A 144,179-nucleotide genomic window follows, 5' to 3' on the forward strand; every position below is an offset into this window, starting at 1 on the left:
AATTTCTTGCTCTCGTTTTAGTTTTTGTTCTTTTAATTTGCTGTACATTTATTAAACTCTTATGTGATTGACTGGTACTTGACTATAAAATTTTACTGGATGCAGAATTTAATATAAAACAATATAATAAATATTTTATAATACAGTTATGATGGGGTTATGTTCTGATCTGAAAGTATCAAAAGGTGAAATTGCATTGTAATAGAGTACACTTAACCTAACAAGCATCACAGCCTAGCCTAGCCTACCCTAAACATGCTTAGGACACTTACATTAGCCTGTAGTTGGGCAAAATCATCAACAGAAAGCCTATTTTATAATAAAGTGTTACTTAATGTAAAATTTATTTAAATGTAATTTATTTAGTAATGTGCTGAAAGCGAAAAACATTTACCCATCGTGAAGTCGAAATATCATAACATGGACACATCGTAACCTGGGAGTATGTGTATTATAATATAATATTAATTAATAAAATTAAATATTCTGTGTGTGTGTGTGTGCGAGCGGGTTTACCTATCCATAATGTCCCCATAACGTGATAAATATCTGTTTTTTTCCCCTTATGGAGACCGGTTTCCTGGTCCCCATAAGGGAAAACTCTATTTTATAAAAATCGGTGACTGCTATGAAAAAACTAAAAATGCAAAAACTCTTGTATCTTATTAGGTTACTTATGGTTATGGTTAGGGCAGGGTAGGGGTTAAGGTTGTCATAGTTAGCGCTAGCATTTTTCCCATTGAAATGAATGAGCGGTCCCCATAACGATATGTTTACCCTACATGTGCGTGTGCGTGTGTGTGTGTGTGTGTGTGTGAAACAAGAAGGTCCTCCAGTGAGTTTGATTAAAAAATGAATGAGCGACAGGGTAGGAATGTGTTAGGCATGGAGCTAGGGTGCAAAATATGCAGAGTTAGAAAGGGGGGATTGTGTGAGTGTGTGTGTGGGGAGGTCTGACAGAACGTGGGGGTGCTAGGGGCTGAGAGACAGCTCTGAATGATGGACAAGGGTAGAAGGGTGAGGTGTTAGATGGCTGAGACAGCCACGGTAGCCCTGACTGCACACTGACAAGGCGGCCCAAACCTCCTGTTTACCTCCAGTCTGTTGGGCTCCTGATTGAGACTCAGTCACTCCCAGTGGAAAGTCAAAGCCATAAATATTGTTTCCTTTTTCCTCAGTAGCACAGAATGTGTGATTCTCTCTCATTGTCATACTCAAAAGTTTTTATGTCTCTCCTTCTTCTGTACTGTAAACCTACCCTCACTGCCCTCTGAAGAAGCTTACCTTTCTCCTCTGTTTTTCTCAGTTGTCCCTCTACCTTCTGGTACTTTTGTTCTGAACCCACTGTTAAAATGTGTCCTTTTCAAGACTCTGTCCTTTCTAAAACTCCTCTTGGTCCTGAACGGTAGTATTGAAAGAATCAATGATACCATACATCTTGATGTTCAGTCATCTATCCTTATAATTTTGTACACCTGCAATGGTTAAATTTTATCTTAATTCTGAAAATTAAAATGTAGATTTATGGGTACTGTATGGCCAATAAAAATATATAGGAAAATGGTTCATTTGATCAGCTCACATTGATTGTGTCCAGATCTTTAAATCACCTTGACTAAGAGTGAGGAAACAATGTGATACCTATGCAAAAAGTACATGTAATTTATATGTAATTTAATAACTAAAGAATATACATCAAATATAGATGAAAGGCCTTCCAGTAGTTATATCTTCAGGAAGTGCTGTTAAAGCCACTGTCCTCAATTAAGTGGAATAAGAGCCAATGTAATTATCTGAATTGAACTGTGGGATTTATACCCTTAAACGTGTATTTCCTTACAGTCACGCCGAGTATCTTGTTATGAAAAACAAATGTGGCTCTGCAAACTAGAGGCCCACTAAGATGAAGATTTGGTCAAGTCTGCATGGGGGAGGTATGGTGACATTACTGATGTGGAAATGCTAGGCAAAAATACCTCTTTGAAATTCTAAAGTTTGATTATCTCCAGCTTGGGGATATGAACAAAAATATAAGAAGAAAACCAGGGACATTCTTATAGTTCTGTTGCCCCTTTCTTGGGTTCCTAGTCCTAAGCATATGGGAAAACCCCACTAATCAGTGCCTAATGTGGAAGGTAGGTCTCACTAATCAGTGCCTAATGTGGAAGGTAGGTCTATCTTGCATGTGGACATGAGTTACATTGGGTGGTGTGCTTCAAGGGGGAGTATGGGTCTTCTCACAAACTCATAGGGTTACAGAGGAGGACTTCAGTCAATTCCTGGAAGCAAAAGGTACAGGGAAGAGACACCCTGGAATCTATGCCAGTCCGTCACAGGGTACACATACACACACAAACACAATTTGTCACATGTATTTTGGACTGGAGAGACTGCAGACTCAAGGACATGATTCAAACTGCTGCTTAGAAGCATAATTCCGAAGTGCTTCCCACTGAGCCACAGGTACATATACTTATTAATCTATCTATATTATTAGCGGCATGCTGCAGAACTTCACCTTGACTAATATTTTGGAGTTTTCAGGATGAACATTACGTTGACATCTCACCATATCCCTATACACAATGCTCGACAGGTACATTGACGTATAAAGTCTGATGCTCTAATCTAAATTGTGGCCCTTGTTCCCCATCTGGTTCCTTCCTATTTTTTGGAGCACCTGTGAAATCAGGTTCCATCTGTTTCTCTTAAAAAAGCCCCCCAGTGGTGGTGGGGAGCAGGGGGTGGCACTATTGCAGCAAAACAATAGAATCACTTTCTACCTCAGCCACCTTCTCTACCTACATATTGAACTAATTACAATATTGGTAGCTGGGGCATTCAAACACCTTTGAACATGGCTAATCGTCTCAACAGAGCAAATAAGCCAATTATCTGTTCGATATTTTCCCAGCACTGGTCAGTAATTTAGCAGCAATTGACCCCCCCAGCTTCTTGACAAATGAAAACAGGTTGGCCAACTTGCTAATGACCATAACTACCCTGACTCAGGGACGATGTTTGGTCTCCAGAGGATGCTGAGTTCCTCCTTCAGGTTCCATTTACCACAAACTAGTTCAATACCACCTGACATTTTTATTTTGTTTAGGAATCTACATTAAATTACAGGCTGTGCTGGTGAATATACAGGGTTTCTGAGGGTCATTAAAAAGCATTAAATCAATTTAGCAAAAATTAAGGCTTACATAGCATTAAAAAGTCTTAAAAGCAATTCCTGTGGGTATTAATTTTATTCTTTTAATTTTACTATTCAATCAAAGTTCTCAGTTATATTCAGAAACAAAATTGCCTATATTGATTCATTTTGTTCATTTTGGTTTCTTCCGTTTGTGTGTATTCACATGTCATTCAACAATGACTAGACTAAGGAACATTGTATGATGGAGCATTTAAATACAGAGGCAACAGGAGGTAAAGAGGAAAGAGCTCTGGGTAATTAACAGAGCGGCAGGAATGAGAAGTAGGGCTAACAAGAGTCAGGTATGGCTGGTTAAGCTACCCCCAGAAGACGGGAGGATCAGGTTGACAGGATGGGAAGGATGCGACAGTTTTATATTTGAAACTGGCTGTAAAATCTTTCAGCAAATGCAAGCCAGGTGGTTTGTAATCACATTTTGTATTTCAAGCCCTTTCGTTATGTGAGCTAAATCTTGTTAATATCTATGAAAAGAGGTGATCTTCCTGTCATGAGATATTGGTTCAGCATTTTTAGTTGATAACAACTTTTATTAAATGTTTAAATGTGCACTTTTCAGCTGCTGTCACTAACAGTCACTTGTGGTAAATGGACAGCGGAATTTCTAAAGAAATATGCATAAAATACATAATCTGAAAAACAAGTAGCATGCCTTGTCTTTCATACTCCATTACTTAAAGCACTCTTTCCTGGACATGTTTGTCTCATTTTAATGTTTAGTTATTGGCCCATTTATTTCATTGCAATATCGATATATAGGTTATGTATGTCTAACTTGTGATTAAAACACATCTGGCTTGCTCTTGTTGAAAGATAATAGAATTGTGACTATAAAGCTAACTTCATCATAGTATTTAGCTTTGTACAGCGCTCACTGTAGGCTACAGTGAATGAGACATGTGGAAATGTGGGATTTGTTGAAAATGGTTCGAAAACCAATGTTTCCAAACATGGTTGTAACCAGTAACTGTAAATGACCTAGAAGCCTATTGTGCTGTCTGCAAGAAGTCATTCAAGCTAGGCACCATGGGTGTTAAGGTTATATGTAGCCCAGCCCGTAAATGAACTTTTTTCCGTACTGTCCTGCAACTCTCCCAAAGTGCTATTTCAGTTGTCCAGAAGTGAGTATGCATTGCCCTGGGTACCTGAGCTGCTGTTTTATCCATTATGTACACAGTTATATTTATAAATTGGTATGATTGTAGATATTCTAAGAAAAAAATCATCATGAGTTGGACAAGTATGACAATAGTAAGGGTATGGCTTCAGGTCATCTCTGGTAGTGATTCAGGGGACCTTGATGGCACAGCGCTATGTCAGTGACATCCTGCGTCCGCATATCTTACCCCTCCTGAGACAGCACCCTGATATAGTGACTCAACAAGCCAACGCCCGTCCACACACAAGCACATGTGTCTATGGACTGCCTGCGTTATGTTGAGGTGCTCCGGGTCCCAGTCAAGCATGCGTGGGATCAGCTCAGACATCAGCTCAGACCCAGTGCCAGGATCTCGAGGGCCAGTTACAACAGCTGTGGGCCGACTTGCTGCAGGAGAGGATACAACAGCTGTACAACTCCCTTCCACACTATATTGCCGCATGTACGGGTATCCAGGCCCGGGGGGGTGCCACATCCTACTGACATGGGACCGGCAGTGTACCTATACAGCCAACTCTGTTGTCCGTTTGTTCGGATATTATAATCATTGCAATACAGTCACATGACCTTTTACTATGTGTAGATTTATTTCATTTCCACCACTCCATCTGGGTGCTTAACGTTTTTTGTCAGTGAGTGTATATCAGATGGTTTCTTGTATCCCTACAAAGTGCCGTATTGGTGAAACAAAACTATTCCTATTCCACATTGTTGGACAACTGTTCCACAGCTTGCAGGTCACAAAAAAAAATCTCCAAACTTTATTTGGCCTGTCTACAGCACACTGACATGGTTTTTATCATGCTGTCTCTGAAAATGCACCGTGTCCTGAAAATAAATATCCTGCAAGCCAAAAGTGTGACTTGAACATTATCTGAGGATGCAGGAGAATGTCGACCGTCACTCAGTCAGGCACGACATAACCACAGGCTTGAAGCACACCACCGACGATTTTCAATCCGGATGATTTACTTGACCGTTCTGTGGTTTCTGAAAATGCAGGATTTTATCGCAGAGACATGGGGGGAATTTCTCTGAGCGGACAGACGAGAATCATGGTGTCCTGTGGCCTCGTGATTTTTACGAGATGATTTTCGAGAATATGGAGGTGCCGCTTGCTGTCACAATGATAGTGATCTGTACACAGTGGTCAGTAACTGCCATACGTGAATGTACAGGAGGGATAAGTAAACAGCCTGGTATTGTGGTAGGGGCAGGGGGGGTTCGGCGTGAGTAACAGGGCAATCGAAATTTCGTTAGAGCCCGACTGCTTCAAGCCATTGCACTGTACTAGGCCACATGTCAGACAATATGTCCAGCATCACAGCCAGGTTCATGTTGGTTTTCCTCAAAAGCGCACAATGGGATAGTGAGCAATAAAAAGCCCCTGGGCTCCCCTCACACCCATTCCCGTTCTCCTGCTGTGCCAAAAAGGCTTTACTCTGCCCTGGGTAGGACTCTCCCAAGTACCTTCTGAGCTAATTGCACATTGAAATGGAGATGACACAAGCCCAAACACAGCAGTGATGCTTTTTCCATTGCTGGTGCCAGAATAGGCAGACATTACACTTGGTAGCAATTGAGATTCTCTTGCCTGGAGTTGATACCAAAGGTTTTAGTGAACACAACACAATGAACAAAGGCTGTCTTTTCAAACTCTCAATAAGAGAGGTGCCTTCTCTGTGGGCACAGGCTGCCTCTGACCAACTTCCTTTCCATGCAGCAGTCCTGATGTCAGAGTTCTGAAATAAAGTGAAAATGATTTATTATTTTGTTTCATGGAGGGTCATAGGAGAACACCATGCTGGGCTCCAGGCTCCTGTTTTTCTGTGTCTTCTGCTTTTCCCAGCACTTCCTCCCTGGCCTGCCCATCTCTTTCTCGGTTAATTGGGAGATCCGAGAGACAGATGCACAGGGTCACATGTTGTGGGGTGGGGGCACAGCGCTAGCGAGGCATGTTCATCATTAATGGCTCAGATTGGAGGGGCTGGGCCTTTATTGTTGGCCATCAATAGAACCATGTGGGCCCCTAGATCACGGTGCCTCCCATGTGTGAAATCACAGGCCCTGGGCTTCAGACACACGAGGGGCTTTGCAGTGCGCTTGGGTGGTAAATTAATGAAATGACTACTCTGGGGAGCCAAAGCTGTCTCTGCAGCTGACGTGCCAAGACAGCCAATCAGATCAGTTATGTGTCCATTGTCTGCGACAGACTAAACTTTGCTGGCAGAAAATCACGTGACAAACTTGTCTCTCAAATCATTTGTATGTGGTGTCCTTTATGTAAATTCCTCAAATGCAGTTTGTAAACATTAAACGAGCCATGAAAACATCCTAATTATTGTGTTAATTAAAACCACAGATAGGGGGATGGGTGGCGGGATTGGACAATAAACACATAAAATTTCAAGGCACGCATACTTATGCAGAGGTTCCACTTTTGGATGGAGCTCGGTTTTTTGTTTGTTTTTTTTTTTTTAATTAAGAGCAGCAGTAATCATTGGCCTAATAGTACACCTTTCTCTCAGTTGATTAAATGTATATTCTAAAACATCGTATGGTCTGGCCTTACTCATGCGGCCATACGCCAAGCTGTCAGCATAGATGCCCAGTGCTTTCAGGTGCTGAGGTTCTGCACTAACTGACTCTGGAACCTCAAGCCTGGGGTATTTTCCCGGACAGGAGAGGAGGGACGAGGGAAAAATCTAAGCAGCGGCTGAAGTCCACTGTTCGGCTGGGTGGCATGGCAGGGGCATCTGTTATGCCGCAGGCCTCAGAGACAGGCTACGGATCGTCTCCTTTTCCTGCATCTGTTCTGGAGACTGGGGAGAAAAAGAGTCATGCAACCCCATTAGCCTAGAGGGTTTTAAACCACTCTGAATGGTAAATGACCATTATTTAGTGCGTATTGCCCCAAAGCAATTAATCTCACAGTGTTGCCCTCAGTGAGAAAGCTGAATTAGTTACCTAATGCTTTTTAGGTTAGAATCTTGCTCAAGGGTACAACAGCAAAGCCCCTGGTGGGATCTGAAAGTGGAGATGCTCAATTTCAACCTTATTTCCTTGACTGCTTGTTCTGCCTGCTGGTTGTGTGTCAAATAGTTGGGTTTTGACACTTTAGCTCTGCTTTGTAAGGTGAGGATCTTTTGGGTTTTACAGAAGTTTTTAATGACCTGTGGGTAGCGGTGGTTTCTGGGGTCATGGTGTCACCTCCCCCAGCATGCCACCATCTCCTGGGGTGTGCATTATGTAAGACAGAAAAATAGAGTAGTGTTTCAGTACCAGTGTCACACCCTTGCTTCAAAGACTCACTGCGCCACAGTCCTACTTCTCAGATCCAGAGCTGGACCCGCTTCTGTCCCGAACCGAAATCAATCCAAGATGCGGGATCTTGCACATTCAACCTGCAGTTGAAGATTCTAAATATTCAATCTTCTTAAATTTTAAATCTTGACTCCTGCTTTTACAGAATTTCTTGTGAGCAAAAATGACATAAAGCAAAACTTGAGCTGAATTATAACTGCTTACTACATGCTTTTGTCCTATGTCCCACTAGAATTGGGTTTATTATGACTATTCCGTGCTGTCCAGTCCCTCTGGCTTCCACTTTAATTAGACTTAGTCCTGCGGCATAGAGTAACTGCCCTAAATTATAATTAGGATACGCTCTGCTTATTTTTATTTATTGTTTGTGTGGACTTTCTTTAGCATAAATGATCATATATAAACCCTGTCATTTTAATAATTAGCTGTTGTAGCCTCCTGCAGTGCACCCATTCACAGTTCTCCATTGTCGTTGCCTTGATGTACAGGCGTGTGCACTTCATCATTTGTTAACAAAAAAAAAATCTGCCTGAATTATATGCTTGATTTACACCAAAGTGCTGAGAAATATTGGAAATCTTTCACGTTAGAGTGAGTGAAGTATAAATAAGAATGGCTATTGCTGATTGGCTTGACATGGCTTGTCTGGTATTCGGAAACATGCTTTTTTTATGCTGTCTTGTTTTCCTTCAGCTGAGACCACAGCTCTCAAAGGATCATGACAAAACTCAAGGTGAAGCCTTGCTCTAGAACTTCAATTTCCTTTTCTGTATTTCATTTCCAGGCTATCTAGGCTTTTAGCAATTACTGCAGCCTCCCCTGGGTTCTGATGAAAGGGCCAGTGAGCTAATATGGTAATGAAGATAAATACTGGTAATCTCCTCCCTGTCGAAACGCAACGTTATTGAGTGGACGGTGGGGCAGTTCTAATATTTGCGCAACAGCAGTGCTGGCTTCAGCAGGGAGTTAGATTCACGGAGCTCCGAGACCTGTTTCAGACACATAAACACTCATAAACAAACATGGTCCTCTAACTGTTACTAGACAAAACTCCTGCCTGTGCTGCTGACTTTCAGATGTAAGAAACTGTCATAACACTAAGAATTTAAAGTGGATACTTGTAAAAGGGTTCACCACTCTAAAACTGTATGTTTTCTGTATTTGTACGCATTGTAAATAAACATCTCCTTTCAACATTTCTACCTTGTGTGAGAAATTGTGGCTCTACAAACACATATGTTTCATTTAATTCAGAGAGGTAAACTTTTGCAGTTCTTTCTATTATTATTTTGACTTTCCATTATTAATTTCCCACAAATAAAACAGATGGGTTTTTGGGAAACTGTAACACCTCTTATTCATTACACATTCCAGCCTCTGAGAGACACAGCAGAAGATGACAGCACTCCATCATTTCTCTGGGGTTTCATGGGAAATGTGAACTTGAATGTGCTAAAAGCTAAAGCGATTAGAAAACCTGGGGGGAGTCCTTATTTCTGGTGTACTCTGACTTATTAAAGTATCCTGTCATTGGAGCGGGTTCGAGGAGAAAAAAGCTGTCACAGCCTGACACTCTCTGCACCGTCAGCCTAACCCAAGGAACAGAGGAAGACAGCTGTAATTATAGTGCCTGGAGTTAATTACCCCCACCCCCATCCCTAAAACCCACATCTTTAGCAAAGGTCTCCTTGAATATGCAGATGGTCCTCTGTTGTAATTAACTCTCCTGTATAGGTTTTCAAGTGCTCCTCTTCTCTGATGTCGAAAAGGAGAGACAATGTCCAAGACAAATACAAACATGGAGAGAGATGTAGAAAGAGAGACACAAAGAGACAAAGGAACTTTTTTTTCCACATGAAGGAAGAAAGAAATGTTTGGTGCTCTGTTGACTTTCACAAAAGAAGTTTTATGAAGCAGGCTGGTCCTATGCAAACCCATGCTGCCATTCCAGAACCTATATGTCATCAAGCGAACATCCTGTAATTAAACTGCTGACAGCCGCTCATTATTTGCCGATAAGATTAGTTTCCAGTGAATTCAGATTGTTCCCTTGCCAACACATATCAAATTGCTTGTGAGGCTAACTTTTAATTCATATGTCCAAAGTCTCCATATCTTCTCTATATCAGCTGTTAAAACATAAGTTTGTTGAGCATTTAAAATGTAAAGTATTTAGCTGCGTTGAATAATACATGCAAATTTATTTTTTTTAATTTCCACAGCCTTAATTATGTTGTTATTGCGCTGATATGAAAATTTTATTAGATTTTTTTCTGTTTCCATCAAAACTGAATAATTTAAAAGCTTAGAATATTACAATGTTAGTATTTTACGATATCTATCTTAATTTTTAATTTAATTGTAATGAATTTATTCTGAGTAATAAATTTTGGTTGCATGATGGTGAATTAAATATTGTTTTAAATTTTGCATAAACAAGTATCTTAAATTCATTATTTTCCTGTATTTGTTAAGGTTGAAATTGCAGGAAAAAAAATAAAGTATGCATGGTAAGTCAGGATAACCAGGGTTATCATTGGAAACTATAGCTAAAATATATGTTTTGCTGAATATGCATGAAGCCTTTTCTTTATGAAAGTCTTAGGAATTCAAAGTGGTTCTTTTCCAGCCAGTTGTACCCTATATTCCTTTAACAAACATGCACTGTGGCAGGTTACCATGTCTAATTAAGGGAGCAATTACACTCAGCTTTTAATGAGAAGTGGAAGCAGTTAATTGTTTCCGAAAGGTCTCTGTGTTTGTTATAAGTGGCTTCCTCTATGGTTCCGCATTAACCTTTTTAATTTCACATAAAAATACAGTTTAAATGAATCCTGGTTTATTGCCTCACGTTGATTCCAGTATGTCATTGTTACCAGGCACTTTGCTGCAATGAAATGTTAACATAGACACAAATTACATAGAAATGTCCCCAAAATGCTACTGTGGAGTGAGACCTGATCCAGTGTCAGCCAAAGACAAAGCAAAGCCCAAGCAATACAACAAAGAGTCATTCGGTAAAGGGGCATCGCTGGTCACCTGCATTAATAAGAAAATTTCTATTTGTGAGATATTTTACACATTTTTTGCATATTGATACTTTGTTTACATAAATTTTTTTGTCATAAATAGTCTGTACATATCAAGTTTTTCATCTGAAGAATTTTAGGGATTTGTACAGATGAAGTCTGTCTGTGCATTAATTAATTGCATTAACCCTATCAGTTCAGTGGAAAATGATTGTGGGAAAAAAAATCATGAATCCAATTGCTGCCCAACATAGGAGATGAACACTGTGGGTGTGGCCTGGTGAAACTGTTCCAGAAAAGTAACAGGTTTCTCATCAACTGAAGCACTGCCACTGAGCTACTTTGGCATATGGATTGGAGCTGCCATTGTCACTATCTCTGGCATATTCTGAGAGCAGATGGAGAAGCGATGGTGTTCAAGACAAGGTTGGTACACCCAGAGAGGGCAGCACTTCCGCACACACACAGAAGTCAACGTACGCTCAAGCTAATGTAGAAGGCCTAAGTAGGAAACTAAGACACTCTTTTAGGAATGTATGAAAAACTAGAAATCCACCATTAGACTTGCCACTGCTTCAATTAAAATGTCATTTCTGGACATTGATTGATGACTATAATTTCATTATAAGTAAAAGTGGTTTAAAAGGTGGTCAACTACCACGAAATTTGAAAGAATATATAAGAAGATATCCCTTGTTTATATATAATACAAATATTGAGAAATACATACACATACATTTTTTTCCTCTGACCTTTTCACTGTATTTCACTATATATATATATATATATATATATATATATATATATATATATATACATACATATATATATATATATATATATATATATATATATATATATATGGAAAATGGGCGACTTGTTCATTTGATTCATTTTATTTTATGTGCATGGAATCATCTGAAATGGTATTTTCAGATTACCCATGGACCGCTACATTTTTAAGATGTGGTGCCAGTTTTATTTCCAGAAAACAATAGACCAAGCCCCAAATCTTCTAGATCATCCCTCACATATACGTCATCTCAACCAACTAAGCCAGTCACCAGTAAATTGTCTTCTGAAAGCAAAGCATTATATTTGTTCATTTTAAAGAACAATGAAATCAGCATGTTGTAATACAGAAGCTCAATAACAGACACTGTGCTCTTCTTTCAGATGTTCACTACAGAATGATCTTGGGTGACTTTCACACACTACAAAAAGTACCACACGTGGCCCATTGGGGAACGTATGCCTCGAGAAGAAACCTCAGTGCCGTCACGAGAACCAAACGTCGCTTTCCTCCCTCTCTCTGTGATTCGAGTTGGTTTGCCTCCCCCCTTTCCCGCACATCCAATAAATCACGCCTCAGACGTGTTTACTTCCTTGACAGATTGCTGAATCCGGCAAGCAAGCTTCCCTTAGACATGGGGTCTGACGTGCGGCTGTGAAGTCTGCTGCCAGGCTTGTGCGGGGCTTCTGCGAGGCCTGCCACCGTCCCCAAGGGCTGTCTGGGCCCCAGCCTCAGCCGCTTTCTCAAAGCCTCCCTCCAGGTCTCTGTAGGGAAACAGCTCTGGCTCTGCACTTTGAGCAGCATTCTGCATGTACTTACATTACCATTCTAGGTGTATTTATATTACCATTCTGAATCATTCAGTCTGTTTTCTGCACAGCGTCTAGTGGTTGGCACAATAGCACTACAGAGGATGTAAATGTTGAAAAAAATTATTCCATAGATTAATAACCCTGATAAAATGTAGACATGGTATGGTGTATGCAGAGGTCAGTGGAGAAAACTGATTCAGATACTTTTACATATCTGATATTTGTATAGCATAGTATAGGGTATTGTTTTGGGAGAAAACCTTGTTGAATGGTAATCGATAATATTTATTTCAATAGATATTAATAGCATCATCTGTTACTTTTTTCCAGTTTCCAGTTTTTTCCAGTTGTCAGAAATTATTCCACATGTAATGTTTTAACAGTTGGCACATATTTATGTTGAAAGAATTTTTAGGGACAATTCCAAAAGATTTCAAGGAAATTGTGCAACATACTATATCCAACTGACTAATAAAAATACACACATATTTTTAAAAGCCCTTGAGTTTACAGAGTAACTTGTTTTACTTATTCCATTATCGTAAATCATAGATTTACATAGAATAGATTAGTATATTTTTGCTTTTTTATTATATTCATGCATATCAGTTAACTTTGTGAATCTGAAATAATGATGGAGTAAACTTTGCCAACCACAAAATGTGCAGGTAAAGTGATTAATTTTTCAAGTCCATTGTTTTTAGTCAATAGAAATAATGCACAATACTTGACATGCAGTTATTGCCAAAAATTTCAGATATATTAAAATATATAATTACTCTGTATAATTATTTTGAAAAATTATGACGATGCATTGCCACTGTCTGGATGTCACATGACACTTTGTCTACATTTATTTAATATAGATCTGGATTCTGGATATTTTTTACTTTATGTGTAATATTAAAGTCAAACGGTGTACATTAAGTATGTGGGGAGAAAGATTGGAATGAAGTCATAGAAAAATAATTAAATAAACAATAAAAATAATTTAAAAATCAAAATTCACCCACACTGGTAAATGTTAGCATACATACCACAATTTAGCATGAAATAATTATTTTGTTTTCTTGCTTGATTTTATCTATTTTATCTGTATCTTTTTCTGTTTATTAATAAAGATTGTATGAAATAACAATTTCCTTAAATTGTGTGTAGTACCATGAGAATTATGAAGTTTTTGGCTTTGTACATATGTGCATTTTATTTATTCACAGGCCATTTGGTGCAGTCTCATACTTTTTCAATAGTAGATCAACACGCCTAACTCAAACTACAGTGTTCATTGTAATTACCAGCAATTCCCTTTAACCACAAAAAGGCACCTCATTATGCCATCTTTATGTTACTCAATAGGCTACTTTAAGAACATAGCAACCAAAGTAGGAAGAGTTGTTTACTATAAGCAAGTTGCCGTTAAATTGCCCTGGTTATAGCTGTTAAAGTGGATTTGTGTGGTGGTCCACTGCCAGGCTCAATCCAACATCGGCTGCTCCACCCAGCAGCTGGCTAGAATTGTTTTCTGAGGATACAGTATATGACATCATTGCCATCCTGTCACTGTGGATCTGGCTGTTTATTGGATCTATGCCGTGACATTTGACGGTGGTGCTGCTGCTGGTTGCTTTCATTACCAAATGCTAATTATTTGCAAAAGTCTAGCTGCAAGCAACTGACATCTGCACACACAACAAAGATCTTCGTATATCTTAAAGACTTCTGGGTACAAATTATTTAAAATGATAAAAAATATCTTTCTAATATAAATGATACAATACAGCAAAAAAATCTCAATAACATGCAATGTGACACAAACAACAACCAATTTCAAATGTAAGCAGTAGGTCAGAATAACACAAAGTAGCTACTCATTAAAAAAACAAAACAAAAAGAAACTGTAGAGAATGTCATTTTCGTCTCAGCTGTTTATAAATTAAAATATAGACATTAACAGGGTTTTTACAAGGCATATATATTATATAACAATGTTTAGTTTTATAATGTAATATGATTAAATGTATTAGTACATTTGCATTACGACTTTTGTCCATTTACGGAACTGAGCTTAATTTTCTTATAGTAAGATCAAGGACAACAAATATCTTTTTTTTTTTTTTTTAATGTAGCTTTTAAAGTATTATTTTATCAGCGCATCTTTTTTTTTTAGCAAACAGTCCACCTTTTCACAAAAGTTTTATGTCCTGTTAAGGTGTGAGTTTGTCCCTTTTTGAACTTGGAAGGAACGTGCTGAGAAAAAGGGGAACAGCCTGACAAACCAAGCTAGAATCCCATCGTTCTTGTAAGTAGGACCCAGCGGAAAAGGGAAGCCGTCTTTCAGATCCATTCTCGCTGGAGGAGCTAGAGAGAGCGCGCAGACTCCTCCTCATCTCCGGTGTCAAACTTGACATCAGCCCCTGAGCCGAGAATGGTAACTTGTGTCGGAATCGGAGCCCTCACATCAGTGGCATGCTTCGTGGAGTTATGTACCTCTTGTTGCCCTCTGAACTGCCGTCATGGATTGCAGCCCCCCTGTACTTTTTCTCGTCTTCTTCTCGTTTCTTTGCAAAGGACAACTGACTGGCAATGCCTCCAATGAAGGTAAGGTAACGTTTGGGATGAAAAGAAAGGCAGAGGCAGTCTTGCGCTACTTTTCGGGATGTCGGTGCTTCGGAGTCTGTTACGGCTGAAGTTTAAGTGATGCTCTGAATCTTACAAACGTGACAATAACATTTTCTCAAAATTTAAATTCAGGTCCGCCTTGCTTTGAATTGCGTTTTTGACAGTCCTTTTCTACATGGCGATATACTAAATAAAACGACACGGTCTATAGATTAGGTAAAAGTAAATGCAGCCTATTTACTGTATTATCATGCTTATTCTATCAAAATTGAAGATAACGTGTCAGAAAAGGAAGAGACGGTCTTGTGATAGCGACCTGTTTTGGTCTCCTGTAACAATATTGCGATGTTTCGGTATTAGACAATGCAACGTCCATAGCGCCCGAATATACGTATTACTGACTTAAAATCGCTAACATTTGAGTTTTATTACTTTAATTTCGGACACAGCTTTCTACACAGCTTTATTCACACCCGTATCAGTGTTGATGTTTTGGAGAGTGTACTGTTCTCACCAAAGGTGATCACAAGATCGGTGATCAGAATCTATCATTGCACCTCACACCGCATGTAAAATCATTCTTCTATTGTGTCTGGTGAGAAAGAGTCGATGCTCAACAAATAATTAAAACAACTGTCATGGATGTCTTCCGCTTGATTTAGTAGGCCTACATTATTCTTTCATTTCTATGACAAAATCGTGCAAAGATCGATGTAGAAACAGTACCACCACCAATGAACAACACCTTTAAGTATATTAAGTATGCTAACAAAAGTTTTCCATTTTAATGCATGTATCTCTTGTGTAAACATGATCGATTGGTGAAAATGAATGAAAATTCACACAGAGGAATGAAAATATCAAAGTCATGTCTCATCTAAGGTGAATGAACAAAAAGACTTTTGTCAGTGATGTCATATACCAATTCTGTCAAAATGCAATAACATGATTTAACACACATCGACTTATGTACAGCGAAGATATCCATACAAATACAATTGTGAGCCAAAATATTACAGAAATATTTTTTAATCAGCACGTTTTATGGACAATATAATTGTTGGTGTACTACGACTAATAAATTATTCAAATGTAAAGAAACCAAATGTTTGAGATCTATTTTTATAGTCCTATTTTTTTGACTGAGACTAACGGAGTACGGGCGTATTTCGTACAGGCCCTTTTAGTCGTTGGCAGCATATTTTACACACATCTAGTAAAGCTCGAAGGAAGTTTGAACTTCTCTGATTACTTATAGAAAATAGTCGAAGAGTAGAAATAAGAAAAATACAATTCAGCATATGATATAAATCTCTGTATACAATCTCATGCAAAAGAAGTAATCCCTGGTTCACCACCGTTGCATATGAACTATTAGCCTATTGGAGAGTGCAGGTGCTGCAAAATTAGTGTACAGGGTAAAGAGTGAACAAATAAATATACCAGGATATAAAAAATAATTCATTCAGTTCTGGGAGTACAGCCTACAATATGCTGTTTGTTACAAATGGTAATGTCATTTAGGCCTATTTCAACATAAATGGAAATGTCATGTATTGCAAGTTATACACCGAACTCGTGCCTAAAATATTATGACCACGATTTCCATAGTTCCATATTTAATTTTTCGATTTTACGGAAGTGACAGCCTTTATAATTAATTGCTGGTTACAGTGATTTATATGAAAAACGCTCAGCCGGAGTTAACTATTTTGCATTCTAAAGTGTCTTAATATAAAACAAATGTGAGAAAAATGAAGAAAATATGTAAAGGAGCTACAAACCGAATCTACAAGAAATATTAGAAGCCGATATATGACGTTATCTAGTCATTTATCATACTAAAACTGAGCTGCAAATTAACTGTGACCCACGTGTTCCAAAATTGTGACTGAGGCTAAATATCGATTCAAATGACGAAACAAAGTTTATCCTACCAGCCAAACAATGATCTGAAATAATTTTTCATTTTATTTTTTGCTAAATATGGCATTTTAACATGTAATTATTCTTCCATAATGTGTAAGACATATATAATAATATATCAAACTAAACGCAAGGTCACTATTGTATTACCGCATTTACTAAGTGTATTATTCTTAAAATGCTCAAGTGGCACCTAGACCTGACAGATTTTTTTTTGCTTTTACTTCATTTGTTTGTTTATGCATCTAAGCTTTTATTTAACTTGAATAAGAATCGCCCTTGATCCTTTTGATTCCCCCCCGATTTTATTCTTACTAAATCTTGAAGGAATAGGGCCTACCACCAGTAAGCGTCAGTATCGAGCTGCTACAGTTGAAGTGAAGACAGGGTATATGAACGGGTTGCCTGTTTTAACAACTCAAACTAACGTATACAGTATGACGAAGTATAACAAAACTGTTTAAAACATATGCTATTAATACAATATTTCTTTAACAAAGCATTAAAATACCATTTCGAAACGACAGTGTATAGGTCTACTTTGTTTATATGTAATTACCAAATATTAAAAGTGTACATATTAGTTATATACTGCTACAAGTTTCCATGTTTCACACATGCAGTTAACAGGTTTGTTTTGCCCTAGCAGACCTGATTTAACCAACTTTTTCTCTGCCACCTCCATAATTAAGCCGGCTAATTTAGTTATGTTGTTTTGCCTCTATGGCATCGCAGCAATCATACAGCAGTGACCGTTTTCGCTGCGCAAAAGATAGTTAACTTGAACGTTGTTGTTGTTGTTATAGTTGAGCATTATTTTAAAATGATGAACATTTGGGGGCATTTAAAATATGTCTAGTTTACGTTCCTCCTTTTTACATTTTACCTTCACCTTCTAATTATTTTCTGTAACTGTAATCATAACTTATATCCATTTATAGCAATAAGATAATAACAGATACGCTATTTACTAAAGTATAATATGTATTATTATTATTGTTACTACTACTACTACTACTACTGCTGCCGTTGTTGCACTTATAAATCCATAGATCACCTGGTCTGGAATTTTCTTTGCCTGGAGTTGTGTAATATGTTCTACCGAATTTAGCGTGTTGTTATTTTTTTAAAGATTAAAATATTTAATATGATAAAGTAATATTATAAATTTCCTACCTTTCACTATCATTTACTTGTAATTAAATCAATATAATACCTAACGGATCTGTACCCGTTATGTACAAGTGTAGATTGCTATCGTTTCCTTTAATAGCAGTTTATTTAGTATTTCATTTGGAAGTGTGACTGCATTAGTCCAGGTTTGCATCTTTATTTTGCAAATTATTTGAACCTTCTATCGTGAAGGGCATGGGTAAGAACAACTAAGCGCAGTTTAACTTGTTTGTAAAATATAAGTATTTGAAATATTCATACAGACAAAGCATCAGTGTTCCACGTGCAAATTCTCGATTTGTGGTTTGATTAACACGCACAGGTTAATCCTGAGAAGGTAACAGACTTCGCCTATAGGTCAAATTGACGTGCAGCGGCCGTTCGGAGTTCAGTCCGCTGAAACCCGCGGTGAGTGATGTTGTTGGAGTGCCACGTCCTACAGCAATCCGTTTAGGTATTATTCACCACGGTCCCTTTATTTTTTATTATAGCGGATGTAAATGAAATAAAGGCGCACGTCCGAGGCTGATTAATTTGCAAGGAAAATTAGATAACTTTCCACGTATGTACCTGTATTTAGGAGATAGATGAAATAAAACAGTTATTTGTCTAGGAATTTAAATGCAGCAGTAGGCCTATAATTCGTGAATAGGCTATCTCGGGAAAGCTCATATTATTTTCCTATAAAGTGAATTAATGTTCCGTGAATCTGAAGTCCTCATCCCCTTCTAACCTGCCAGCAATATATTATTTCAGCCTTTAGCTATTACTGTATTGAATCTGCAATTAGTTATCATTAGACCATTTTTCCGTGCCATTCCAAAAACCCGAATCCATATGTCTGAAAGGAAAGTGTTGAATTTTAGCATTAAAAAATTCCTGAAAGAGCGTCCGGAAAACATTTGACTGGGCTGAGGTTGGAGTAACTTTCAGGTGCTGAAAACTGCTAGGCATGCAAGTGACTTAAATGTAAGTACGTGCATATGTATTCTTGACTTTATAGCGTCCTGTTTGATTTTCTGTTAAATATCGTCACACTTCCGCTAGTGAACTCATTTATACCCTCTATAAACTACAGCATTCGGAAAGTTCTGGAGGAACGATTTCTTGGAACGATTTTTAAAATCTGGAATTCAGTTGAAAGTTAAAACGCTTCTGCTGGCTCTAACCAATACATGATACAAAGGAGTGATAATAATTTCTTCAATACGTATAAATGCAAATTGTTGATTAAAATTAAAACAACACATACACAACTCAGGAGCTTTGCTCTTGTTGAAAGTCCTACTGTATCTTGTTTTTCAAATGGGCAGATTGCCTAGTGAAACAGGCTTCTGTTTAAAGAAGCAAATGAATTTCTCTGCCATTTAACAGTGTTTATATAAGTAGAGTTAGTCCTGAGCGAACATGGTGTGCAAAGAGATTGACCCATCCTCAGCATGATGTAGAGTTTTATATAGACACTGGGCTAGGCCTATATCCTTTTTTTCCATTTGGTGTGATATTTATGCTTTAATCGGTTTTAAAATCAGTGAGGAACAAAGCTTGCCTAGTCGCACTCAAAATGTTCAGCAAATGGTAAAAACCCTGGGTGCATATCTCTTTAGAAAATGTTATGGTAATATAACACTGAAGGCCATTTTCATGTAATGACTAGAAAGTTAGTCCCCTACTTTCTGAATAGCACTCAGACCATAAGAGAAGCTGTGATATTTTACATGCTGAACATGTAAATGTGCATTTTTCGGTCCTGGAACATGGCATGCTTTCCAGTTCCTGCCCTGGAAATGGTGCTAGCTTGTATTTTTAGAGAGACGGACCCCAGAGCCATGGGCTCCCACTGGGACAGGGCTGGGCTTTTGTGAGCGATGGTGCCTTTCGGGAGGCCGGAGAACGTGCCTATTCACATCTCCTTGGAAAAAGTAGGCCCCCATAGACCTCCGGCTTGCCTGGTGTCGACCCACCGGGCTGGGCTGTTTGCCGGTGGAAGTGGTGACTGAGGAACGTGTCCTGAAGGTCCGGAAGACCTTGGGAACTGGGGTGCCTGGACATAGGCACACTGCACACATTTTTAAGGTGCTTCTCTGTCGATATTAAGGGAGCTTAGGGATATGATTATTTATTTATGCATTTTTTTTAAAAAGCCGCAAAATTAGATTTTTTTTTTTTAAAGAATTCCATATTGATAGACAGTAAATTACCACATTTTTCAAAACAAGTTTTCAAACTCTTAAAAACAAAAAAAATAATTGTCCAGAAATACAACAAACATTACAAAGAAGCTTTTAAATAAGTAGTATATGTGTTTGATTCAATATAAAAAATATAATACATTTACTGTTTTGTGTTTTTATATTTTATTCTAAATTTAATTAGAAAATTGCATACTAAATATGCTTCTTTGAATTTGAAATTATCAAAATTAATTTACAGCAAAGTGCCGTAAAAGCTTAAAGGCGTTTTGAAAGTTTTTATTTTATCCAAACATATAAAAACTGATTGAAAAATGCTATTTTTTTTCTTAAAGACTCTTAATGTAAGAGTGAAAACTATGCCTTGTGACCCCGGATCACAAGGTATCTAGAAAACCAATAGCTTAACCAAGATAAAAACAGTTTAAAACAAGAAAACTTCCTCAAAATCATTAAAAAATAAAAATTCTCAAGAAAAAATCTATTTTTTTTAATGTTCTTGATAATTACTTATTTTTAAAAAAGCTAGGAGATCACTCCAAAATAGCACTTATAAATAATTTATTAATATGTTATTGGGATTTAATTATCTAAATATTAAAAGATAGTCTTCGCATGCAGGACTGGCTGTCACCTCCACAGCAGATCAGATTGTTTTGTGTTTCTTTCGGAAAGAAGGCTTGGTGTAATGTGTGCTGGTCAAGATGGACGTTGGAGGTCTCCCAGCAGGCTTTGCGTACCAGATTTAACAGCGCCAGCTGCAGGAGAGGGTCCGTCATGGGGGCCGTGGGAGTGAAGGGACCGGATCCATGCTCTGAGTTCAGCTGGGTTTGATGGAGACTCGGCTTGGACGGCTGCCTTCGAAGGCTGGCCCCATAGGGTCTCAGGGATGCCAGCACCCTGGCGCATCAGCTCTCATATCTGCAGGTCTCATGGTGCCGCTGGTGAGTCGCCTCGTCCTCCTCTTGGCTGGGCTGCGTTAATGTTTCTGGCCAGATCCCCGAATGTTACTTTAAAGCCCCTTAATCTGCTGTTTCTGGCAGGGATGGGTGCCAGAGTCTCGATCTCTGCCATGCACGAGAAACCACATGTTTATGCTTTTCTGCATCATAAATATTGCAGAACAACTTTCTGGGTTAATACAATGAAAACTAAATTTGATTATCGAAGGTATTCCCTTTTCTGGCTTCAGTGCTGATGTCGGTAATCACTGAAGTTCTGTACATATTTGTGAAGAGCTGGATCTCCACTGTTCCTTTTCCTCTGCGGGGATGAGGTACACCATGACGAAAGGTAGAACAGTAACCACGGTGCAGCAATCTGCAAGATCTCTGTCTGAGGGCCAGCTTGGGTCCTTGCCTATTGTCTTCTTCCCATATAGATCCACCTACTTCTATCATTGTGCTTTCTCGATCCCAGAGATAAGCACTCATATCTCTATCAGTGATATTAGCTCTATCCCCTCTTTCCGGTACTGAGTGCCGGTCGTAGTGGGATGCAGATGCCAGATTACAACTGCTGGTCTTCTGCAGCTGGAGGGTTCACCCGCCAGTACAGTTGCCTCATTTATGCTCCCTAATTCCCTCGACCCGCCCAATTCAAGATTTGGTTCGGCTCATTGAGAAGTTTAAATTGGATCCAAACCCTGGTTTTTATCTGACGTTAGCTTCATTGCAGCTAGTGGAAGCTTTAGGCTACATGCGAGCTGCCTATCAGCTGTTTCACCAGCTCTCAGGTGAGACTCGCTTCAGGGTTTTCCAAACTATAATTGCGTAGGTGTCCTCCTGGCCCAACCCCTCGAGACACCCTCCTCTGAGGCACCCTCCTCTGAGGCACCCTCCTCTGAAGCACCCCCTCGAGACACCCTCCTCTGAGGCACCTGTTTTTGTGTGTCTGTTTGTCTGTTTTCACTTTCAGTCTAGTTTGATTTAAAGTAGGCCACGATACTTCTGAAATGCTCTGTAATATTATTAAAAGGGACACTTTTTGAAGAAATACATATTGCAAAGTTCTGTGTCGAGAATGATTAGTAAGCCTTCAATAAAGGATTGTTATGGCTTTAGCTTTAAGAAAACGTAAAGTAGAGCGGCCCTTTAATACATACTTGTAAAAAATTTTTAAAAAGGCAGAAAAAGAAATGAAGTGTTATATTGACAAAGATCAGAGTCATATATAGGCATGAAGAGTATGTGTAAAGCGTGCAGAGGCAGAATGCAGGCTGGGCTGCTGGGGGTGTGATCTGACATGCTGCAGACTCATTCTTCCCATGGCGCCCTGCTTGCTAACGTCACTCGCATGTCCCAGGGACCCGGTGTATGATGCTGTGTGTCAGAAGAGGCCCTTCCTCAGGCCTCAGAAGCCCGTTAGCGGGAGGGGACGTCGCTAGTTGTGGTGCGGGGCACAGTTAATGTGGCCCTTCAGAGAGATTAATTCACTGACGAATAGATTTGCTAAACTGCTTACCTATTTATGTATATTATATTTTTATAAGGCCTGTGGAAGCTTGCAATTGACTGTAAACTCTTTAGGAAACTCTTCATCATAATAGAAAATGTATGTAAAATGTAAAATGTAACTATATATCTTTTCCAGTAGGTCTATGGCTTTACCAACTACACTGTCCAATTTTTTTTACATCAGATGTTTTTACGGTTTTACTATTCCTATTTACTATTTTATTTATTTATCTCTTTAATATTTTATTGTCACTTACTATAGGGAGCCTCTCTGGGAAACATTTAATTGCCTGCATCTACTGCTGTTTGCTGTACTGTTGTGCTTTTCATAAATAAACTTTGAGTTGATTTTATTTGATTTGGAAGGAATTATTTAGGTTAATTTGATGGAAAATAGAAACAAAGCGGCTGTAAAATAAATTACAAGCACGCGTCTGTCTCACTTTGTTTCTCAATAGCAACAGACAGGAGTTGAAAAGTGTGACAAACCCCAAAGCATCATGGGAATCTTGGACGTACCTGGTCACCCTGAACACTGCCTCTGGATTACATCCTGTTGTTTATCTCATATTTCATGCAGATTTGCAGTGACTCAAAATCTTGATATTTGGGTGTTTGCAACATTTTAAGTAGCAAACAAGTAAGCACTAAGCAATCGTCACTGATGCGTATGGCCGCTTCTTTATCTTTCTTATGCTTTCAACTTTTAGCTTCCATGAGTTAAAAACAGCAAAAAATTTACAACTCTACAACCCCTATTTATCATCAAAGTGAAGAGTGCAAAATAGTGAATGATTCTAAAAATGTGGCACATGACCCTTGAAGATTATCGCTTTTGCATACAATCAGAGCTTAGATCTCTGTGAAGCTAATGACCTCACTACATACACGTATTGGATTTTGCTCCGAAGATATTAGGAGTAATATGCAGTTTTCTTGCCGCGCTATAGATGTTATCAGTAGAACAGCACTCAGAGGGCGATGGCCTGGCCGATTTGGATACCTGACAAAGGACCCCCTTAGCTTGACTGGGGGAGTTGTCTCTGAATCTTTGTTTTTGTCTTTACACGCAGTGAACATACTGGATTCTAAAGCAGGCCAAGGAGAACTAGGCTGGATTTCCTACCCGTCACATGGGGTAAGTGTGCCTGGGGGGTCCTGGGGAAAAGGGATCTGGGAGGATCAAGCTCGACTGACGGCATTGTTCTTGGGGACTTTGGTTTTATTCTTCCTCTGAGAAGCAGTAATGCTGCGGTTGCTCAGGGTTTAAGAACTCACTTGGATGGTCAGAGCATATGATAGAGTGTAATGATACCCAGACCATTTTTTAAGTTATCAGCACATATTAGAGTTTATGTTTTGTAAGAGACTCAACCAAGGAGAGATAAATGGGATTTAAAAAAACTGTATTTTATTTACCATCAGCTACGGTGACAAAAGTCACATGTTCTCACTTGCAGGTAATGGCATTGTTTGTTTATCCCACTTGGGGGCACTTGGCTATACGGGCTATTCTAACAAGGCCACTTTAAAAACTTTATTAAGTGTTTGAATTACCTGTTGGCACTTGTTAAAGCTAATTCAATCATTTGCTCCATATAGCTGCCAAAGCTGGTTTCCCAGTGCTGTGCATTTCCGAACCCATAAAAATTGGGCTATTTAAAGGGCCAGCGTTTGAAAAGTGAGAGCATAACAAAAGTCTCTTTGGGGGGAAAAAAACAAGAACCTTACTTGATTTTTTCATACTGTGGTATATGGGATGAATATAAGAATTAGGATCCATATCAAAGGCAGGGGAACGTCTTTTTCAAATTAATTTCAAATTGCAGTGATTCCCTATGTGAGATACATGGCACAAGGGGGCAAGTCCTCAAGGTGAATTATGTGTAATTACTCACAGCTCCCCCTGCTTTAGGCTTCTTAGCACTTCGCCCCAAAAGCTGTGCCCTCAGAAATTATTTTGTATAATATGCCAGCATGGTGTTGACACTGACGGATGGCCCTCCCACCTCCCGCCTGTGTGAGCACAAATAGCACAGGTTTAAACAAATCAAGAGCAAAGCCCATTGGATGGCGTGTCTGTGGAGCGTGCTCTGACATCCATCCCAGATATAAATATTCCTGTTAAGGGGTTGCTGGCTATGGCTGACTTTATTCTGGGTCTTTTGATTTGCTTGCCTCTTGACCTGAAATTTATCACAATCCTACTGGTCACTGTGATGAATGCTGTCATGAATACTCATGATGAGCTCCTTAAAATGAGCTCAGAGCATCCACAACATTCATTCAGTTTAATGTGATTGTTGCAAAATCTGTCTCCATAAGGAAAAATACTCTTGCTCAGCACGCATGCCAGTTTAAAAAGGATAAACCTTAAGTATAAAGGTATCGGCGCATACTTTTTATAGATAATTGTGGAGGAACGATGTACCAAACCTTCTGGTTGCAGAGATGCAGTCACCGCAAAATCAGGCTGGAATTTGGTCTGAAAGCAGGCTGAGGGGTCCCCAGCTGTACAAAGAAAAATGAAAACCTCTCTATAAAATGGGGATTAGCACTCCTCAGGGCCTGAGTGGGCTAAATGGGAAGAGAGCAGTGTGTTATGCTTTTCTCCCTCCATGAGAAGCTGCTGACTGATAGAGCCCACTTGTCTACGGCGGCCCGCTGCTGGAAATGTAAGCTCAGTTGACGCTAGGTGTCGGATCTTGGGTTTCTGGCAGAGGTGTGGGAAAGCCAGGTGGAGGCGCGCCATTTGTCTATGGGGTAAATCACCTTTCTGTCTGACTCGGGGCCCTGAAAAGGCTGCACATATTAATGAGCATCTTCTAAAGGCACATCATAGATTATGTTTTCTCTTGACCATAGATAATTAATTTTACATCACATTGCTGAATTTCTTATGCAGAAAACAGCACTGCAAAAGCCTTAGGCAGTCAAAGGAAATGATGTTTAAATGATCTTCATGTTGATGTCAAACTATGATATTATGTCTGTCAGCTTAGCCATTTGAACATGCCCAGTATTTGCACTTGCTGTAAAAACCACCAATGTATTTCTTTAACTCGACCCATGTCACCTCCTATTTGACTATTCAATAGCTCACTGGGTTTTTCAACTAATTTAATTAGGTAATTAATGGAGGAGGTGGTGAAATTATTGTGCATGTTTTAATGTAAAATTATATTTTTCTCTGAGCAAATATACACTCACCACCCAGATAAATAGTTTTAAACATTTTCTTTGACTGCCTAATACCAATGCACAGCACTGTATATAATTAATTTCTAGAAATAATGCTTCGGAAAATATATTAAAATAGATGGTAAAATAAGCCTGTTATATAAAAGTAATATATGTGTAAGCATTTTCAAATTGGGGACAAACATAACAGTTCGAATGAATGGCCCAGTGTGAAGTGTCACCTTACAGTACATCATGACCCCCCTTTGATCTCTGCCTTCAAGTGACGTGCTCACAGCTGTGACCTTCGGCCAAGCTAACTTTGGTGTGGGACAGGCTGGCTGTCGCCTTGCACAAGCACGGCCTTAATCACGTTCCTGGGTTTGCACTATCACTGTGTTCCGCTGATTCCTCTGGGCGGCCTTGGCAGGACTCTACACGATGCAACAATTCGCTAAAAATTGGATTGAAGAAGCCTCTGGTCTGCTTTTGGAGAATAATGGTGGAAATAAAGTAAACTATGTATTTATGTGAGTCATGCACACGATTCCGCCATGTGGCTGAGGTCTAAGTCTGACTTTTCTAGCACTAATGTAATTCTGCTGTAATATGAGTAAGTAGAGGATTATAATTTCATTACATATCTTTCTGAAACACAAGCACTTCTTATGATAGTTGCCTTGTGCCAGCAACTCTATTAGTTGAAAGTATTTACCAGTTGGCCCGTCTTCAGGGTGCGCGCACAGGCCGGGCTTCTGCCAGATGCACCAAGGGCCCGTTTTCCCATTTCCATATATGCAGCTTTTCCCCGCTCGAGGGGATTACCGTGGTAAAGTGATATTTTGAAAAATGACAGTCGTCCTCAGCCCGTGGTTGTATTCGGTTGCAAGATTCGAAGGTGCCGTTTCCTGAAGCCGGTCTGGGAGATGTGGCCTGGGTGGCCTTGGCATGAGAAGCTCTGTCTCCCTCAACTCTCGTCACCGAGAGGCGACCTTTCCACTCCGTCAGCCCTTCAGTAAATGGGGCAACTGCTTTCCCCTTTATGAGTGCCGCGGAAGTTGTCCGGAGACACCAGATAGCGTGTTGAACGCGGTCTTTCATGAGGAGGTGCCTGGCTTTCTTAGCAGGCGGGGGAATGCCCAGGGTGGGGGGGGGGGGGGCTCGCCACAGTGATGTCATGCATGACAGTGGACGGCTATCATGATGCTCTGTGCCGTGCTGCGCGCACCTCATCTGCCGCATCGCATCGACGCCGCCTGCAATCTGAGCATGTGCTACGGCGCCAGCACCTGGCTTTCATTCCCGGAGAACCAGCTTGGGAGGGGGGGGGGGATCCGGGAATGGGCCAGGAAAGGCTCTGTGCTGTAGGTCGAGGAGGGGGGGGGGGCGGTAGCAGTTCTGCTTTAGACATAGGTGCCTCCTCATCAGACCTTTAGCTGTAGCCAAAAGGTCTCATTGCTCAGAAAGCTGGGAGCCAGGAGAAAATGCAGCCAGGCTCCCAGTGCTGTGCTAAGCTTTGGGAGGGATGTGCAGGGCATTGCAGTGACGATGCTCTGATGTGTGCTGCGCTAGGCTTTTGGAGGGATGTGCAGGGCATTGCAGTGACGATGCTCTGATGTGTGCTGTGCTAAGCTTTGGGAGGGATGTGCAGGGCATTGCAGTGACGATACTCTGATGTGTGCTGTGCTAAGCTTTGGGAGGGATGTGCAGGGCATTGCAGTAACAATGCTCTGATACGTGTGTGAGTCAAGTCAAGGCTGGAGGGCAGAGTCAGCAGTAGCCAGGAAAAACAACATTCAGATCTGTTGTCAAAAGCTAATAAACTAATAAATGTTAGTGTAGCATGTACTCAAAATTAAGATAATAATACTCCAAATAAAAAGTTCTGTCTGACCATTTGAAAAAAAAAAAAACTATTTTAAATAATTTCTAAATAATCCTATTACTGTCCTGTTCTTAAAGAAGCACTATCATTTCAACATCTAAACAAGAAGAAAGATGTTTAATTAAATAAATTAAAAAATGAAGCCTGTGTAGTTAACTGTAGTGTCTGGGACACACTTGCTCACCCTGGTTTAAAGCAGAGTAGTTCGTTTGATGATTGCTGTAGTAAGGCTTTTATCTTAAGCTAAATCGGGAGTGATTTACGTGTGCAAGATTTTAAGGTCACATATTGTTCATAATGGAAGAGCGTTCCAATATGTCTGCAGTTTAAATTACTGAAAATAATAGACAAACACAGGTTGGATTAATTTTAATTTTTTTCCAGTGGGAAGAGATCAGTGGTGTGGATGAACACTACACGCCCATCCGGACCTTCCAGGTGTGCAACGTCATGGAGTACAACCAGAACAACTGGTTGAGGACCAACTGGATCCCTCGCAACTCCGCACAGAAGATTTATGTAGAACTCAAGTTTACTCTGAGAGATTGCAACAGTATCCCCCTGGTCCTGGGCACCTGCAAAGAGACCTTCAACCTTTACTACCTAGAGACAGATGAGGACCAGGGTGTCAAGTTCAGGGAGCACCAGTACGTCAAGATCGACACCATTGCAGCTGATGAGAGTTTTACACAAACGGACCTGGGTGACCGGATCCTCAAGCTTAACACGGAGGTGCGGGAGGTGGGACCCATCACCAGGAAGGGCTTCTACCTGGCCTTCCAGGACGTGGGGGCCTGTGTGGCCCTGGTGTCGGTGCGAGTCTACTATAAGAAGTGCCCCTCTATAGTGCGCAACCTGGCCATGTTCCCTGACACAGTGCATATGGAGTTCCAGTCTCTGGTGGAAGTTCTGGGCTCCTGTGTCAACAACTCCAAGCAGGAGGATCCCCCAAAGATGTACTGTAGCCCTGAGGGGGAATGGCTGGTGCCCATTGGGAAGTGTCTGTGTAACATTGGCTACGAGGAACGAGGGCTTTCCTGCCAAGGTAGGCTCTCGACATTCATGCTCTCTTTCCTAGGAAAGTAACTTAGGCCACACAATTGCAGCAGGCTAGCAGATGATTAAAAACATGAAAAACATGGATGAAATCCCTAAAAAATAAAGAAAATGGTACACTGCGCTATATAAACAATCTGTGGTTTTATCGTCAGTGAAATTCTTGGCAGATAAGCTGATGGCAATTAAACTTTCAAAGGTATAATTGCATAGAAGAAGAAAAAATAAAAACAGCAATTTGTAAGCAGAGAAATGACTAACAATGTAGTGACAGGATAGTGTTGAGACAATCATACCTTCCAGTACATTATAAGCAATGCTGGAGGGCAAGGAGAGAGCAGTGCAATTACATATGGAGTGACGATTATCATTAGTGACAAGTGAAACCTGGAGCATCTTTTAAAATCCTCACCATCTCATTTAGCAAATATTGGAAGAACCAGGAACCCAGGTGGCTTTATGGTTAATGTTTTGTTAATCGGGAGCTGTTCTGAGATGAGGTCACAGGTTTCAACTGAGGCTAAACATCACAGAATAAGCATTTTAGCAATAAGTAATAGTAACAGGATTGGCAATGTTAAATGTAGTTGCTCCTCATGTCTGCCGAGGGGGGTGGTGGGGGGTGGGATAAGCTCCATCCAGCAGATTGCTGGGCTTGACCCCAGGAAGGGTCTGATGAAGTTCCTCAGCAGAAAACAGCTTGAAATGGTTTGGGCCCATGGAAACACTCTCTCGCAGCACCTCATCAGGACACTGTGTAAAGGGGGCCAGGCAGGGCATTGCAGGGAATCGGGGAGGGACGACCAGTGGAGTCTGGGGTAATGAAGTGACTTAGGGGACCAGCTTTGGAGGGAACTCCAAGGGCTTTTCGGCTACTAGCCTTGCATGACCCTGGATGCCGGAGAGCTGGGCACTGTGTCCATTGTGATGCTCAGTCGCTGATTTCTGGCTGTATATGCTGGGTTAACTTCACCAAAGCAGAACAGAGTTACTGTAGCACAGAAGTATTACCATGTGCCATTACTAATTGATATACTGTAAGAAGGAAGGTCACAGAAATATTAGTTTTAGCATTAGTTCCTTCTGTATGTTCCTCTTATTTATTTGCTAATTATATTAACTGTCCATGTGAGGGACTGGCATCTTTTCGCTCTGTGCTTCAGGCTGACCACATTTTTGAAGATGGATGGATAATTACGTTAACAGTACAAACATTCTTTTTTAGTTTATTCTGTTTCCTTTACTGTTAGTGATTTTGTATGCTATTCCTCCACTACAGCATTTACATGCATTTGACGGCACCATGATTTGGAAATTGTGCTGCGTGCATCTCTTGCCAGTAAAAAGTTTTGCATTGAATGACATGGATACTGTACAGAGACACTCTGTAAAAGTACAAGTCCTGGATACCCGGAGCTGTATTAATAAAGGTCCTGGCAGCTGGCTACCACAGAAACACTGGCCAGTCTCTGTGATGATTTGACTTTTGTCCAAGCCCAGGCGGGACCTGCAGCGTTCATAGTGTATACTGGTTCATCCCATCCTCTCTTCACCGCTGATGACGGCCTGTCACTGAGCAGAAGGATGATGCTGGAACAGTCCAGAAATGGCCTGAGTGGAACTGGATGAGCCTGCGCTGAAATCCCAGCTGTGTCCTTGGGAGTCAGCTGCTCTTCAGAGCGAGGGAGTTTGGTTTTGTAACCATGCATCACTGATGTGGTGTTAAACTGAGCACTTGGTTATGTTGAATCTGTAAGACAGGGTATCGTTGCACAGTTCTGATTTACTTATGCAGGACTAATAGAGTTCAGAGAGGCAGTGCCAGTTGGAGTGAGGCTGAGAGATTGCTGGCCATGCTCTCATTTTTATATGATTGAATTGTAATCAGGGGTTGGCTTTGGTATGACCTTGCATATGATCTTCGGCTTCAGCAGTCTGTCCTTTTCATTAAGAGAACAATGGACATCTACGTGCATTCTTTGTTTGACAATTCATACACAATGATAGATGTAAGACAGTAAAGATAATTGCTAATAATAAGTACACTGTTGAAAATAAAGATACTGTACATGGTGAAGCTTCACCTGTGCAGCAGGAGGATCTGCCTCATCTGTTACAGCTGGACATGAATCAAGTTAGTAACTAAGAAGATGTTTTAAACAAATGCAGATTTGGATGACAAGAAGAAGCTAGGAAACTGTACAAAATGAAGGCTCTTATTTTATATTGTCCATTTTCTATAACTGGTAGAGGGTCATGGTTTTAGTATTGACTAGGCAAAGACGTACTGCATAGACATTCCATTGTTCTTTTTCAAAAGTATAAAACATGTGGCTGGCAAATTCAGTTCATTAAGAACTTTGTCAGCGATACAATCCCCCCACGGTGATACAGTACAGATAAGCCTGGTGACTCCTGAGTATGGGAAACAAGGAAGAAGAACAGAGGCGACAGCTGATGGTTCCACATCAAGTTGGCCACTCTCCGCGCTGGTGTCCTTTGGAGCAGTCGTGTGAATGTTTGGATGTATTTGACAATCTCTTATTAGTTTCAGAGAGGTCTAATGGAGCCTAATAAGGTCTTATGTTACACCCAGAACAGGACAGCTGCACCTCAGCACGGAAAGCCAGCAGGAAAACGGGCTCTCTGCAGGCCCCAAGTGCTAACGGATAGATTACGCCGGGAAGGAGCACTGTACTCATAAAGCAGATTATTTCAAGGAGGATGGACCTGCTTTTCATCGCCGAGAGTCTGGATGGGAGTCATCTGGTTGGCTGTGATGTCTCTGTGCTCAGAGCGCCTTTGTTAAATATTTCATGTGGCGCTGTGTTCAACGGGGCGTCTGGCCTGTTCCTTTTCGTCTTACCCTGTGTCTGGTCTCTCCGCCGAGGCTTTGCAGTGCTTCCTTTGTGCCTGACATGTTTACCCTCTGCTGAACTGCATCTCTGTTCGTCTAGGATAACTGGCATGATTTGCTGAATCCTCATGTTGCAGGTTTTAAGGAGATGTAAGAGTGCTACATTACTCCTTTCACGTAAAGATGAAGAGAATTTGGCAATTTTGTACATGCATGCACAAATCAGATTACTGATAGATCTAAGACGCAGGGAACCACCCTCATGTTATTATTGTAAATGTTTATTTACTCCTTCTTTTCCTTATATGCCGTCAATGTAGAGTCAGTTATGAATCAGAGTAAATTAGAGAAGGTAAAGAGCAGGCATCTGAATATTGGAATTTAATTAGTCATCTTTGCTGATTTTCAGACCAGAATCATTTCTGATTCCAGCAATTTTGTATGCGCTTTAGAGGTGCATGATTTTAACAAACCAAATGAAAGCTTTATATTGTGAATGTGACTGTGAGAAGTGGCAGGTGAACCGCCCGGCCATCAGCCATGCATTCGACAAGCTATCATCTGATCTAAAAACAACAAAAACAGAGTGCGAGTGCCAGCCGGGGCCTGGCAGGGCGTCCCGCGCTTGCAGCTGCCTCCCAGCGGCTCGCGACGCTATGCATTCCTGCAGGATTTGCCCAGACATCTGATTCCGGCACAAACCCTCCCTGATTACTTATCAGACCTGATTAAATCCGTCGAGAAAAGTGTGATGGGGGGGTTCAGAAGCCACCAAGGGCTTCCAAGATTTAAAAAAACACGGCCCCAGTAATCTGGACCACACTGTGGGTCGCTATTATTATCTCCAAGGCACTGATGTGCTCCTGAAACACTCACTGTCGGACTGGCTGCCCTGAATCCTGCAAGCAGTAATTCAGATTTATGGTGAAAGAGATGGGATTAGCCTTGTATACAATGAGAGGTCTGATCATAAGTTTTACAGAAGCTTTTAAAAATTTAGACATGAATTGTCATCCATCCATCATCCATAAGCTGCTTGTCCAGCACAGAATTTTAGTAAGTAGGTCAGCTCTGGGCACGAGGCAGGGGACGCCCTGGATGGGATACCAGTCCATCGGAGGACACAGGGCAGGGGACGCCCTGGATGGGATGCCAATCCAGCTCCAGACACAGACACACTATGGGCAAAACAGACTCACCAGTTCACCTAAGTCCAAGTTTTTTGCTTGTGGGGGCAAGCCAAAGTTCCCAAAATAAACAAACAGAGGGAGAACATGTAAACCAAACAGAGGAGGAGGAATCGACCCCAGAGCCACCATGCTGCCCCCATGAATTTCTAACTTATAAAAATTTATATTTCTTCATACTCTGAACATCTAGTATTAATTAATGTGTACATGATAATGCTGGTTATAATTGGAGGTAATTTTCTCTCTCTATTCCTAAACGTGTTTTTAGATAGTTTGGGGCGTGATGGTGGTGATTATGATCATTAAAATTAGTATGATGATAATCAGGCATACTCAGGAGGACTTAAGGTGCTGTTTCCTTAGTTTGTTGCTGATGGTCGTTAATTTCCCCAGTCACTGATTACTAAGGCAGTTTCTTCCTGTAGGAGATGAGCCAGTCGGGCCAGTGTTTAACACCACTAACACAATCAGAACTCTACGAAATACATGGCTACCATGCAAAGGTGTTATGTGTCATTCGAGGTTTTGGACATTATATATGACGATGTGTTTTAAATGCACGTTTCTCTGCAACATTCTTATCATAAACTCTTACTGACTGTTACTTTGTGAAAACAGGCAGTTGAAATACTTTCGACTTTTATTAGAACTGAATGTGACTATCATATATTTCCATGGCTGTGTCCCTACTGAGGCTACGTAATACAATTGGAGGAGAAGCACTCCCTGCCAGGACCTGATGGGTTTTGGCAGCATCGCATCCCTGCATGCATGCTCCTGTGCCGGTTGCATGCCGTGTGTTTTATATCATTCCCCACCAGCCTTAAATGCCTTACCCTCTGTTCTCTGTTAGGAACCCAGTCAGCACTTAGATGCTTCGCTGGGAGCCAGGTACCACATGCCATCCCACGGCTGGGTGTCTCCACAAGTGCTAGTCTGATGGCACTAAGACCGTATGAACTGCCTCTATGAGGAACGGTCCACATTTGCTATGTTAGGGTTTGGTCAAAGAACTTAGAGCATCATCTTCCCAGCTGGGTACCATTTGAGAACAGATTTTAAAAAAAATTATGAGCTTCATCAGGGCTGAGATCCCTTTTAGTTGTGTGTAGATGGGGAGATAAAACAATGCATGACTACTCCGATGACAAAGAAAAATTGCTGTTTTAATAGGAAAGAGACATGTGACCCTCATGTGCCTGATCTACAGCACAGGGTTATCTACGATTTTTAGTACGAGCAGTACTGGGTCCTAGGAACAAACAAAATACTGACTGAGTTCATCAAGACAAACTGTGACCACTAACCCCCTTCAAACAGTGGTGCAAAGGTCTAAAGTAGGAGGGTAAAGCAGTTTGTATAATTCTGAGGCACAGTAGACCACAATGCCTGTAAACTGTTGGGTTAACGCAACAAGGACAAGGATAAGTGACAATAGCTTAAGGCTGTGGGTGCGTCCTCTAGATCCTAGGCAGGCTGATTCACTGATACATATGAGCCTACAATTGGCTATTGTTCTTGGGATCTGAGACAGTTGTCACTTCAGATAATAAGTCTGGGGGTCATTGTGGCTGAATCATTATTTTGTTCCCAAAGCCACCGTAATGCCCAGGTTTGCCAAGTGCCTAATCGAGCAATTATCCCACATAAACTGAGGTCCCATCCCAGATGGAGCCCATTAGACTAGCATTTGGTTTTCCTATCAGTTTTAGCAGAGGGGTGCTCATTGCTTGAGTATGACCCCAAAACTTTTTTTTTCTCTCTAAAATACCAGTCTTGACATTTTCTGCAGCTAGATTATGGGATGAGATTATTTCAGCATGATCTTACAAAGTGTCAGTAGTGCTTTCAGATGTCAGTGCCGTGAATGATTGCGACAACCAGGCATTGGCTAGGATGCATGCTTGGAAAAGCAGGGCAGAGTGGTAGAGATGGATTTCAGATGGATTGGTGGCACTTTTCTGGCCAGCGTGGTGGTAAATTGCAAAAAAACATTTTATGGTATAGCTCATACTGCATTGATTTTTCTAAAAATTATGCTTTTGGCAGCTGTAGAGTCTAAATCTATTCAACTTATAGTTACCTTTTACCTCAGCAGGCCTACAGTTGATTACATTTTCCTTGCACCACCAAATACACCTCAGGAATTTGTTTTTGTTCAAAAATCTCAATGACTTCTTATACGATAAATTTAAATAGATTATTTAGAAAAATCTAAATCAGTAACAGTATCACTACAATATGTCAACTGTGAAGACTTGTGGGAAGGAGTTATTTTAACAGCCTGTCCTACCCAAGAAATCAATTACTATAATGAAAATAATCAAAACAAACCAGAGACAGAACAAGTGTCGGAGCATCTGGCCCTGTCCCATGGCTTGCTGTATGAAGCATCTATTCATGGCATCAAAGGCTGTTTGCTTATCCAACTGTTCCTTTATGGTCTCACCTTCTAGAGCAAGGCGGGCGGAGACATACGAAGGGGCAGCAGTCCTTAAAAATCCCCCTCAAGACTGGGGCACCGGCGCTTTTCACTTCAAAGACAGCGACCATGAGCTGAGGAATGTGCCCCCCCCCCCCGCCCTTTTTCCAGATGCAGGTGCCGGTTATTTGGGATGGACCCCCGGTGGTTGCTGGGGGTGCAGGGCTGAGGGGGGCTGACGGTGATCGATGGCCGTGGTGCAGGCCTGACAGCGGGACAAGGCTCCACTGACAGCGACTTCTCTGCTGATGGCTGGGCCCCCTCTTCCTCAGGCTGGGGGTAGTCCATTCACCAGGCTGAAAGCAACAGAGGCCTATTCTGGCATAGCAACCAGAAAGCAAAAGTGCCTATTTTGGTAAATGCTTAAAATCAAATTTTGAGCGATGCTTGCTGATGAAGACGGAAAGCAGATGGCCATTACTCAACCTCTCACGCTCCTGCATGGTTAGGGTTACCACCCAGAGACATAGACCGATCTTTTGCAGCAAAATGATGCCAGGCTGGAATTTGTGTTGAAGCTCAACCTCAAGGCCCCTCTGTTACATCCTTGGCCCCTGGAGAGAACACATAGAGCCAGTCTTGGTGACCTTGACCTTTTGCTTTTGGAAGCTATGCTGGGTTCTTGTGTTGCTCCTCCATCTTAATCAGTGTAGCAGGTAGCAAGCCCCAAATCATCTCAGTGGGGATTTGTTCGAGTGCCTTGCCGGACAGCTCTGTCGATGCAGACAGATTGTTACTGTAAAGCAGGGTGGGGGCAAGATTTAGTGCCTGGCACTGCGAAACCCTGTCGCTGCTTTCAGTGAAGTTCTCATGCTTGCAGTGAACATTGTTTCGGCGCACTGAATCTTGTCTCTGAAAAATCTTCATAATCTGTCCTTGAAAATGGGACATGGCACTTTATTATATGCTTGGTTATTGGTGAGTTGCCCATTCTTAGGAAAAGCAGCCCAAATTAGGGTCAGATACAGCTATAGATCATCCTGCCCGGGTTTGTTTATCTCAGTGGAAATGAATTCAGACCTTGTGTGATGTGTTCCTGGAGGCCAGCCTGTTTTTCCTGCTCAGTCTCCTGGGCTGTTTGTGCGAAGCCCTTTGGGATCGCGGTGCGACCCTACTGTAGGTGGGGGAGTAGACACTCTGCACTCCACCTACCTGCCAGGAAGGGAAACACAGCAAAAGAAAGCTTGGACTAATATTTTTTATGGTGAAGTCCCGCTGATGTTAGTATTGCTTTTGTTATTATTACATTGGTATGGTTCTCATTCAAAGTCAGTATTTTACCCTTTTATATAGCTGGATATGATTTACTGTGAAATCCAGGTTAAGGGAAAGGGGAAAAGGTTATGGGGAATTAGCATAGCGTTCCCTAACAACCTAACAACCTTAAGGTCCAAATCCAAAATGCAAATCCTCCATCTTCTGTCCCTTAGGATGATATGTTTCATAGTGACAACACCATGATGATTTTAACAGGAATCGGAACTGACCTGGTTTAGTTTATCATCCTCACAATTGTCTTGTCTTTTAATTATTTTTAGTGGGCAATTAATTTTTAAGTTGATCTACAGTATACCGTATCATATGTGCCCTTTGTAAGAGAAATAAGGGGAAAACTGGAATAAGTGATATACTTGTTAGTTTACAGTAGAGCAGTGCAAATAAGACCCTTAAATATTTAGCTTCATCTTTCATCTTTTATTGATCTTTGAATTTAAGGGTTTGGTGTTTTGGAGACAGAATTTGTTTCAGTACCTTTGAATGTAGGTTTCATTCTGTCAAACGGCTGTCACAGGCCACATGCTTTTTAATAGACAAGAATGTCCTCAAAACCACAAGTATGAAAACAACAAGGCTTGATGTGGCATCGGTCCAGGCTTAGTGGAGCATGATTGACGATGTTGTTATAGCTGAGAGAATATACCAATGTCTTCATGTTCCAACTTCCTAAACATTCTCTCTTGTCTTTGGAAACGTAAAAAAGGGAGTCACTGGCTCCCCAGAGTGGGTCGAGGAGACCGCCCAAGAATGAGAAGAGGGTAACAACTCCAGACAACAATACTATGTTTCACGGACAGATGCTTGTGCTTGTCCGACTCCATGGCTCTGTCAAGCAAGCTGACTGGCGAGAGACAGAGGAACTCAGTAGTGAAAAGTGTAACTGGCAGGTGGAATTGGAGCGGACAGGGCTGCTGGAGAGACTCTCCACTGAACTCCACAGACAAGCTTGGGGCTGGTAACATTTCAAGGAAGGTTGATCTCTTATGTGAATCTACTGTCCAGACAGACACAACAAAATGAATTCTTATGTGCTTGGGAAACTGTTGCAATAGTGAGGAAATGGAAGAGTAGAACCAGGGCCTAGTATGGGAAGGCAAAACAGCATACATTGGTGTTGGAATAAGCGTAACATCTACCCCTTTATCCATCCATCCGTTCATTTTTTGTCAGTAACTACTTATCCAGTGAGGGTAACGGTGGTAGCTACTGGTGCAGCGTAAAGGCTGATTTAAACTTCTGCATCAAATTGACACCATAGATTCAGCATACAGTAGCTGCATACGCTGTTGCCTGACGTGCAACTCCCCAGAAATGTAACTATACTTTGCGTGGATGCAGACCACAAGAACTTTTATTGGTTGGCTTGGTAGCATCGCACTTCCTCCTACACAAATGTTTTGTTGTTGTCAGTTTCCAGCTGGGGGTATTTTAGTGTAGGACAAGTTGTGTTTAGCTCGTTGCGAACCTGCTGTTTTTTGCTGTGTTTGCAGCCGTTCACACTTAAAAAACATGGTTGCAGCCTTGCAGACTAGGGATGCACAATATTGGAAAAAGTCAGATATCGCAATGTGATTTTCTTGCGATATATATTGCGATATTTATGAACCAAAAGCAGAGTTCAAAATAAAATTTCTCACAAAGCCATCTATGAGTGATTTAAACAGCGAGGATGAAAATGATTATGATTAACATGCAGAGCTCACGCAAAAGCAGTGGCAGTAAAGTTTAAACTGATTTTTAAATATCATTAAAATTGCAAAGCTTGATAAGTCTTGTTTCCTATAACAGAGTAAAAATGTTTTAGCAAAACACTGCCATCAGTCAAGGAGCATTTTGGTAGCGTAATTGCGGAGCGACACAGGCACACGAGCGCACAAGTAGGAATGCTCTCAACAGTGTGGGCTACGGTGCAAGCTCTGCGTAGGCTCAGCACAGAAATGTAAATCGGTCTTAAAGAAAGGTGAACACTGCATGGCATGACAGTCCTACAGAGAAACCACTTCTATTCACTCATATTCACTTAGGGCAGTTTAACACCACTGAAACAGATTCCTACTATCTGTAGGAAAAGTGTCAGATGGTAACCTACACAAGCATTCGGGGTGGATTAATGTATTTGAGGACCCTAGGCTATTATCAGCATGAACAGGTAAATTAGGTGTTGCTGATTTGACCAACTGTTCCATTTTCCTGAGGCGGAGCTCTAGGTTAGATGGTTGAAGTGTTTACCGGAGATTGGAACTTGCATTCTCTACACTTGAAGCCACTGAATGTGTTTGGATTTATGGACCATTGAATGGTTCAGCAAAAAAAGAAGGGGTAAAAGGGGCAGCCTTTAAAGGTCTGGAGATAATAATAATAATGACACTTGATTGATCCCTGTGGGGAAGTTCTCATTTTGCCCACCCCTTCTTGCTCTCCTCGACACACAGACACATATGTAAGTGAGAGCAAGCTTGGCCACCTGCAGTGGCATCCATGAAGCTGGGGGTGAAGGCCATGGCTCAAGGGCCTATAGACATGACAATTCTGCTGGGGCTAAAAGCTCAAACCAGCAAAATCCTGGTCACAGGCACAGAGGCTTAGCCACTGAGCCACATGCAGTCCCCGACAGTGCTAAGCAGTGACCTTTATGAAAGTCACTCTCTGGTAGATGGGTCTGATGTGGGTGTGTCGGCATGCTAAGAGAGCCCAGTTGGCACAAGATGCCACGTGGAGAATGTCTCTGTATTAGAGCGCTGCGATTGGCTGCATTCTGACCTCTTCTTCAGATGTTGAAATTCAGCTGGTACAGCATCCAAGGTGTGGATGGGGATATGATTTACAGAGGTTTTGAATCAGAAGACCCTGTATTGAGCTGAAAGGCAGAGCTACGGCTGTATGCTTAATAGAAGAGGTTCATATGCCGGTCACATCTCCAGGCATGTAGTGTTTTATTTAGTTTCACGCGGGGTGCCGGTGCAAGGCCAGTTTCGATCACGTGGATGGAGAGGCTTGAACTTGGTAAAGCACAGTGAGCTCCTACTGCAGACTGTGTGCACCTGTCCACCGTGAACCAGGCATGAAAGGACCACTGGCAGTGCCCGCTGCTGCATCTCCAGATTTCACCACATGCAATTAACATTTGAATCCATGTGTGGCTATTTTTAGCACTCGGCATGACATTGTCAAACAAATGCCTGTAGTACCAGAAAATTGCAGGGGAACCACAATGACAGACGTGCTTTTGTTCTCCAGTGAAAAGATTCCATTCTCTTGCTGTAAATGGCTGATAGTGCTGTGCTAAGCAGATAGCCAAGATTACTTCAATCTCCCAGTATGAAAGCATGAAAACTCACTATATTTGTTATTAGACTGTCACTACTTTATCCTGGTTGTTCTTGACACCATTTGCTGCAGTAAAGATGAACATAGTGATACAACTATTGTATAATTATGTTAATATATAAATTCATTGAGGTAATTAATATAATAGGTTGCTATTTCATGTCTGCTTTTGGCTTTGGAGTTGTGTTATGCGCATGAAATAGCACCATGCCTGTCTGTGAACATGGGCATGTTGATAATCATATTTTTTGATGTGGGATTTGAAAATGATTGTCCCTGATATGCCCTGGATAGCTTGATCACATGATGTGATTATTGTGTTGTTTAAAACACCGAGGAAGCATCTCACAGCAAGGGGTGGGGGAGGAGGTGGATGGATGCTGGGTAAAATTTGCTGAACTGGGGTGGGAATCGGTAAATTATTGCGAATTTTTTGCCTGATTGGCTGTTATCGGAAGGCGCACTTGGTAAAATGTGCTGACGGGGGGGTGGGGGGGGGGGTTGTAGTCTCCCTTGGTAAATTTTGTAGTGGACCCCCTGCCATGATGCCCCTCTGCCTCCTCCACTACAGCATTAAAAGGTGCTTTTTTCATCTGAATATAACATTAGTTTAGTGACATGTGGATTACAGTGATTTGTATTTACTGTTGCTGCGGTTAATAAAGGAGCAGCAGTTGAAACATTGATTTACATTCCAATGCACAGCAAAAGGTTACTGCATGCAAAGTGCCATTTGCATGTAGTTATAGTGCAAGTAGCTGTAACACACTGAGGAATTTGATAGCTCTGCATATTATTACTGCCAAATAAGATAGTTCTGCATATAATTAATTCCATTGTGGAATGATGATTTCATACATTAAACATGGTTTAGTTTGATTGCTTTTTTCTGTCCAAAGGATTTGTTTGAATATAGATTAAATCGCAGGACTGTCAGTCAAATTATTTGCTGAATTAAAAATGATATTTCAGTGACACTGAAGTCCCTAAGCGGTGATTTGATGGTATCTGTAAAATTGTGTACGTTTAAATAATCACAGTGGAGTTTGTTTTGCACTGCCTCTCATCTGTGCCTTTGTGAGAGTAGAGGAGGAGCAGATTTACCTCCGAAGCCTTTGCATTCCTTCTGAGTTGTTGCTCCAGGCTTTAAGTACAACACGCAAATACAAATTATTTGTCAAAGCTCTTGACAGATCAGTCGTAATTGCTGAAACACAGTGTGCTCCATTGCATGAAATTGTCTCCAGGTGCGAAGAAGAATTGCCACCCCTCATTACCAATCATTTTCATTGAGGCAATTATGGAATGTTAGAGCCGGACTATATTTAGAATGGATCAGTTACGCAGGGGTCATGTTTAAAAAACCCGTGTGTGAACACAGAGGACCAAAGATGATGCTATGCGGATCCTGTTTTCAGGGGTGTTGGAGGGTCATGGATACCCTGGCAGATTCAGGGACCGTGCCGTGGGGTGCATGCTCTTCAGGTGTAGTGCCTGGCCAATCCCCCAGCTTCAGCCTTGTCCCGTGGTGTCCGGCTCAAGGGGAGCGGCTGTGTGCTTATGGCTCCGGAGGGGAGGCATGCAGATTTCCCCCACATCGGAGCAACCAACGCGCAGCTGAGTGTGAGGATATTACTCTATAGAGGAGCAGCTCGTGCTGATTTGAGTGGTGATGCTTGTTCAATCCGGGAAGATTTACAGCTTTCAGTTTTTCAACTGCTGCAAAACTCAAAAGCACTCCCAATTTTCCACTTTCTTATCCCTTATCCAGATCTACTATAAACTACTGCAGCTTGACATAGTACAGTATCTTATATTTTCATTTTCTCCCTGAGTGACACTGATCCGGTGACATGTAAATGCTGTGACCACAGTCCCACGTCCCCTGCCTGCTACCCCGCCGGGGCACCCTTAAACTGCATCAGCCCTGTGTTATTCTCCAGTGCACTGGTGAGGTACCCTCCCACCTACTCTGCCGCCCCCATCTGAAGTGCTGTTGTTTTGGCGTTCACTCCTTAATTATGTTATCGCAGGTGAACGTGTGAACTCTGCAGGGTCTGGCTTGGCTTAAGCCTTTGCAGCGAAGGGGAACGGCAGCGTATTGGTGAGCCTGAAGGCCAGATGCTCTAATGCTCTGCGTCTGTTTTATGCCGAGCAGAACGCACCAGGCATCTGGATGATACTCAGCAGACGGGACACAGAAGCATCAATAAGGCTTTAAGAATTTAGATATTGAACAGTTTTTTTGGTCATCTGCGTGAATAATAGAGTTAAGCTGCTGTGGCTCTTATATTAGATCATGCAATTATCCTCATTTCACTCTGTCAGATCTCTTTTTTAGTCCTTGTGGTTTTGGTTGCTGAAGTACGGGAACTCTTGCACAAACAGTAGTGCATTATCTTTGGCTCAGAGTTTGCCGGAGGGAATCAAATCTAACCGCCTGGGTGAGGTTGCTGATCCCGTAGTAGGAAATCTGGGAAATGGAGACGGAGATTGGGTAGAGGTGGATCCCGTAAGCACCTGATTCCTGGCCGGACTTGCCTATTGGGCTTTTGATGCTGTCTCTCTGGGTTTGGTTAGAAGATGAGGTCTTAAAAGCTTCCTTGTGAGACATGGCCGGCGCACGCGGTAATTAGATACGCCTGTGTGGGGAGCTACCTGTGCAGAATGGCACCGTGCTGGAGCCGCTCGCTGCCGTGGGGAAGTACGGTCGGCTCGTCTGTCCCGCTCCCTCACTCCACACACATTCCCACAAGCCGTGGGCTCTGAGGGGGGATGAAATTGGGCTCGGGAGACCCTCAGACGGCGGCTCTGTTTGAGTGCAAACAGGCTCGGCTGCAGAGGGGCTCGGGTGGGGGGTCCTGATTAATGGCGCAGTGGGGGCTCCGGAACATACTGTATGAACAGAAGTCGCACTGAATAGCTCCGCTGCACATCGAGTGAATGTCCCTTCATTTTGTCCAGATGCCGGCTTTTAACCAACAAATAGAGCCCTCCCAATGGTGACGGCTTTTAGGGGCGTTTCCGTGTGACTGTCCGTGTGTGAATCTCAGCACATGTGTTTTGTGTAGTGATGTCATGTGCCGCCGTGTGACTCCATATAACTGTGTGTGTGTGCTCTGTAAGAACCACTGTGTGAATGTCTGTCTGCATGGAAACAGACACGTCTGCACAGGTTTGCTGTGGATGGGCGCCCGCGTGTGTGTGTGTGTGTGTGTGTGTGTGTGTGTATGTGTCACTGTGTGTGACACTATGGTAACATGCTGCCGACAGTGAGTCAGGTCTGGCCTTGGGGACCTCGAGGGGCTTGGTGCTCTGTCAGCTTGTCCGCGATCCCTTGCAGAGTACAAGCCAGTTGTGGCGCCCCCTGATTCCTGACAAGCCCTGGTTCTCAGTCCATTGATCATGCTTGGGCTTCTAAGAGGGGATTGTTTTTCACTCTAAAGTGTGCTGCAGTCTCTGCTTAGATGTATTAACAGATATCTCTGTATGACGGACAATGGGCCTCAGCGAGCGGGAGATACAGGGGGTGGAAGGTAAGCAGCCACCTCGCAATATACCACCATACATTCTCTGAAATGAGGAAGCCTTTTATTGCAGCATCCTTTTTTCGCTCTGCTTGGATTCCCCCAGGAGGTGATGCATGCTGCACAGTTAAGCATACTGTCCTATTGATTGGCGTTCTATTGGGTGAAAACCTATACAATGATGTTACCGGCTCCCTGCAGCTGTGCGGGATTACCGAGAACGGTGCGGGAATTTCAGCGATGTCACGGCGTGCCAATGGACACCTCAATGAGTCTCTTTTGTGAACTGGGGTTATGTGATCCCAGGGCCGAGGGTGGCTGTGACCACTAAAATGGGGGGTGTTGTGTGCTTCAGCAGGGTAGGGCTCTGGATCTGTGACCGGAACGTCGCCTGTGCTTAGCAGAATGGCCACATCTCCGTCCTTGAGAATGCCCCCCTCCCCCAAAAGAAAAAAAACGTTCTAGGGGCACTAGATGAATGGCCGTCCCTGAGGTCTATACTGTATGTGTGTGTGTCTTAAGAAAGCAGAGCAGGGGTGTGTAAAAAAGCACATTACAAACATTACACATTAAAACATTACATTAAAAAAGCACATTACAAACATTACACATTAAAACATTACATTAAAAAAGCACATTACAGACACCTGTTCTTGTGCAAATACAGATTTCATATTCGCAATAACTGAAATTGAGGAGATGGTCATCGTTTCCCTCCACGATGGAAATTCATCTTTGAAGAGGTGCTGCAGAGACAGAGATGGTTGTTTTCTGTGAGGGGGTGGGGGGGGGGGGTGTCTGTTTAGAGCATGGTGTGCCGCGGGGGGAACAGGTAGCCACAGATGTGGCCCCTGGAGGTTCACCCAGAACACGCATCATTGCTGAGCTGGGGGTGTCCGGTCTTGGGGTGAAGGGAGGGAGCCAGACACCTGGAAGGGACGCTGCTGAGACGGGGTGACAGATCAATGAGGCCAGAGAGGAATCGGAGGGGGGGCCATCGTCTGACCTTTTCGCGCGAGTGGCTGTCTCACTGGCTGCGTTAACCGCTCTGATAATTGCCCCAGACCACTTCGCTGGAGGGGGGCAGATAGCTTTTGCGTGAAATGTCAGGCTTTAACCTATCAGTGTTCACATTCGCATCCAGGTGTTTGCTGGGCTCATGGATAATCTTAATGAAGCTGGATAAAGGACGTTATGTACAGACAGGCTGGCAATTGAGGGTGGAGGCTAATAGAAGCTGTGTGGGAAGTGCCTGAACACACAGTAGAACATGTACGGTCACACGCCCTCATAGCATGTATTACAGCTTGATGCATGACGGTTGTTTGCTTTTCTTGTAAGAATCCATGCTAAGCATTTAAGGCCTAAATGATCCTCTGTGACTCTGCTTGAGCTGCATAGCATGATGTGCGGAAGCCATGAAGACGTGGATGTGTGTGTCTGTGTGTATGCCTGTGTGCGTGTGCACGCGCGCATGTGTGTATACTGTATGTGTGTGTGTGTAAGTGAGCATATCTGTGTGTGTATGTGTGTGTTTTTTAATTATTACATTGTGGGGACCAGATTTCCCCACTTTTCATCTTGTGAGGATATTTGTCCAGTCCCCACAATGATGACCCCAATTTCATAAAAAATCTGTTACTATAATTAGAAAACTAAGATAGGCAAAAGTTTCATATTTTCTTTAGTTACTCATGGATTAGGTTAGGTCTGAGTAGGGTTAATGTCGTCCTGTTTGGATTAGAGTGTTTCTCATAGAAATCATTGGATGGGGACTACTGAGATATGAATACAAACATATGTTTGCGTGTGTGTGTGTGTGTGTGTGTGTGTGTTTGTGTGTGTGTGTGTGTGTGTGTGTGTGTGCGGGGCTGCGGGCCAGCTGTCTGGGCTGGTGGGGGGTGCTGGGTAAGGAGAGCCCGCTGATGCGCTGAACCTCCTGCCGCCATGTCTGGATCTCACCTGCGGCGCCGCGTCTCCCCCCCTGACAGCCATGTCCGCACACTGGAGTCCACCGTCCTGATTTATGGTCCCCCCTGCTGCCCCCGTCGCCCACATCCACCCTGCTGGGGCTTCCGTCGAGGTGCCCCCGTCTCCCCCTTCCCCCGAAGGGGCCTCCTCTCCTCTCCGTGGGGAGATGAATGGGGGCCGGCTGGCTGCCCAGCCTTCACCAAATGTGTGGACACCCCGCCGGGCGGCGTGTCAATGCAGATTGATTTGCGGGCCCTTCTGCCAGAGCTCTGCCTGGGACACCTGCCATCAAAATCTGAATCGTGCCCCCCGAGTCACCGGTGTCCCCATTCCAGGCCTGGTGCGGCTCCTCTGCGTGCCAAAGACGCGTCCTCAGCAGTTTATTCTGCACCGTGGAGGATGGGACAGCACCGTGACTTTCAGCAAAGATAAATAGTCACACTGGTCATGTGACATGTCAGAATGGTTTCATTTGATTTATTTTAATGGTTTGTTATGCAAATGATCAGAAACCTTGTGAGTAGCGTGCAGAAAATGAACAAAGAAAAATTATGGTGCCAAAAGAGTGATTAATAATCATTACTCATCAAAGACCCCCAATGACAAACCAATGCTCAAAGATGGCAGGTGGTGGGTCTGAGATTCGGGGTGTGGAAGGGAGTCACAGCGCTCTGTTACTGGGGCGGCGTCTCTGACAGGGGAGACAGAGTGTGGATAAGAGTCACAGCACTCTGACGCTGGGGCAGTGTCTCCAATGGGGAAAACAGGGTGTGTATGAGAGTCATGGGGCTCTGATGCTGGGGTTGGCATCTCTTATGAGGGGAGTCACAGCACTCTAATTCTGGGCTTTGCAGAAGGCTGGGAACTCCAGCGACAACTCAAACACTACACCATTTCAGAGCAGCTATGAGAAATGTGGATGAGGCCGTGGTGGGTGTGTCTTGCTCTCCGGTGGCTGTCTGTCACTCACCAGTCCCTGTCTGTCACTCTCTGGTGGCTGTCTGTCACTCTATGGTGGCTGTCTGTCGCTCTCTGGTGGCTGTCTGTCACCATAAGCACGCAAGCATGCTTGGATCCCTCTGTCCACAGAGTTGGATCTGTTCTTTGTTCTTTTTCGCCCACCTCAATATGTATTGTCTTATGGACTCACCTGCAGACTCAGTCTTATTTGGCAGCCTGACGGGACAATTGGGGACAGGCATGCACTCACATGTGGATGAAACACAGGACACATCGGTCGAATGCGATGAGGGGGCAGCCAGGAGCAGGTTGTTTGGATTACAGCGGTTTTAGTGCTGGTGCTCCGGGCAGAAAATAAAGGCGCGTTATCAGTCACTGCCCAAAGCTGGCTTCGCACATTGAAGCGGGCTGCATAATCGGCCAGCCCCTGGCTGACCCTCTGCCCGCTTTGTCCCACCAGAGTGATTTATTCCTGGGCAGCAGACGCTGTGTGGGCCACCAGAGAGGCCGGGGTCGGAGGGATTGAAGGAACGGTAGAGCCTCCTCAGCGGAGGATTAAGCGGATGGCGAGCCGAGTGGGCGGGGGGGGGGAGGTGCGATCGTTGCTCCCCCTGCCACAAGCTCTGAGACTGCCAGGGATGACTAGCAGCGCTGCTTAAAATTTATCCAGGCCCAATTATATCGCAGCTTTACATGACCTTATTAGATCTTATGAGTTAAAAGGGATGGAAAGCTGCACTGTAAGACTAGAAAAAAGAGGGAATCCGTGTGATTTTTTTAGCCGCTCACCTGGGGCCTCTCAGCAAAGGTGCGTGTAGCACCTCTCTCAGGGTAGTGCAGCAGAAGTGGCGGTTCCTAATTAGCCTTTGATGGCTTGATTAATTAATTTTGCTTGTGCCGGTGGGCCCAGGCGCAGTGCGGCGTGGCGCTCGTGGGCGGCCAGTGAGCTGGGAAACAGAGCCCTGTGGCTCATTGAGGCAGGGGGAAGGGGGGGTGTCAGTACAGTTGACCTGAACGCGGTAACACAGTCACTACCCTTAATGGCCGGGGGGGGGGGGGGGGTTATTAAAAAGATAACTTTAACAAGACTGTTAAATAAGAGACTCTCTGAGTGATGATGCATGAGGAATTCTGCATGCAAAGATGCTGTCATCTGGGACCTTTATTCCGAGTTGATCAGTATGCTGGTGGGAGGTAAGACCCACGATAGTTAGAGCTGCTTTAACACTGTCTCATAATGAAATTTTTATAGAATTCATATTTTTGCCTGCTGGAAAATTCATTAGTATGAGACACCAGACATTGAAGTGGGACGCTTCTTCAAGCCATTTATAGTTTGGTTTGAAATTGTATATCGCAGTTATACCTAAAATAAAATCCATGTCTATATATACTGGGTGTTTTGCAGATAGCCTGCGCTTTGCTAAGCCACGTGGAGATGCTATTTTGAATAATGTATCTCTGATCGGCCAAAGCCGTGCTGTTTATTCAGCGAACAGATCCAGCGGCGGAATTGCAGTCTTCCCCAAAACTGCGAGCTAATGGCATTTCGAGTGGCTGCCATTAATCCCAGCAGCCTCCACGGGGCCTTCAAGGTCACGGTGACACAGACGGGAAGGGAGACGTGTGTGGGGATGCTGGGAAGCCTCCCATCGAGCTCATAAGAGACAGTATGATGATGGTGGTGGTGGGTGGGGTGGGGGGCGTTACAGGCACAGCCTGGTAGTGGCCTCCTTATCCTCTGGATGGAGAGCTTCTCTGGAAGGGGAAGAAAACGGTTTGCTTAGTAAACATGCTGTGGTGTTTTGTTTACCACTGGAACTCCCATGCACACTGTTGCCAAACAAAGCAGAGCCCGGACTGCAGCAGTCAGGCCCTGCATGCTCACCCTGGGCCTCTTCCTAGCTTATGCCTAATGGGAGTGCAGCTCTCCTGTATTTAGGGGTAAAGATTTAAGAGTCTTGAGGGAGGATCAGTTTGGAGATCTGCTTTGGGTGTCATTGGTGCTGTGCATATTGATCTGGAATGAGGTAGCCATCTTCACATGGGTGAGCACTGTCAGGCAGCCGTAGTACTCACACAGGCACCAATAAATCACCTTTCATGGTCCTCTGGCTGATGCTTCTGCACACCTAAGTGCTGGTGGTTTGAAATGGGTTAGCAGACATCTCATGATACAAGTTCCTTAAATGCATACACTGCAATTTTAGTTATCCCACTAGTCATACTTGCCAGTTTTAATAGTTTGACTATAACTTACATGACCTGCTTATAAATATAAATGTAATAAACTTTATTAGTTACATCCTCATGGCAGGTATGACCAACATTTTCCTCAGGGGTGGGGAACCTGCTCCATGTAGGGCTAGTGTGGGTGTTTGGGATGGCCTCTCCATCAACCAATAATAAAACAGCGGTTTTCAATCCAAATTTCCATCCCAAAGACCTACATCTATGGAACAGGTTCACCGGACCATGATTTTGTTTCAACCATCCAGTTGAGTATAAATAGTTACAGTCACAGGGTATTCAATTAGTTGGTTGACACAAAATCTTGGTCTGGATTTTGACTTTCTGGACCTGAATTGTCCCCCTCTGACCTTCAATGCTGCTTTCCACAAGGTTTGTGTTCATGGATAGGGTTGCCACTTTCATGCTGAAGAATTAAGGGACACCAACCCCCCCTCCCTTTTTGATCACGCTGTCTCAAAATACAGGACAAATTGAATCCCGTATTGGTTTAAAAAGGGACACAGCTTTTAATTCAGTCTTCCTGTTGCCATTAATGAGTCTGGCTTTTTACCTCTGACATCACACATTAACAAGGCTTTTTTTATCCACAGAACTGCATCTGACTGTATGCCAATTAGTTTATTGCATAATCGTCAGTAAAGTATAGCTGAAAAATTCTGAGATGCTGGAATCACCATGCTTGCTTGCAGCCATCAGATTGTTTAGATCACGTGTGTTAGCTGTTCTAATGCTTAGTGAAACAGTAAGAGGACCTCGTGACCCTGTTTGCACGCTTGTAGCCGCGTGGTGTGCTTGGAGGAGCAGGCGGTTAGACCTCTTGTGTCATTTCATTGGGCGTGCTTGTGTCAGCACCAGGACAGCACATCAGTCCACGGTCACACTCACGGTGTGCTGCAATCCAGATGAAGCGCAGAGCCGGCTCACCGGCCAGCTTGCCGAGACAAACGGTGCCCGCTTTAATTATAGATGAGAGTATTTAGTGACCGTAGCATATTGACTGGGCAAATGAAGGCCCTAATTTCACATCCAGCAGCTAGGAGCCAGCGGAGAGGATCGGTGCACGTGAGATCATGTGTCAGACGCCTCCACTCATATATTGACAGGCGCCTGACCCAGACCTTCTCCTGAGAGTAAACCTCTACATTAGGTCAGGGAGCAGCGGTGAGTATGGCCAGATTCAGTTACGCTTGCGATTAGTCCGAACAGGGCCTGGTGAATTAATGTGTCTGTTCCTCCCCCCCAAGTCAGAGAGCCACAGACATGGAAGTACATTAATCTTGCCACCGTTCACTGGATGTTGTGACTTATTTCCGTATCGATTGCTTGGGGCCTGTAGTGTGACGCTCTTTGAGAAACATTCTCTTTGTCGGTGTGAGACCTGTGCTCACAAGGCCACCATTTGCTGCAATGTTATGGAAATTATGAAATTAACTATCAGCAGATATTGCACTACAGGGGATAACATGTCTTGTGAATGAAATGTTTTTCCAGTTGGGGATAGTAAAGTCAGGCCTACATCTGGTGTGATAATAGTTCACAAGGAAGTCAGAAAAGGCATTTTTCACACATATTTTTCCTGCCCAATGATCCCATAAACGGCACCTCACGCTGCACATGTGCAGTGAATGAGCATGTTCAGGACTGACCCAGAGGGGACCATTTCTTAGCAGCATACTTGTGTATCAGGTTAAACTTTGGGTCAACAGGACAGATTTTGCACACTTTTTAGAGGATATAAAAACAGCCTCTGGTTTTTGTCTTTCTCGGACTATCTGAAAGTTCTTTGCAGAGCAGTTATGTCAGAGTGTGGGGTGGGGTAGGGTAACCCTCGAGTTTTTGGCTTGAAATCTCTGCCACCCCCCCCCCCCCCCATTTCACAATCTAGGGAATTGATGCTGATTTGATAGTTAGAGGTCTGGCCAAGGGTGTCACCCCAGCCTGCACCTTTTGCTCCAATGCACCTCTGTACTTGCTGAATGTGGGTCAATGGATGAAATACATAGTATAGTATAGTATAGTATAGTATAGTATAGTATAAAATTAAAATAAATCTAAAAATGCCTATAACATTGTTATAGGACAGCAGACTGCTTCACATCGTCGGAGAGGGAGGCAGTTTTATAAACTGATAAGCTACATGAACTGATGGACATATGTAAGTTTCCTTGGCACTCATCAGCAAACAGCATATAGTTTGATTGTATCCTGTGGCAGACCAGCTGCATGCATTCACTGAAATGGGGATCAGGAGTGCAGCCTCTGACTGTAAGTCTCCAACAGACTCCACCAAAAGCACTAAATCCAAAATAACCGATAAATGTGCCGTATGTGTAAATATTTAATACACATCAAATTTTCTTGCTTAAAAACATGCAAATACTTCCTGTGATTCTGACATATTGAAATTCCAACTGGGGAATAAATAAACAAAAGTGAAATTTTGTTTACTGTCTTAAATCAAAATGCCTGCTTTCTTGACACCTCTATGGTGCACGGCAGCACATGATTATGTCATCGGGGTCTGCTGCTGGCCCGTTTGCCAGGGAAATGCTGCACCGGATTTGACTTCCTGTTGCACGTGGTAACAGGAACAGCTGCTGCTTGCCAGGCCTTTTTCCCGCCTTTCCTTGGTCGTCTGCCACCAGCCATGGGCCAATATAAACCCGACATGTCACACAGTTGCACGATATTCCCCTGACAGTTCGCGTGCCTAATGTGCCCTTGCCCTGTGCCTGTCTTTGAATCGGTCGGTCTTTGGAGAGTCAGTAAACGTGAAATGTTTTAGATCTCTCACATCCTCAGTGTATCCAGCGATCTGATGGTTGTACATTTGCCCTGATTTTGCAGTTGTTCTCCCCAGGAAACACATACGTAAGGAATTAAACCTTGATGAGGGAATGGATTTCATTAACGAAGGCTATACTACCCGCTTGGCTCCTCAGTCACTGAGCTGACTTAGCTCCTTAAATTCCCTCTGTGCACCAAGTCACTAAATTTGGAAGACAGGAGCAGCCAATCCAGGAGAACGGCGACACCAATCTTCATAAATAGCTTTTTCTCTGTCATTACCAGCCTTCATTCTCTTAAGTAGAAAGGGATGAACTGTTGAGTAGAGTATGAGTGAGACATTTAAACAGCACCTGTCCAGTGGTGCATTTACATAATTCAGGCAACAACTGCTCTCTCTCCCAAAATGACTTGCCGTGGGTGTAGTCAGCCGCATGGCAAAGTAGACCTTTCACAGATGGGCATTATGGTCTCATAGCGGCTTCATAATAGGACCCCAAATGCAGTTAATATGGGTTTCAAAGAGTAGATCTTCTGCAGATTTCAGAGAGTTTCCACTATATCACTCTGATAACATCACCATCACCACAGGGACTTTTTAATAGGCCAATCTTGACTGTGTCAATACAAGCAGTAAAAGACACTCGTGAGTGTGACTCTATTGGCCTACTCTGACTCACAGCCCAGTTTGTCTTTTTTCACAGCCTGTAGGCCCGGTTTCTACAAGTCTTCCACTGGCAGCCCGAGGTGCACCAAATGCCCCCCCCACAGCCATTCCCAGCAGGAGGGAGCTATCCACTGTGACTGTGAAAAGGACTACTTCCGCTCAGAGGGGGACCCGCAGTCCATGGCCTGTACCCGTACGTCCTCAGCTCAACACACAGTACAGTCACGCTTTTGCCCAAAATCCCAGCATGTCTTTCTGGTGGATGCATCAGCGGAAAACCATGAAATCCACATTTCTTATGGTGTACTGATACAAGCTCTTTTGTTTCTTGTGTGTTTATTTAGCATAAAATTGCTGTATTTGGTGATAATCATGAGTGATTTAAAAGGTCTGTAATTCGAGAAGGACAAAGTGGAGTTTCTATTACCAAATCATACATTTATGGTTACATTTATTTATGAAGGCTTCTTATGTAGGCATACTCATGTCTCCAGCGGAAATGCATTGGGAGTATACTCCAGAGGCAGAATTGTATCGGTGGTATAATAGGGAGGCAGAAATGCATCGGCAGTATACTCAGAAGGCGTCATTACAGACATGTTCCTCCAGCGAGAGGCTCGACACTGTTTGCTACAAATCAGTCGACGGTTGTTTTGACGCCGTTCATCCTCAAAAATACTACTTAGATATTTATCGAGACCTAGAAACAAACTTTAGTGTGTAGCTGGCACGCATACAGTCAACAGGGGCCCTGAGCAGGGTCGTGATAGAATATTTACCAGGGTGGATCATGGTCTTTATGCTGAGTTCTCCTTCTGTCCTTCCCATTCTTCCAATTCTTGCCTTCATATTGACACCCACACAGAATGCAGAGCGAATGAGAAACACATTGTTAGGCGTTTCTTCTCCCTCCTTTCCCTGCCAACACGTACACTCACTCCCGCCGGCGAAAGTTCTCTCTCCCTCTCTTTGTCTTCCTATGAATTGAACAGCACTAACTGCTATTCACAGACTCCTGGTAATTTACGCTCTTCTGCTGGGTTGTTCTAGGCCTTAGAGGAGAAGCACCATAAATCAGATTTTAGGAATAACTTTCTTGGCTGTTCCTTTAACTATGTGAGGAAATACCCTTTATGTTTGGTATGTTACAGTAAAAACAAGAGTCATTTTAATAACCCGCATGCTTTACAACGTTACTACAGTCAAAAGAGATTGAAAATATAATCAGCTGGAAAGCGTATAATTTCAAACATTCATTAATGTGGTCAGAAAAATCAAAAGCTTAGGAGTAGAGACACACTTAATGTAAAATCCTGTTTTCCTAGTTCAAAGCTTCTAGAAGCTGTAGAAGTTTTTTTATTGTTTCATAGCCGTCAAACCTTACTCGATCCCGCTCCGTGCCATTTTTAAAATGTATTCATTTATGAAATAAATGAAAACAAGTTAATCATGGAGTCAAAATACTGCATAAGTTGTCTCGACAAGCTGAATCAGCTAAACCAGAGATTATCCACTAGATGTAGCCAGTTCCTGCTGAAGAGTCATTGTTTGGTTTGTCTTTCGGTGAAGAGCAGGATCCACTGATTTAAGTCTGTTTCTGGACAAATGACAGCAAACCTCCCTGGAGTTTGGCACAATGGTCCCCAGTTTGTGCAAATCATTCTCTTAGCATAGAAATGCTAGCTAATTTTTATTTGTTAATGTGGAATCTCAGCTATTTCAGCTGCTTCATCTCAAAAGTAGGGTATGCAATTTTAATGTAGCATCTGAAAAATCATGCCCATTAAACTATGGAAATATATACAGAATAGAATAAACATGTTTAATTTACAACCACCAAACCAAGTGTGAGGTTGATATAAAATTAGTTGCTTAACATTCCCAGTGGCTGTATTGTTTTAATAGGTGTTTGTGATTGTCATTCAAATTCTGTCACTCTGCTTCATGAGTCACTGCAACTGAAGTTTGATGAAATAAAAGGAAGAAACAGCTCCTGCAGGCACCTTGTTTCTGAATGAGAAACCCAGCATGCACTGCTTCTGAAGAAGGAATTTGACAAATGATAAATAAATATTGTCTAAATTCAGAGGCCGCCACCTCCATTTTGCCATCTGAAAAAACTGTTTTCTGCAATAGAAACAAACAGTATTTAAATATTTTCGTGTGTGTGGGATAACGTGTGAAGAACCGGTGTTAAGCGCCTGTCACGCTCTCCGCCGTGCCGAGTGATGCCAAGAAGAAGCAGCACCATAGATGATGAAGATGAAAAATAGATTTTCAGTGATTCCTTTAGCATGCCTGTACCACACAGTGTGCTTAATGTGTGAAAGATGGGGTCCCACATGAGCCACTCACTGTTCCTGCTTATTCTCTGTGCAGTCTCTTCAAAAGGGGCTTGCTGTATCTCAAAGTGCTTCCCTCATACGTCTATGCAACCTGCCTTTTATGGGACTATTATTCATATGCCATTTCCTTCAGTGGCAATATAGAAGCCAAAGGTCTTCACAGGAATGCAGCCAAATCCAGGAGAAAAAGACACAGGGGCATCACCATAATCCTGGGACCTCAGGCAGCAACTTCATTTTTATTTCATTTTAAAGCATGCATACATTCTTACATTCACAACTATTACAGTACAGGACTTGCTTTCAGACATTGTTTTCCTACAGGGACGTAATTTGTCTGCTGTTTGGGATTTGGTTTTGCTAATTATTTGCTTTATGTTTTTCTACTTTGTTAAATAATGCCACTTTGTGGCATAGTGGGTTTCTCCCTGGAATCTGTCCTGTTTACAGAAGCTTGTACTCTTATGTCTTCTGGCGGTCTTTCTTTGCCAATGTAGACCCGTTCTGGGCCCATTCTGCCCTAGCTCTGTTTGGTAGAACATGCGCTCTTTTTGCATGTGTCAACAGGGCCGCCGTCTGCACCCGGGAACGTCATCTCTGTCATTAACGAGACGTCGGTGATCCTGGAATGGAGCTGGCCGGCAGACACAGGTGGCAGGAAGGACGTGACCTTCACTGTGGTGTGCAAGCGCTGTGGGCGGGGCCAGCAGCAGTGTGAGCCCTGTCGGAGTGCGGTCCGCTTTCTGCCCAGCTCGTCTGGGCTGAGGAACACCACCGTGACCGTTACCGACCTGCTGGCGCACACCAACTACACCTTCGAGATCGAAGCCCTCAATGGGGTCTCCGATCTAGCAGCGGGCCAGCGCCAGTTTGCCACTGTAACCATAACAACCAACCAAGCAGGTGAGATGCTTCACATGGTCCCTGTTCCCCTGCATTGCTGACTTCTTATGTGCACTTTAATGCTTTAATCTCTACAGTGAAGTCTGTCACACTACCTGTGATAGAGAGAGCAAATAAATAACAACAAGGTGTACCACAAAATACAGAATTAAAACTTTTATTTGAACATTCATAACTCCATCACAACAATTTTTGATAACCACTTGGCAGGGTTGTGGAGAACCCAGGTATTTATGGCTTTGAAACCATTCAAATTTGAGTACAAATGCACTTTAGGCTGGATGTCCTCCTCCACACAGCGTCCCCTTTTATGAGATTATTTGTCAATGCACATACCTCTTTTTAGATCCCAGAGTGCCTGTCAGAAAGTCATAACTCCAGGTTACTGAAATTGCTGAAACGTCAGACCTCAGACCATCTGCTCCCCGCTAGTGTTGGGTTTCCCCAGCAGCCAACGATGTCTTTCTGCTCTTCCACGGGGTGTACTACCCTGCCAATTCTTCATTGTCTTTTAAGAATAACGGGTGAAGTAGCTGTAGGGTGATTTAGCACACAGATTTCAAAGAGGTCTAAGAGATGCCAGAGTTATATGTCATGAAAAGTAAGTAGAAGAACAGATCACAGGGAAAAGATGAATAGTGGTGTGTCAGGGTGTCCCAAGAACTGGGTTATTTCAGTTTTGACTTTTTCAGTTGACTTGTTCTTTTTTATGACATTATTTTACACTCCATATAAGTAATGGTCTAGCTGAAAGCTAAAGGTCTTCTAGGATAGATAAGCAATAAATGTGATGTCCATAGAGTTTGAGTGTGCATGTGCCCATCAAGGAGATTCTCCACTGTTATCTTCCCTAATTGCTACTTTTGGCCCAGAATGAATGGCGCGCAATCTGCAACTAAGAAAAAATGTCCAGCTCCATCAAATAATAAATCAGTGATGAAAAAGGATGCAAACCGTCTTTGGATCTGATCATTGTTATTTCGATTGTATTGCATTGTAGATAAATTTATGGTATCAATCATCTGAGAAAGTAGAGGGTGGTGTTTAAAGTTTTTTCCTCTACTTCAAAGAGCCACAAGCTAGAGACTCATCCTGAGCTCTGTTAGATAGAGCTCATGCAGACCACTGACATCTGCAGCCACACGCTCAGCTTCACACTTTCCAGCATCACTCTTTTCCTCTTCCTTGACATTTAATATTGAGCTCTGCTACATCAGTTGTATAAATTGCTTTCTCTGATGTGGCCATCCGCTTCCATAAATAAGCACGCAAATGTAAATGGGTGTTTTATTACAGCCGCTGCAGGCCTCTCGATAGCGGCTGAAACACGAGACACGAAACCACCCACTGCCACCCCCCACTTCACTTCAATACTCAATTGGTCTTGGACAAATAATCTGGCCACCTTTATGATGCAATAAAATGCAAATGAGGTGAGGAGATGAATGTGTGAATGTGCGATTTGGCATCCTCCTGCCTACAGGCACACCGTCTTTCGGGCACATTTACGAGAAGCTGGCGGAGATGCCAGCAAGAATCAGGACTCGGGCAAAAACTGCACCTTGCCTGGAATGAAGGGAGGAGGCATCACCCCTGCAGTGCAGCTGCTGTCTCACCTTTCATAGCTGAAAATGTTTCCTTCTTTTATTGGTTTTTATGTTTTTTTAAATTATTTTTTTAAGATAGTGAACTAGCTTTAGATGTAACTAAGACACAGACTGTCAGTTTCTGCATGGTCAGTTATAACATGTCGGCCAACTGAAAATGATCCCTTTTGTAGTGAAGTATATTAAGATGCAAACTTTGTGCATTCAGTTAAAGGGTCCTGCTCTGTGCTTTGAGAAGGACTAAATGAGGCAATCAGGCAGACTCAGAGAAAGTGCTTCATGTAAGGTTTGGTTTCTTCCTTGTAAACAGACATTTTCTTTGCTGTGTGAAGCACCTTGGGTGAGTTGGTGGTGTGCCAATCGTGAGAAAATCTGTCCACGTTTCAGATGAACTTGAGCTTTTGTCTTGGAAAAAAAGAGCTCAATATCTTTAATCTCTGATTGTCCAAATACCTCATGAAGTCAAGGGCTGAGCTAGTGACTCTGTAACTTAGGAGTCTGTTACTGACTTGTAAAAGAGAATTGTGTTTAAAGGAGATACATATTTGCAATTATCAGCGATCTTTCATGTCACATAAAATTTAGTGCAAAGTAAGTTCTAAGTACTGTAGCATGGGAGCCATTAACTTTGGTGAATGTAAAGTAAACGTACACAGAAATATCACACAGGAGGACAGAGTGAAAGCAGATTGTTCATCTGGATTCATTACTTTAAAAGGGGAATTTTAAAACAATATAATCATAATCACGGAAGGCCTGAACATTTCAAAGAGCAACATGTTTTTTCCTGTGGTCTAATAAAATTAAAATGTGGGGCGGCTTGGGGGCCCAGCAGTGCAGCACTGCGCTGCAATTACAGAGCTGTAAAAAGTGAAAGAGAGAAATGAGCAAAGCACAGACGGGGAGCAAGGGCAGCCCCGCCTCCCATTACGAGGCAAGACTGGGACCATGTGGTGAGCTAGTGGTCGGCACCACCATCTGAGCAGCCACCTGACCTATCTCTCCTCGAAGGGTGCAAATGGTCTCTGCTGGCCCAAGCTATGCAGCCAGTGTTGCTCAGCTCCATGCTTACTATAACAGAGGTACGGGAATGTTGGGGAGGTCATCATTTCTTTTAATACCTTCTCTCATTCTGCTTCTTTTATTTCTTGAATGGAATGGTGAAGTTGCTAAACCAGGTCAAGGGTGCATGTTGAAAATGGAAAAAAAAATGAACTTCAGAGGAAGCTCATGAAACCGTCAGGCTCCTGTAGCCACGGCGGACAGCAAACCTCTTTCATCTTTCTGACCATCCTCTTTGGTCTCTCCACAGCACCATCTCCTGTCACGGTCATCAAGAAGGACAGAGCTTCCCGAAATAGCATATCTCTGTCCTGGCTGGAGCCAGAGAGACCCAATGGCATTATTCTGGACTACGAGGTCAAGTACTATGAGAAGGTGGGGAGAGATTTTAACTGGATATCTAGGGACTGTAAAGGTTATGCTGAGGCATTCAGCCATTGTGTTGAATACAGTAACTAATTTCTAGTAATGATTTCCTAGTCTTATTCCCCAAAACCGTATAGTGCTGGATATTTAAAGATATCATAGAGTGCTTAGGGGCATATTTCACATTAATATAACAGTCCCATGTCTGTGACCTTGATTTAAAATAGTATTTAGATCACAGCTATGTTTCCTATCTTAATAAAATAACGCTTCTTTCTTCAGTTGTAGAGGTCAGTTTCAATGTGAACAAATACAAAGGCATTTATCATATGATAAGGGTCTTATTTTAATGCGAAGACACTGGGTTATGAAACACTGGTTAATGAAAGCATTTCTGCGTACTGTGCCTTCAGTGCGCTTGTGAAATTGAAAGTAGTGTAAGATTCACAGTAGATAGTAAATACAAATAATACGCAAATAAATAAGTAAAAAGTGTGATTTTGTAACTCCCCTGCTCATCCCTGTTTGAATCCCAGCTGTGTCTGGTCTCCCTGAAAATACAGTAAAATGCTTAGGTTCCGAAGTGTCTTTGTATCTGAAAGCCTTCATAATGATTCGGCTCTACATTGCCATGTGAAAGCCAGGTGTTGGATGGTTTGAAACATACCCATATTGAAGCCATTTCCTTCAGCATGGGAATCACTTCTCAGCGTTGGGCTGCCTTGCTGTAAGCCTCTCCTGTTGCCCTGCCCTGGATCTGTTTGAACGGCTTCATGATTGATGCTGTGTAGAGGGAGTCAGTAACGATTGACTTGATTTGCTAAAGCCGGGTGAAGCGTGTTTCTGTGCATCGATGTACCCCTGTTCTCCGCCCTGGAGAGCTACCGTGAGCCATTCCTCTCTGTACAGCTGTCATCGTGCAGCTGGTCGCTTGGTTCTTCTGAGGGCCAGCAGGACCTGTGATATGTGGTCCTCCTACACTAAGCGAACGATACCTCTCCTCAGACTAATGAAGGTGGGCGTGCAACATTGGCAGGACCGACAGTGTGGAGCTGGCAGTGAACTTAAGGGTGTGAAGTTCTGTAGACACCTAGAGTTCACCCATAAAAAGAAAATGAACTGTGTGGCTACACAAATGCATATACAATACGACAGTCAAAAAAAATCTTTATTCTTTTAATTTAAGTTTTAAAAATTTAAACTCAGGTAATATTCTTTATTTGAAGAATTATTGTGCTGCATAATGGAATTCCTATGACACTGAAGTTAATAGCCAGTACAGTACATTATCTATTTTATGTATCTTTAATCAGGAAGGTTATTACTTTCATATGATGAATAGTCTGGAAAAAAACTTGTCATTGCATCAGTGTAGAGAGTGAATTACAGGAACCCATTTTTCCTGTAAAATGGTTTAAACAAGGCCGCTAGGATTTAAGAATGTTGGGATTCCGCAATGAATGCTTACATGTCTGTATTGGGACACCTTCCAGAGGCTGAACGGCCCAGTCTAATGGAGTGAAGTTTTATTATTAACTATAAATGTGTCTTCAAGGTTTCAGTGTGAAAATTAGAGCAGGGCAAATTACAGGCCTTCTGTGGCCTACAGGGTGAACTATCAGTGACATTTGATACTGAAATTAACCAGGGAGGCATTTTTAATGAGCTAGAGAGATGGACCTTTCAAAGATCTTCAGGGCTGTTTTTTCTGTCACGTTTTATGGGTGCATTCAGGGAAGATATAAGCACAGCTTTACCCGACTCAACAGCCCAGAGTCTGTAAAAGCAGTGCTCACTCTGCTGTAGAAAATAAGTGTTGGCATGACCTTCTGTATGGCTGTGCTCTGTACAAAGAACCTTTGCTATATCTTTTAAAGCACAACCATTAAAGCCCTAAATCTTATCTCTGTAGTATGCTTCATCATTTCCATAAGCCAGCCACCATTTTCCAGTGAATGATGCTCCATCTATGGCTTTTGGTCTAGATTGAATGGGCTGTAATGGTCTCCCAGTGCCAAGGGGTTGTCCAGTTTACAAAGTGTCACCTCAGACTGCAAAGCCATCATGTTATGGAGTTGGTAATTTTTACACAGATATGCCCTGAAGCAACATGCACGTTTAGGAAAGCAAAATGGCTGAGGTACACGCCTGTCCATTCTGAGGTGCTTCCTGATTGGCCAGGCTTAATTAATGGCAGAAGATGTCCGCTTATTTAGATCTGTTGATCTAAATAAATAAATAAATTCAGATGGATGTCGGCCTACTCTTAAAGCACACATGAGGGGACATACTCTAAGTAAATATAAAAAATGCATTGAAGTTCCTCTGAAACACTGGCCACTTGCAGCTTGTGACTATATTTTCTGGAGACTAAAATTGGAGAAATTACAACAGACGTTCCAGAGGTTCTTTTTCATATGCTTATTAAAGAATACTGATTGTAAGAATAAGCTTCAGCGATTATTTTTCCTGTTATAATCATCTGGGAGAAAACGTAAAAAAGAAAAAGAAGAAACAGGGTAATTGGAAGTGTTTATTTATATTTGAGCTCAAATTAAGGGCACTGTAGCTGAAATGCATCTTGTATTTCCCGTTTCCTCTCCGGCTGAGAATAAAGACATATGTGCAGATTGCAATATTTATATTGTCAAAGCAGAACATGACATGGCATAAACTATATTCTTCCTCTATCACATACTCCAGAAAGTAACAATTGCATGCCTTGTCAAACTCTGGTGCGCAGAGGGGGTAAGGATTCTGATACACATGCTAAGAGAACTTTTCCTAACAAGGACTCGGGCACACCTGTGTATAATTTTCGGGGATCATATGTTGTCGAGTGCAGCGAAAGGTGACAACCTACAAAGAGATTTATAACTTAAATGAAGAAACATACAGCATGATGTTGAGATATAGGTTTCATCTGTCTGCAAATGAAAGTACTTCCTATATTACAAATTCTGAAATGAGTTACTAAATTCATGGCTAAAGCTGCATGTCAAATCTTCCATGGGATATCACAGGACAATATCGACTCATGGTTGTAGAAATAGCTATCACAGTTTTCCCTGTAAGATTATACAGCTTGGCATGCAGTGCAGTACATTCCCCTGCTTTATCCTACGTGTGGCCCGGGGTAGGCCACAGGCTGCCATAACCCTGGCTAGGATAAGTGGTTGGAATGTGGATGGATGGATACATGGATTATTCAGCTTGGATATGACTTGACCAGAGTTAATGTTAGACATGTGTATGTAAAAAGTAAATCTCATCACTGTGCTGAGGGTATTGACATGCTACAGATGTTAAAATGAGCACTCAGCTACAAGCATTATATTATGCAGGTAAATGTATAAAGCAATAAAATAGTATATTATCTGTTTGAATTCCATCCATCTTCCAACTCCTTATTGAGCAGAAGATCATTTTATTAATTATGTCTGATATTTTTCTGTTTCTAACAATTAAACACCAATATTAAATCTCTGTCTTATAAGTAATTTTCATATTTCTGTTTTTTTTTTGCCTTTAGTACAGATTTAGAATGCATTTACATATTTTTAGTCATTGAGGATAGTATGATATTACACTGGTTTTGGTGTTTAGTTCTGATTAAATTTTAAAGAAAAGTAGGTGCAGATTTTCATTTTTCTCCCGTAAATGAGACACCTGCCTTTTTGTTTAAGGTCCTTCATTAATATATATTATGAAATAATTGCTTAATATTTCATTTGTGTTAAACCCCAGTACTTCTCCTTTCATTCTTCCCAGTTCTAGCCACATCTGGAAACAATGGCATGAATGTAAAGACATCCTATAAATCCCTTCGCCGTCAGAGGATCAGTGCAATGCAGAGATCTTTAGAAAAGCCATAAAAAATAAAGGTGGCAATTTATCAAGTGCAGTTGGCACTGTTTGCGGCACTCAGGGGCACCATGATTACAAACCCAGCTTTACGGCTCACGGGACGGTCTTAGGCGTGGTGTCGACACAAGCCATCAGGGGGCAGCGTACTCGGAACCTGATCCTGTTCCTCTCACTGTCCCTCTCTTCGGGCTGGGTTTTAATGGGCCTCTTTTTTCACCCCCTCCCTGCTGCCTCCGTTGTTCCCTGAAGCAGGAGCAGGAGACAAGCTACACCATCCTGAGGTCCAAGGGCACCAACGTGACGCTGAGCAGCCTGAAGCCTGACACCAGCTACCTGGTGCAGATCCGGGCTCGCACGGCCGCTGGTTACGGACTCAGCAGCCGCAACTTCCAGTTTGAGACCAGCCCAGACTGTGAGTTTCGCTTTCTTACCTCGTTCCCCTCCATCCTGAATTCATTGGTGTGAAAGAATCTATAGAATATCCATAGATGCTGATGTTTAAGAAATCGATGTCTCTGCTGGACTGATAACAACCAGTTTAAATGAATACTAAAAATCCATAGCTTACTTATGTGCTGTTCAAGACATTAGATGAGGAGAAAAAGCCACTTGGCCATATGTATTCAACCATATCTGCAAGGAAGCTCCGGTTACTTGCAGCCATGGTTTATTGTTCGGCAAGTAATTTAGTGTCCTGATGCAGCTTCTGGAGAGCCAGAGTGGATATGCCATTAAATGTGGAATGTGTGCTCTAGTACTCATAACTGATGCAGTTCAAATCTGTTGTAAATATATAAGCAAAGTTAATCTCCTTACTCTGAGACTTTGTAATTGTCCCAAAGGGCATAATTTTTCTTGACCGTCAGCCCACATTTATTTCTGTGAAAGCAGTATTTTTTAGTGACACTTTTATTTACATTGCATTTATGTGATGTATTTACTACCGTACCAAGGCAAAACACCGTAACTGCATGTGTTATCAAAATTGAGTTATGACTGATGGTGTGTCTTTTAAGCTCTGTTTCATCTCATGACAAAACATCTTAGTTCAACTATGTTTGGTTTTAAATAAAACACTATCATTTCTGAGGTGGACGTTCCGAAAAAAATGAATCCCGTTTTCTTAGTTTCAGTGTCAGCATAGTTACTGCGTTTTGCCTTTTCTGGGCCGTGTAGTGCTTGCAGCTATTGAAGTCTCCTAGCTCACCTCCATGCCCTTGAGAAACACTGACGCTGCCTTGCTTACCAACATGTCCCTTCAGCTTTCTCCATTTCCGGTGAAAACAGCCAGGTGGTGCTGATCGCCATCTCTTGTGCCGTGGCCATCATTGTCCTGACGGTGGTGGTGTATGTTCTCATCAACAGGTCGGTACCAGCCAGTGCTCATGGGAAAAAGCCGGCTCAAGGCAATCAGTATACTCACTATACATACACACCTGTGATAGTGTTTCTACCCCAAAGGATAGGAAACGCCTTTGGGAGTGGAAGTCAGTTGCTTCCCATATGTAGTCCAACTTGGCTGGCTTGACAGAGGATGTTTTTGTCCCTTTCTTTATAAAACTGTGCACCAGGAGAGATGAGTGCCATGTCATGTGGAAAGCTGATCTTGACGGTCCATTCAGTTCAAAGAGAGTATAAATCAAAGGGCCATAGCAGGGCACACAAACAGCGTTTTATCCTGACTGAGAAGCCGATCTGTGCTCCCAGCTCTTCTCAGTGCTGATCCTTGTAGCTGTGCTGTGTTAAATCCACGGCATCGACACAAACACAGATTAATATTAAAACCTATTTGTCAATGTCATTGCCAGGATTTGTGGTTACAGAAAATCAAAAGATTCAGATGAAAAGAGGTTTCACTGTGGTAACGGCCACTGTAAGTGCTTTATTTTATTTGTTTGTCTTTGTTTTTAGTTAGCCTACTTGAATCAGACCAAGCTTTAATTTAATCTTAAAATATGACATTGTTTTTTTTATCTATGGTATTTTTTCTTATTATTTACAGATTATTATGTACAGTGTTTATATATAGTATTTATGTATGGTATACAGTATTTATAAGAATAATCCTGTTATAGTCGTTTTCCAGGCTACATCGTCATTTATTCACATATGCAAATCATGTGCTTTAATCTGTAAATTATCTGGTAATGGTTAGATTAAATTAGTTTGAGGAATGCTGACCTTCTTTGTCTTTGTAGTTTTGGAAGCGGAAACATATGTTGAACTCTGCATGCATGTAAATATCTTTTTTTTGCCATCTTTCAGTGAGACTTCCTGGTATAAAAACTTATATAGACCCACATACCTATGAGGACCCCAGTCAGGCTGTCCACGAATTTGCCAAAGAGCTCGATGCTTCTGGGATAGCTATCGACAAGGTGGTGGGTGCAGGTAGGAGACAGTGCTACTTATGGTTCTGTTTAACATAAAATCATTATGAAAGGCTAGATAATAAAAATAACAATAATAATAAATTGGAATGTCTCATATTAATAATAGTGTCATGATTTCTGAAAAGTTAATCATTTACATCATCACCATCAGTGGGAAGTAGCTGTGCTCAGTAAAGGTTTTGTTCCTATTGAACTCTCGTGGTGGTGAAAGGTGTGCTCTCACCATCTGTCCTTGCCGCCTCACCAAGCTTAATGGGAGACGCGGTGGGGAAGCAGCGGTATGAGTAACACGGCTTCCGCTGGGATCCTCCCCTCTACCCTTACGGCAGTCCTCAAAAGTGTAAGGCAAGGAGATGAGCCTCCATACATGGGGGACAAAAGGATGAAATGGTCAATTGACAGATCTTATTTGCATACTGTCCCATTTCACTTCTCTACCCAGAGCAAGTGTACACTGTGTGACTTCAGGTGTGTGGTCTGTCCGTTTCAGCTGCCTTGTGTAATGGCTACGCTAGGACAAAGCGAAAACTTATTTTGAGTTTTAGGGTTGGACAAACGGGGCAGAGAAAACAACCACAAAAGCACCATTGTGGCATTAAGAGAAGGGGCCTGCAGATGGGATTACACACTTCAGCTTGTAGTCTGGCCTGAGGAACTATGACACAACTTTTACATTCTTAGCGACTGGCTGCAGGTGAATGAGGGGGATCGTCACCTGACTTGGCTATGTCTCACGAAGAGACCCCACGACCCCCCCAGTCTTACAACACATAAAGTCTTTTTGTACAGCCAAAAAATGGGTTGAAATACTTTGCCTACAAACTTAAAAATATGTAGAAATCTTATCTGTAATTAAGGATTTGCCATTTATGTTACTGTATTGTTTAAACATGAAAAATACCTATTCTGTTCCACAAGAAATAATACTAAATAAAAGTAAGCTATTGCAGTGAGGTACGACGCAACCCTGACCAGGGTTTATATAAAGTCAGATCAGTATTACCTTTCACAAGCCAAGCAGAAGATCCTTGCAATTGGAATGACTCGTAATCACACAAAATTTTTCCAGATATCAGGGCAGTTTCTCAAACCCATCACAGGTAATAATGAGAGATATAAGGATGTTTCATGGCCAGCTGTGTAATAATTCCCTCCCTCTTTGTCCAATTTCCTGTCTCCATTTGTTTTAGTCTGCTGCCAAAGCTTGAAATGGGTTTACCGCTGAACCACAGTTCCAGGAAATGTAGCACATTGACAGGCCAGAATGCAATTCGTCAGAATTTACTGTTCCATAATCAGTGAAGAATTCTAATAACCATAATAACTAAAGTAATTCTCAGATAATTGTTATTCTCTGGTATAAAAGGGGTTATGTTTAGGGTTCAGATATTCTACTACATCCATATATACTCTGGTAAAGTTGTTTATGAATTCTTTTCATTTTATGGAAGAAGAGAATGAGTTGCTCACTGATATGCATGTCATCAAAACTGCAGTTGATTTTACTCTCCACAAAGGCTATACAGAAACCTGAGTGAAAGTAAAGTAGCTTTACCTTCAATGAAGCAATATACAGTATAATTGCATTTAAGAAATATATTATTTTTATGCTACTGTAAATCACTCGTTTTGAAAGGATTGAAGCCACCTGTTGATAACTGTTGCTTATGACAGTTGCTGAGGTTTAGGGCAACCAGTAGGTTAAAGATCAGTTTCAGAAACGTAATTCAGACAGTCACCTTAGGCTGCCAAAGCCCCCAAAGCAGCACTCAGCATGCGGCTCCTGTTTGGATGAATAATGAGGCATCAGTGATACATATTCCATTATTTATAATTTCCTGGTTGACTTTTATTCTTGAACCCGCTGTATCTGATATTCCTATGCAGGTGAGTTCGGTGAGGTGTGCAGTGGACGACTGCGGTTGCCCTCCAAGAAGGAGATCTGCGTGGCAATCAAGACCCTGAAGGCTGGATACACGGAGAAGCAGAGGCGGGACTTCCTGAGTGAAGCCAGCATCATGGGCCAGTTTGACCATCCCAACATAATCAGGCTCGAGGGCGTGGTCACTCGCAGTAAGTGCAAACGCCAACCACAAAATGACACTTCACTTTGTTTCGGTTGATGTTCCCTTGGTCATTTTAGCCCCCAAAAACATGAGCTGAACTGTATAAAAACATTGACTAAATCCCATATATGGCACTGTGCAAAAGTCTGACACAGCCAAATGAAAATGACGTTTAAATGATATTCATGTTGGCGTAAAACTATGATACAGTGGTACCTCAGAACTCGAATTTAATCCGTTCAGAACTCCGGATCGAATCCTAAAAAGTTCGAGCTGTGATCGAATTTTCCCCATAAGAAATAATGGAAAACCAATTAATTGGCTCCCGGCCCCAAAAAATTACACCTAAATATGTTTTTTTTTAGCATTTAAACACAAAATGAACCGGATAAAACAAGAAGAGCATATACTGTACTAAACACATCTAAGCACATTTATCAAAACAGTAATTTGTAAAGTAAGAAAATAAATATATCCAAGCAATGTGTCCTGCCCCAATCGTCTGCTCCTTCCGTGTGCCACGCCCCCTCGTTAACCCCGTGTGGAATCCCCGTGTGATCAGCTGTTTCTGGTTGTTGTCATTAGTCCTCTGTATTTAGTCCGCGTTTCAGTTGTTTCCCCAGTCTGGTCATTGTATTGTCCGTCTGCGTTTTGCCTGCCTTACCTGTAATTAAACCCCGTATTCCCCGATACCCTGACCTCTGCACAACAATATTTTTATAATTAAACATATTAATGGTTTAATATTATTATTAAAATAATGAATAAGAAATCTTTATTTTAAAATGTATTTTATTATATAATAATTACTGTTACTGTCATTGTCTAAATGTATTTTTACTGTCTAAATACAGTATATGTATTCAGTTAGTGTAAACATGCATGATGCTATCACAGCGAATGCGAGGCTGAGACTAAAGTGTTACCCTTTGTTTCCGCTGAGAGACGTGCCACGTGACTCATTTCCCCGTGCGTACAAGCTATCTTAGATCGGCGTTCACAGTTTGACTTCTGAGATTCAGATCGAGATCTAGGTAATTATTTTTCAAACTGGTTGGTTCGACTTTTAAGATATTCGAGTTCTAATGAGTTCGAGAACGGAGGTACCACTGTATTATGACTGTAAAGTATACCAGCTTAGCCATATCAAAACCACTCCTAATGTCACTCCAGTATTTGCAGTGGCCGTTCAATGCCGGCAAGTATTTTTTGACTCAATCGTTAGCACTCCTTGTATGGCTAATTAATTAATTGAGTGAGTTTTTGATTTAATATAATTAATTGTGATGTTCATCTAGCCAGCCCACAAGATACCAGTAACCTTTTAGGAGGAAAGAAGAAATTCCTCTTAGTTTTTATGCGTTACCTGTAATTGGCATACGTTATAATGTTAAATTGTGTTTTTTTTCCTGAGCAAAAATACACTTGCTGACAATTTTTCTTTTACTTTGTGGATTCCCAGTAAGTGGATTAAACTTATCCTGCACTACTTTTCTCTCCTTTTATTTTCAAAGGCACATAACTTTTTACTTCTTCAAGAATCTAATTAATTGTACGTACGTGTTTGAAATATGACTCGCAGATTCTTTCACAAGCACCTGTGATTTAGGAGTGGCTGTTTTTAGTTATGCATGGAGAGACACTGTAAACCTGGCAAATATGAAATAATAAAAGTCACGTTTTTTATCAGCTTTATGCAGTAAACTTTGCTCATGACAATGGGCCAGTGCCCAAGGTGAACACAATCACATAAACCATAAATCTTACAGGATCACTTTTGAACAAAGATTACCCTGCTGTCCCATGTGCCCTGTAGCTGCAGGTGACATTACTCCAGAGGTTAATGAAAAGTAGAATTTTTCACAATTTTTTTAAAGTAATATGTTTGAACTGCACTGTACCATAGACGGCATATAAAGCAGCAGTGTCAGTTCTGCTTCTTCTCCAGTGTAGGAAGAATAAAAGTGTACATGGAGTGTAGCTAAATAAGAATGTATGAAGGCAAAGCAAATAGAGCTTATTTGTATCAAATGCTCCTCTGTGAAATACAGATTTTCTTTGTTGCGTATTTTGCATAGGATAAAGCTTGATTGCTTTTAAGTTTATTGCAAGGTTAGCAAGCTGTTACGCCATTGCTGTGGAAGTCTTTATTTTCCTGCTGTTTTAAATGCCGCACAGGATTAGCTATTTGCAAAACTCCCTCTAAAAGAACTGTTTCAGCACTGCAGGGTCTGTGTTTAGCTCCTGCTTTTTTCTGCTGGTGGCCAGCTTCAAATGCGTTATAAATAGTATCCAGGAAGGAATGCCTTTAATCTGCCTTTAATGTGTATAATTGTTCATAAAAGTGGGATTATGTTTGTCTAATAAATCTTGCGTCACTCTTACAATTAAAGTTTCATCTGTAAATAATGGAGAACATAATTGAAATTGACTGCAGATCCTTTCTGTTTTTTTTGGGATGGGGTGGAGGGTCCAGGTCAGGGCTGGGAGACTGGCCATGTGTATTATAGAAAAGAAGCAGCTCTTACAGGCCTCAGTGTTTGGGGTCTGGGGTCGTTGGGGGGGGGGGGCTGGGGACCAGCCTGCGCCCGTTGACGTCGCCTGATTTATTAACCCGCTGCCCCCCCTCGGTTAATTCCTAATAATCCAAAGACTTTTACACCTCATTTAACCTGCTGCTCTTGGCTGTGCAGTTGGCCAAAGATTTTGGAAGCTACATTTTGCCATTTGCAGAGGACGCAGGGCTACTGATTACAAGCCGACTTTCAGGATCAGAAGCTGCAGGAGAGAAGGCTTAAGAGAGGCTTTAAACTAAAATAAAAATCATGTTCAGCCAGTCAGGGGGTAGATCCATCAAGGCTTTTGAGGGGTAGAAGTGTTTAACTACAGTATATAATAATAATGAACTGATAACCTGCATTTATTTATGCCGTACTGCAGTTCCATGCACTAAAATGAATTGCAATTTTGTTCCGTTGCCTCCATTTTAACATTTCCATTGTAAAACCATACTTTCAAATAAACTGTGTGCTTGTATCTACAGATACGTATTTTCTTCTGTCAAATGTATTTTATGTGTGATGTTGAAACTCTTACAAATGGCACACTTTGTTTTGCAGTCTCAGGATGCAGTTTTTTGTTTCCAAGTTCTGCCGCATCAACAGAAACGTCGCTGAGTAGGAGCAGTCAGGGAAATGAAGCCGTCTGTCAGGCGCCTTTTCCGTGACGGCGCAAACAGCCTCTCACATGCTTGTAATTTAAAGGCAATTTTTCCCCTCTAATTTTTAACAAAACCTATCAACTGCGATTGAATTAAGGCATAGGAGATAAGGCGGATAATTTATGCGCAGCGGTGAGGATGGAATAAAGTCGCCAGGGACGGACTGCTGACCTTGACAATCCTATAAATTCATTGGCACCTCCTTCCCCCCTGCAGAGAGTGAGCCCCGACGACTGTCAGGGGGGGTGCATTCAGTCGTCATTACCATACCCAACCCCCCTTGCCACATGGGGCAGCGAGTTGCCTGCTGGGGACCCCCGGCCCAGTGGGTTGGATGGCCTGGTTTGTGTCCTGGGACGAGCCCAGTGCATTGGGGCGGCCCAGTTTGTGTCACAAAACGATCCCAGTGCGTTGGAGCAGCCCGTTTTGTATCCCGAGATAAGCCCAGTGTGTTGTGGTGGCCCGGTTTGTGTCCAGTGTGTTGGCGCAACACAGTTTGTGCTCCCTGAACACATCCCGCTTGCTATAGGAACCCCGTAAAAACACAGATGTACAGCTGTGGTTCTTTTATAACAGCCGTGAGCATCCGGACTGAACTCTATAAATCCTCCATTCAAGCAGAGCACTGCCATTTTACACAGGGATATTTTTTATACAAAATAGACAGTTAGCATTTTACAACAACATGTTTCTCAGAATTTATCAGTGTCGACATTGCGGATCTGTGCCGCAGAAAGGCATACAGTATTCGGCTTTAAATGTAGCACACCTGCTGAAATGAAATGAACTGAAACAAAATGGTTGTGCAGTGTGTGGATTTTTAGATGTACTTTTACCATATTACTGTAGTAAAGAGCACACTGTTTTCCATTTTTGTGAGCTTTAAGCACTTTGGTTCATTATGCTGTTTATTTGATGCTAAGCCTATGTAGTAAATAACCAGTTATAGAGCCAGAAATATGCATGGGGAAGGTGACTCTGGCCCCTGTGTCTGCTCTGCATGCTGCTTCGCTGTGGATTCTCACACGGATGCCCTCCCTCTGCCTTATCATTCTTACTCCACAGGTAAGCCGGTGATGATCGTGACGGAGTACATGGAGAACGGCTCCCTGGATGGCTTCTTGCGAGTGAGTGCACCCTGGCCAGTAAACGATCGCTGCCTGTGTGAGACGCGTGCAGTGGTGCGGGGGGGGGTCGACCGTGGGCTGCAGCGGGGCCCCAACACCTGTCTCCTCCCGCGAGCCGCCGCCCTCCGTTTAACACCGCCGGAAGAATCGGCTTCCTCTCACCGGGGACTCCAAGGCCGGAGTGGGGGCGCTATGCTGGCAGGCTTTGCACTGCAGGTTTATGATGAGTCGTACTGAAACCGGAAAGAAATAGGAGAAATATTCAGGTTGACCTAAGGGTTACGGTGAGTTTGGTCACTAGTGCAGCTTGTGATTTTACAGCAGTGGTGACATTTACACTAAGCTGGTGAGATGGGTATCATTCATTACATTAGATTAGATTAACTTTATTCATCCCAGAGGGAAAATCTTGCATGTGCAGCAGCAAGCACTGACGAATATACGTTTAGTGCAAAACAGACAAGGTGCAAGGACAGTACACATAGTGCAAACAAGTAAATGGAGTGCAAACAAATTAAAAAGAAGAGAGTAAATAAGTAAAATCATGGAACAGAATATTATGCAATATTACATTTTTTTTGGGAGGGCAGGCAGATTAGATAGATAGATAGATAGATAGATAGATAGATAGATAGATAGATAGATAGATAGATAGATGTTAAAAATGTGCAATTAAAAAACAGACAGCACTAGACTTTTCCAGTTGCGAATATGGATTGCTTCCTGGCGTGTTATGGGGATGGGAAGAGGCACGTATCATTACTCATTTATCATCTATCAAAGTGAATCCAAACCTTACATCATTGAAGTTGGTATCAAATTCTTCTTGCTCACAGTCCTCCTTACTGAATCACATAAGCACCCAGCATCAGCATACTCACATCTTGCCAGTATGAAAAGGAAAAGGAAACCCTTGCCAGGCAGCCCACATAGAGACAGGACTCTCCTGGCATTTTCCATTGCTGAAATAAATTGGGTGCCACAGCCTATGGGATCAGTCCACATGCTTTTGTTTGAATAGCTGTGGATTCACGTACACTAAAAAAAAAAGCAGCAGTGATCACTACACTTAATAAGGGATTCGGCTTTTTGGGAGTTTTGACACGCCTGAAAAGATCCTGACGGACTTGCTCTCAGTTCCATACGCCGCCTCAGTCCACCCTGAGTTTCTGGATTCTTGAAATTAGCCAAAGCATAACATCAAATAATCATGGATTGGCTTGAGTTTGCGATTGCAGGGCCCATAAGAAATCTATTCCATATGCAGTGCTGTCAAGCGAAAGAATGAAATAAGAATGATCCAGAAGGAGTGCAGAGTTTTTCAGCAATTTCCAGAGCATTGCGGAGAAGCCTGTACTAGATGAAGTAGCATCGGAAGCACAATGCTGCCCCTCTCACTGGGATTAGGTGCTCTTTGTACTCTCCCTGGCCGCTTTCTCCTTGACGTGGTCCAGGATTCCTGTGCTTTTCCACCTGTTTTCTCTATTCATGGGTTGCAGAAACAAACATCACTTTGTTTCTATTGTCTTTTTGTCTCTCCAAAAAACAGTATCTATTGTTCATACATCAAATACAGAAATATATTGTAAAATATGTCTGTGTGTATATATACTGTATATAATATATGTAATCTGTATTTTTTAGGGTTCGTTCATTAAAGCCAAGAACTTATTTTATTACAGATCAAATATAATATTTAATTTAAAATAAACTATGTAGCAAAGGGCTTTTATTTTTTGCCAGATGATTTAATTGAAAGATCTAACATGTAGACTAAAAAATTGAAAATATAACTTGTACAAAATACATAAATGATGTAAATCGCATGCTGTAAAAAGGCTACGTGTGGTGTTAGAATGTGCTTAGAGTCTGAAGTATGTGGCAATTGTCCATGAGAAAGGGCCGTAAAATCTTGTGTAGATCATTTATAAGTGGGGTTTCTGTTTGTTGTGATGTCACAGAAGCACGACGCGCAGTTCACGGTGATTCAGCTGGTGGGCATGCTGCGCGGCATCGCCTCGGGCATGAGGTACCTCTCCGACATGGGCTACGTCCACCGGGACCTGGCCGCCCGCAACATCCTGGTCAACAGCAACCTGGTGTGCAAGGTGTCCGACTTCGGGCTGTCGCGGGTGCTGGAGGACGACCCGGAGGCTGCCTACACCACCAGGGTGAGGAATTAACGCGACGTAGTAACTACATGTAATAGTAACTATTACATATTGTTTGACATATCTGAGATAGCTCATTATGATGCACTACACAAGGCAGGAATAAAGAAGAAAGATGTTTAAATATGGAAAATGTGCTGCGACAAAAGGAAAAGTACAGATTATCGCATTACTGGTTTCCTGTCTGACAGACAGGTTGTATGTAAGAATTACTTATTAGGGCTACTGTACAGTGCACCAACTTCATGACATGAAAAAATAGGTTCCCAGGCTTCAAAAAAGTTGTTATGTTTTATGTAACATATACAATAATTTTGTAATTAGAAAATATGAAAAACATTGTGTTTAAGCTTTTAACCTAACCAAATAACTTAAGAATCCAAAATATACAGTCTGTCATACACACTGCTGCCTTATCTTTAATAACACTAAGATTCTTTACGTTTTCTTCTTGTCGGATTGGGTGGTCTTGGTGGTGTTCTGGAATGGGGAGGGGTAATTGAATATGTACCTTTCTCCTTTAAACCCCTCTCATATTTTCACCCAAGACTGCGCATACCACTGCCAGAAACCAGAAGACATTTCAGGCACTCAACAGAAATTTTAGCCTGATTTGTATATGATTATGTAGTTTGTCTTTTATATTTTTTCTTACTGTTCATCAATTACACCGTATGCTGTACTTTCCCATGGCTTAGGGTACACAGCACGCACTAGGTAGGGTGGCACTGCCGGGAGTATAGCCACCTGAAATGTACTTTACTTAATTTCTTATATTTACTTAATATATAAAATCTCACTTGCCATGCAATATTCTTCACATCAATAAGATTTAGAAGGATAATTCCTTTAAGTAAAGTAAATACAGTAGTAGTACTGCTTAAGGACATACTGTAACTAGCAGTTAACCTGAAGATTTCTAGTTGAAGTGTCAAAAGGACATCTAAGCTGAATTTTCCCAGATACATAATGAGCTGTATAAATATCTCACCACATTAAACAAATGTCTTGAGGCTTCCAGAAAAGGATAAGATAACATAAAATAAATTGAACAATTGAAATGTTGTGTACATGCATTCTGGCAGTTCCTGATTTAATAAAAGACCGTTGAAATCTTACATTTCCTTTCCTAATATTTTTAGCAGCAGATTGTTGGAATGTATGATTTTTAGAGCTCAGCAGTAAGGTGTATAGAAATTAATGAAAGCTGTTTATCTATGTACAACCATACACAATATTTATAAGTCATTATTAACATTATTATTTTTAGTGGGGTATCTGCACATAGAGGCAGGAGTCTTTAGGGATTTTCGGTTTCTGGTTGGCAATAGTAGGTCTGAGAAGGTGCTGCATATTTAATGTGTTTTGAAAGATCTGTGTTTATCCACCTTCTTTGGTGTCATGGCCAAAAACACATCAGACGGATTTTCTCCCACTTCTGTCTTTTCGTATTGGTAACCAGAATGGATGGCCGATTCTTCGATTCGATTGCCAGTAACCTATGTAGAACGGAGCTGTTTTTCTGTGTGCAGAAGTGGGTTTATGTTTCAGAAGTCCTGTCTGTGGGGGGGGATGGGGGTGGGTGAGGTCCTGTGTTATTTGGCTGCGCCTGTGGTTAGCTTTGGCTCCCCTCTGTCCTCCCCGTAAACATGACGCCGGGACCCGGGGTAATTCCAGCAGCCGTCAGAGTTGTCCGCAGAGCTGCGTAAACACATCCCTCACTCTCTGGGAGCAGGCCGTGAAGGCGGAGCACGGGAATCCGGCGCTGCGGAGCCGGGTGCCCCAATCGGCACATTTAAATGCTCCGTTTTATGGATTGCCCATGTTTAGGTCCGTCGCGTTCGTTCAGTGCATCCATTAAATTATGCAAAGCACTTGTTCTCCCTCCCAGACTTACTTTAAGTCTGGAGTTTGTTTTATTGCAGATTACTTTCAGACCCTTTTTGTACCCCGGCCTCTGCTGGATAAATTTGGCTTAAGCACTTAGCTGACTACCTTCCAGGGTAACTTTCAAAGGGAGGCCTTTTTTTGGTTCTGTGGAACGTCTTGATAATAAAAGACATCCTTGTCCAGAGCAGTGTCCCCTTTACTTGTCAAATCAGACCTTTTATTATATTATCTCAAGGAACATAAAAAGACATTTAGTAAATGATTTAAACCAAACAGACTCCTCTCAGATCAGGAGATATGGGAGTTTATATACAAAAATGAAATCATTTAAGAGCAACATTTTTAAATGATCACATTCAAGGTTACATTCTGATGTGGCATGCAGTGTAATAACAGCCACTTCAATTTAATACAATGACAGAGATGTGCGTTGTTAAACTGCAAGTAATGACAGAGTAGCACACAGCTCCTTTAAACATTCATTGAAATATTTTGTGAGACTTACTAGTGTAATGATGTGGTAGCGAAAGATCTGAGATTTAAGTAAAGACCCAAAATTTAGATGTGGCAGTTTCCATTCATTTTTTTTTTTTTTTTTTTTTGCTGAATAGTAGTCAAGGGCTGGCCATAAACCATACTACAAGAATCAATTTACATTATATACAACGGCACTGGAAATTGTATCTGTCATAACCTTCAACTGAGAAAATCATTAAATATGTATCCTGTGCATTGTGACGCTATCGATTTCTTAAAAAACAGATCAGGTGAGGCAGTAGAATCCCAACTTGTTCTTTCTGTTGTCATTTGGCAGGGTGGCAAGATTCCAATCAGGTGGACGGCGCCAGAGGCTATCGCCTACCGCAAGTTTACCTCAGCTAGCGACGTGTGGAGCTACGGCATCGTGCTGTGGGAAGTGATGTCCTATGGGGAGAGACCCTACTGGGAGATGTCCAATCAGGACGTGAGTACTGTGCTGTCGGCAAGGAGTTCCGATAAGCTTCCCATGGAGGGAGGAAGTGAAGCGTGGAGGTGCCAGGTGGCAGACAGAATCTGTCACCCAGGGCTGTCTGCCACCTGCAAGCAGACGTCCAGAGCGGCTGCTTTACCGCTCAGGCTCTGTGATCACCTGACTGGCTGGCATTTCCAGACATTGGTTTGATTTCCAGACATTGGTGCACCATTAATAGTGCAGTGTATTAATAAATATTACTTAAAATTGTTGCTTCTATTACAACATTGGTTCTGTTGAGCATGTAAAATCATTTCTTGGATTCCCAACAACATTTGTCATTAGGTTTCTGGGGGAACAGCATATGATTCACAGTGTCAAAAGACATACTTAAAAAATGATTTAAATATATATATTTTTAAATACTGGCAAATGAAGCAACATTTCTTAAAATCAGCAGTATATCATTTATAAAAATACATCTACCCTTCTTTTAACTGTTTATTCTGTAGGGGTGTAATAGGGGGTATAATAAAATTTAAATATCGTATGTCCACATTTTGATGATTGGGACTTTTGACTACTGCTAGTGTTTGGCATCTAATTGACCAATGAAAAGATGTTTTATAATTATAACTGGTATTTATGATTGTACTAGTTAACATTTGTATTAATGATGGTCATTTGTATGGACAATTTTATATTGTTAATTTTAACAATGTTGATAGCTAATTAAGATAGCTAACATCATTGTTAATTGTGAATATAAAGTGAGATTAGTTTGTATCTTGTTGATACTGACACATTTGCCTCACTGACAACATTTCAGTCCATTTAAACATTAAACCTGGTGGCGGTGTAAAGACAGATTTCTATTTGTGGTGCTATGGGTGTCTCATTACATTGTTTTAGATTTATTTTATAAAGTACCTTCTGAGAAAATGCGTTTGTTCACGCTCCTGAAATAATGGATTTTTGGAGATATGTGTTTTTCATTAGACAGCGACAATATGCAGTTAACAACTAAGCCTGGTATGTTGACTTTGACATTTGACTCAGGATTTTGCAAGGCTACTGAGTCTCGCTCTCTGTTCCTGTTTGGGGTGTAGGTGATTAAAGCAGTGGATGATGGCTATCGGCTGCCACCCCCCATGGACTGCCCTGCAGCCCTGTACCAGCTGATGCTGGACTGCTTGCAGAAGGACCGCAACAAGCGGCCCAAGTTTGAGCAGATTGTCAGCATTCTGGACAAACTCATCCGCAACCCCAGCAGCCTGAAGATCATCGCCAACACCGCCTCCAGGTATGCAGCATCGCTGTGCCGAGAAGCGACAGACGCCTCGCTGGAGTCCGCTTCTTTCCCAGCATTTGACGCGTCGCTCATCAGTGGCTAATTTCCTTCTTCCGTGCCAAGAGGAACGTCTTTCCCAAAGTTCATCAGTTAGTCACTCAGCATATTTTAACACTCTACCTCCTGAAATAGTTGGTTTCCTTTTGTTTGGTCACGCTGTACACAGTACATTGTACACAGTGGTTTGTGAAGAAATGCCATATTTACATTCCCCATGTTTTCCGAGACCAAAACCGTTTGTTTCCATGACCGGGTGGCAAGCAGCATTGTCTGTGCTGTAAACAATCACTGACTTCCTGCGTGCCAAACAGTGGTTCCCAGACAAGCGGGATGAATTTGCAGTGTTGCGATGATCCGGTTCGTGGCGGTTCCAGAAAATCCCGCTCTCCTTTATTCCCTTCCCCCAGGCTCTGTATTCCTGTCTGTTGGGAGGGGCCATGAAGCCTCATCTACGGCAAGCCTTGGCACCATGCAGTGTGATGGGAGGGGCTCAGTTATTATGAAGACGTCAAGACGCGCAACAGTGACTAATGATTTCTTAAGAACGGCAGGATTGGTCCCTGGGAATCTGCATGTAATTATCCTGATTGGCTTTTAACAGCAATGGAGATGCAGGCCCGGGTGAGCTACAGTGGTGGCTAAAATACATTGCGGACAGCAGTCAGGACCCACCCCAACAGCAGACCTGTTCTCAGCGGCAGGGGTGACGAGTGCGGGGGAGAAGCACAGGAGACGCCATGCAGAGGCCCTGTGACCCTCCTCACAGCTAGAGACACATTCCTGTCCATGACTAAGTTGCCCAGATGTCTTTCCTGTGACGGTACAGGGCCAGATTCTCCCATTCTCCTCTCCCAGGAGAACTTGAAAAACATGATACTAAGCAGCCGTGGTTATTTAGAGGTCACCTCACGAGCGGGAAAGAAGCGGAAGCTGGGGAACAAAAAACGAGAAGAGCGCAGAGTGTTTACTCTTTCCTGTCTCCTTAGTCTGCTCCTTTCAAAAGAATCAAAAGGTTTCAGCCCAACAGTCTGCAAACTGTGCTGTCGAAACCAAGCCCTGGGATGGCGAGTGAGCTCCCAGCTGGAGGGCCGCCGCCTGCTTCCCTGCAAGCTTTCTCACTCATTGCGGTCTTTATTCCGTCCTCGGCGTCATATGCAGGGGGATCTACATTTAAACACAAAGGCACAAAGAAAACAAGTGAGCAAAAATAACAGAAAAGGTCATCTGGCGTTCACTGCAAAAGTTTGTACGCTAAGAAAGTTGTTGGGATCAATAATCAACCAGCATCTTTCTGGAATTCAGACCTAAGGACCATCTCCATTTCTTGTTGCATACCTTTTTTTTCTTGGTCCAGTTGCAAGCATGTGTACAGGGAACACCCCCCCCCCCCTCCACAACGGTAACCTGGAGGAGTGTCCCAGCTGCATTATTCCTTTTAGAAAGTCTCTTTAAAGTATAACCTTGTTGTAAAAATGTATTTCTGTCAGCACTTGAGAGCATTTGTATCTGCAAAATGATCTCATTGGTTCTCTAGGCTAGAAAACACGCTGGATCTCTATGCCAGGGCTTTTAATGTTTGCAGTCAATAACTAGGCTTCCAGAGTTTTCCGTCTCCAAATCATGGTTCAAGTTCTCCTCGTATTATAGTTTCTTTGTATGCAATTTTAAATAAAAGTCTTTTGCTGAGCTTTATTGTAAGATCAAATGCTCACAGCTCTGCGTATGTGACATGTAGTCCAGGTGCCATCTTTTGCTTTTGGATGCAACTTGTCACATATTCATAGCATTGCGTTGAATAGGCACACATCTGTGTTGGCAGAGGAGAGGAAGTGTTCTCTTGGCCGGAAGGTGCCGAAATAGTTCATGAAATAGTTTTGTATATATAGTATTATCTTACATACAATTACATATTTTTAGAATAATATTTATTCATTTGGATACTTACTACTATTAGACAATACTTACCATAAGAATTGATTTCCCTTAAAATTATAATTAATTTTTAAGGACACAAGCTATCTCACAAAATGAATTACTTCCCAAAACCATAATTACTAATTGCTTTTTGTATCTCTTTAATTGTTCCCTAATATTGTGGGGTGATTTAAATTTATTTTCAATTGTGCAGATTCAATAATCAGAATGTTTTCTGATTTAACATAAAAATGGTTTTAATTTATTTTAGATTATTTTTTTACTTTTAATTATCCAACAACATATATCATAAGAAACATAACAACGTAAGAAATTTACAAACAAGAGGAGGCCATTTAGCCCTTCAAGCTCGTTTGGGGAGAACTCAACTAATAGCTCAGAACTGTTAAATCTTATCTAGCTCTGATTTAAAGGAACACAGGGTTTTAGCTTGCACTAAACTAAAAGGAAGACTATTCCATACTCTAACTACACGCTGTGTAAAGAAGTGCTTTCTCAAATCCATTTAAAAATGTTCTTCCGCTAATTTCCACCTATCGCCATGAGGTCTAGTATTTAAACTAATATTGAAGTAGCCATTTGGCTGAACAGCATCCAGACCCATTAGAATCTTATAGACCTGCATCATGTCCCCCCTTAGTCTCCTTTGCTCGAGACTGAACAGATTCAGCTCAGCTAACCTCTCATCATAAGACATTCCTCTAAGACCAGGAATCATTCTTGTAGCCCTATGTTGAACCCTTTCCAAGGCAGCAAAGGTATGGTGACCAAACCTGCACACAATATTCTAGGTGCGGTCTTACCAAGGAATCCCTTCACTTAATCTCCACACAGCTAGAGATGTAACCCAACATCCTATTGGCCTTCCTAATTGCTTCCCCACATTAATGAGAGTGGGACATGGAAGCATCAACATACACACCAAGGTCTTTCTCATAATCAGCTACCTTTATTTCAGTGGAACCCATAAAATATCTGTACTTTATATTTCTGCTCCCTGCATGGATTACCTTACATTTATCTACATTAAATTTCATCTGCCAGGTATCAGCACAGTCACTAATTAAATCAAGATCCTGATGTAGCTTCTGTGCTGCTAGTTTGGTATCTGCTACACCACCCACCTTGCTGTGTCGTCAGCAAATTAAATCAGTTTACTGAATGTATTGGTGTTGATAACATTAATGTAAATTAGGATCAATAGTGGTCCTAAAATTGAACCCTGTGGTACCCCACTATGAACACAGGCTGTGATATTGTGCCTCTAATAACTACCCACTGCTTCCGGTCCTAAAGGTTTAATCAGGTTTAATTTAGTTCTCTGTAAGCTATGTGTAAGTATTTAATGTACGAAGTACAAATATTCCACTTTGAAAAGACAGTAGCGAGGAGCACTTTGACTGATGGTTGCCGATTGTAGTCATAGACAAACGTTTCCGGGTTGACTTGCTGAGGCAAATGCCCTGCGAGAGGCTGAGGAGAACAGAAGCTGTTTGCTGAGAGTCTCACTTCTTCACAGGTTTCCCCTAATGGCGATACACGGGGTTGTGCTAAGACTGTATCAGAACCTTGTCATGTTTTTTTCTCTGCAGCTTCGGTTTTCAGGAGCATGTCTTCCCTATACTAACATTTTACACTAACATGGACTGGGATACCCACCTCTCTTGGGGCGTCTGTCTGTAGATATATGGCTGAGCCAGAAAATCAGCATATGCAGCCTACATGGTCGTAGTGGCGAATATATCCCCAGAGGAATAGCAGTGGAAAAACGGGCTCTGTGTTGTTCTCTGATCAACACCGAAACGGTCCTGCTGAATCCCCTCGGCTAAAAGCCCACCATCTCCTGTCCGCAGGCCTAGCAACGTATTGCTGGACCGGAACAGCACAGACGTCCCCTCCTTCCACTCCACTGGGGACTGGCTGGACAATGTGCAGACGCTACCTTGCAAAGATGCCTTCAGCGGGCTGGGCTACAGTTCCTGCGACAGCCTGGCCAAGGCCTCTGCTGAGTAAGAGTCCTCCTTCTCCATTAACCCATATCACACCACCTCCCATTGCGTCTTCATAAATAATCTTAATCATTAAACACTGTTTTTTGGTTGCATGAGGTTGGCACAAACTCATCAATTTCTTTGGAAATTTAACTGGAGACCATCTTCATGCCAACTTCAGCAAATTTCAACCAGTCAGCGCCACTGTGACAAACATGGGACAGTGGCGGTGAAGTGACCACTGTTTGCTGCATTGGTATCGCTGGGCTATTTTAAAACCATCCAAGCTATTTACTGTCAACTAATGAAGCACGGAGCGCATAGCCCCTCTCAGTAGGGCATGGACTCAGAGGACAGCCAGTCTCTTATTCCAGGACATGCTCTGGAGACTCGAACCGCTGAAATAAGAGTTCTTGCTTCTCCATGGAATATAAAGATGGAGTACTTCTATCCATCTATATATTACAGTCCATTAAGTGCGTATCTGATTTGAGGAAGTCGCTGTCATCATCTTCACTGTTCTCATCCTCATAATCGTTATTGTCAGTATTTTTGTTATTGTCTTATACTGAATTAGGTACATTTAGAATTAGTAACATTATTTTTTAATGTTGTATTTGTGGCCTTTCTTATAAGATTGATCCCAAAATATGTGTAATCCCAAAACCTAAAAGGCTCACTTTGTGAAACGTAATCTCGCTGGGCTACCTTGCAACAAAGGTTGCTCTGTGTCCCTGGTACACTAATTAGAGGAGATCAGAAAATAAACAAAACAGAAGTTTCCCTGGAATTGTTTAATTCAAGAGCCATCTGTATTTAGTACCACTAGCACTAAACAGAGTTTAGACTGTAGAGGTCTTGGTTATCTGGTAAACGCACCAGCCCCTTTTGATTTTAATTGGTAATGACTTTGCTGTAACCACACTTACTCCTGTGCGTAGTCCAACAGCAGCAGAAAAAAAGGCATCACAAAAATAAAAACGCAACCCTGACAGAATCTGCCGGCTACGAGCAGCACAGTAAATTGAATCTGGCAGTTTCTATACCTAAGCAGCCCAGCTGACTCAGACAAGTTGCTATTAATAAACTGCAGTTCCTCATTCCCTGGTTGCTTTCGGTTAATAGGACATGCTGCATCTCTACATGGCACAAGCTGAAGCTCTCTGCACAGTCCATCTTTTAGTCAATTGACAAGGTATTTGACAATATGAATAATGTGACATTAATAATGAAGGGGATCAAAGACTGCAAGGTGGGTGCATCTGTTAGGGCTCAGTTTTACCATACTGCTTTTTTTATGTATACACATTTGACTTTGATGTGTATATAAACAGCTCAGTGGTAGTAGTGCATAAAATGTTTTGACTCAAACGTAATGCACAGTTAATTGAATAAGACTCTGGCGTGTCCTGAGCTAGTTTGCATTATTTTGCAGGAGGCCACATGCTGGCTGTTCTTGTGAATTAATCAAAATGAGGAATTTTCTTCATTTAAGTAGCAGAAATTAGCCTCAAGCATGATTTTAAAATTTAGAACCTATTTATGCTACACCTGAGATGCAAATTAAGCAGCACTGTTGTAATGCAAAGCAAAAAGAAAATAAATCTATTTCTTTCTTGTTTGCCAGATGCTTAATGTGTTTTCGAGATTTGCAATTTTTGGAACAAAATGCTAGGATTCCATGTGATTTATCAAGGCTGACAGCAGGTCGGTTGTTCTTGTTTTTTTTCTTTCTATTGTGTGGAAAAAGTAGGTTCAGTTTAGATGTCATCAGGACGTGCATTTGTTCATGTCTGAAAGGGTTTCACTTCATAAAATGAATACCTAATTGAAAGCTAGTTACACTCCTTTTTTTGGGTTAAAGTTAAAGTAATTATTAAAATCTATTTCCGATGTTAATTAAGATTTGGACATGTAGATGTTCTTAAAACAAAGAGAGACACACATATATATTAAATTTGTGGTACTCTGTACTTCCAGGATAACCATGGAATGCCTAATGTCCGTTACTGTTCAGTTTGCTTTTTAGTTGTGTTTGATTGTTAGTTTGGCTTTATGGTTTTATTATTTTTATTGATTGTTGTATAACTGTGCCATCCCACTCTCGGGAAGACAGTAGAGTTTTATTGTAAATAGTTTCCTAATGTTGTTGTTGTGTTATTCTTGGGGGTCCACCTAGGGGGCAGAGAGTGACTGTGGGTGAAGGGGGGGACCGTAATTGTGTGAAGCTGGGACTGGGGCTGCCCGGGGGTGGGGTACTTAAGGGGGAGTGCGAGGACCATTATTAGCGCATTACAATTTGGTAGGGCTAATAGGCCTATAGGGAGAGGGTTAAGCTTTGTATTGGGTATTTAAACACATCCTATTAAAGAATCTAGGAGATGATTTAGGATTATGCTTAGGCTTTGTATTGAAACTCTGCTTTATGTCGGTGGTTCCATATTTGATTCTGGTACTGATGCTGTTGATTCCCATTATAGGAATGATATTGCCCATTGGCACTGAGCATGCTCAAACCGTGTGCTGTGAGAGGGGGTGAGAGGGAGCACAAAGAGCGCTGTTAGTCTTGCTGCGGGCTCCCAGCTCTCCACCTTAAATGAATCCTCACTAGATAAAAAGGCAGTGCACGTCATACACCTGTGCACTGTATTGCCTTGCAGTTTGTTCTTTTATTTCGGTCAAGCTGCCGTTTTGCAGGGTGGCTTATAGTAACCTACATTTCTCACATTCACAGATAATTTATCTTCCCTAGAATCCGTGGTTGCGTTTCTCATTATATTTATTTGATTTATATAATCTGCTAATGAAAAGCTGAGTCTATTTTGTCTTTTCATTTATTTTTGCTGAAATTGTATCAGTCATTCTGTAAAACAGATATTCCCATAATATTTTACTACATATCTAACCTCCTGCTTCATAAAATGTTCCTCTGATATCATGCCTCCCTTTACTTAGTATTGTGATTCTAGCTTCTCCTCTATTTAAATGCGCTTACTTTATAACACAGACACAAATACAGTAACATCATACTTCTTCACTTACTCCTTACTCTCATGCTACACACAGTGTCTGGGCAGCAGTGTTTGCATAAACTCTCCTGGTAAAAATGCCAGAAATCTGGCGATTCTGTTTCTGATAACTAATTCGCATAACTTTTTTTTTTATTATTTTAAATGGATTTTAGAATATTTTAGTCTTTAAATGTATCTCAAAAACTGCAAAAGCTATTCTAAACATAGCACAAAACCCAAGAATTAGTCACAAAATGTATACATGTTGGTTAGATTCAGAATGCACTTTAAGCCCTTGGAAATTGGAAGTTGATTTATAAAATTATTGTATTTCAGAAATGCTACTCCTGCACTTATTCATTGTCTTACACATGTGCCATATGGTACAGCAGAATAGCAGATGTTGAAAGGCAGGAAGATGACTTTGAATATGAAGCCTAGTGGTGTAGCTTCAGTGGCAGAATTTTCCCAGCCAGATTACTTTCCCATTGTCATATGGGAATGATCCAGATGAATTATCTAGCAAAATGACTTGGCTTCCAGAAAAGGAGGAAATGACACGTCAATGACATGCATCATGGAAGGCAATGATAGTCACTAAAAATCACCACCATTAAGCTGCTAGACCTCTGCATTTCTGCTTTATTGTAGCTGGGTGCCCTTTGCTTGAGTCTCATGTGTTTATTGCAGTATGACATATCATTGTCACAATCGTAACAATTACAGATCGTGCATCGGCAAGAAAGTTTTATGATACCAAATATCCTTGTTCTCCATCTTAGTCATAGTTTCACATGAGAATTTTTTTTCTTAGATAGACACTGCATTTTGCCTTCCGAATCAAATACTACTGCCCTTTGTCTTTCAAGCCTTTACACGTCAAAAACAGTCCTTGAGTGTGGCTACAGTAAACAGAGAACATGGCTTATAAACAAACACTGTAGGGATTTTGTTTGTTGGCAAATAGCTACTAGCCAAATATGAAAATTTATGCAACTGTCTCTGTTTTCTCTCCACTTGCAAATGAGAGCATTCGTAGTGGCACCGTGTATATAGCCCATGTTCTCAAGCTGTTTTCTGTTGTTGAAAAATATGGCTTGCAGTCCAAAAGCCGTTAAATCCACCCGTCTACCTTCAAACTGTTTATCCAGCACAGGTTCATAGTAGTTCAAATGTAGATTGCCGCTATATATTCAAAGAACAAATATACCAGCACTGTAACAATTGTTATGCTCAATTTTCCATTTATGTAATATAAAACTAAAATACTGCAAAAGTGCTGCTTTGTGATCTTTGGGCTTTAGTATATTGCCTTATTCCTACAAATATCCCATTTTTAAAAAATAAGGGTCATTAAGTGTTTGGTTTAAGTACCTAATGCTGCTATTTTACATACAATACTTTCATAGTGCATTACAGAGGAGGGGTTTGTAGGCCTTGTTACTGCAGTACTGGGGGATTGCATTAGCATTTTATTAGCATATATTTTACTAGCATATGTTTTATTAACATTGTGACAATTCAGCTAAATTTCAGCGTTATCACTGGAAGAAAAATAGAACTGTCTGATGTAATTACGTCTCTGACGTAATTGGCCACAAAATGAGTGCATCATCCGTATTCATCTCATTGGGTCCTTGGGTCCTAATGATGACACCTTACACTACAACTGTAAGGTTGTACAGTTGGAATTACTTACATGTTCATGCTACCAATGCTCCATTTAGAAACGTTAAGAGTGTTAATTGCTAATTAAAGCAGTGCCTGTAAAATATATGTGCACAGTAGGCTGATGGGTTGGGCCCCTGACACTGTCCTTCAAAGATGTACTTTGTCTGTAGAATCTGCCTGAGCGAGATAAGACCAGCAGCCACCTGCCCTGAATGGGATCCTTCCATGGGAATCACAACCCTATAGAGCGCAGAGGCTGGACGGTGGGTTTGACCACTGCTCGCTGCGTGCTGAGTGCCTCGCTGACCCATGCATCTGTGCATCCTCACCAAACGGTGCTTAGACAGGACCTGTACATGAAACAGCTGCCAAAGTAATCAGCTTGTGCTTTTCACTAACCAAGGTTTTGCTTGTACTAATACTCTTTTATATGGTGTCCAAACTAAACAAAGACCAGCCTGAGGTACAGTGGCGTTCACAGAGGTTGTACCTAATCTTACGATATATTGCAGATCCTGTAATCCACTAACCTTTGTTAGCTGTCATATTTTGATTTTCAACTGATGCAGATTCATCCATTCTAACATTTTCTGTGGAGGTGCATGGGATGAATATGTCCTCTTGGTGAGCTAAAAAGAACATTCTGGTCATTAATAATGAATACATCTGTCATTTGTGCATGGAACAAATTTAGTAAATTTCAGGGTTTTTTTCCTTGCTAAGGGGTTTGCAGTGTTTCAGTGCTGTTCCATTTTCGCTATTAGTATCCAAAGAATAGATAAGATAACATATTACACACGCATGTGAAATGTGTTTGAGACAAAATGTAAATGAGACATTATATTCCAATTAAAACATTTTGCTTTCAATTACCATGTTAAAACAAAATGTATTTAAATCAAATATCAGACATTTGATGAGCCAGGCTGATCTGGTTTTTATGACATCTGTACGTATACATATGGTCAGGTATTTAGAATGTTGTCTTTTATTATATTAATATAGGGCAGTCTTTTATTGTTCCAAAAGTATTGAACTTATATACTATATAAGCAATATACCAATAAAGTAAATATGTTGTAGACTTAATGGCTAGTAACATAAAAAAATCATACAGTATTAAAAATTTCTTTATTTCAAATTCGGCATAGATTTATGTTTTAGGTATATGAACCATACGTTTGAACATTAAATGGTCTCCTCTTTTCAAGAAGAAATTTTGCTAGTGGTGAAACTTATAACTGAATCATGAGTGTTTTAATAATGCAAGCAAAATGCAAGCCAAGCCTTCTAAACTGAACTGGGTTCTCCCTGGAACTGTTCAGAGCTATATGTTTAATGTTTGCCATGGATTTCAGCATATTTGATGCACATAAAATTTAAATATTTATTCATATACAAACCAAATGAACCTACAATAATTAAATCAGGTGTAAATTATGAACAAATGTTCAGTAAATTTAAGTAAATTAAATTTCCACTGAGCTTTGTATTATTATAAATTAATCTGATTAGGTTGCAGTTTAATTATTTTATTATACTTTTAATTTACCCCAGACTTTTAGTGATCTGTCTGGAAATTTCATACATCAGGTACTAACTGATACCATAGCACCAAGTCTACAGTAACATGTTCCTTATATTAACATTTGACTAGCATTTTGGTATCAGGATAAATAAATCTCTTTAAAAATGTGTCCTGTTCCTTTGGGTTGCCACATGAGGAAGGGGTGACAGCACTGTTTCGTATGGTTATGTGCCTTTGCCTCCATCACTGAACCTTTCTTTTCTGCCTTTCAGGGACTTCAAAAAGGCTGGCATTGCCATAGTAGGACCTCAGAAGAAGATTGTGAGCAGTATCAAGGCACTTGAAACATACACTAAGAATGGCCCAGTTCCTGTATGAAACCTACCATCCGCTTCACCTTCAACTGATGAATTTAATGAAAACAGGAACTAGAATATAAAATATACCCCTTACAATTTATGTAAAGAATGAGTGATATCCCAACACCTACAGCATGTGCTTTGGGCTATAGAATGACCTTCTGTCGATGATCAGTTGCCTTATTTCTCACATACGTGAAAAGATGGATCCAGGGAATGACTGAAGCTGCATTTGAGGATTGGGCATCCATACTTGATGAATGTGTCCACAAATGCTAGCTAACTGGAAATCAAGGTCCACATAAACGGGTGATGACAACTATGAGAAAATGTGTCTATTTTCATCAGTACCAGCCTGTCCGCTGAAACAGTGGGGCATAAAACACCTTTAACATATCATAGGAAAAAACTGTCTGGATACAACAGTGAGATTCAGAAATCTCAAGGTAGCAAGTCATACTGGTGAAGGACTGGGATCATTCAGGGTGGATCTGTCTGTATGCTTCAGTGCACAGTAAGGTTATTTTAGGATGTGTAGGTCTGGCATAAAGAAAATCAGTGGTCTACAACCTGAAAAGCTTGTCAAAGCTCAATTTAGAGGGAGAGAAAAACTGCGAAAGTGAATATAGGTGAAAAAGCACGGAATGTAGAGAAGGACAAGTGAGTGTCTTTCATACTAATCGGGTGGTGTTTGCAAGAATATGTCATACTGAGCAATAATACCATGCAAGCCCGCAATTATTTTCTGTGAATATAAGTGAGACCTTCTTCTTCAGTTCAAGGACGTAGCTCAGTAGCTGTTGCTATGCCCTTAGGAGTGCTGCATTCTGGAGAAGCATAAACCAGTCTGAGGGCAAAACATCTGCTACAGGAAAAGGCCACACTCGCATGGCTCACTGTTGCAAAAAAAATAAATAAATCTGCAGAAAATTTATCTTAATACATTAATGCATATATCAAGGGAAAATATGTCTACATTATTCACATTTGAACAATCAAGAGCATCTTAATCAGATTTTATGTCATTGTTTTTACATTTTAAACGGTGTTTCTTCGGATAATCACATTGGGGTATTCGCAATCACAAAAGCAACAGGTGTCTGACTGCGATTCTTCTGAAATGTGCAGTTATCTTGCAGTTTTCTTGTACTGTACCTTGAAATTCCTTAGTTATTCCATTGGTTGGTACCCATATATATCCTAATTAAGGACCAAATCTCCTCAAGATTGCTATCAGTTTATTTATTTTTTTTGTTTGTTTTTGGGTGAGTACCTCAAAACCATCCTACATTTTACTACATACCATGAGTTTTTTTGTTGTGTTCATACTTATATAAATCTTAAATTTAATAGGATTTAATAAATTAATAATGTGGAAGATTATAGAAACCTAACAGGTCACCTGGTCCGTTAATCCAAGACCATAAATGAGGATGTCTTTTGTCTCTTACTAGAAAACACAGAATTACAGTATAGGGTTCTTAATTTTGCCCCCCGCAAGAAAAAGAAAAAATCTACACCATGTTGTGAATCTTTTATTTATCCTTTGAAAATGTTCAGGCTCACTGTAAAAAGGTTATATTGATAACTAGATCAATTAAATGTGTATGGTGTATTTTGATCTATTAAAATTGCCATTTTAAAACTCCAGTATTTAACTTTCTCCACTGTGCACTGTATAGGAAGTACTTTAGGCTCAGCAGACTATGAAATGTAAACTATGAGGTTTTTCAAAAATCAGTGTATGATACTGTTTCCACGCATGCGGTCATGAGAAGGAAGAAAAAACAGTTCACCTTCATGTGGTCATTGTAATGATTTTAAGTATTCATACTAATTTGCAGCACATAGTATCACTGGACAGCAACACGACTTAAATAATTTATTTACGTTTTCCTTGTCACCGAAGTTATACTTGTCACGAAAGGAATGATGTCATCTGTGTTCAGGAAGCGTTCACGCTCAGAAAATGACTGCCCTTAACTTGTGCCATTTCAGAATGAACGCCGTCACCCGGTTGCACTCAAACCGCTCGCAAAGAACGCTGCTTTCCGCGCTATTCGCGTGTACGTATGTAAACCTGCCACCGTAATGAAGGCAGCCGTAAGCTAGCGGTACTGTAATAGCCATGGCCATCACTTTGTACAAATGTTTGTATATATATAAAAGAAAAAAATATTTGTGCAACATTAAAAGAAAAAAATACTTTGTATTATATTTTTGTTATTTTGTATTGTATTTGTTTTTACATTTAAAATGCAATGATAATTTACATATTATTTATTTGTTAAAGTTTTGTTTTGTGGTATAGCGTAAGTTATGACATGGTCATGTGATGGTTTTTCAGTGTTTTGTACTTTATAAACAGGAATTTCAAAAGAGCAATATTATCATGGGAACCCTCCCCATCCTCTTTAACTTTTTTTTTTTTTTTTTTTTTTTTTTTTTTAGAATTGTGTGCGCATGGATGTGTGTGTCTGTGTACCTGCGTGCAAACGTAGATGGCCTTCTACTAATGTAAAATGATTTGTAGTGGAAACATTTATATTTTTATAATAAACATAACAAAAATGATTTTTAAAGGATGAGAAACTGCAGAGAAATTGTCTCACTTCCTATTTTGCAATCCAGTTTTCAAAATGAGAGCAAACTCAATTAACATAATTATTAGTACTTCACAGTAGCAGTCGATAAAAGAGTTGCTTTATTTTAAATTGGTTATTTTCCATCTTATGCATATCTATATTTTATATTTTGTATGATTTAGCATTTGATCGACAGACTGGTGTTTCCTGAGATAAGGTAATGTAAGGTATTATGTTCTGTTTTAAATCTTATTTGACACAATATCAGTCAGTAAGAATATTCACTGTTCAATGCATGATGATTTAGGTAGTTTTCAGATACCCTTTAATATGTTTAATGAATACAAATTTAGAAAATGGTGTTTTACACATGCACATGGGGAAAAAGACCTAATATTTAGGTTTTTAAAATGTTGAAATCATTCCAGAATTATACTGCACTTTTTTATTGTTTATGGAATTTTTGCCATGTTTTATTTATACATATATAATGATAAACTCATTTGCTCAGATTTTAATTTTAATGAGAATTAAAATGCATTCATTTAAAATGTATTTTAAATAAAAACTATGTATTACAATTTAAAAGTAAATCACAAATATTAAAGAACAACATTTCATATAACATTTATAATAAAGTGGCAACTGATTTTTTTCATAAATGATAAAGCTTATTGTTGCTTATAGCTAATTAAAAAGATTATTGCCGTGGTTTTTTTTTTATACTTCTGCTATAGATCTCCACCACATTATCACATTTTATCACGTCGGCCTGGCCTGTGTGTTCACTCCTCCTGTAGACTCTCCTCTCCCATTACACACTTCAAAGCAGGAATTCTCCACATCAGCAGCGAAATATGCTGACTTACTAATTCTGTTGTTTTAAGTAATGTTGCTGCTGCACATGTTAACCAAGAGCAGATAAACCAATGATCTCACTCTTGCCGTCTGTATGCCGGATTTTTTTTCTCCCAATATTGCAATCCATAATAAATCTGGACCAAAGATTCAGATATCTTTCAGGTTTTGAGGAGGGGGTGGTGGTTTTACATGTTGACTGTCATTAATTTCTTCTTTGTTTTGTCTTATACATATTTATGAAATTGAGCTTTGCTGCTAATTAATTGCATAAAATCTGAATACTGCTCATATTTAAAAAGCCAGCCTTCTCTGGATTGCATTTATTTTGGTTTGAAATTATGAATTCGTGAACATTGCCAGGCCAGTCTCAAAGATTAAACGACACATAATCCAGTTAGAATAAGTTACATGACTTTTTTAAGCTCATGCTTTTGAATTGCTTTAAAAAGGAATACACTTACAACATCAGCCGACAACACTAGTCACAAGGTGGGATGTCAGTCCATCGAGGGCACATAAACACACAACCGGACACTTTAACTGCGCAGTTTAAAAAGCACCAATCTGCTGCATGTCTTTGGGCTGCTGGAGGAAACTGGAATACCCAGTGGAAGCCCACACGAAATGCAGTGAACGTGCCTCCTTCACACACACACGCACGGGTCTGTAATTAAATCATTGTGGGGACTCTCCATTCATTTCTAAGGGGAAAACTCTAATTGCAACATGATAACCTTAACCCCTGTCCAGCCCTAACCTTAACTATAAGTAACCAAACTAAATATGAGACTTTTGGCATTTTTTAGTTTTTTTGATTGCATTCACAGATCTTTGCCTGATCTTTACCTGAAAAATGGTCCCCACAACGTCAAAATAACAGGTTTTTATTACATTGTGGGAAACATTTGTCCCCACAATGTAATATAAACATAATCCAAACACACACACACACACACACACACACAGGATTCCAACCCCAAACCCTGGAGGTTTGAGGTGACATTGCTGGCCCCAATTACACTTAGACTCTCTAAAATGTACCTCATGTAGACCACCGCTTCGTGTGGCTTCAGGTATGTAGAGGTCCACAAATCCCAGGATAACAACCACTAATGCAGTTTCTATGGCTGAAAACAATATTAAAGGCTTCAGTGTAGTGTTTTTGCAACACATATGGCCACCAGCTTTTCTTGTCTTATAAGCCTGTGTGCTCTATGCACAAAATTTTACTTCTAAAGGAACCATGTTACAGAATCTTTCCAATGAAACATGTCATACCATTCACTCAATCAGATTTATTGTAGCCTTTTAATGCAATTGATCTTTGAGTTCTCCAAGGAAGTCAAACATAGCTGTCCTGGAATGAGGGATTGCCACTGTACCCTGTCCCAAGGACTTGAGACAGACCAGATGAAGTCCTGCAGATGTGTCCTGATCTAGAGAGAAGTGAAAAAGATTAGGATGTCAAGCCTAGAGGAAGGACAATGAAAGAAAGATGGCGGATACTGCTCCAATTTGTTCTGGAATGATCTGCAGTCCATCTGCTGCTGAAATAAATCTTCTGATGAGTTCAGATAAACTACAAACCCATGAGACAGGTAAGGGAGAGGGCACTGCCTGTTTTTAGCAAGCGTTTTGGAATCACACAAAATGCTAATTTAAACATCCAACTGAGTGTTTACTATCTTCATTTGTCACCAACGAGGCAAATTATTATTATTTTTTAAATTTTCATATGCCATGAAATGCTTGAAATTTTTCTCCTGAGAGTTTCATCGTGATGGCAGAACAGCAGCAGGAGATACTTTCCAAAATGGCAGAAATGACAAACTGTCTGTTCTCTGTAAAGTCCGGTGCTCCTCCATTCCCTCACTGTAAGGTGTTTGCCTTCCTATTCTTCACTGAGATATAAAAAAAAACAGCAGTACATTGTTTCACCACATTCAACCAAAATTCTAACTGTCTACTGCGTTAAAAAAAAAAAGAGACAGAGAAAGAGACAACCATTTGAATAAATTCACAGAAGTATAAGAAGGGAGTGACCAATTATTGTATCACCCCTAATGATTAAGTTTTGATAAATAAGAAGAGAATAAAGAAAACAGATGGGCTTTTTTCCAAATGAAGGAAAATCTTCAACTGTTTGACATGATCATAATAGTGTCCCCCAACCCCTCCTCAGTCTCTTAAAAGACATCCAGCTGTTTGCAGCTGCAGTACGAACCGTAACGCCACCTTGCAAATGCATAAGTACCTACCTCTTTGGGAGCCACAGCAGTCTTGTTGCTGTCAACCGTTAAATCAACTTCCTGAATAGGTCAGCTGTCCTCGATAAAGATTGAGGGTCATGACCCAAGGATACTGAGACTGTTATTTCATTCTGTGTCAGGGAAAAACATTTATACTGGGGGACACTGGCAAATTGTGGGTCATTTACATTTGTTTTTTTTTTCATCTGAATGGTAGAAGCTAATAGAAGTTGCCATTCATTTATATCACACAACTAGTATTTAGAAGCTAAATTCTGGACATTTTGCTCCCAGCAATCTTAGAAGTCAGCCTACATGCATCATTGAATGAATTGTCCTTGATTTTTAATTTTTTTTTGCTTTCAGTTAAAAATATTTTTGTCTTCCAAATATATGGCGTAGGGGACCTATTCAGTTCTGTGACAGTGTTCTGTAACAGACAGGCAATGGGCCAAAGGAGGCCTCAGGCCAGATGACACTGAAATCCTCCAGAAAACCCTCAGTCACTCACAAGCCCACTCTCTCTTGTCAGTCTCACCGTAACCTAGAGAGAGCACTCTTTCTGAGTCTTTGGAGCAGACTAATGCTCTTACCTGTTCCTGACTCTGCAAAAGATGAACTGTTGGAATCACACTTGCGGATAGTTTTATATACGGCAATTTATTCCTTGGTGCAAAAACTTAAGATGAATTTCTTGACCATAGTCATGGTGGTATTTAATTAAATGAAAAGATTCCGTTGAAAAGTAAAAAAAAAAAAAAAAAAAAAAAAAGAGATTGAAATTTGTGTTTAGTGGAAGCTATGCATTCACAACTGTATTTTGGTCATTATTTGTTTTTTTACATTAAGCATGATGAGGAATCCACCTCCGGTTACATGGAGGAGGTGCGGCATTCCCCTGCCCTGAGAAGTCTTATTTCAGTCCATTACAGCGCCATTGTTTAGCTTGGTGCATACCAACATGGAGTCATTACCATGAAACCCTAAGCGGAACAACAACGATACATCATGTTGAGGGTACTTAAGAGTGGCAGATATTAAATTAACGTGTAATTGTGTTTGTCTTTTGCAGTTCACTTTAATGGTCACAGTCACTATGTCTAATGAGCAAAGCGGAGAACAGCTGGGGGTGTGATGTCTGATTTGTGTACCCCCCCCCCCCCCCCCCCCCCACCACCCTATTTCATGCTAACAATTGATTTTAGGTAAAAGATGAGTGATTCCAAAGGCCTGCACAACATGTGACGCTCTGCCCCCACTGTGGAATCCTCACTGCCAACTGGCCCGTGTCACAGAGGAGCTTTTCCTTTGCAGCCGGTCACTATTGGTGTATTGAGTATGTTTTTCAAGCGTCTTCCACTTTCGCATATTGAATGTAAATTTACTCACTGTATATTTGTATTGCTGTATTTGCCAATTAGCTATACTCATCATTGTATTAAACATGGTAATATGATGTTTATCCTTTAATTCCTTGTGGGATTTCCCTCCATGACCACCCAATACTCTTCTGAGCATCACTGCCAAAATACACTCAATGATCAGATGTAGTGAAACCCAAAGAGTAGCTGGTAGACCTCTGGTTTGCTTTTACCAAATGCCGAGACCATGGTCTCTGGAAGTAATCACAGAGTTGTAGACTGTTTTCCATAAAGGTCATTCACTATGCAACCAACCATTGAATGCTTTTGGATCTTAGCATAGCGGTGTGCCATAGCCTATCCCAGTAAGTATAGGGTACAAGGATGAGCATACTCTGCACAGGATGCCAGTGCTTTGTATGACATACTGTATACACATATGTCCTCATTCCTTAACACAAACATATACTGTGTACATATTTCTCAGTTTGGATTCCTTGTCATTGGATGCTACCACTTATTCCTCAATTGCATGGACTCATCACAGCTTCACTAATCTCAGGTTCACAGGCAGGAATATGACAGACAAGTGTTTACACAGATCATGTAAAAGTTCAGGCACATTTGTGGCAGTGGCATGAGAAGGACCAGGCCACATCTGGAAGCCAGGGGGATGCTGTGGATCTGGCTCCCTGTTGGCCACACCGGACGGTAGACAAAGACACTACTCAGCTGCCTGGAAGCGACATGCTGGGAAGGGAAACCCACTAGAGCACGGCCATTAAACAGCCATAAAGGATGCCGGGGGAATCTGCCATAACTCACTTATAAAACAACACGGGGCATGAGGAAGCCCCGACCTCAGCACCACAGACAGATATTCATGCATCCCTGTAGGGCACAACGTAGAAGGACGATTGCTTTCATGTTTGGGTTACAAAAATTGTTTCAATGTGTTCCAGATCCATGATATCCAGTAGCACACAGAGATTTCTGTCCCAGTTTAGTCCCTTTTTATAATTAGTCTTCATTCTCTGTCCCATCCCAGTGCGTGTCCATGCTTCACAGACATTACCAAGTCTTTCCTTCTCCTGGCTATGAAATGCAGTCCAACCACAACCACAGTAACTCTTCAAGAATTTTTACAATTGGATGGCTTTCAAATCAATTCCTGGATTTCTGCATCTTGATTTTCCTGCTTGGTTAGCACATGAGTAAGACTGTAAAATGAATAGGGACCACCCTAAAAGACCAAAGCTTTTTAATTTGGTGATATTGTGTTGTTTTCCAGATAAATCATTACTTATCTATACGAGCTTTAACAACCACCATCTAATGGTTAAATAGTTAAAAACTAAATGCCTTTGGGGTTTAGAAAGATATTCTTTTAATCAAGGCCAAGAGACAGCATTGCTGCATTTGGCCTAGATTATAGCACAGAAACCATATAACCATACAACCTAACAATGGGAGCTGAAATTTCATTGTTCTGATGTCAAAATCATTGGCCATTAAATGAAATGCATTCTTAGGATTAAGTCTTGTCATTTGTAAAGCACCATTAGAGGAATCTCTAATACAGCTTGTCTTTGTTAGTATCCTATACCAAGGTGGAGCTATTTATATCCCTGCTAATACCTACTGACATTTACAATTACTAGTCATTTGGATTCTGGGAGGGTTTTCCTTTACAAGTGCTGTTGATTGTCAAACACTGTTAGCCACTGTAAGATCATGGGCTGCTTTGAAGGCATAGTGTATGGATTGGGGTCTTTTTTTTTACAATAGTGTTTTGGTGTTCAGTCAGAATACAGCTTTATCCAAGTGGCAAATGATGAAATTTCTCATTTTTCTGTTAATGACATATCCAGAGAAAATGATAAAAAAAGACCATGCCCCCTAAACCTGGAATCATGACTTTTTTATCTTGTGGTTTCCTGTACCATCTTCAGGACCTAAAAAGGAGCCTAAAAATAGGCAAATTCACGTTTTGGATGCCCATGCATGAATTACTGTAGCAAAGTATATATTTTGCATTAGTTATGAGCCAAATAGTACAATTGACTTTAAAACAGAACAATGGGATTTAAAGTATCGTGGACCCATACTGGCCATTATGAAGTCAGCTATTTCTAGGGCATCAAATTCCATGTTGATGTCTAACACTATCATTTACCTTTGTGGCAGTGGAATGAAACGGTAATTGTGTTAAGGATCCAAAAATATTTTATCTTGATTAAATTATCACATTAAATCTTTATTTTAAAAATGTTATTACATAATTAGTGAACTACTGCAACAAATGGTGTGGCTGAAGTGAAAAATGTACTAAGCCGTGACACAGTACTGCCTGCAGAGAGAAGCCTGATCCCCCAATTCAGGCATCCCGTTTAGCCTCATGAGCTCCACTGTTAATTAAACACACAAGGTGCCCAGTGGAGCTCAAACTGTGTGAAGTACATTTCAGAAATGCTTCTACAGAAGATCTCCTGGTAGAATCTCTGCATACGTTCCCTGAAGGGGGGGATTGAACTAATTCTGACTTGAGTGTGAAAATCATTTTGGAGTGCCTAGTGCATGTTGAAACTGAAGGAAAACCTGAAGCTAGAGCAGAACTACATATATGACACTAACCACAGTGGCTAAAGGCTCTCCTAACACTGTCACTGCAGTAACAAATATACCACTGTATGAATAAAAACAGCATAATAAATGGTTGGTAAAAAAAAAATAAGCAACTGAAAAACATGAAAGAATGACATTATTACAGATCTATAATTAGTGGTGACGACTGAAATTTACTGAAAAATAATTTGGTTTGTTTTACTACTAAGAAATTCACATCTCCATCAAGGTTTTCTATTCGGAGTAATTACACATTCAAAATAATTGTTTGTTATTAATGTATATTAAAGCTGTTAAGGGATGTTAGGATGTTAAGGTGTACTTGCATGCTGCTTACGAATGTTCTATGAATGCATTATGAATGCATTATGAAGGTGAACTGAATGTTCAATGAATGCATTATGAAGGTGCACTTAATGTAAAGCGTTACCGGAAAATGCACCATGCATGTATTCCTTCACATGCAACTTCTGTTTGTAATTAGAGATGCAAATTCTAGGAATGTTCAGAGTGGGAAACTTTCCATGGGAATTTTTGGGACCTATACGGGAATCTTATATTTTTCTGTATATGTACATTTGTCAAACATAATAAACTAAGTATACTAATTTAAAATCTGAACACATACACATTTGCCTACAAACTGGAATGTATGAGGCTTGATGATGATGAGGGCAGAGTCTGTTCAATCCGGAGAATCTGTTCAAAGTCATAATTTTTCAATAAAACAATCAGAATCCACTTCAGCTGAGGTGCTGGATGGCTGGAGGTCAGTCCAAGCCTGGACTAGCCACCTGGCATTTTCCTGGTGGGCCGATGGGTTTATGGGAACCCCCGCCCCACACAAACCTCTCGCTTTGCAGAATTTCTTGTGAAGGACCCCAAAATCCAGGGCTGATTTTAATTCCCGTCTCAGACAGCCTCAGGTTTTCCTGAATTTCCAGCAGTTTCTCCACCTGCACATTTATGAGACTTATTGTGCACTTTGCCAAAGAGAGACCATTTGTGCTCTGAGGCAGCTGATATTGTAAGGATTCGTAAGACTATTGCTACAACCAATAACAGGTCCTTGGATGAGCAAAGACCCTTCCATCAGGTTGATGCTCAAAATAAACTTTAGTAAGATATCAGTGACATCAATTGTCTAACAAAATTGCTAGCTTCCAGGAAAGAGATTTGACATTGCTGCTCGAGTGTCCCATATTGAAAAATAAAATGTGTCCTATTTTTAACCAATTTGTCCCATATTTCTTCAGACTGAAAGTGGAAAACCCTAATTTCTGGTGTTTTGTTACTATAAGCACCTGCATTCTGAATTCTACTTTTACAGAACACAACACCAGTGTTGGATTTTAAACTGCAAAGAGTACTGCCACACCGCAGACATCTTCTTACCTTCTTAATCCACAATATCTCCTTTTAAAAGTTTTACTCTGGCTGCTGAGCTTTCTCTTTCTTTACAGACACTTGAAAGAAAGCCTTTATCTTTTCCATGATATTGGTGAAACAGTAGCATGTGCTGTGTTCCACTAATACAGTCAACCTTGCTGTGCATTTCTTGGGTGTAGGTTGTCTGTTTTTAAAAAGCTACCATATGATTGGTTGGAATTGCATTCACTTCTGTGATGTGTTTAGGTTTTGGGTGCTATCAACCGGATATTGACGGTTTATCAAAGTTTCTCATTTTATTATCATTTAAGATTTACATAACCATAAGTCAATATATTGTTTCTACTGCCCTGCATTATTTTATTTTATTATAGTCTAACTTTACACTTAAAATAATAACAAAAATATGAATTTACTACAGCCTATAGCTTTTCTCCTCATCTTGTCCAGACTCAAACCTGTGCACTGGTAAGTGATCACAAGTAGAAAGTAGCTTCCAATATATATATATATATATACGTATATACTGTATACTGTATATACAGTATACAGTATATACGTATATATATATATTGGAAGCTACTTTCTACTTGTGATCACTTACCAGTGCACAGGTTTGAGTTAATAATCCTTTAGGTGAGTGTATATCATCAGAAATATCAATATTAAATCTTCTTTCAAATTATATCTGTAGATAAAGGTTATGTAATTGCTTCACCTGTTCAAAAACAAGAAACAAATTCACTTATTTAACAAAAAATGAACTACAATGCCAATCCCTACTGAGAAAACGTTAGGGCAACCTATGACCTAATAGCTAGTATTTCCCCTTTGACTGAAATAACCTCAATGATATGTTTCCAAGAACCATCTAAAGATCTCTACCATCAACTGGCAGAAAGTTTTCCCCAGTCTTCAATGCAGAATTCCTTAAGCTGTGTGATGTTTGAAGGGTGTCTTGCAAATCACCCCACAGCATCTCAATAGGATTCAGATCTGGGCTTTGACATTGCCAATCCAGAACTCTCAATTTCTCTCTTCCAAGCCATTCCTTGGTAGATTTCCTGGAATGTTTTGGGTCATTGTAATGTTGCGTGATCCACCCCTGCTTCAGCTTCAACTTCTGGACAGATTCCTCAAGCACCCTATGATACAATGAAGAATTCATAGTAGATTCTATGATGGTGAGCTGGCCAGGTTCTGCTGCAGTAAAGCAGCCCCAAACCAATACATTTCCACCCCCATGCTTCACAGTTGGTATCAGGCTCAAAATCTGTCTTTGGTAACATATCCTGTTACTGTGTGCAAATAATTCAATTTTAGATTCATCTGTTTAAAGCACATTGTTCCAAAAGTCCTGGTCTTTGTCTAGGGGGTCTCTGGCAAACTTCAGTCTTGCCCTGATTTTTTTTTGACAGCAAGGGTTTCCCCCTTGCACACCTCCCATGTAAATCAAACTTGTGCAGTCTCTTTCTGATGGTAGATGCATGTACCTTGACTCCAACTGTGGCAAGAGTTTCCTGTATGTCTCATTTTAGGATTTTTGGAAACTTTGTTCAGCATTGCGGCCTGCTCTTGGGCTGAACTTACTAGAACAGCCTGACCTCGCCATGTTTTAAATGTTCTCCACTTGTAAATTATTTTCTGGACAGTGGAATGGCTGATCCCAAACTCTCTTGAGATCATTTTATATCCCTTCCCAGACTCATATGCATTTGCAATCTTCTTTCTGAAGGCCTCAGAGAGCTCTCTGGATCTCACCATGGTGATACTGTACCACTCACTTCAACAATCAAGAGCAAACCAAACTAAATTTCTGTGATTTAAATAAGACAGACTCCACCAAAAAGTTCTGTAAGGATATTTTAAACATTTTCACCTGATGTGGTGCCACCTGAATCTAATTCAGAATCAGAAATCAGAAATCAGAATAAGCTTTATTGCCAGGTATGTTAACACATACGAGGAATTTGTTATAGTGACAGAACTCTACAGTGCAACATTCTAGGCATTTTAAATAGTAATGAATGTGAGGGTGTCCTGACTTTCTCGTCAGTGAATTTTTTTGTTAAATAAGTGAATTTGTTTCTTGTTTTAATAATAATAATAGACACTTTATTGATCCCCATGGGAAGATACACCTCCACTCTGTAAATGAGAGCAAACAGGCCATGAATAGCAGCCACCAGGGATGGGGGCTAAGAGTCTTGCTCAAGGACCCGCTGATGTAGGAAGGCTGGGCTCAAACCAACGATCTTCAGATCACAGGTACAATGGCTTAGCCTACTGAGCCACAACCTGCCCCCTGTTCTTGCATCGGCAATGCAATTACATCAGATTTAATATTGATATTTCAATATTTCTTAATAAAGAACTAAATATTTAATGGGGTGTCCTATTTTTTCACGACTTTATATTCCCAGGTTAAAATTTCCATGGAAAGTTTCCAAAGATTTACCAGAATTATTTTTACCCCTTTGCAACACTACTAGTAACTTCTATATCTGGGTAAGGATCTTTTCATTTATTTAGCTATGCATTGACATACAGTATAGCTTAATTTGACCTGGTTTGTTTTTGTATGGAATACATTTAAAAGAGTTCTTGCTCAGTAGTTATTATTATTTATAAACTGTCTTTGACAAACAGCGGCACAATAAGAGAGGAGACAATGCAAGTCAAAAGACAATGAAATAGGGGGAGTGAAAGCATAAATGGGTGGTGCATTGGGGAAAGATGTACAAATAGGCACTAAGGTAAACAGTAAAGGATATCTCAAGCCAGAACCCACAAACACTGGCTTAAGAGGCCAAAGCCTTAACCATTAGACCATGGTGGCTACTTTCGGATAGTTACTATAAACATGTCAAAAATTTACATTGCAGACCTTTTTCACTGCTCGTAACAAAAATAAAGTTCATAGATCATGTTCTCTTACATAAAATTGTCCAAACAGTGCCTCTACGACCTGAGGTGGCAGAGTAGTGCAAGACTTCCATCCCCATCCTCACCACATTCTGCAGGGGCACTATAGGGAGTGTTCTGAGCAGCTGCATCACTGTCTGGTTTGGGTATTGCAAGTCCAAGAACACAAGTCCCTGCAGTCGATAGTGCATGGAACAGGAAAAAAGACACTGGGAACTCCCTCCCCTGCATCAAGGACACTTTCCCCAAACACTGCACCCATAAAGCCTCCAGCACAATCTCCCCCACCCCCCACCAACCACACACACCCTTCCCATTGACTTATGGTCTTGCTCCCCTCTGGCAGAAGGTACAGGACCATCCAAACCATTCCTGCCAGATTCAGCAGCAGCTTCTTCCTCAAGGTTGTTGTGACACCAAATACACTGCCGCCCATCTTACCCCCTGCCCATTCCTGCAAATACCCCCCCCCCCCCCCCAACTGGCACTGGTCAATTTATCGGATTATTATTTATTTATTTATCCAGTTCCACTATATTTATTTCGCTCTTTGAATGCTGCTATATTTGTGGTTAGATACAGTACACAATGCACTATGTATATAAACCCTTGTCTTTAACCCCTCTGTTTCACACTGTCCCATGTTTTGTACTTTAAGTCCTGTGAAAATCCGCCGGCACCTATTTGCATGGGTTCAGCAGCTCCCTGATTAAAAAGAAAACAAAAAGAACAGCTCAAAATAAAAAAATAAAATAAAATGAGCATGTATCTTAATTTACAGGCCAATTTTCACACAATTTCACATCCTTTATTAATTTAGATTTCGTTTATTTAATATACATAGCGCCATGCATGTTTTCTGCACATTGTGGGACCGGCGCTTGCCTCTGTAACCCTCTGCTCACATATGCCCATCATGTTCTTGCATCATCTGATTTATAAATGAAACAGTTCTAACAACCAATGTCTCTCTACAGTTAGGGTAGATTGTAATTATTTAATTCCATCACTTAATTTCCAGTTGGTCCATTTTACTTTGGTGAACCAGAGATTATTTCAGGAAGCACAACTTACAGTACAGGTCATAACCTGGATGGGATGCCAGTTCATGGTATATTATTTGTATATTTACTTTAGCATAGGACTGTGAACAAGGACTGAGCCTTGTGGAAATCAGAACCAGCTTTTAATTTAAACAAGTACTTAACATATAAAAAGTGTGTTTAGTGTGCAGATTGGTGATGTGATTTTTTAAGGCACCCACATTTGGTACGTCCATGTTTAGGCTAAAAACTTAATCTGATCTGAAGGAGGTAAAATTACTCAACAAGGTTTTACGTCTTAGACACCATTCCAGCTTTATTGGCTTCTTTGACTTAATTTGGGTAGAAATAAACATGTGAAACACATTGTAGTGCAGGTATGACCTCTGTAATTGGATCCTATGTTTGTCAATTCCAGTGTAACCAATCGTGAAACTGACTGAAAGTACTGCCTGTAGGACAGACGGCTAAATGTTTACGTCTTGATTACAGCGGGTTTGGTTACATTTCATTCATGTCTGGCAGTCTGAAAACTAAAGAAATAAAGTTCCAGTAATAAAGTAATAAACCTCTTGGGAAGCTGGTATTAATCCAAAATACATTTCAGTAATAATTTTATCGTCTATACATTTAAGTAATAATTTTACCTTTTTTTTATTGTCCAGTGAGAGGGTGCTTATGCGCTACTTCTGGAATTAAAATCTCATGTGACACTCTCTAAGTGGCTACTAGCCCCCTCAGACAGCTTAGTGGCAGTGTTGTGTGAGCAAGAGCAATCACTTTTGTAAACATGGATTTGTCATTGGGCACCGTATGCTGCGCCACCAGAGATAAACAGGATGAATTAATTACCGAGCAGAGTCTTGGGAAAAACTGTGCTCTGTGGAAACATCAGGAGTTCTTTAGTCATCCAAAAATGAATGTCCACGCCTCCGCTGGCTGGGCCGCTGGCCTGTGCGGTTCACACTGTCATGGGGCACAGAAGAAACTGAAGGGCATCTGCATGTGCTGACTCACATCGACGAAAGCTGTCACCGTGTGGGTTTGGGGTGGGCAGACCTGTGTTAACAGTGAATTTATGAAGTGAGTCACTGGGCAATTTATTTGTTTGTTTGCTCTCTTGTAACGGCTTAATTGACCTGTCGTAATTTAGCACATTAGTCATCCTTTTCCCCCATCATTAAAAGACTTAAAAAAAAAAAAAAGTTCCCTCTGAGAATCCAGTCGCTTGGACGTACTGTAACATGATGTGCTGTGGCCTGTGGGAGATTAATCACCCGTAGAGGAATGCGGCATTCCATTAATAGTCACACTTGATGGTACCTTTTTTTGTATATTCTTAATGAGAAAGACAACAAAAAAAAAAGTACATGTAAGAATAAGATGTGTGTTTATTAACAAAGCATTCGTTTGTTCGGTAACCGAAGACCACAGGTGTTCTTGATATGCAGAGCTGCTTTCTTTCATTTGGCACAAGAATGTTTCTCTAAACAAATGAGTCGAAGACCAAACAAAGCAAATCAGTTGGACGGAGAGAAGCTGACTTGGCTTGTAGTCCTGGAAACATCTGAAGGGGCTGTTTACATCATATCTCCTGCATTGCTAGTCCACAATCTGTTGTTCATAAGACATATTAAACATCATTTGGTTAATAAAATGAGCAGTTTTAGCTCAGCAGCAATATCGCTGGGCGAAGACATGCAGCCAAACCAGCTAAACAAGAACAAGGTGTCTGTCCGCCTGCCAGCAACTGATCAGAACATTGTTCGAAACTGTTGGCCATAATCTCACTTCCCATATGGACATGGTGTAATAGAAACAGTTTCCATTCCAAAAATAAACAAAGCACATTTTAAAAGCCAAGTGCAATCCCGTGTGATGGATCAGGTAATCAGATAATCAAGCTCCAGTACTGCAGGTATAATGAGAGGATTAAGGGCAGGTAATGGTCATTATTATGGAGCAACAACAGAGCAACTGCTCTTCCACTACTCTCTCACTCGTGACATGACTGAGCTGTACATCAACAATGCAGTGTGCATTTCTCCAATCGCATCCAAGCACCGAAAAGAGCACTTTGCTTAGAATGGCAGTGTGAGTGAAGTGATGTCAGCCTGAACAGCACATGGTTCAGCTGGACATCTTTGAAGTAGAACCAGGGTCATTCCGGCTTCGTTATCACTATTCTTTCATCTTCAGCTTTTATTTACTCTGCAGCCACTGCTTGCCACAGGAAACACAATTCCCTTTCTTTCTTTGCTTCATTCAGTTCAATTTTAGTTGATTTATCAGCATGAAAAAAAAAAACGATTGCTTCGCCAATCAGAATTCAACTAAAAGAAACAATCAAAAGAATTTCAAAGAAGAGAGACCTAATATGTAGGTGATTTAACAACAGCTGTTGATGTTTATAACTCAGAAATACAATATATAAGGAAAGCACAGAAAAACACTAGGTCTCATTTTATAGTGAAACAAACCTTTAACTTCATATAGTCATTATATTCATTTTGTTTCAAAATGTTCAATTTTGGGCTGTTTGCAGTGTTCAAGGCAGAAATGGAAATTTCATAAAAACAAGCAAGTAAATTAATGATCTTAACGGTTTCCAAAGGCTCATGCTAAACTGAGAGTGACCCTCTAAGTCGATCTTTTTAGACAGTGATGAAGATGCACTTTAATATCTCTGTGGGATGCAGAAAAACATGCTGCCAACAGATAACAGCTCCAGGGTTTCAGTTTCCATCAAAGTTATAACGGGATGCTGAACTACACTGAGGAAATGTCCCACAGCTTAAAGAAGATCCTTGGTGGAGGACTGTAGTGTTTGGATGGATATGGAGACGCACATGACAGGGGGCTGACAGCCAAGCCAGAGATAAATTCCTAGTAGAAGTTAATGCTCCCAGAAAAGAGAAACAACAAATGGGGTCTGATAGGATTTTTTTTTTTGCACTTATTTTACAATCTTAATAAATTGTAGAAGTTTATTAAGTATATTAAGGTAGTTTGGGATATCAATGGTAACTAAATAACACGTTTATAAAATTACTAACAAGGCAACAATGCAAACTATAATGTTATTATTTCTAATTAATTTTGATTAAGGTCTAAGGTTTAACAGTAGCATACCTCAGAAGAATGAAGAGTTAGTCTGTAGATGAAACTCAAACAATGAGGGGAAATTAGGGATAAGTTCGTATATTGACTGTCTAAGCTTTGTAGGTATTAGTCCACGTCCATGTTTTTAATTTTCTGACCACTTTCTCAGCAGGAAGCCATTCTGCAGAGCCCCACTGAGGTCTGAAGCTGAACTTTTATTCCAGGTGTTGACAGACCAACCTGGGTCCCTGACATAAATTAATTTAATTGGGTAGAAGTCAAGTGCTTATATCCAGTCAACTCAACACTAATCTCTACTGAGGTCGATATTGTGGGCAAACAGAAGAAATGTCCCAATCCCACACATTCAGGAGGAGGGCCACTTGTGTTCATTCTTTGTTCATAAAGTGCTCAATCTGTTCTGGACATAAGAGAGTCATGGTCTGTTGTAATTCACCCTTTTCCCTGAGTAGACATTTGAGCATGATAAACAGCATGCAATTAGGGTACATGTAAGGAAGGCATGTGAGGCTCAACCATTTGACTAATTAGTTGCATTAGTAGTCATCACACATCCTGCATTCATGTTATTTGTTAAAACCACAACATCTTATGTTTCCTGCATGTAATCATCAATACAGCTCTATATTTAATGCAGTTTCTTATGTTAACTGACTTGCTCATGGGTACAAAATGATTTACCACACAAAGATTCAAATATGTTTATGGATTCATAAAACTGAAATATTTATTTACTCCTTGCACCAGACACAGATTTATTGTATTAAAAGGTGTCTATCAAATCAAAGCATCACCTGAAGTAAAACTCTTGTAAATCTGAGTTGCTCAAAATTTCAACTTTATAAGTAGAATCATTGTGGGAGTAAGGAATTTTTTTTATTAAGCAAAATGAATGAGTGTTTGTTGACTCAACCCTGTCAGTTATGGATTTTGTATGTTTAGGACATGATTGGAATGTTAAATCTCAAGCCAAGATAATAATTTTATTTGGCTATCAAATGAATTTTCTCAAGCTGACGAATCTTTTACTATAATAGTTCAGAAAATGCAAACAAATGAAATTTTGGAACAATCTAAGACCAGCTGTTTTTCTGTGGGATTGTGTAACATGTGGAAACATTGTAAGATAAAACAATGGCAAATGTACATCTGCATATACAGTATTTTGGTTGCTTGAGATGGAATTTTTAATAGCACAAGATTTAGTCTTAAGTAATCAAAGACAACTAGCAAAAACTATGGTACTAGTAGGCTTGTGATTCCTATGGATCTGGAAATGTTATGCTAATTACTAAGAACTGCATAATTTACCTGAATTCCCTTGCATCTGCAGGTATAGTGGGATCCATAAAATGAATACAGCAAAACATGTTTTGCTCTGGTTTCATGCAATTATTTAAAAAACATAGATTCAGGACATGGCTTCAGTAGGTCCTGTCCAATGAGGAACCTGCAGCTGAGGTAGGCAGCTGCATAGGCTTGATGTGAATGAAGGATGATATTCTTCATCTGCTGGACCCCCATGTACCCCAAACAGTAGAACTGTATAGTGCCAGTGGCCATTGGGAGTGCAAAAGGCTGGTATAAACCTTGGTCTGGTTTATAGCCACCTTCCATTTCCCTAAAGTCAAGTCCAAAATGCAGATATACCACGCCTTACCTAATTGTCAATTGTCAGCCCTTGGCAATGGGTAGGTAAGGAACTTAGTGATCACCTGCTTTGGCATACGCTTTCAGGTCTGGCTAAACCTTTTGACTAGGGCATCCATTTAGGAGTGATAGTGGGGAGTGGAGATGTTTCACCTTTAATAGGGTGCTCAGGTCTTTAATTCTGTGGGACATGAATGCTAAGCCCTGATTGGTCAGGATCTCCTTTGGGTTGGCTACTTGGCTATGCAAGGAAGACTAGCTCCCTAGCCACATTCTTGGCTACTGTCTCTGGGTATTGAGTGACACAGACTATGATGTACTCCTGCCCTCAGGCAAACTTGGTGAAGGGCCCAATAACTGTTAGCTCTTTACCTTTGAAGGAATATTGATAATAGGGAGAGGGCCTGATGGAATGGGTAGCAACACATAAGGACTTTTTGTCAGCTGGGGCACAATTTGCAAAAGTTTTTTTTAACTTTGCCAGTCATTACTGGCCAGTGGAATCTGTCCAACAGCTGGGTATCTGTGTTCCTGGCTCCCAAATGCCCCATCATGAAGTGCAGGTGAACTAACTCTAGCAGGGTAGCCACAGGTTGACAGGGTACCACTCTTTCCCCAAGTAATGGTATGGCTCCATAATACGATGCCACATATGGGTTAAATGCAGAGGACACATTTCATTGTTGTGCACTCTGTGCTGTGGTGTGTCAACAATGACCACTGATTCTAATTTAAATTCTAATTCTAATTCTAATAATACTGCTTTCTGGTCATTCCTGGGTAGCATGGCCTGGAAGCTGCAGTGCATAGCAACCATTTTAGCTACGTGCTGGGAAGTGACTTATGACATTGCTACATACTGTTTTCTGCTCAGCCAGATCAGGCTGAATCCACAGTTACTGCCATGGTTTTCTCTGTCTGTTTAATATGTATTGTACCAAGATAAGCTTGGTAATAACCCACAAGTATAAGCACTCTTAGAACACTATAATTATTAACTTTGTTTCCATCTTTTTCCTGTCCAAGTATAGTCCACTTAGGTCTAGGCCTTCCCACAGTCATCCACCGCATGAATTTCCTGTACGAATCTGATATTTCATTTTATCGGAAGAATAACCTTACCATGAATCCAGTGTAAAAGCCTATTCCCAGGCCTACTTGGCTTTGTGGTGGACAGATATGAGAAGAACACTCTCCACAGATATGAGAACCATTTTGTTTGGTCTTTCAAACACTAATTCTAATCTCTGCATAAAGTACAACTGTGTGGTTTAAAGACATATTCACACACAGATCAAAGAGGGGAAACAGAAGATAAAATAACAGGGAAAGAGGCGTGTTAGATTTCAGCCGCCTTGGGAAATGCGTCATTTGTTTTGCAGGGAGAAATGCATGCAAACCTTTTAGAAATGGTAAGCCTTCTATCATGTTACTGAAGTCCAGGCAATGCCCACCGGCAGCTGTAATTGGTTTATACTTCCTGTCATTCCAAGGCCCGCACTGACTTAACAGTCCCATTGGTTTGGGAACCAGAGCCCAGAAAGCAATTATTACCACTCAAAACAATGACCTGAAGTTTGACAGAAGATCCTGTTATTTCCTTTATAGCTTCAAATATCAAGAAACAATCTTATCAAAATCACCTTTGCACTCACATTGAATAAAAACAGATTAAGATGCTTTTCTGTGTAGCATGTAATACAGTTATGTGCATTAACTAATATGCTATATCAAGGCAGATGACCTGAAAAGAATTTCAATTCCAATAACGATTAGCTCCTTCTCTTCAAATTAGACTAAAAAAGCACATATCCTATTACAACTGATTGATTCCTTCCATAAAATGTTGTAAGTGTGGTTTTGCTTAATGGATTGTCTTTGATAAGCAAAAGTTTAGAGCATTGATCAACTGTTTCTTCCATCACTTGGTTTTGTGGTAGATCTCATTCTTCGCAATGGTAAAGGTGTATTAAATGGAGATGAACCTGTCACCTGAACTACTATCGCGTGTAACAATGTTGTATGTACTTGATATGCTTTGGTGTCTTAATGGTATTCTTTTCATCTTCATTCTTTCCTTATAGCCAAACTTCAGCTGCTTATTGTTTTGAAACAATACAATATTTATGTTAATTGCAACAACAGTGACACAGGCTTATTTTTAAAACGTATATCAAGATATACCTGTTATTGACTTGCCTATAATTCTATAGGATACTACGATTGTGTTCTCTGAAACACAATGCATCTCTTTGTTAGTTTACTAATTTTGTATGATAATAATCTGTTATATCATACCAGTTGGTAAAACAGCTGAAACATGGTAAATGAGAAAAAGGCACACATTGATACAGAAATTTATCAGGTTTTTGGTATACATATTGTAATAACCAAGACATTGTAGCGACAGTGGCAAATGACAAGGAGGCTTTTATAAGGGGAGAACAACACCCTTTTATTGCAACCCTTAACAAGAGTAACACAGGCATTCAAACAAGCACCGAACCAACTAGAACAGGGGAAACACGTCGGAGTGTAACACACGCATGGTGGGTAATTTACACAGTGCTAAAGACGTGATGATTGGACACAGTTCACGTAAGACATAGGCAAACAGACATGCCACAGTCGGGAAATACAACTATTATCAACAACAGTTCAATAAGTTGCAATTTACAATTGCCCACAAGCATGCCAGGATATGCTGGCGCTACAATATTAAATTTGCCCGTTAAAGCATTTTCAGTTCTGTGGCTATAGACCTATTCTTGTGGGGCAAAGAATCCCCATAGTCCCATTGTCCTCAAAATTTTCTTCAAAGCTGCAAAGTTCTGTTTTAGCCATCTTCCATTTCATTACAGGTTGGTGTGAAGCTGTGTGAACATATATTCTCACAGAGTAAATTTTCATTCCTCCTCTGGGAAAAGCCAAGCCCCCTTCAGCTTCTTCGGCTATGATCAAGATATGCCCTATAATTGTATTTGTGATTTGTGATTTCTACATTTATAGACACAATTTTCTAGGGCTGTTGACTGAATGACCTTCCATGACATCCGGTCAAGAAATAATTGTCAGCTTTCCCCATATTACCAAAGTGGGTTCTTCTTTTTTCTGAGTTCCTTTAGAAAATCTGCTATAAAGCATTTTATAAACTTGCTTGTAAAATGCAGCATACACATTAATATTTGAATAGTTTTCCCTGAAGATAATTTACTTTGGTACTTGGAATGTATTTCAATGTAGACTATGTTAATATAAAGTCTGTGTCTTTTCAATTGCTACTGGATGAGAACATGATGTGTGATTCTTGCATTTGCTGATATGTTTCTGCCAGTGATGGAGAGGCTGAAAAAATTACATTAGAAGGAAATATTCTCATCCAACATACTGTAGGGTCAATGTGAGCACTGAGCACGGGGCAATAGGCAGGGAGCATCTCAGATGAGATGTCAGATCATCGCATGTCACACAGGTACACACACAATAAGGCACTAACGGCAAAAGAACTTTATGTTTTTTCCAGTGCACACCAGGTTAATTTCCAGTTTAAGTTGCCTAATGTAAGTAATCAATTAACAATCTATTTCCCTTTGGTCTCAGATGATTGAAATTAAATTTCAGAGAACGGCTAAGGTGAAAATGACAAGATATGTACAGTCACAATGAGATGTGTTTTACAGTTTTACCATAAATTGATCTAGAATTAAATAAATGCCCATGAAATGTTTAAAATGTGGTGTCATGAAAGTGAGTCATTAGGCCAACTTTGCTGAGATCAGTTTGAGATTCATAGCACTTAGATAAATATCTCCTTGAGGATTTAACAGAATGTTTTGATAGGAGTCCAGTTGGGTGTGCCTTTCATAAATTACACAAAAGCTTTCCAAAAGGAGTGCTCCCTGGGAGTGTAATTCTATGAGGTTGGGCCGTATCTTGAGTTTGGTCACTGCTTATAGCAGTATATCTGTCAGCTGATGGTTTTCCAAGACACTAATGGAGAGGAGGCTGCTTTTTGGGGTCAAGGGTCTTGCCCCTTTTGGTGTAGCTTTAAGAGACTGTCCCGCACTGGTGTGATGGATAGATGGCTGAGCTGGTGATAGGAGTGAAGGCTTCAGCCACAGCATTCCAGGGGGCTCGTCAAGCACACTACCTCCCCTGCTGGGAACATGGTGTTCTTCTTCTTCTGGAAGTTTGTTGTGTTTCAAGCTATGTGTTTTAAAATCTCAAATGCATATGTTTCAAATTGCACAGGTTTTTCTTTATGCTGAGATCCATCGATTCACTTACATAAAAGCATAGTATTGGACATAGCAGATGGCAAACCCAGGCCAGGGTGCTGGATTTACTGTTAGACTCTGGAGCAAGGTAGGTAATGTGAATTAAGGTAGGTTTTGTTTTTTTTTTTTAAGTTTTTGACGTTTGTTTTATGTGGTGAAGCTCTTTAATCTGCCACAGAACTCAGTCTGCTAATGTATGTTCTCAGGTCAGGACAAGAGTCTGAGTAGTTTTTCTAGCTCGGAAATCAGTTGTACCAGGATGTGCAGATTGTGTTACTGAGAATATATATTTGAGACCAGTTATATTTGTGCTGTTCACTGAAAGGGACTACGTCTTCTGTGATTGACCCAGGCCATTGCTGGGTCAAATGCTGACCATGCCATGTTAGTCATGGCTCCAGTTATTCTTTGGAAAGTGAAAATGTAAATATCTGAGGAGAGTTTGCCTACGGACACATGAGGTGAAATTGCAGCATGGTCCTTTGGGATCTTATAGTCAGCACTGACATTTAACTAGGTGAGGCTTGAATGTGGGGATTATTTTTTGTCCCAGATGCGATCCAGTGACTGAGCCCATCTTGCCAAAAGGCACCCTTGCTGTCCCTATATAGCAAGCATAAAATTCCAGAGCTTTTCCTCAAACCTTCGTCCCTGGAGGGTGGTATAGTTTTTGTTCTTAGTGGGTTATCTGCACATATTTCTCTTTGATACAGAATCACAGTCTCAACCACAGATTTCAAATAAAAAAAACTATTTTCTCATCCCTTTTGTTTGACAATAATTGTCTCTAATGGTCTTTAGTTCTATCTAAATAGTTCTATCTATGGCATTATTTTGCTATGATTTTCCTATATTATAATCCAGCCTATGCTTGAAATTATCCTTTGTATCATTATAGAAAAATATACAACTATTACTATTTGCATACTTTTTCTTATTGCAACTGTAATAATTCACCCCCAAAAAACTTGTCATCTGCAGGACAAAATGCTTGTCTTTAACATCTGCAGTAGTTACCATCTATCCGGATCATAGTTCTCTCTGGTTGTCGTACTTGGCATAGTTACCAAAACTAATAGCGGCGTGTGTGCTTCTGGGACAGCTGAAAATTTTAGTAATGCTATTTCACTCATCAGCACACACTAGAAACATCAAGATTAAAGCAGATGGCAGAGTGTAGCCCGACAAAAAACAGACAGATCACACCGTGGGAAGTCATATAGGTTTTCATAGATCACATGGAGTCTGGCTCTGCAGCTGCTCTTATGTTCTCTCTAACTATTGCAGTGTTTGGGGGAAAGTACAGGTATGGTAGTATGATTTCAATATAAATTATTTTAGGCTTATTAAGAGATTTTCTTCTGTTTTTTATTTTTGTTTCATGAGTGTTGGTAATAGTAAAATTATTAACATTTCTTTCAAATGTGAATTGCATTAGTGCTGAATTAATTGCAAAGTGTTACTTATTAGCAATATACATACAAATGCAAAAAGCTTAAAATTAATTTAAAAATTGTTCAAATACTGTATGGAACAACTACAGTTAAATGTCGGGAAACATCAATTTTAGCCTTTTGCAGATGCAATACTGCACCAAGTGTGCATAAGCCCCCAATCCCTCCCTATTTACTGGGCTTAGCCCTCTCAGCTTTTGCCAACATCAGCCCTGGTTTTTCCTGATATGCAGATGACACTCCAGTCTGCATTTGGCAACACTGAAAGTGTGTCAACCTTGAGTATTGCATGACTGAAGTTTTTTCAGATGAATGGAGATAAAATTGAAGTCGTTCTCATTGCTGATGAAGCCAAACTCACTTTAACCTGATGCCTTAAATATGAAGGTTGCTGGTTTTGTCCTTCAGGTTTCATCAGCTATTTGCAGTTTGCCGTTATTTTGATTCTCCAATCTGGGGCTATGTTGATTCTCTCTATGCTTTTAACATATTTTTTGTAACGAATTGCAGAAAAGAAAGGTAGCAGTGTGAAGAGATAAATGATCAGGAATTTCTCATGTTTACCTTTAAGCTAAATAAGTTTACATATCACAATAAGTTTAGCTGCATGGATGTTAGAGACTTACTTGCATGTTGTCTTTCTGTAAGAGGACAGGAAGCATGTATATGCTGCGGATTGCCCAATGCAAACAAAACTGAAGACTGTGAGGCAACATATAAGCTCAACACATGTACAAATTAATTTGAAACCCTCTTAAATGACACCCAGAATGCACCATTGTAAAGGCACTTTGTGGCCTTAACTCCTATTTACGTATTAGCTATTAATGGGCACTGCTTCCTCCAGACTCTCCCAGAACAAATGACTTATTTGCTTTCATCCTTTTCAGTTCTTTCCCATATCTAATTAATATGACCCTGTATTATTATCTTCTGTGTGCTTCCAGTATTGTTTTGACATGATTGGTAAAGGATATAAACAATGACAATACAATATAGCATATATCTGAAACAACATGCATAGAGGTTTCATAAATTCAGTGTGATCAATTTCTTTAGTCTTTCTATCCCTTATAAAGGTACTGTACAGAAAAATCAATCAGCATAAATATATACATACAAGCATATATATATATATATATATTGCAGGAAGTGCAGGGATAAGACCGTGAGGAGTAATGTCAGTAAACGGGTGACGTACTGTGGGATCCCTGATGAAAGCAGCTGACACATTTGCTTTAACAGGTGGCTGAAAATCAGTTTTTCATCACTTTAAGAGGCTATACCCAAGTAGACTAGGCTGAGGTGACTGAATATATGTTTTTACTTTCAGCAATATGTAATATTTTTTCAGTTTTGGAAAAGAGTTAGCAAGTGAATTCGTAAATACAACATAGTTCCCAATTAAAGCCTTTATGAGTATTTGTTGTTACAGCATACTGCATTAGCTGTTTTTTTATTTTTTTTGATCATCTGAGTCTCATGTCTAAAACTGACGCCTTGCTACTCTCCTCTTTCCTAGGCGTCTCGTATCTCTACATGACAATTTTCCTTTTGACTAAACAGCAGAGTAAACGTAACAGAAACGTGAACTAGACATACTTCCTTGTCCTTTCCTTGCCCCCAAGGCATCTCAGTGGAGGTGTAACACATCCTAAGTGTGCCAGTAGCAAACGGCACACTCTCACACACACACACACACACACACACACACACACACACACACACACACATACACACACATTCATTTCTATAGGGAAAACCCTAATCTCAACATGACAACTTTAATCCTTACCCAGCCCTAACCTTAACCATAGGTAACCAAACAGAATATGACACGTTCGGCATTTTAGTTTTTTGATTGCATTCACAGATCTTTGTGGGGACCTGAAAAATGTAATATGAACATAATCCACACACACATAGCCATACAGATACTCATTATTCGCTTGCCAGATGGACATCAATGGAGAATCAGGTCTGCCTTTTGTTTGTTGGGCCTCCGAGACCCATACATACGCACAGACCACATAATATAATTACATGTGTAAAATAAGCACATGAGTGAAGGCTAGTATGGTGCTGGCATGACACAAGCATGCAGATTTTATGTCAACATTATTATGCTAATTTTCCGGGCAAATGAGTTTATGTTTTACTTGGGTAAGCATTAGTTATCTTACGGTATTATACATTTTACCGGAGCTGGAAATGTATGCTGTTTTAAGTAACATTTGAGAAACAAAAACAAGGCACAAAATCAATAATAGATCAATGCTAAAGACAATGCTTTTACTATACTTTGCTACCATTGCCAGTTACAATATTCTATTAATATTCATCCAAGTCTTTTCTGTACCCTGCATATTGTCAGTATAGTGTACCTAGCCTTTTTATCGGAATTGGTTAGTAGAATATGTCCAGTTCTGGATAACAAGATAAACGCAAAGTAAAAAGCAAATTGCGGTGTTTAACATTAGATAGTGTTACGATCCACAGTAGTTCATCTAGAGTAGTAGTTAATTACGCAGCAATTATGCAGTTAATTATTGCAGTAATAAACTCACATGCTAATATCGCTATATGTCAAAAACGCCAAGAAAAGGCTACCTTTACGCTAAACTTTCTTTTCCACACCATTATTTTAAATGTGGTTTTATATTTACTTCCCTGGGCTTGCTGCCATCTCCTTCAATGCTTGCAGCTGTAGATGGCCCCCATAAGACCAGACGTTGAAGAGTGGGATGCAGAGTGCAGTACATGTCCAGCTGTGGAAGAGCAACATCTCCATCAATTCATGCCAGGCACTGGACATGAAAAAACTAAAGAAATTATAGTCAGTATGTGTTACGTATCATTTTTGGAAAAATTGCTATGCATAGCATGCATGATGTTTAGGAAGGCAAGTATCCAGAAAGGAGATGAATTCAGGGATCAAGGTCGTCTTTACACTGAGCATGTTCTTGCACGTTTTCCATATTCACGAAAGTTAAAAATTCGAAATTTTCTAGAAACCACAGTCCCCATTGAGAAAGAAGTTATTTTCTCTTCACCCGCTGGAGGTTCAACACCTTCAGTCTATTAACACCTCTGCAGGATGCCAAGGAGCTTGCATGTATGTGTGACACTCTGGCGTGTGGCTGTGTGTCTCTCTACTTCATGTTCTGCATGATCATGTGTATCAACAGTGACATTTAAACTTGTACAAACATATCAGGTAACTTAGATTATCAGAAACATTACATTCCAGATTACCTGTCCGTTTTAAGGCCTTACCATTTTCTGTTCAATCTTCCTGAACTGAACAAAGCCATCGGGCTTTCTTTCAGTGCAATAGCACAACACACAATGAGAAAGTGTTTTGGTTGGATTTAGTTGGTTTAGGGCTAGACTGGGATTAAATACTGACCCTGGACTTTGAAGTCCCCACAGCTGACTGGGGCAGAGTCCATAATAACTTTTGCCGAGCATTACATACCTATTGACCAGCAGGGACAATGCCTTGGAGGTACCAGTCAAAACAGAGAATGGAGAATGTTCTGTAATTCACTGACACCCAGACAAAGCTGGCAAAGCCAAAACTCTTTTAATGATGGGTAAAGGAGCAGGGGGGCAGGAGACAGGGATGGAAGAGCTCACTGCTTAAATGGGACCTTATTAAATTTCCCACAAGCACAGACGTGCATTTCTATCTGTACTGCTACAATCAGAAATGGTCTCTCATTGCCTGGTAACAAACAAGTTGCTTCAGTACAGTTTGCATGAATCCCAAGATCAGGCAATGTCTTTGTTTACTGGTCATGGCATCCAAAATATCTAGCTTTCCCTCTGCTGGGGCCGTTGTGGGATGGCTTCATAGATGTGAGAACTCAGATGGTGAGTTCCAACAGCCTTGGGCAAGCAGGTTGATTCTAAAACAGGAGAGTTGTGGGGGAATAAGCCGTGAAGGCCAAAGCCTCCTTTTTGCTCCGTTTTCCTCATAGCCTGGCACTACCTTCACACTTTGCTTGCCACGTTCTGAGGCAAATAAGTAAGCTCACCAAAGGGAGCTGGCCACAGGCATGGATCATAAACCTCCTCTGTCGTAGGCTGCTCCGGAGGTGAGATCCCGTGGGAGAAAAGACGTTAGCCAGCCAGAGCTGAGAATATGGTAGTTTATTCCTGAGGTGTAGCACTTTGTCAGGCCAGGTTGTCTACCTTCATCAAGCAGAATGGGAAGTTTTTTGGTTGTCAATCAGATATTCCCTAGGCCTTTTCTTTTTGACATGTAGTTTCATGAACTGAGCAATTGATTTCATGAAATAATGCACATTGTGCTTGTTTCTTTGAAGTGAATGCCAGTGTACTCATTTGAGAAAATGTCTGCCTTGAGGAGCAAAGTGTAGTCTGTGAAAACACTAACCATAAACCCAGTGCTCAGTATATTCTGGGAAAGGATACAAATGCAGTTCTGCTAAACACTTGGTAATTTTATCTCAGGTCAATATTTGTTGGGAATTCTTCCCGTACCTGCCTGTTGGATCTGGCTCTACAGCGTCAACATGACCTGCATCCATGTTGACATGATGCCAGGGCAGTTAATGAACTCATATCCAGCATTAAGGGTATCCAACATTTTGACCCCATCGTGCTGTGTTCTGTCCTGTCATTAAAGTGAAATCCATCACATGCCACTTAGATAAAATTGGTTTTGGTCATTATGCATCTGCTCTCTACTTTAATGTGCTTAAAGCCCCTGCCCTCCCCCGCAACACACAGAAAGATGCGAAGCAGGTGGCGGAAGTCGGAGCTTAAAGAGCAAGGATGACATTCAAAGGTGAGATTCTGACCACTGAGTCTGACTCACGGGTCGAGAGCGCCTCACCTCTGCGCTCCTGGTGAGAGGTGACCACAGTGTGCCTAAATAGACTTCCTGACCTCTGGCTGATCATCTGTGCGTCTGACAAAGCATCAGTTCTACACTATTTGCCATGTACTAACAATTACTATGCTTAATATTCTTCTTTGTTTAATAAAAAATATTTTTAGAAGTTTGAAAAAAAATGTTTCCATATGAAATTTGAAACATTCTCAGCCTTTTCTTTCATAAATGTGTATACACTTCATAGTTGTCTTGAACAACAGAATCTGTATCAAAGACTGCTTCTCTCCTGCTCCTGTGGGTAAAACAGGGTTAAGCTTAGAAGTGTTTCTCCCCGTTTTAAGGAGTGACACTCTTTTTGCTTCTTTTTTATTCTTGAGTAAAATGCTAGGGGGCAGTGTGTGGCTAGGCCTCTATGCCTATGGCCAGAAGATTTGAGCCTGGCCTCACCAGAATAGTTACATGACTGTGGGCCCCTGAGAAAGGCCCTTAACCCCCAGCTCTGTGGGCACTGTAGGTGGCTGCGTGTGTCTTATGGAGAGAAAAGATGAGGTAAGCAAAAAAAGAATTTCCCTATAAGGATCAATAGAGTATCATTATAAAATAAAAGAAAACTTCTGAAATGGTATCTTTACCATAAAGATTTCATTTATTGTAGCAGTAATGTATGGAATAGCGGGAATGTGAATATTTTCAATGAAGCAAGAAAGCATTCGACGTTTCCCTTTTAATCTGAAGGCCTGGAAATAATTTTAGAGAGTTTCATTCCAAAACAAATTGCAGATCCAGATTTCGTATGTGCTCTTGGTCGGCTGTCAAGCTTCTGCTGGCTTCCCTAGACACACTGCTGCACATTGTAGCTCACTAAGGGGAAGCAGTGTTTGCATATCACACATTTCTATCCTCATAAGGACGGGAGGCCTTTGAGGAAACGCTGCAAATCCCATATGACCTAAGCAAATCTTGTCAGACACAAACATGTAAGGTGGGACACATCCATCCGAACACATTTACACTTTGGACTTATGAGGATGTCCCCATCAAAACACAGGGTAGGAATCAGGTTTGCACAATTTTCACAGAATTACAGATTAAAAGATCTGATGGGAAACATGTCCACTCTGTGTAGTTTAGGGGCCTCAGTGTTTTAGAACCTGTAGGGGGAAAAGAAATCTACAGCCTTGAGTTGTTTCCTGTTCAGCTTTCAGCCCAGATACTTTATGTGCTGATAGAAGTCAGGAAACCTCAGGTTTAATCCTCTTCACTTTTACTATGTATATCCAGTGTAATTCAATTACCTTTGTTCCCCTTTATTGTGTAATGAATGATAGCAGCTCCAACAAGTCAATGGACTAGGGCCAGTAAACACAGTGCTTAAAGAATTCACAAGTCGTAGCAGCTTTGAAGGATGATAGATGGCTGGAATTAAAGAAAGGGCTGCTTTTTGTGCCTGAGACTTTTACTACACTGATAATGAATAAACTCTCCCTCCACTTTGGCTTCGGGATGCAAGATTAACCCTTTGTGGTTGGATAGGCCGTGCACAGAATTCACAGATTTGCCTGTATGTGACTCGTGTCCCGTGGGAATAAACCCATGTCAATGGAGCAGTGTTTGGATGCAGAGAAAAAAAATAAAACAGAAAAACATAGCATTTATTTTGATGAGTCTGTGTAAATATCTATGAATACATTTTATTTAGACTATACTCTTCCATGAATATTTTATACACTTAGGATTGCCTTCAGTCAATTTTTGTCCTTTCTGGACTGCTACAAAATAAACCTCTTTGTACCTCTGCAATCAGTTATAAGGAACAAATAATGTCACTTAGATGCTTGGTACCCTTAGTTATTGTTATTGTTTATGATGTACAAAGGAGAGCCTCTGGGACTCACCATGACAAGCTACAAAAGCTGAAATATTGAAAGAAAAGAGCTGAAATACTTGCCCTCAATTTTCTTGCAAAGCACCCAATATCTCCTGCTAATTACACTATTCAAACTGTATCAATAACCACAGATAATGGTGCAGGACTGATCACTCTTCCGAAATAATAATGACATTTTCCTATGTACATTTTAACAAAGAGAATATAACTTTCAATCTATATGCAAAGAGGTCTGTTGAAGCTTTTTCTTGCACATTGTGAAATTGTCCCAGCTTGATTCTTCATGCTTTGGTTAAAGAGGGGCTTTGCATTCTTCACGTGTAAAATGATTGGAGATAGCTAAACTAACAGCAGAGCAAACCTAATTAAATCACAGCGAAGAGCACATCAACTCCCGCCCCCCCCCCCCCCCCCCCCCAACACGAGTCATACAAAACAGAGGGTCCCCAAGGTGCAGTTCTGAAACCACAAAGGTAGCACTTACAAACCTGACAAGTGAACTAATTATCTCCAAAATTACAACATCTTAATGGCAGCTCTGTCTAATTCAGCTTGTAATACAGCAGAGATCATTAGGCAATGTGGCTCTACAGAAGACTAGCAGCTGTGTGCTACTTTTTGCTAACTTGGGGACATCATGACCTCTTTGTCCTTTACCTCATCAGACGAGCAGGGTCAGGAAGTAGGTGCAGCTATCATTATGAAAAGAAAATTGCTAGCGCTGTGTATATATTCAGTAATATTAACACGTCCCCCATGATCCAGTTTTCCGCCAAGTTTTTATTTAAGATGAGTCTCTGGTGAGAAAATTAGCAAGGTTGCTATTGCAATGATTCGTTAGAAAACAATGAGAGTGCAAAGCCGACCATTTTTACTAAGCACTGCCCACATTACGCTTTTATGCAAGATGAATTATTTACATACTTGGCTAACCATCTGTCACTTATATGTGGGTTTATTAATTTATCTGCTTAGGAAGAGTGTTTATTATGACTGGCAAACGGAACACAGACTGTTATACCTTTATGGCCATTTTCCTGTCACAGTAAATACTTTTTACCTTAACTGCCTTAAGGTTAGGTGTTAAAGGTCCACGGCAGGGCAGAAGCCACCCCGGTGCCCGGAGTCTAGGTGAGACTACGGGGAGTCGCTCCACAGCCCTTTCTTATAACTCCCATGACTCCTGCTATTCCAGGCTCTCTCATCCTGTTGTCCGATGACATCCGACAAAACGCTGATTTGGAGCTTGGCCAGATAAGCCTGGCTCTTTAATTGTCTTGCTAAAATGAAATGCTTTTCAGCCTAACTCATTTCTAAAGGCCGTAATAGACAGGCAGTAATGAAGACCCCCTACCATCACTCATAGTATGAGTGCATAAATACCCAATATGAACTAGAAATTTACAATATCCTTCTGTGAAACCATTATGCTCTAAATTTTGAAGGTATGATAAATTGTATTAAATATTTATAACCACAAAAGTATGACCACAGAGCACATTAATCTTACATGATAATAATAAGGGCTATGTTGTATGTTATGTTGTGCTGTTTTGTTATTTTGTACTACTGTTTATTATTGTCTATTTATTATTGTTTGTTTGGTGCTTGTGGGAATATTGCTGATTGAACAACAAATTGTCCCTCAGGGATAATAGATATTCTTGATCTTTGAACGTTTACAATGAGCATTATGGGATGTTCCCCCATTTTTTTAGTGTCTGTGTGGCCAATGTGAATCCTGAAAAAATGGTTGCTTATGTTAGCAATCAATCAAGAGAAGCCAGTAAGTATTGATAAACTCAATATGTAATTGTATTTATTTGTTTTCCTTATTTGTTTGGTTACCTAGGTCTAAGTTGGTGAAGTGTTTCTGACCTGTTTGTCCTTCCTATGGTTTCAACAAGGAGGTCACTGCTTTCCTGCAGCCGGGGGTCGAGGAGAGGTGAACTTGGCTTTCTCCTGATCTGCTTTCCAAGAGGAACAGACGGCCGATCACTCCAACCCCAAAACACCTCGAGCTGCAACAGAAACAGTGTTTTTTTGTTGTGTTCTTAGCAGTCCTAAAAGACAGCGTTCAGAACTGTTCACATATCAGTTAGTCTTCCTGCGTGAATTGATATATGGGATTTTTTAAAAATCAAACCAAATACAGTCATATAAAAATATACCTGAAAAATAGTTAAAGCGCATTTGCCAGATCCCCCAACGGCTTGCTTCCATTCTGCAACATTCTCTTTCTCATGTCCTCCCTCCGCCGTGCCTCATAGACAGTGTTTGGAGCAGGGCTGCTCATTAGCTTGTCTCTTACAATGACTTGAAACCATATCAGCATTTAAGCTTTCACAGAATGTGTATCTGGAATATATGAACCGCATTAAAATTCTAAAAGGAGTAGATTTCAGTAGTCTCTGTTCAGTGCGCGCTTCCCACATGCATTTGTTTAATTTCCCATTCTACTCCCTACGTAACATGCAGAAGCCCTGAGATATCCACAGTGTGCAACTTCTCTCTATACTTCTGTCAAACTCTTTTCCACTGGAATTGCGAATGTTGTGAAGGCAGGTCTTAAATTCTCGTTTAGAGTCGGTTCTTAAATGCCTCCAAAAATTGCACTATAAAAGTCGAAAAAGTGTTAAATCTGAAAAATGGTTAGATAGCAAAGATAAAAGACAAATTTATTCAAATTCCCCAGTTATTCAGCATAGCTAGGCCTCCAACTATTTACCTTTCGGTGCGTAGAAGGAAGAAAGGGCAAACCCCTTTGAAGGAATAATGAAGTGATTTGGTGTGAGCTCAAGGCCATTTCAGTGCAAATAAGGTCTGCATATCATTTTTATTCTTACAGAAAGCTATTAATTTCATCTCTAGAAACTTACGATAAGCCAGTGGTGATGTGGGGCCAAATTCTCAGAAATGATAGAGAAGAGTGAGCCACAATGAAGTGTCATTAGGGACCTTATATAGATCTTTAAATGTATCAATTTTAATAGATTTTGCTGTCATTCTTGGCTTTTATACAATTTTATAATAACATTTTTTTTCTGGTATAACAATGATTGGTTGAATCTTTAAGTCCCATAAATGTGAAACCATGAGTATTGCTTGTAGTAGCATAGCTTGACTATTTGACCTTTAAAGCTTATTCATGAACAAATGTGATTTCTGCATTACCTATATTTTATGTACAGATATATTATGTATATTTGAACAAGTGCTAAGCTGTTGGATCAAATAATTCATCCTCACTTTAAAAATGAAATAACATGGTGTATTATGGCTTTCCAGCACCATTGTACTTCATTTCTAGTAACTGTGATTTATTTTCTGATGTAAAATTATGCCTGTATACTGCCATCTACTGGAAAGTCATAAAACAGTGTTTTTTATCACTGCATTAATTTTTCTAAACATAAAAAGAATCAAACAAGCCTTGAACAGAAATATGCTTGATATTTATGACCACAGAGAGAGGCAGGAGAGAGACCCTGGGCATTTTTGCAATGCAGTGGGGAGCTTCTCAAGCATTATTTCATAATTAGCCCAGTCTGATCAGCTCAATTAAGCCAGCACATCCGGAACAGCTGTTCTGAAGCCGGGTGAATCGGAAATATTCTGATTCACAGCATGCACCTTGGACAGGCTTATCGGAAGATTTCCTTGGACAAATTCAATATGTTTTGCACAGATGTCTGACAACTGTGTTAGTGAGTCCAGTTGTAATTGATCACGATAAAAGCCGCCACTAAATTAAAAATAAAAAAATTACCTCATTTTAATTTTATACATATGTAGCGACAGAACAAAGACCATGTAAAGGTTTATGATGGTATATGTATACATCAAAGAGAAATTAACACTGTGGAAATTTTTTTCAGCTCTTCTGTCTTGTAAAGGTTTACACATGCCTTGTTTTTAAATACAATTATGAATGTAATAAAAATATATTTGCTGCCCCACATGTGCCTGATTTGTGGTATTGTTGATTAATGCATATGTAGGACCATAATCCAAATGACTTTATATTGTGTTCCTTATTGGTCACAGAGTAAACACGCTTCCAAACGTATTCAGAAATGTCAAAGGTGATCAGCATTCAATCATACCTAATTAACTGCAAGTTCACCTGGAGGAAAAAAATCCATATTATACCCTGAATCTTCAGAACCGGAGGTCAGGACAGATGCTATAAACAGAATCTGTATGATCAGTGGAACTGGTGTCCGCTGACCATTGCTAATATTATGCAAAATAAATAACTGCAAAACGATGCCTAAAAATATGAGAAAGACATTATGAAAGACCTGTGCAATAAGATCATGGAAGAGGATGAGATAATGCCATCATTGTAGGTGAAAGGGAAGGCGAACCTTTTCTGACAACAGGAAGAGATGTGAATCATACAGGATTGAGTGTCTGTATCAGTGGTCTGAAAATCACTCTAATTTTATTTTAAAATGCAATTTGAAAACATGAGGTCAAGTAGACAAGCACATTCCGTTTTTAAGCATGCCTAGGCTCCATGATATCCCTCCTTCTGCGACAGATAAAACCACAAATTGAACAGGGCACCGCCTGTTATTATAACGTGCCTAGCAATTGGATGGATGCGGAATACAAAGAAAGATACACCCATCACACTGACAACATTACTACACTCACACACATAAGGATAAACATGCCCATTCACCCACACATACAAGCACACACATACACGGTGGTAAAGCTATAGTCTATACCAACCAGATGGAGCTGGTAGTGTGTTTGAAATGGAATAGTGTGCTATACCTTTCACCATGGCTGCTCAACCTATTATCAGAAAAAACTGCCTAGGGTGCAAGCCTCTGATGGGTGCCAACTTAGCCAGTTGATTCGACTTTTGTGTGGTGCTAAAAGTCTGAGACACAGTGAAATCGACTTGCTCGCACTCCTAGAAGTGCCAGCACAAAACAGCTACGAGGCATCAGGGCGGGAGAAAAGGGTCAAGGACAGTGTTAGGTTAGCATGGTGTGACCAAACACAAACATTGTAAGTGAAGTGGCGACAAGAATAGTATGAGTAAGGATTGTTAATAGTGCTGTCAAACGATTATTTTGTTTAATCGTGATTAATCGCACACCTCTGCTGGGGGGGGGGTTACAGCTTGCCTAGAGCACCTCATGGGCATCGACTAGCCCTGCTGTTCATCCACATCGCCAGTGGTGCCAAATCCACAGGAAAGGCAGCACCAGCTCCTGTGCAGATGTGACCGGCTGACCCCATCGAAGGGAGATGCATGAGGGTGTCAGTGCACTCGTGCAGCCGTGGGGAGTGCAGGTGGTCTGGAGGGGAGCTGGAAATGGGCTTCACCACAGGGAGCAGACAGGAGGTCCCCAGAATGAATCGGCCACCATTCCAGCACTCAGGGGTTACGGATGGTACACGGAGCCGGCTTCCGGGGTGGGCCGTGTCGTCATGTGCTGGCGGCTGCAGACACTGAGGGAAGATGAGTAGAGTATCCAGGGAGAGGCTACTGGGGCAGGTGTTGAGAGGGGAAATGAAGACACAGTCACAGGGCTTAGAAGGGACAAAAAAATCACCTCAACAAAAAGCTATGGCCATAGTTTGAAAATGAATCCTACAGAATTAACTTTAATAAAATTTAATTGGGAGTGCCGTGCAGCTCAATAGGTAGACTTCTTTCCCTGTAAACAAAAGGTTGCTGGTTCAAATCCCTGGGTTGGCAGAGTGATTACACCTTGCTCCTGGGACTGGCTTATCCTACTTTTGTAACTGAACATCACTTTGGATAAAAGCATCTGTTAAACAAAGGAAACCTTACATTAATCTAAACACAAGCATTATAGGTTTGCATAGAAATGATCATTCTTAGTTCTTCAAACTGGTTCATTGAGAAAGAAATCTGTTATATTTTTATATCAGTTTGAATTATATTAATATACAGTATATTGGTTCTTCCTTTTCACATCCCATCCAGAATCCAGTTCAAGAATTACTTGCTGCAGGTGTGGCCATGCTACATGGCCGTCCTCGGTTTATTCCAGTCTGTAAGCACCCACACCTGCAGTCAATCTATCAAGCTATTTAAACTCCCTCCATTTAATGAATCTTTTCCAGTCTCAGGTTTTGGTTATTCATACTGAAGACTGGAGTTTAGGGCTCATCGTCTGAATTTATTTAAGTAACCTTTTAGGTTATTTTTCTGTGTGGTGCACCGAATCCATCTCTTTGAGGCCAGTGGTGGAGTTGATAGCATCAGTTTTTGTTTCATTAGCTTACAGCACTGCATTTGGCCAAAAATGCTTGGCAAGTAGTTGGCTTCTCTTCCTAATGTCAGATATCCCACTAAAATTCATTTATTATGAAGCTGGGTTACAGCAGAAGAGAATTTTGGGCTATTTATACAATGTAGTTCCAATGATTTATACAATGATGTATCAGACCAAAGAATTGTCTGTGTGGTAGCCAGTAATAAGTAGGCAAGCTTTTGTGCTACCAGGCTTTAAAACAATGATTTAGTGGCTGACTTGAGATTTATTCAGTGGGAGTAATTATTTTGTCACAGAACAGCTATAAAGAATTAGCATTTGCACATTTTTCCGCTCCTGGAAAATTGTTTTCCTTGGAAATATTTCTTGATAATAATAATATTATTTTATTACATAGCCCTGTAAAAATATATGAACAAAACTGGAGACAAATGTTGAGAAGAGACCTTTGTGTGGTCTGCTTAAGCTAACTGAAATAACAAAGCCTTTCATGAAAATGATGGCGACACTTGACCTGAGTTTTCCAGCCTGACAGAGGAACTTTGGTGCAGATTCAGTATACAGACAGTTTTTGACTCCCCACATTCCTCAATCTGAGTCATTGGTCACATCTCGGACCATGACAATTTATAGGAATTATTATATTTTACATTTGAAAAGCTTTTGTCATTATGAACAGTGTTGGGAAGGTTACTTTTACAATGTAATAGTTTACAAATTAATTGTTACCCTGTTAAAATGTAATACATAATGCAACTGTCACGCCCACAGGGGTGGGGCAGCACAGCGGTTAACAATCGTCCTCTTTAGCCGGTCTAATACTTAAAGCTTGAATGCACTAACAGCATTCGCGAAGTATTGTTGCCATGTACCGGAACATTACCAAGCATTTATCTGTCTCGTGTCTCGTCTCGTCTCCTCTCCTCTCCTCTCCTCTCCCTGCCTGTGTCGTCGTGCCCTGCCGTCTCGCCTGCCCTGCATCCCTGCCTGGTCCCGCTCGCGCTGCCTTCATCCCCGTTTCTGCTTACCTCACCTGTCCTGCCTGCCTGCTCTACTCGCCCTGCCCGATCCATCCCGTCGTCTCATCGTCCTGTCCCTCTTTGTAGGACTGATCTCCCCGGCTTCGACCCTTCAGCGCCCGACCCAACTATTCTCACGGATTTCCCCTTCGGCATTGTGTGCTATCGGCTCTGTCAGTCTTATTAAACCAGTCTCCTGCATTTCGGGGTCTGCCTCCTTCCTGGATCGGCGTTCTAACAGTAACTATGTTCATGACTTCATCAAAGTAATGTAACTTTTTAATTTCGATTACTTTTTTATTACTTTTCTAACTTTTAAAATGAGCAATAAAGCTGAAAAGTCAAATTTAACCCCAGCAGCTTTGCTGACCAGCATTGCCTGGAAGTAAACCAAAAGAAGGCATTTCTCTATTGTGAAAAGATGCACAGCAACAAAATGAATATTATACTGTATGCTACATATAAGCTTTTTGCCTAAATGAATATATTCAGATGTAACCCCTTCGTAATCCACAGAATTTTGTTTAACTAATTTAACTACATATTTTTGTAGTTTTCTGTGACAGATTACAATTACATTTATTTTGTAATTTATTTATGTTACATTCAATTACATGTAACTAGTACTCCCCAACACTGATTAGAAACCATACATTGCCTGTTGTCCATTTTTCGTTTTTGCTTAACAAACAAAAGGTTAGCGACAGCGAACATTTTGAAGTTTGTCGTCGTAGCCTTGAGCTGAAGGGGCTTATAGCTCAGTTTTGAGTACAATGACTCCAACTTCCTGCTGCTGAAGATGAACAGACGCCATGTCCATCTATAGCCTAATATTCACGCACCTGCTTAGAGGACTCCACTGTTATGAAACACATTGCTCTGCCTTTGAATTTAATTGAAATGTAGCAACATCTGGATGCAATTGGAGGAGAAGGACGTGCTGTTCAATTCATCTGACTCCACATAATTTATTGCCCACAACTGAAACAGTGCATTTGGGTATCCACAGGTCCCACTTGTGTGCTATCCATCTAATGAACATTTGGAAATGTCAAGAGAAGCTGGTTTCTAAAACATGACACTCTCTTTTCTCTGTCATGCACATACTCTTATTGTCTTTGCATAAACTCTGTTGCCCATCACAGCACGCAGCTTTACATGTGCCCTGCTTGAGTGGCCTTTGTTTATGTGCAGGTACTCCAATAAGTTCATTGGTCTCATTGTGTTTCACACAACTTTCTCTCTGAAGTGCGTTTTTTTAAGATTCTATAGAAGATGCAATGAAAAAAGGGAATCAGACCCAGGGCATCACTTCCCAAGAATATTCCATTATTTATGTATTCCATTATTTTAATATTCCATTCTTAGACCACTTTGCTGGGATTTATGCAGTCTTGATGTATCGAATGCCACTTTCTTAAGAATCATCTTTTCATTTAGGGGATAACATTTCACTACATTTCATTTAATTCTGTTCAATCACAAGTCATGATTCCGGAGACTACATGATAGCTCAGATAACTGTAACCATATCAAGGGAGTATTAGTCATTTTAATTATTCTCCATGTTTTACAGCAAATAGAATTTAGATAGGAAAATAGATCAGTATCCATTACAAAAAAGTTAGGGGGTGGTCCCTACCCCTAAGAAGCTTAGGGCACAAGGTAGGGGCATCTTGGATGAAATGTTAATGTTTAGTCTTGGATTAAATAATAACTATATAACAAATCTTAAAACGTACTGACCGTCTTTTCAGAGTGCACTGAAACACTCAGGTATTGTCTATTCCTGATTTGAACAGCTTGAGAACGAAATGCCACACTTCTCAAGGGCATCCTCTCTAAATCTGAAGGATTTCTTCATGAGTAATGCCTTGTCCACACGTACACGGGTATTTTTTAAAACGTACAGTACCTTTTTCTATATGTCTTGGGCTTTTGTCCACACATAAACGGCGTCTTAAACGGAGCTTTTGCAAAACTCCACCCAGGGTGAAGATTTTAAGAAACTCTGTTTTCAGCGTCGACATGTAGACAGGGAAAACAGAGTTTTTGGCTCGAAACGTCAGATTGTGCGCCGTTGTCCACTTTGTTTAACGTCAGAGTGTGCACTGTTTGCTGTATACAATAGGCGAGTTTGAGCAATGGCGGACTTAGCCGAAATAGTGCTTGTGCTAACCTTGCTGACAGGACTTCTTACATGTGTACAGATAAATGTTGAGTCACTCTCATATTATATTGATCAACACAGGCGTCGGAATGTGCGCCATGGTTTTCAACTTAACAGGACTGGCATTTAGGCTTCTGATTGGCTAACATGGCAGTATGGTTAGAGTTATAATGCTGCCTGTTGTTTTGGCATGCTCTTGACAGCGCATTTTAGCGGTTTCATGTGGATGGAAATATTTTAGAAGACAATGTTCATGTGGACGGGGATTTTTTGTTTAAACGGAGGAGGAAAAACACCGTTTTAAAAAATACCCGTGTACAGTATATGTGGACCAGGCATAAGAGAGTCACTCAGCTTGATCAATGTCTCTCCACACAACATTTCTTGTCTCATTGTTGACACCCATCTACAACCTGGAGCCACTTTTCTTCTGCTAATTACCTTTAACTAGTTATGAAGTCATGCCAATAAACTTCCATTACGACATTTAAAAAAGCCAATTATCAGCGGGTCACTTTTTCATCCATATTTCACTACTGATAAATGTAATCGCTAACAGTAAATCACGCTGAACTCCTTGCTGATGGGAACAGGATCCAGACATCGAAGGACAGTGTCTCCATTCTCTGTCATTCCATGTCTTTGTTGCTTGTCCATCCATCCATCCCTCCATTTTCTATACCCACTTGTCCTATGCAGGGTCACAGGGGTCTGGAGTATATCTTAGAAGCTACAGGCGCAAGCCAGGGAATAACCCAGGACAGGATGCCAACTGGTTTCACTGTACACTTATTGTACATTTTTCATTTATTACCTTATAAATCAATCCAAAAATATTCAGGCAATATGTAAACAAGCATCCGATTAGATTAACAATACACATTTTTAGTGTCTACTGCCTCAGAGTCAACATGCTCCAGCTAAAGTTTGACATTGTACAATGAACATTATCTCATCAATGGCAATTGATTTACAGGAACATATCATTTATTTTGAAAGCTATAAATACAAATGGAATAGAGGTTACAGTATATGCTGTTTCCAGTGATAGATAATTAATGTTCCCCTGCCCTTCCAGTCACTGGCTTATTGACTTAAATTATGCAACCAGGACATCAATGTACCATAAAATAGATCAAGCAGAAATACTACACACCTTCAGTCCAATCTTGTTTAATTAAATGGTTTAAAAAATAATGAAAATCAGGCTTCATTCTTTTTCAATTATTTTAAATAAAAAATACATTTTAATATGCATTGTTAAAATACATTATAAATATTATATATATATATATATATATATATATATATATATATATATATATATAATTCTCGAACTCATTAGAACTCGAATTTCTTAAAAGTCGAACCAACCAGTTCGGAAAAAAATTAGCTAGTACTCCATCTGAATCTCAGAAGTCAAACTGTGAACGCCAACCTAAGATAACTTGTAGGCGCAGGGGAAATGAGTCACGCGGCACATCTCTCAGCGGAAACAAAGGGTAATGCTTCAGCCTCAGCTTTGCAATCGCTGTGATAGCATCATGCATGTTTACACAAGCTGAATACATATATTTAGACAGTAAAAGTACATTTAGACAGTAACAGTAATTATTATTGTATAATAAAATACATTTTAAAATAAAGATTTCTTATTAATTATTTTAATATTAAAAATAAACCATTAATACATTTAATTATAGTAATATTGTCGTGCCTGCAGCGGGGACGGAACGGAGACAAAGGCGCAGACGTAAGGGTATCGGGGAACACGGGGTTTAATTACAGGTAAGGCAGGCAAAACGAAGACGGACAATACAATGACCGGACTGGGGAAACAAACTGAAACAAGGACGAAATACAGTGGACTAATGAAACAACCAGAAACAGCTGATCACACGGGGATTCCACACGGAGTTAACGAGGGGGCGTGGCACACGGACGATCAGAGCAGGACACATTGGGTTTTTTTTGGCTTTACACATTGGATACATTTATTTTCTTACTTTACAAATTACTGTTTTGATAAATGTCCTTAGATGTGTTTAGTACAGTATATGCTCTTCTTGTTTTATCCGGTTCATTTTGTGTTTAAATGCTTAAAAAACATATTTGGGTGTAATTTTTTGGGAACCAATTAATTGGTTTTCCATTATTTCTTATGGGGAAAATTCGATCAGAACCTGAACTTTTTAGGATTCGATCCGGAATTCTGAACGGATTAAGTTCGAGTTTCGAGGTACCACTGTACTCCGCACATGCGGAATGCACCAATCAGTATGATTTGGTGCAGGATAGGAACTTGTCAATGACAATATACAGACAAATACAGGGCAGAATGTATTATATAGGCGGATACAAAAGCAAGGTGCAAGCATAACTGTCAGGCAAGAGTAAACAGCCTTCAAAATAATCACCATTTTCTTCATATCAATCCATTAAAGTCATCTTTATATATATATAGCATAATCATACAGGCAAATTAGAACAGCAATGCTCTCATAAACAAACACTTTACATATCAGAACAAAAGCTGGGCCCTCATCTATGGTGAAGCCATGTCTCCAGCACATTCAGCACTCTTACTGATTACCAGGGATGGCTCCTCAGATCACATGCCGTGAGTTATAAACGTGTACACTCCAAACGGTGCATCAGTCTATCATATGCTAAACCCACCCAAATGCAGGGAGAACATGAGAACATGCAACCTCTGGCAGACTGAGCTGAAGCCAGATTTACACCTGCTACCCCAGAGACATGCGATAATAACTCTACCATGCTGAACTGTGAACAGTGTGGAAAAAAACAAGGCTTTTCCTTCTATTTCTCTAGTTCCACAAGCTATTAATTATCTTTGCAGGCTGATGTTGGCAGTATATAAGTATGGGCATTAGAAGATTGATATGCCATGCAGCAAGATGAGGTGTCTGTGGCACTAATGCCGCCAATCCCAAAACTAACATCTATCAAGCAAAATAATTCATAAGTCCATAAATAGAGCATTGTGTTAATCACAATAGGTCCCCCATAGATGGAGTATACCAAATCAATGAGAGGGATCATCGTTTGTTTGAGGCTGCTTAAGCAAACTGGCAACAGCGCAGACATTAGAGTTGGAGACATCACATAGATTTCTAGGAGAGTGTGTGAGATCACATGATTCATCACAATCGCAGCAGCCCTGCACAGGTGCTGCCCATCATTGCCAGATGATGGTCTCCTTTTGGGGGGGGGGGGGTGGTTCTCACAAGAAGTAGATACACACCATCAGCATGGCACACAATTTTCTCAATTCTCCTGATAGCACCAACAAAGCAGAATGGCAACTTTAAAGATCTACGAATGAGGAAGCAGGGTATTTATAATGGGATTACAAAGTAATGGTTACCTTCTCATCGTGTGCATAACAGAAGCTTATTTTACCAGAGCTGAACATTCACAGAGGCAATTTGAAGTTTATAAACCATACGGCAGCCATTCTGTTGCTGAGTTTTTCAGCCATCAGCCGGTGCTGGGTCACAAGTCCAAATCTTCAACCACCTGCTCTGCTTCCAGTTCCTGGGGCAGATCCAAATGTCCAAGTCAGAATAAAACTGCCCGCCAGAACTATGCTACAAAACCCATAATACCACAACCCATAACGGTATAAGTGCACAAAAAAGCAGAGAATTAGACAGATGAAAAAAGCTATGACATTTTTAGAATCATTGATTTGTGTGTTTCGTTTTTATTTCTGTTTATGAAGAGCCTGTTTCAGTCGCCCATTCCCTAAACGTGGCTGTGAGAAATGAAACACATCAATGATAACCTTCTGTTCCTTCAATGCCAATATGGTCTTTATTTGTTTGCATGCTGATTTTTTTCATGGGAAAGTTCTGTTATTACCATACAATGTATGCAATTAGGAATCTAAAAGAGAGCAAATAATTGTAAATGTATAATTGTAAATATATACAATATGAAGTCCAGGATCATATACGTATATATAGATTCAGTACATACTTCACCAAATTTAATTAAGTAGGTATCAGCATGATTTTAATCCTGAGTATTGGGTTGACATGTAATTATAATTTCTGATCTTCGAATATAATACATGTTATTTAGTCTTCGGTTTGAGCAGTGAGCACCACCAAACAATTTCTTTACATTTGGGGCCTCTACCCTGAACTTTGTCACTAGAAGATGGCTCCTTAAAAACATCTGGGGAAGAATGTCACTGCATTGGAAAAACAGCTGCCCCCACACATAAAAGTGTCAGGCTGATATTTCTTGCAGTTACTTGAATAAGAAATTTGAGATGTCCGACTGTAGGATCAGTGACATCAAAATGTTACCGACACGGTCCTCCCCAGTCTGTGACTGGTGTGCGCTCTTATATCGGGTTCCTGCGAGGAAGCTGGCCCCATCACGGTTTGGGAGCTGTAACTGCACCCTTGTGCACACAGCCAAAGTCCATGCTACGGGGAGGAGGAAGTTACACTTTAGCAGATACTGGGCCCGTCTGTGTGAAGGGATGCGGTCGACAGCCTGCCTGCCAAGGCAGTGAGGATAGCTGGGTGAGATGGATAAATGGAGCTGATGTGGTGCAGAAACATATTAACACTCAAACGGAAAATGCTGCCGTGTATTCTTAAAATAGGCAGCAATGAAAATAGTGATATGATTACGTGTGAATGATTCTATGCAATACATTTTATACAGTAAATAATATATTCATATTTAATTTATTTGTCAGACACTTTTATACAAAGCAATGAAATCAGGGCCAGTCACACCCTGGAACAACTGGGGTTAAGGGCCTTGATCAAAGGCCCAGTGGTGACCCTGTGATTTGAATCAGCAACCTTCTAAACCCGACCACTGCATCCTAACCTACCGAGCCACATGTCACCCCCACTGAAACAATATGTATTGATTTCCCCTTTTTTTGTGTATTTTATAAAATAGGCCTGCTTGTGTCCCACAAAGGAAAGTAGCATTTCAGTACAGTAATCACACTTTTCGGAGCCTTTAATCACTATAGATTTTTGAAGTAGCCTCCCCTCTCCCTCCCTGCCGCCCCCTGTGCCTTGCCATCCAGCCACATGAGGTATTAAGGGCCTCCGGGACTAAGGAGTTTCCACCCAAGCCATTTTCACACTCATTGTTATTCCTCACACTTATCACTGGCTGAGAAAGCCGTCAAACTATTGTGTCACTTTTGGAGTTTCTGCTTGGTTGCAGTCTGGCGCCGTGGCATTGATGCGTTTGCGGTTCACAGAAACACTAGTCTGACATGCAAGAAGTTTCTCTATGTCACTTTGCAGTGACATTTTTTGGCAGAAGGCATGTCTAATACATACCCTTCAAGGCCGTGTCAGTCTTTACAGAGCCCTTTAAAAGTCTGGGCATTTCTTTATATAAAATACTCTCTCAGGATCCAGAGTCAACATATTTAAATGCAATTCATATCACACTGATGATTCTGATTTCTCCAACACATGGGTGTAGCTTAAGTTATTACTGACTTACTTTTCCTGGCCACCCCAGTGCTCTCTCAGAAAGCTGTCCTGGAAATCGCATTGCTTAATACCTTCATATAAACAAACCATTTCTCTTTAACCTGTATAAAGTGGAACACATTTCTTTGCAGATTGGACCTAAAAATAAAAATAATATAAAATTAGAGTTTAAATCCAAAAAAAGCGAGACGTTTTTCATTACATTTGGATCTAAGCAGAAGAGAGAACATTCACATTAAAATAGACCCTTAATTAGACCTTTTTCACTCAAAAGCACATCTTAGTATGGAAGGTGTTAATGAACGCATACCATAAAGGCAGTCTGTGTGTGACTGGTTTGGTCGCAAGTCTCTGACAGGTCGCAAAGTCTTGGTTTCTCCCCAGATGTGAAAAATTCTTAATTTGCACTGTGCTCGCAGACTGTGCTGGGTAGGAAGCGCAGCTGGAGAAGTCGTCCACCTGATGACATTTGCAAACTGAGTCACAGGTTAACTGCTGGTTCTTCTTTAATGGGCCGTCCTGTAGCCATACAGTACAATATCTGCCCCTATGGGCCTCCTAATGAGAACTGAAAATAAATAGATGGAAAATATAGCCTCCCCACAATGGCATGGTTGACATACAAGGCCCCCGTTGGTGGCAGGTCAGGTGATCTGAGCATGCTGAACAAATTCATAATGAGAACTTCCCATTGCGCGTTTTCTGGAGCTTTGCAAAACACAATCCATATTCAAGGTACACCTCTTCACGGATGAAGATCAGGGGTCTCAGTATCACACACAGAACTGCTATATAAAGAAGCAATTCATTCCAGACATGACTGGAAAGTGTGCTGTGTTTCTGGTATACTGCCTAATGGCCAGTGTTGTCTGTGCAGCAGACATCATACCAGATACATGGATATGTGCCATCATTGTTCCATAAAATTCCAGTCTCCCAGGAAATATTGTGTGGGATAATGTACAAAAAAAAAGTGAACCAGAGGGGAAAAAGAAAATTCCACTGTGGAACTAGATTTGAACAAAGTATTATTCTTTAAGATCTTTCAAATATGAAGTTTATAGACCTTGGCTAACACAACTTTTTATATATATATAATTACATTATTCTATTATTACAGGGTATATTAAAAAGCACAAGGCAGCACACGCCCTCTGTCTTCTGGTTTGTGTCAAGTTTAAAACAAAAATATAGATAGTTGACCACAAACTAGCCTGTAGATCTTTTCAACTTTCCCTGTTGCCTTCTTACATCTGTTTCTATACAGGGTATTTCAAGGCAGAACTCCCCAACATCCATAACCCAACCCACTTCCTCTCTCACTCACTGCCTCTCTCTCTTTCTGATGTACTGACACACACCACAGACAAATCAGGACAATAATCTTCACCCCAAGTAGAAAATATCCTTTAAAGACTCTAGCTCTGACTATATTTTATGAAACAATCCTTGATAAAACTTAGGCCTTCAGTAAACTTGTGCTAAATCTATTGAGATTTCAGAATGGTTCCCGCTGAGAATACGGTCGTACAGCTGCATAACTCCTCTTTCTAGATGCATGATAAACTGCTGTCATTTGGGAATCACTGTATTTGCGGCTGCAAAAAATAAATATACAAGCTTGGTGAATTTCTTAAACTCCCCCAGCAGAGATTTATGTTAAGGATTAAAAACATTTTGAATATGTTATGCACTCCTTGCAAAGTTGTAAAGACAATATTGACATCATGTTCTTTGATTAAATCCTCTTGGTTATTGTTTTTCGTATCCTTACCTATTGTAAATTGTTTCATTACTTGTAAAATGCAAAGGGCAATTTGATGTATTGAACAGAATGAATGTACTATACAGTTCCACCCAGTTCTGAAGAGCCCTGGGAAAATCATTTACCAAGAGCTCCACCTGCTGTTTCTTTGGATATCTGGGCAAAAATAAAGACTGATGTGGGTTTAATGTTTTTATGTATGTCTTGCTTGAATGATTTCTCCTCTCATTTCAGAACTTTTTTGTTGGCTTGGGGATACACAAGATATATGGGTCTACTCACAATAGCATCAGCACAGACAAAACTGGCACAACAGCAAATATACAAACATAATTCTGTATTGGTGTACTTATATCAGTTGCATGACCTAGGAAAATAGCAGGGACGTGTAGGAAAACACAGGGACCTTTAAGCACTATTGCTACACGTAGATAGTATTGTGTCTGTTATGTGGAGGCTTCCTGTTGAAGCCCACACGGTAGCTGTGATCAGTCAGCAAGGACATCAGCTGCAGCCATAGCAGTCAGTCGGTGGGAAAATGACCCTTATCACAGTACAGAATTCTCTGTTAGCTAAGCTCATTTTCTTCATCAAATAGTCTACTGTTGGAGCAGAGTGACAGCACAGTAATGTATAGCATAGTAGGCTTTAATCTGACTGTGCTGATGGCATGATATCATGTTGTGACTGACGCGACTTTCGTGGTGATGTGACATGTGGCTGGTCCCCGAGAGAACACAGGGTGTCCTGGTTATGCAGGATGAGCAAGTAACCCTGCATGATCACTTGATATGACCGTGAACCAGGCCAGGTGCGACGTGGGAATTCTACTAAAAGAAATGGACATCTCTCTTACAGAGCTTTCCCAGCTCGCCGTTTGTTCCTCTGTTCAACACAATAATAAAGCTTTGTGCACATTGTGCTTAGACCCTTTTAGAATAGTTTGTGCTGTAATGTCGTCATAGAAGCCATGAAGATATTCAAGACCTTGAAAATGCAACTAAAAAGGCCCTGGGAGTCAGGATTAGTTTAGGTTTAACTTTAGTCTCTGCAATGTGAGTGGGCGTAACTGAGACTTTCAGTACCACTGATCTCCTAAGAATGAAAAATGTTATTGCGTTATAGTCTTGTGGACACTGGAGGCACTGCATGCCAGTCTGTGTGGTCAAAAGTACTTATGTGTCATGAAACCTCACAAATATATGTGCTGCTGTTTTAGTGTACTGGTGTCTGTTGGGGGTTGTAGTGTGTTTCAGCCTGAAGGGTTACCCAAAGGTCCTCTGAAGCCTGATTTACTCTAGCAAATATGAAGTCTTTGATAATGTACACAAGTGGCAGCAGGAGGAGTCAGGGTTAGTTAGAGCAGTGGCATCTCCTCTAAAGATACAAAGGACAATGACCTGGTTCGCTGAATGTCCCAGGGGTAAAGGAATTTCCATTAAGTAAGATTCTGCAGGAATTTTGGTTGTGGAGTTGCATATGCACATATACAGTTCTGTGTTAATGTTGAGATGCTCTTGATATGTTCTCCAGTGTAGCCACAGCTTGTGCCTCTGGTTTTCATCTAATACAGGTCCTTCAAAGAGTAACAGTCAAATACAGAGCACCAGGCTATGATCATGTTAATTTATGTCAGCATGTTTAGTGAAAAAGACCTTAGAAATGGTCTTCCATGAAAAAAGGTAGATAATAAAAAAATAAGTAGAATCAAAGAATGACTGATATTCAATGCGCATATTATTATGAACAAAAGCTCAGCTGATTCATTGAGTGCTAAAATATATATTTTTTTAGTTTTAAAATGAAAAGGGGCTATAAATTCTTGAAGTGTTGAATTTAAAATGTAGCCATAACTTTACTTCCTTTTGGGAATAACAAGTTTCCAGAAGTTGGCTGCTTAAAGAAAAACAGAAAGTCTGAAAGTATTTTGGCTTCAGTAGGGACATGTAAAAGTGTCAGGTACTGGTGCTGTTGAATGTGTTGTATAGAATAATTACTTACATTCAGGCACATATAACCTTTTTAGGGCTCTTAGTCGAAAGACCATAAAACATCTGAGATAGACCACAGTCTATTGCTTCCTGTTTCTACAGTGGCTAAAGCCTTAAAACTCTTCTTGTAGCAAGTATACAGATGGGAAAGCTAATTAAGACAATAGTGCCTTCAGAATACAACACAGATCATACGAGCAAGATATTTACAAGCTTTTGAAGAAATGAGAACCAACATAAATGCTAGTATCAGTACGGATGCTAATTAGCCCATTCATTTTAACTCTGTCCACTGCATTTTGGTAGTAAGTCTAATGACAAACATGCCTGATAAACACTGGACTTTTAAGGGACCTTTAAGATAATGAAGATTCTGGATTATATTTATTCTTTGTTAAAATGTGTCTGTGGCTGTGCTCACCTACTGCGATGTTACCGCCCAGTACCCAGACTCCCCACACTCCATTGTCATCTGGCTGTTTTTCATCTGTGGTTCTTTTTCAGTTTCAGGAAGATGACTTTGGTCATGTTGGGCCTTGGTCATGTTGGCCCTTAAAACTGCGACAGACAGAGGGATTTTTTTGAGGAGGATAATTTCCCCTACAGCATGCTGTGCATGGAAAGAAAATCCCATGACTCACAAGACTGTGAAACATTCCATAAACAGTCGTTTTGCAGCTGGTTGTAGGTGATTGGGAAAGATACTGTTCCTGAGTATTTTGTTTTGTTTTTTATTATCTTACCTTTAATTTTTTACTAATTTATTAAGCTTTTCTGTTTATTTTCAGTTCATACCTCATGAATAAAACCTAACATGTAATCCATATAGCCTTCGGGAGCCTGATGATGGACCAACCGCCCCCCCCCCCCAACCCCCCCCCCCCCCGTGTTTCTCCCTTGCCATTTGCTGCTGTCAGATTAGTGCTTCCTTTGCTTGACAGTACCTGGTCCTGCCCCTCCCCTCTGCAAACATCACTCTGAGCTGAGACCTTAATGAATGGACACTTACAATACAGGCTTTATCTTTCCTTGGTTAATGACATTTTGATATAATTTTACAATAAACACACCAGCTGTACTGGTAATTCTGAGGAAGATCTCTCAATCAGTAAAGTCTTTCTTTTGCTGGAAATAATCTGTTATCTATTAGGAAACTTCATATTTAATGTCTGATTTACATTGTGCTTTTTAAAAGAAAGATTCATTTGGGGTGAAAAAAATGCCCTGCTCTATTTTAAAATTCGAATTTCATTATTTGGGTTAATTTTCTTTTTTTCTTGTCAATGTTAAAGACATATAAACCAAACAAGACTTTGAAATATAAAGGGATAACTCCAAAATCTAAAAACTGGAAATTTACTGCAAAAAATATATTTACATTTATATTACAAATATTGACAAAAACTTCACATCTGGGAATGACAGAGTACAAATAATCTACACAAAGTGTGTTTAAGCCTGTATCATTTTTGATTTTCATTTCATGTGAATTGATCACACGCTTCTTAGGCATTGAATGTATTTTCCAAAGCGACAGGAGGCTGCCTTTCAGCTTTGTGACGCTGCTGAGGATACAGAAAGCGTGGTATGATTTGAGTCACTGCCGTGCTTCCTGTTTCCCATCCAGCTTTGCCTTTGTTCCTCTCCATCCTCTCAAAGTGTACCGTGCCCCTTTCCTTCAGTTTTTGCCAAACAAAAATTGCTTCTCCGTTGGTTTTGGCTGAAAGCCACTAATGCCACAGCCTGCCACAGCAGACTGCTTGCCAGAAATGGAGCTTTGCGGGACTCCTGGGCAGCTCAGTCGGTTAAGTCAGTCTTCTCCAGCGCCAGCCGGGTGCACAGCTCATATCTAGGTCTGGTTCTTAAGGGAGGGGCCAATTGGTCACTGGTTGCCAGTGGCGACGTTTGTGCTGTTCCTCCAGTTGCTGCTCTGCTATCGGAAGCCATGTGATGCACGATATTTGATGGGAGTTGCTTTTCTGCATATTTTCCAAGGACAAAAACAGCAGCAGCACAATCTCCTTAAAGGGTTCCTTTTCTTATATCTGACAGCCATTTTGAATTTTTCATTGGAGGCTGCCACGTAGTCCTGTGTGTTCTCCACGTTTCTCTGGATGTTCTCTACATGCTGTCCCTGCTCCTCGACCAGCAGGTAGACCTCCAGGAAGAGGTCTCGTAGGTCTCTCATGTTGCCCTCTAAGCTCACCAACTCCCTATGACGCTGCTCGATCTCTGAGAGCTGCATGCGGGTGATTTTTGCCTCATGCAAGATGTTCTCATTGAAGACCTCCCAGTGGCCCTGCACCATCATGTTGTCCACTTCCGCTTCCAGTACTTCTCGGCCTGACACTTCCAGTTGGCGGATTATGAATTGCTTGCACTTGTCCTGCTTGCTGATGAGTGAGCTGTTGTACTCACTCATGACCCTCTGAAAGTAGCGGAAGAGGCTGGCATGCTGGGCTCTCTGGATACGGGTCAATGCAGATTGTGGGCCGCTTTCTGCCTCGCTGCTCTTCACCTGCCTGGACAGGCCATCTAGCCTTTTGTAGAGGCCCTCAGCCAGCAGCTTGATGTCCCGTGTGATGTTGCTTTCCTTCTTCATGATACTAAAGCGCCGCATGGCTGCCACCAAGGTCCTTTGCTGCTGGCGGAACTTCTTGACCTCAGCATCCAGGTCGTCGATTCCCTCACGGATCTGCTGCACCTCGCTCAGGAAGTTCTCCAGGATTGGCTCTGCCTCAAAGATCACAGCCTGGGGAGCAACCAGTATGCGATCATCCTCCACTGTGGAAGAATCTTCTATGCGTACTTCACCAGTGTCCCTCATCCTCTGCTGTAGCTCACCCAAGCGGTCCTTCATGGTGGTTTTAACACTTAAAATGTTTTCCTACTTGATGGTTCAGTGGACTGAACTTTATCCAGTTTCTCCAATATTTCACCCCTATAAATCAAGCAAAGGTGAAGATTAATTAGAAATTTCTTTTCTTTTCTTGGTGTAACTTATTATTTCTGCGTAACCTCGGTTGTGTGTTATTTTATGTTACATGCACACATATGCTGCAGTGGCTTATCATGTCCAATTTTGCCTCTATTGCTTCTGGCCTTACTAACTACTGTATGACATCATCAAATACCTACTGAAAGCAATATGACAGGTCTATGTAAATATGTACTTTGGTGTGTACATTTACAGTGTCAACCTGAGTGTGGAAAATCAATTTGCTATCAAACAGGAAGTCCACACAAAACACTAACATATTGCATTTTCACTTCTTATTTAAGCATATTGGCTTCTAATTTTTGGTCTTCCTACATTTGTATTTTCTTGTAATTTCAAATATTAGGTAAGTTTTTTGATCAGTGTCTACTCATTCATTTTCACCTGAAACACATCAAAATACTTTTACAACAAACAGAACAGTTAAAAAAAGTCTGTATAATGATGAATCTCCATTTCCACCGAATTATGTAGTCATATGGACAGTCTCTGTGGATAGTTTTGGTGGACAGTTTCTGTGACTAATGTCACTGCACTAATTGTCTGTTCTTATTTGAAACTTAATGTTGATAATAAACCTTTCCACCCAGAGCTAGTTTTGATGTGTTTTGGAGTTTTAAATCTGATGAAAATATCGGATTCTGCTAAAGGTCCTGTGGACACTGCAGTGGCTGAGGGACATACCATGACATCACTGCAGTGGCTGAGGGACATACCATGACATCACTGCAGTGGCTGAGGGACATACCATGACATTCCCAGATGTAAATTGTAGCATTTTAATATCCTTACTAAAAGCTTGCCCAGAAATATGATCCTTAGTCCAAATACTTCTGACCTTTGATAAAACATTTCTTTTATCAAATGAAGTTATTTTTGCTGAGATTTAGATGGCCTTTTTTTGTGTTATTGTCAATTAGCTAGAACCATTGCCCTTCAGGTTTGGGGGTTTGATTCCTGGCCCTGTTGTGTGTGTGTGTGGGTACGGAGTTTACATGTTCTATCTGTGCTGCATGGGTTTCCTCCACCGAAATGCAGTTAGGGGAATGCCTGTCTCCACACTGCCCATTGTGTGTGCGTAAGCATGTGTGTGTATTCTCTGATAGGCAGGGTGAAGGTGTACCCTGGACTGGAAATTAAGCTCACCAACTCGCCTGGGGTGAGTAATTTAGAAGACGGGCGAGTACGAAAAATCTAAACACTCGCCTGCTGGCTAGCAAAAAAATTAAATGCCGGACTACAACAAAGAGCCACATTATGTTGCGTGCTCGTCTCTTGGCACCAGTACAAAGACCATCTAAAAATTCTCTGATGTGATATTGTGTTCTTGGCCAATCCTAGTTACAGAACTGTCCCAGGTAGCCAATCAAATTGAAGGGCCTGTTTCATCAGTATTCAGCGTTAGATTCTCCATTTTCCAGAGTGAAGAATTAGTAAAGACATTGGCAAGCTAGATTGAAAAGAAATTGAAAAATCTAACTAGATTTAATGCATTGTTTTTTTTTCTCAACCCACTTGACTTTCACTGAAAGGTCCTAATGTGGACTTCAAAACCATCAAGATGCAAGAATCAGAAAATTCTTGGATAACTGGATGCCTGGTAGGGATTAACTCTGTATAGACTATGTTACCATGTGGGGCTCTGAAAGAGTAAATTGTTTATGGAAATTAATTAATGATATACTGTAATTGTTAATTTATTATTGTAAAATGTAATGGACTTTGGTTGGTCTTTATGCTTGAAAATTACATTGTAGGCTACTGAAAATTTATCTGGTCTGGTCTGTTTTTTACAGAACTACCAGGTTGGCTTGTAGCAGAAATTCTGAAGTTCCACCCCTGGTTGTACCTCACTGGGATAGGATCCGGGCCCCACTGCAACCCTGTACTGGAAGAAGATATATGGATGGTCGAAAACAGGCAACCTTTTTTTTGTGTAAGAGTTCAATCCTTTTTGTAAGCATTCGGGCTGGAATGTGACTGAGATCATGTGAACATAATCTTTCGAGAGCTCATAAGCCAGAGGGTGCCCATTTCATTCTTGAAAAGGTTAAAATTAAAACGTTCCAGATCAGTATACAATATATCCAGTTACTGGATGGATTCCAAACAGGAAAGACTGCAAAAACCTCTGTGTGCATTGTGCAGCTCTCCCAATGTGCTTAGATGGCAGCTTATTGATATAAGTGTGCCCGTTGTTCCTCACAGCAAGGGCTCCATGGTGAGAAGAG

The 144,179-nt window shown here is 40.8% G+C and overlaps 2 protein-coding genes across 5 annotated transcripts in view; one reads left to right on the plus strand and one right to left on the minus strand.

Moving 5' to 3' along the window:
• Nucleotides 1-14,677: 14,677 nt before the first annotated feature.
• On the plus strand, nt 14,678-90,509 carry LOC111859055 (ephrin type-A receptor 3-like). 4 transcript variants are annotated; one of them, XM_023841384.2, is made up of 18 exons: nt 14,678-14,932; nt 23,774-23,838; nt 28,150-28,810; nt 52,158-52,313; nt 55,033-55,368; nt 58,288-58,412; nt 62,520-62,682; nt 63,533-63,635; nt 64,079-64,143; nt 64,536-64,661; nt 66,551-66,736; nt 71,015-71,076; nt 73,038-73,247; nt 75,952-76,101; nt 77,199-77,392; nt 81,229-81,384; nt 86,219-86,311; nt 87,849-90,509. In XM_023841384.2, exons 1-17 carry the CDS (start codon nt 14,848-14,850, stop codon nt 86,292-86,294), a joined length of 2,919 nt encoding a protein of 972 aa, XP_023697152.1. In that variant the 5' UTR covers nt 14,678-14,847; the 3' UTR covers nt 86,295-86,311; nt 87,849-90,509. The 4 variants fall into 4 exon arrangements, with proteins under 4 accessions (XP_023697152.1, XP_023697151.1, XP_072571611.1 ...); XM_023841383.2 differs by lacking the exon at nt 86,219-86,311; XM_072715510.1 differs by lacking the exon at nt 86,219-86,311 and having other exon boundaries at nt 62,523-62,682.
• Nucleotides 90,510-140,290: 49,781 nt separating this feature from the next.
• LOC111859052 (syntaxin-19-like) overlaps nt 140,291-144,179 on the minus strand; it is a 5,020-nt gene continuing 1,131 nt past the window's right edge. The window contains exon 2 of the mRNA XM_023841381.2: nt 140,291-141,891. Within this exon, the coding sequence (XP_023697149.2) occupies nt 140,884-141,810 (927 nt within the window). The 5' untranslated portion in view covers nt 141,811-141,891 and the 3' untranslated portion in view covers nt 140,291-140,883. The remainder of the gene's footprint in view (nt 141,892-144,179) is intronic.

The sequence above is a fragment of the Paramormyrops kingsleyae genome, chromosome 1 (assembly GCF_048594095.1).
Source record: "Paramormyrops kingsleyae isolate MSU_618 chromosome 1, PKINGS_0.4, whole genome shotgun sequence".
Classification (NCBI taxonomy): Eukaryota; Metazoa; Chordata; class Actinopteri; order Osteoglossiformes; family Mormyridae; genus Paramormyrops; species Paramormyrops kingsleyae.

Bases quoted from the DNA above. Each gene is read 5' to 3' on its own strand.
- LOC111859055 (XM_023841383.2), top strand. From the start codon at position 14,848: ATGGATTGCAGCCCCCCTGTACTTTTTCTCGTCTTCTTCTCGTTTCTT. The intron at 23,839-28,149 runs GTAAGTGTGCCT...ATTTTTTTCCAG, and splicing joins TTTCCTACCCGTCACATGGG to TGGGAAGAGATCAGTGGTGT. The intron at 77,393-81,228 runs GTATGCAGCATC...TCCTGTCCGCAG, and splicing joins ATCGCCAACACCGCCTCCAG to GCCTAGCAACGTATTGCTGG.